This window comes from Alexandromys fortis, unplaced genomic scaffold, assembly GCF_014885135.2.
Source record: "Alexandromys fortis isolate MF-2015 unplaced genomic scaffold, M_Fortis_MF-2015_v1.1 scaffold_62, whole genome shotgun sequence".
NCBI classification, from domain to species: domain Eukaryota; kingdom Metazoa; phylum Chordata; class Mammalia; order Rodentia; family Cricetidae; genus Alexandromys; species Alexandromys fortis.
The window spans coordinates 6,794,110-6,910,254 of NW_026067942.1; the positions used below are offsets into that span (position 1 = coordinate 6,794,110).

General features: G+C 44.5%; 3 protein-coding genes across 4 annotated transcripts; 1 reads left to right on the top strand and 2 right to left on the bottom strand.

Moving 5' to 3' along the window:
- Nucleotides 1-44,422: 44,422 nt before the first annotated feature.
- On the bottom strand, nt 44,423-46,203 carry LOC126505332 (translation initiation factor IF-2-like). Its single transcript, XM_050148179.1, has 3 exons — nt 46,141-46,203; nt 45,654-45,816; nt 44,423-45,018 (listed from the first exon to the last, which is right to left on the bottom strand). The coding sequence occupies exons 1-3, from the start codon at nt 46,201-46,203 to the stop codon at nt 44,423-44,425; spliced, it is 822 nt and encodes a 273-aa protein (XP_050004136.1).
- Nucleotides 44,808-100,518, top strand: Lpgat1 (lysophosphatidylglycerol acyltransferase 1). 2 transcript variants are annotated; one of them, XM_050148234.1, is made up of 9 exons: nt 44,808-44,947; nt 45,184-45,347; nt 46,103-46,367; nt 73,614-73,732; nt 77,552-77,647; nt 80,638-80,911; nt 84,267-84,393; nt 92,855-92,961; nt 94,920-100,518. In XM_050148234.1, the coding sequence occupies exons 2-9, from the start codon at nt 45,255-45,257 to the stop codon at nt 95,069-95,071; spliced, it is 1,233 nt and encodes a 410-aa protein (XP_050004191.1). In that variant the 5' UTR covers nt 44,808-44,947; nt 45,184-45,254; the 3' UTR covers nt 95,072-100,518. The 2 variants fall into 2 exon arrangements, with proteins under 2 accessions (XP_050004191.1, XP_050004192.1); XM_050148235.1 differs by lacking the exon at nt 44,808-44,947 and having other exon boundaries at nt 45,208-45,347; nt 46,107-46,367.
- LOC126505380 (60S ribosomal protein L21-like) lies at nt 84,413-92,844 on the bottom strand. The gene has a single exon (XM_050148236.1). The coding sequence runs from the start codon at nt 86,543-86,545 to the stop codon at nt 86,063-86,065; it is 483 nt and encodes a 160-aa protein (XP_050004193.1). The 5' UTR covers nt 86,546-92,844; the 3' UTR covers nt 84,413-86,062.
- Nucleotides 100,519-116,145: the final 15,627 nt, after the last annotated feature.

A 116,145-nucleotide genomic window follows, 5' to 3' on the forward strand; every position in this document is an offset into this window, starting at 1 on the left:
CACTGCTGACTTTCTCTTGCTCAGGTCTGACCATCTCCCTTTACCATGGAGTATTATGGCTTCCATTGCAGGCATCTATTCCAGGGCAGTACCTGCTGCACACTGAGGAGGGTACAGAGGAGCCTGCTCCACTACAAACCCCACCCCAGAAGACTTTCTCTGTGTCACCAGCTCACAGAAAACCTGTCCCGAGCAGATCCTTGTCTTGAAGCCTGCTAGGCCTTCAGCTTGGCGCTAGCTGCACCTAGGATAAATTATTCTGCCCTTGCTCCAACCTCCCTCTGGACGCCAGCCTCCAGGGGTGGAACATCTGGCCTGAGAAGGAATGCTGCCTGCAGAGACTGGTTACTGTGAAAACAGAAGAGAATGTGCAGGTGGTTGGGGGAGAGAGTGGGAGGAAAGGTCTCTCCTTTCTTGTGTGGGATTCCTCTGGATGTCTAGTAATTCTGATGGCTGGGGAAGCTTCAGCACTAGCAGAGAAGGCCTTAGAATGGCTTCTCCTTTTCCTTTCTCTTCTACAGTACCTTTTTGACTTCCCTGTAAGTCTCCTATCAGAACGGAAACCATGCCCTCTCCTTTCTCTAAGGGAGTCACCAGGTGGGGTCCTTTCAGTCCCTTGGGCTGGAGTTTCCCAGCAGTCTCAGCCGTGACTGTGGGTGAGTCTGGGACACAGACACTAGAGGGAGGAGGTCAAAGGCTCTGAGAACAGTGGGACTGAAGGCTGTCAAAAGAAGGGAGGAAAGGTGACCCAGTTTGCTGTTGACTTAGGTTCCAAGCATCTAGCCTTGTTCCCGACATCCCAAGAGCTGAAAAGGCAGTCGTGTTTCACGTGCCCAAACTTTCCTTCACTCTCAGATACCTACTTTGTGAGAGCATTTACATACTCTTCCCTTTGGGGAATTACCTAAATGACCCCATGGCAACAGCCAAATCTGTGGGGGGCATGCAACCCAGAACTGGCCAATCAGATCCTTTCCTTGGCCTTGTAGATGCAGATACCAGAAAAGAGAAGCCTTCTTTTCCTCCAGGTTGCTAAACAGAAGTTAAACTGTTTGCAACAATTACCACCCCATGTATAGAGGTTACTCATTTGCTGTAAGAGACAAGTGTGTGTTTGTGTGTGTGTGTGTGTGTGTGTGTGTGTCTGTCTGTCTGTCTGTCTGTCTGTCTGGACCTGGTACCTTTATTGATCTTCTGAATTGTCATAATGTTGACACATAATTAGAAATACTTCTGTGAATCAGTTTGTGTGTGGAAAGCTTACTTAAGTTGAGTTCTCGATGCTTAGAGTCCTTCTGTCCGCCTGACCATCCTCTGGGGCGGCTGAGGCACAGACGGACACAGGCAGCTAGAGGAGCAAGGGTTCACAGCAGACCCCTCTGATCCTCAAGTTCTGCAGCAAGTCCCTCCTCCAAACTGCCTCTCAATGACAGGTAGCCCAGGTCCTACCCCAGAGAAGCACAGCTTGCGAGGAAATCTAGAGCTTTGTGGTGTGAAGGCAGCATAATGTTGTCACAGATACAAGGAGAGTTCAGCAGGCTCACTGGGGAGAATTAGTTTATACCAAATTGTACCTTATTCACCCCAGCCCAATTTGGAGGATTCCTGTTTCCTTGAATTCCCAGTCTTCCAAAGGCACTTCGGGCTGTCAGGGACACTGGCGGTTGTATAACAAGCTTTCACAACCTCAGCAGAAGCTGCATCCTCTAGCTTCCTCCTGCAGAGCCCAGATTCGCAGTTGCCCTGAAACCTTTGCTCCCAAGAGCAACTGCCTCACCCTGTCCATTCCCAGTCACTGCTGTGCTTGTTCACTGAATCCGTTGACTCCTGCTACGGCTATAGTGAGCCCGCAGCTGAGTGGAAAAAAGTAAATACGTATTTTTATTACCCAAACATCTGCTGAGAGAAATTTATTTGTACAAGTCCCTTGCAAACCATTGTAAAGGTGTGCAACACACTCTGTTGTTGAATCTTGGTTTTGTTTTTCTTTTTCTTACTCTTAGATGGCTTTCAAGTTGGGCAAAATAACCAAGTAGGCCTACCTGTTGAAGGAGGCTGCTTGTTTGTTTCCTGGCTGCCCAGAAACTGAAATAATCACACAGAAACTGTACTAATTAAATAACTGCTTGGCCTATTAGCTCTAGCTTCTTATTGGCTAACTCTTACACATTAATTTAACCCATCTCTAGTAATCTGTGTATCGCCACACGGCTGTGGCTTACCAGCTAAAGTTCTGTCTGGCTCCAGCAGGGCTACATGGCTTCTGACTCTGACTTCTTCTTCCCAGCATTCAATTTAGTTCACCATGCCTAGCTCTGTTCCCCTATAGCTCTGTTACAGGCCCAAAGCAGTTCCTTAATTCACAGCATACAGAGGGGAATCCCATATCACTTACCCCTCTCTTCTAATGAACAAGTGACAAATTGAGAAAATTCCTATCAAGGGACCAATAAAGTATATTTGGAAAGATCAGGTGTGCATGTGCCTTAGCCACCAGGCATACATGACTATGATCCCACGGCAATGCATAATTGTCTATAGGTACCAAGAAACAGTTAAACACACACCATTAGTCACAGATCTCAATGACCTTGCTACAATGGAGCTAAATTAGTGATGAATCATAACTGAGAGCAAGAATGGCAGCAATTGGAGACCTTGACCCCCTCCTGACACGCTGATGAGGAAGCATCCACCCTGATAATGCAGAGACTAGCTGGGCTGCTGGGTGGTGTATGTCAGACTTCCTGGTAGAATGCAAAACCAGAATCCTCAAAATTTGGTCCACCTTAATTTTGACTTATGAATTTCACTTATTAAGTGGCCATTAATAGGTCTTAGAGGTATATAAAAGTGAAAATGTTAGTCTGGATTCAGACTGACTTCCAAAGACTCATATGTTCGAAGTTTGCTCCCCAGTGAAGCAATGTTCAGTGCTGAGGTTTGGGGAAAGTGAATGTTTCTTGGGAACTCTGACCTCATTCATGGAATAATCTACTGATGGGTTCATAGTGTGGTGGGCTCTTAGGAGGTGGGACCTAGTTTAAGGAAGTCAGGTTTTGGGGGTCCTATCCTGTCCTTACACTTAGCACAGGTCCAGAACCAATGGGGCTACACAACCATGGGCTGTAACTTGAGGAAGTGTGAGCCAGAATGAAACTTCCCTCAGCTAAGCTGGTTTGCTCTTACGTCTTGTCACAGTGTGGAGAAGCTGGCAATTACAATAAAGTCACCCCACACTAGGTCAGAATGGAGTAAAATAAAGGTCTCTTTATTTAGGGGTAGACTCACAGATCAGCAGTCCTCTGCAGGAGCAGGAAAAAGGAACTGAATCCAGCAGCCAAGGGGCTTGCCCACACCCCTACCCCTGCATATATAGTATCCAAGACCACACCCTAAGTGGGCCAGCATCTCAAAGGCCATTGGCTGAAGGAGTTCCCACAGCACTTCCCCCTCTTGTCTAAATAAGAGAATTCCAAACCCAATACAAAACTATATACAGTAAGAACAGATGTCAAGCATAAAGTTAGGATTACAAGGAGCAATAAATGTCAGGGACAATGGACGACTTTGCAGATAGTTTAGCTCAAAAGAATACAGGGGACATTTGCTTTTTCTGAGTCAGTTTCTAGGTCACATGGACCCGAGGTAGAAGGTGTAGGAACACAGCTAAATCATTCTCAGGAAATTTAGACAAGACACAAGACCTGAGAACCAGAGATGTTCATCACTTGTTTTCCACTCTAAGAGTTACTCCAGGACCTCAGGCACTAAGTATTCCAGCCAGATGGGTTATTGCATAGGTTAGCGAGTCTTCGAAGGTTCTCATACTTGCTAATTACAAACAAAAACAACAAGTGTCTCAGAGTAACGAACATTGAGAATGACAACTCACCAAAGACTTGAAATACTTTAGTTGTGTCTTAAAAATTAACTGAAAAAAAGATTAGGGAGCAGTTGGCAGAAAGCCTACGACACTGGCCTCCAAAGGGCATTGTACCTGGGCTTTTCTAACTCAGAAAGCAACACTTCCCCAGCATATAACACTTTAGCTCACACGCTTGCATGTGTTACCGAGTCTCCAAGAGCAGGTGCAATTTCTGAGGTGACCCGAGGCAATTTGTATCTCTCTGACCCCATTTTCTTCCTTCTTTTAACTCTCCTCTGTCTCCTTGGGTCTACATTCTTCCTAATGTCTGCTCTCTCTTGTTCATTTTTCTGTTCCTTGGTTTCTGCTTTAACAGCTTTCTTAGCTTTTGCTCAGCTTCAGATGTCTCTTCAGGGTTAACCAGAATCCAAGACATGGCAGATTCTGTTCTAATCCAATATAGACGTGTGGAATCTGTTCTGAAATATCAAAATATTTATCTTTCCAAATGAGTTAGGCAGACCTTCCTTGGTCTGTGTTTCTAGACAGATTCTCAAACAGTGAATAGGTACGTGGGGTAGGTTATCTACTGTCTAGCCTGGGTGACTCAGCCAGCACAAGTTGTGAAATCTAAAGCTCAAGGCAACTGGAGGTTTCTTAGGGCTTCATTGTGCCCCACCTCCCCAGGTTCACCCTGGAAATCATGATTACCTCAGAATAGGACCTCATTTGGAGACATGGCCTTCGATGAGGCAAACAAATTACATAACATTAAAATGAACTTGAAAATGAAGACGTACAAGTGAGTCCTAATCTAAATGACGGGTATCTTTCTATAGAGGGGACGTTAAGGACAACCACATACAGAGGAAAGGTCAACCAGGTGAAGTTACAGGGAAGGAAGGGGGCCTGGAGCAGATCTTTACTTCACAGTCCTCAATAGGATTCTATCTACATTCTAAACTCTGATTCCTGGCCTCCAACCCTGTAGAAAATGAAATTCTGTTGTTATGTGATATAGCTTATAGTATAGCATGACAGCCCTAGAAAGCTAGGAAAGGGGGCAGCTCAATTTCCCACCTTATCACAGGCTTGTTAAGAATGAAATGGTCTAAGAGAATACCAGACTTCAGAAATGAAGCAGTAATGAAGATGATAACGATTGGTACTAGTTTTGGGAAAAGTGTATAGGAGCCACCTGAAAGGGAGGATTGCAAGACTCTGAAGAAAGGCAGATGAGCCCAAGGCTGCACAGAATCCATGAAGCAGAGACTGCTGGAGGGAAAGTGTATCTTGAGCAGCATCAAAACAGCAGGGGTTCCCACCCCTCAAAGAAGGAAGAGGGGATTTACACACTAAGCTGGATAAAGCTGGACTGTGACCAACTGGAATGTGCCCCGGCTTTTCTGGGTCAGTATGTAACATGAGATACTTGGCTGTAAATCCAGAGACCTTGCTAGGAAACAGGACTGAGACCTGAGTGTAAAGTGGCTAGACCTGGGGCACAGGTATCAGACTTTCCTGGGAATAGGCTGAAGGCAGAAGAAAGGCCCCCTGGGTAATGGAAGCACTGTGAGGCAGGTAATATAAACATGGGGTCCACAGACAATAGACTGGCTCAGCCTGAGCCTGTCTCTGCCCTTGGAAGCATGCAGGTGTTTACAAGTACAGGAGAGACGAAGCTGTGATTGTCTCTCATCTGAGGGAAGTCAGACTCTAGTTGATGCTTCTTATGTGGAAAGAATGAGGACAGGCTCTGCTTGCTGGCCAGAGCAGCAAGCCTGTGGTTTCATAATCCTGGGGCGGGCGAGGGGCAACAGATGTCATCCTGCCTCTTCATTCGCTCATTCGCTGAGACATTTGTGAGTCGAACACCAGATCTTGAGGATGCAAAAGTAAACATCCACAGCCAATCCAACTAAAAACCGTAACATCCTGGATCTGTGTAATCCTAATGCAGTTGGAACAAATATTCTCTGGCAGCCTCCCTGAGCGGGAAGTGGTTAGGGAAGACACTGCACACAGCCATGGCAAAGCCGACCAAGCTGAACTGAAGACTGGGAAGAGGGTAAAACTCCAGCCCACTGGGACAGGCTGGAAGTGCAGTAGCACAGGTTCTTGCTGGGAATGTTGACAGAGACGATTAGAACAGAAAAAATAGCCTCAATTAGGCTACAGACACAGCCGTAGCAACCACTTAGCTGAAGCTGTCATTGAGCTAAACAAGGGAAGACTTCATTAGACAAACCTTCTGAGATGCCTGTAGAGGCACGAGAAATTGTTGCCTGGGTGCATTGGACCACATCTCTCCAGACAATGGATCACTGCCCTCCAGAAGCAGAAAGATGAGTCCAACCTGAGCCACACAACCTGGTTTTAAAAATACAAAGCTGTAGACAGAGATGGCTCCTTCATTTCCCAGCTTCTCAGACCCGAATAATCACAAAGAAACTATATTAATTACAACAGTGCTTGGCCTATTAGCTCAACCTTCTTATTAACTAATAATTCTTACATCTTAAATTAACCCATTTCTATTAATCTGTGTATCACCACAAGGCTGTGGCTTACTGGTAAGGGTCCAGCATCTGTCTCCTTCAGCAGCTATATGGCATCTACCTGACTCCACCTTCTCTCTCTCTCTCTCTCTCCCTTCAAGCCTGGCTATAGGCCAAAGCAGTTTTATTCATTAACCAATAAAAACAATACATAAGAACATTCCACATCCCAAAGTATATCACCCAGGCATGTTGGTATGTGCCTTTAATCCCAGGACTTGGGAGGCAGAGGCAGGCAGATCTCTGTGAGTTTAAGGCCAGACTGGTCTACAGAGTGAGTTCAGAAACCCTGTCTCCGATGAACAAACAAACAAACAAAAGTGTGTCTCTCCAAGAAACAGTGTGAAAGGTAACTCCCTAGACTGTATGCATTTAGTATTCTTTGTGTATCTTGTGGGTCTTTTGGGTAATAGAGACGAGACAATGTTTCACGTCTATAGTGGATGTAAAAGGAAGCACATCCTTGGAAGAGAAATTGTGACATGTTTGTATCTTTCTATTATTTATCAGAATAATTAAAAAAAAACACTTCTGTTGGTCTCATTGGCTGCAATCTACCAAGTGATAGCTAGCCTTTGGCAAATACAGGTTCTTTTATTTCATTTTTAATTACTAACTCTCAGAGTACACCTTATACACCATGTTATGCCCAAGTTATTAATCCCCAAATGAATTCACAGAGCTTGTTTCCTATGCAAATTACATGAGGGTCTTTATTTTACAAACCCAAGTTTGGACCACCCCTTTCTAGTACCCTAGCATGGTGAACTTTTAAAGAGAAAATGCCATAATCAGAGGAGTTCATGTCCTGTTGTCTTGGGATTGGGTAAGGAGGGCATAGGGTAAGGTAGCTTCTGAAACCATTGGTCAGTTTTTGAGCGTGAAACACTAAGCAAAGAGCCATTAATAACTGACAAAGTATCTTCAAGGACAGACTGCCTCCTTCAAGGACATCTGGACCTCGTTCAATTTTATGGCCCTGCTCCCTAGTTCTTTAATTGGCTATTTTCAGGGTATCCATTCAAATTCTGCTATGGCAGCACATTTCTGGAGCTGAGATCAGGTCCCTGATCATTATATGGCTTAAGATGAAGCCCCTTCTTTAAAATTGAGTTTGCAAAGTAAGGTCCTCACAGCCACAATTCTATCTCTCTGTATGTTTATCTGCAGGCTGGAGAGTGGCCACGAAAGGCTTAAAGAAGCTACAGTAGAGTTCAAATTCAAGAAGGCCTTCCTGGCAGAGCAGAGCAGAAAGCTGATACAGAGGCTGAATTACTGCAGTGTTGAGGAAAGAGATTAAAAAGCCAGCTGCTATAGGGTCTCAAAGCCGAGTTGTGATGTGGGATTCCCCTCTGTGTGCTGTGAATACCATCGGTTAATAAAGGACTGCTTTGCACTTATAGCAGGGCAGAACAGAGCCAGGTGGGGAAAGCTAAACTGAATGCTGGGAGAAAGGAGGTGGAATGAGAGAGAAACCATGTAGCCATGCTGGAGACAGGTGGCGGACATGCACTTTACATTGGCATAAATAGTATAAGAGGCCATGCCCAAGTGGGTGGGTAACTTAAAAGCTAGTGGTGGTAGGAATTCCTACAGCACCTCCCCCTTTTGTTTAAATAAAATGGTTCTAAGCCTAATACAAAGTTATATACAATCAGAACAAATACCAGGTATAAAAATTAGAATTACAACCAGCATGAACAATATCAAGCAAGAAACATGTGATGATTCAATAATTATCCTATCGTAATGAGTTTAAGTATTGTATATAAATAACTTGGCCAAGTCATGAGAGGAAAATAACTACAACTATCTAGTCGTCAACCCCATCAAAGACCTGAGAAGGGAAATAATATTACTTGAGTAAGCAGGAAGTACATTACAGAAACTTCCAAAAATGTGCAACAAATGACAGAGACAACTGGCTATCTGGGCAGTCACCCAAAGTCTCATTTGCAACACTGGAGCAACCAATATTGGCTAAGGCCTAGAGTAACTGACAGACCATTTTCAGAGGCAGGAAAATTTTCAAAACCATCTTAAACTGTCTTGGCAAGATTTGACAGTCTTTTTTCTTGCATCCTGCTTGTCCTGTCCAGACAACATGCATTTTGTCAGTGGTCAAAACATGGACAGTTCCTTGCTCAAAGGCCAGTTTTGCCAAGAAGAAAACAAACTCAAAGTAGAATGTCTTTGGTGCTCAACATTCTCTTGGGAATAGATCGGTGCTGCCAGGAGCAATCGTGTCTCACTTCAACAGAACCCTAAGTTATGTAAATGCCATATTCTACAGCTCTTTGAAGTGGTTGAAGATTACCTACCTATGAAGAATACCATCTCTATGTAGCTAAAGAACCTGATTAGTCTAACTATAAGTATGATAAACATAGATGATTATTGGCCTATGAATCTTAATACCTATATAACTTAAAGACTAAGACTTTATATTAGAATATTAAACAATATTTAAACAACTTGCAACAAATGAGAACAATGATCTCAAAATATAAATAATGTATAAGTATCTTGATCAGAGGTAGAAATGTATATTGCAATATGATAAATATATCCTAAAATTGTATCGATATACAAAATGATTTAAGCAGAGGTAGAAGCATGCATGCATACAATATGACAAAATAGCTTTGTCTAAATATACAAATATTATAGATGAAAATAGGAACATATTCAATATAATTTAAGTTTGTATCAATATACAAGAATCTATACTAATGTAAATTGCCTATAAATAATAGCTCACAAGTATTCACTGCATTACTCATTATTATTATTTGTGTGAGTAAGCTCGCACTAATCTATTATCCCATCCAATTGAGCTGCAAAGGCTCAATGTAGTGGCAAGGTACAGGACCAGGTCTAGACAAATAGACGGTAATTTGAATGGGCTCTATCAAGCAATGGGGACTAAGCTGACTTGAAGCCTAGGGGACAATCAGGAATTCTCTGTTCATTCCTTCATACACACACACACACACACACACACACACACACACACACACCCCAGGTGGTCAGATGACAGTTCAGTAGAACTACCATAGCATTAGGTGTCTCCCTTCTCATGGAGCTCAGAGGAAGGTACTGTACCCTCGAGTACTCTGGTGTGATTGATAGGAGGGTACTGTACCATCCAGGGCTCTGGTCTGATGGATAGGAAGGTAGTGTACCCTCCAGGGCTCTGGTGTGATGGATAGGAGGGTACTGTACCCTCCAGTGCTCTGGTCTGATGGATAGGAGGGTACTGGTACCCTCCAGTGCTCTGGTCTGATGGATAGGAAGGTAGTGTACCCTCCAGTGCTCTGGTGTGATTGGTAAGTTCTTGGGCCTGTATTCTCATCTGGTTTAATATGCCCACGTGTTCGTGTGTTAAGTCTATTTTGATAAATTTATAGTTGGCTCTGTTTTACTTTTATGCATCAGCTATTTATTAGTCTGTGCTCATGAGTGGCACAGGACAGACAGGTGGTGGTGTCTCCATGCACATAAGATGTAGAATCCCCCTGCCTCCACATCTTCATACAAAATGGAATCAAATGCTGCTCACAAAACGGAGTCTGCCAGGACAAAGCACAGCCCCAAAGCATTGTTTTGCCAATAGGAAATAACCCAGAGTAAGAAACGGGCTGATCTGTACAGCTGCCCAGATTTGTCCAAGTCATCATCTGTTTTCCACTAATTAGAAGTTTGTCATGGGTCCCTCTCTCCAGCACCGTGAGACAAGTCATTCTCTGTCGTACCAACCAGCTCCCAAATCATGACACTATTAATCAGGAAAGCTCTACCCTAGCTTAGACTTGTTTCTGACTAGCTCTTATAACTTAAATTAACCCATTTTTATTAATGTACTTTTTGCCTCATGGCTTTATTACCTCATCTCCATAGTGCCCATCCTGCTTGCTTGTTATCTCTTGGCCTCGCTTCCCTTCTTCTTCCCAGCATCCTCTGTGCCTGGAGATTCTGCCCACCTATTGGCCGTTCCATTTATTAAACCAATCAGAGTGATACATCTTTACAATGTACAAAAAAATTATTCCACAAACGCAACATTGTGTGTTCAGGAGTGATGGAGAAAGCAAAGGCAGGTGGCAGAGAAGGCTACAGCCGGCCCTGTCTAGGCTCTCCATCTGGTAGGAGTGTTGGAGATTAGGGTCCTTGATCTGAGAAGATGGGTGGGAAGGAAGTTTTTTTCTCAAGAGTATTCTTAAGATCAATACCTGCATGGGACTGAGGGAAGATGCGCTAGTCAGAGGGGGAGGTTGAACTATGACGCTTGGTGTCCCCAGCAGTGCCTATGGGCCACTGTGAAGCTGAGATGGCCCGAGCAATACCTTTTTGTACTCGTCACCTTTTAAGATAATGGTTTTATTTTTTCTTTGAGAATTTCTTACATAGATACAGTATATTTTATCTTATCTCCCCATCCCTTCCATTTCGTTTCTTCAATTCCCTCTGAACAAGCCCCCATACATCCCCCCTTTCAACTTCATATCCTTTCAAATTTACTTAGATTTTTCTACACCTCACTGAGCCCAGTTAGCACTTTTCATGTATCCATGGATGTGGAACCATCCACCTGAGCACGGGCAAGCTTCCAGTGGCCATACCCACAGAGAAAAATGATTCTCCCTACCCCAGTAAATGCTCAAAGCCTCCACCAGGGGTAAGACCACATGAACCCCTCAGCCGCCTATGGTAGACTATTCACTGTCTGGATCCTGTGCTTGTCTTGTACCAGAAGCCAAGTGCTGTGAGTTCATGAGGGCAAGACCACACCATGTCCAGAAGACAGCGCTGAGACATTTCTCCCCTCCTCCTGATCTCACATTTGGGGGATGGGAGCTGATATATAGATATTCCATCTATGGTTGATCCCTCAACAGACACGTATTCTCAGAACTTGTTTATTAACTGCAAGAAAGAGCTTCTCTGACAAGAATGAAAGCAGCATGGGTCTATAATGCACACACGTCATAAGGCAATATGATAACATGACTGTTTAGTAGAATGATAACAGTGGGCTCCGGGCTAGGGCCCATGACCTTCACATCCATGGACACGACTTCTCTCCCTGATGATAAGAGATTAAACCTCAGAAACTATAGCAAGCCACAGCTAAATACTTTTTTTTATAAGAGTTTCTATGATTATGGTGTCTCTTCACAGCAACAGAACAGTTACTAAGACACCTACCCTTTACACCCTTGCTCCATCCATCCTGTACCCCTCCCTGCTAAACCTTCCCACCCCCAGTATTCTCCCTCTCTGCTTTTGTTAAACCTATGTTCTACTGTCTCCCTCCCTTTACTCCCTCAATGTATCCTTTCTAGTTCCCTGGCTTTCACAGTTGCTCCAAGTTAAAAGCACAAAACAAAGGATTTGAAGCTAGTGCCCACATTTGTGAGAGAGCAAACAGTATTTGTCTTTCTGAGCCTGGGTTACCCCACTCACTGTAATTTGTTTTTCTAGTTTCATCTACTTTCCTACAAATCTGCTTTCATTTTTCTTTACAGATAAATAAAATTACATTGTGTATAGGTGTCGTGTTTTCCTTACCCATCCCTCAGTTGATGGGCACGTCAAGGTTGATTCCTACCTGTTGTAAATAAAGCAGCAGTGAACATGGGTGCGCCAGAGTCTGTAGAAGGATGTAAAGACCCCAGGAACGTGGAAGACGGATCACACGCTAGTTCCCCTTCTAGGTTTTTGAGGATTCTACAGACGGATTTCCAAGTGGTTACGCAGATACCCACAATAGCATTTGCTGGCATTTGTGTCTTGGTGAGTACCCTGAGAGAGGTGAGAAGGGCTCTCAATGTAGTTTTAATCTGTATTTATCTGGTAGCTCAGGATGTTAAATACTTTTTATTAAAAAGGTTTACTAGCCATTTGTATTTCTTCCTTTGAGAAATTTCTCTTCAGCTCCATTACCTATTTTATTATTTATTTATTTATTACTGAGTTTTTGTTTTTTGAGATAGGGTCTATTTAGCTTTGGCTGTTCTAGAACTCACTGTGTGCACCAGGGTGGTCTTGAACTCACTGAGATTCCCTTGCTTTGAGCTCAATTTTAAATTGAGTGGATTGTTTTCTTAATGTTTAAGTCTTTTGAGCCCTTTATTATATTCTAGACACTAATCCTCTGTTGGATGTTGTGTTAGGGTTTCTGTTGCTGTAAAGAGACACCATGAACTGAGGAAATCTTATAAAGGAGAACATTTAATTGGACAGCTTATAGTTTCAGAGGTTTAGTCCATTATCATCACGGTTGAACATGGCGGCATGCAAGCAGACATGGTGCTGGAACTAGAGCTGAGAGTTCTACATCTTGATCCCTAGGCAACAGGAAGTGAACTGTATCACTGGGTATCGCTTGAGCATAGGAGACCTCAAAGCCCACCCCAGCAGTGGCACACTTCCTCCATACCATACCCACTCCAACAAAGTCACTCCTCCTAATAGTGCCACTCCTATGGGGCCAATTACATTCAAACCACCAGAGGTGTATAGCTGGTAAAGATTGTCTCCTATTCTGTAGGCTGCCTCTTTACTTGATTAACAGCATGAGACCCCATCTGTCAATTGTTTGTCTTATTTCCTGTGCACTGGAGTCCTTTAGAAAACCTGCCTGTACCTGAAGTTGAGGCACATACCTTACCTTTTCCTCTAGCAGTTTCAGGGTATCAGGTCTTAGGTTGAGGTCTCTGATCCATTTGGACTTGAGTTTTGTGCAGGGTGAGAAATAAAGATTTAGTCTCATTTTTCTGCATGTTAAAATTCTGGTTTCCCAGCAACATTTGTTGAAAATGTCTTTTCTTCAATGTGTATTTTGGTGTCTTTGTCTAAAAAAAATTAGTTAACTGTAGTTTCATGGACTTATATCTGTTTTTTGTTCCATTCATCCATGTATTTTTATTACTAGTGCCATGCTGTTTTTATTACTGTGGCTCTGTAATATAGTCTGGAACCTGGTTAGGTGAGGTGGTATCTCCCACAGTACTCTTCCTCTTCAGGATTGCTTGGACTTTGTCTTTCTATATTTATTTTTATATTATTATTTCTTTTTGCAGCATCTTAATGTTTTCATTGTAGTGGTCTTTAGATTTATATCCATGCAGTGTGTGTGTGTGTGTGTGTGTGTGTGTGTGTGTGTGTGTGTATGCAGTGAACTGAATTGTTTCCCTGATTTCTTTTCCAGTCTGTCTGTCATGGGTATATAAGAAGATTACTAATGTTTGTGTTTTAATTTTATATCCTGCCACTTTGCTGAAATGTGTATCAGCTCTAACAGGTTTTTGCTGGAGTCCTTAGAGTCTCATAGCATAGAACCACGTCATCTGCAAATAGGTGTGCTTTGACTTCTTTTTGTATTTATCCCTTGTCTCCTTTGGTTGTCTCTAGCTATGATTTCAAGCAACACAGAAGAGAAGTGGAGAGTGAACACCTTCATCTTGTTCCTACTTGGTGTAGATGCTTTAAGTGTTTCTACATTCCGCATGATGTTGGCTATGGGTTTGGTGTATATCATGTTGAGGTTCCCTCTATCCCAACCTTCCCATGACCTTTGTCATTAAAAGCATCTGGATTTTGTTCAAGGGCCTTTTCTGAATCTATTGAGATGATCGCGTTATTTCTATCTCTGAGTTCATTCACGTGTTCAACTACATTTATTGTGTATATATATATATCATGTATATATATATCAAAATATATATATCATGTATCTCTAGAATGAAGTCAATTGGTCACAATAGGTGATCTTTTCATGTGATTTTGAATTAGCTTTGCAAGCGTTTTGCTGAGACATTTTGTATCTGTGCTCACTAGGGAAATCGGTCTGCATTTTCCTTTCTGTTGTATCTTTTCCTGGTTTTGATGTCACAGTAATATTGGAGTCACAAAAAAGGATTTGGAGGCCTCCCCCTTTTCTATTTTATGGGATAATTTAAAGAGTATTGGTGTTAGTTGTTCTTTGAAGTTCTAGTAGAATTCTGCTGTCAATCATTCTAATCCTGGACTTTTTTTTTTTAAATTGGGAGACTTTTTATTATTGCTTCAATCTCATTGTTGGTTATAGATGTTTAATTATTTATTTCTCTGGTTTAATTTGTATACCCTTTATTATCTGTTCAGGGTTAGGCTCACAAGGCTCCATCATTGATCTAGACTCAGCTTCTTAGCTGTGTTCCCACCTCTCGCCATCATTCCATCCCAGTCCTATGTCACACACCTTGCTAGCTTCTCTGTCCCCACAGAGATGGTCAGACACACTGAGGCTCTAACCCAGCACAAGAAACCAGAGCTTCATTACAGAGCACTGCCTCTGTTGGTCAAAGTGGCAAATATTCTCTTAGAGAAAGAATGGATTTAGAGAGAAGCTCCTGGAGGACAATGTGATAGCTGCCCAATGCACTCAAGACATAATGCCTCTCCTGTCCTGTCCTAGGAGCCTGGCCTGCTACAAAGGATCAAGAATAAATGCCCAAGAGGTAGCGGTCCAGCTCAGCAGTAAAGGGCTTGCTCAGCATGCACAACGCCCTAGGTTCAATCCCACATACACACACAATGAATAGTAGTTCAACATGTTGTACTTTCCCAGGGAACCACACTCCTATTTCCTTGTGATGATGGCAACAGCTGATTCCAGAAAATCCCATTCCGTCCATTCCTGCTCCCATCCTACATTGGGACCACAGATCCAGGCAAGATACTTCCTCGTTTGCTAAGTTAACACTGTTCCCTCAGGAGAGGGGACATCTACTCATCTACTCCACTGAACCAGCTCTCATCCCAGAGTGCACAGAAGGTCCAGTTTTCCCAGCACCCAGAGTCTCCTCGGATATTTGTGCCCCCACTACTTAGATCTCTTTAGCTGATGTCCTCCCAAAGGTGTTGGGATTTGAGCACAAACTGGCCAGAGTCAGACTTGTCGGCTTTGATGTCCACGAGTGTCCATTCTCCACTGCCCATTCTTGCAGAAGGCAAAAAAGATGCTAATGATGATTGCTTTCGAGGGAATTCAATATTAGCTTTCTCTATCTCTGAATGTGATTCTCCATCAACATGCTGTTAATAATTAATACAGCAATATCTATCCCATAAATATCCACAATTTCTAGGTTGCAGTAAGGTCTAAAGACAATGTGTATCAAGTCCCCGACACACCAGTGATGTCTATGAAATGGTGGTTATTACTGATGCTGTGAATTTGCTCCAGCTCTGGAGTCAGACAGCCCAGAGGTGAAGCTGTAGCCCTGGATGTTTGAGGCTGAGTAACCCAGGTGAATTCCAAGCCCTCAGTGACCTCATCTACAAATGGGAGGGGCCAGTTCCAACCTCACATGGCGGTGAGATCTAATGCTGAGAGTTACTGCCTAGCGTCGTGCTCATCACGGTGCATGGGCTTTGGTATCACAGTAACTATTACTCTGGGGCCCTCACCATTATGCTGGTCCTGGATGTCACACGATATCATCTTGCTAATGTTCTCCATTTTGGGAAATATGCACTTTTGAAATTAAGAAATCTATTTGGAAGAATTCCACTGGACTCTTTCCCTCTGATCTTCGGCATGTCTATTTTGATTGCTCTCTGGGTCATGGTCTTTGGCATTACTCTAGTTCAGGCATTCTTGCCGCAAGCCTATTACAAAGATCAGCACATTCAGTGACTTGGAAGCTCTGTTCAATAACAGCCATGCCCTTGATGTACGGTCATGACGTTTGATTCACATCTGCGGCTGTTTTTCCCCAAGAGTCCATCGTGCTCTTGAGCCACCGGCAGTGTCAGTGGCGGCCCCACCTCCTTTCTCTCAACAGCACCTTTCAGGGCATGTGGTCTCTGCTCACCCGCAACAGCTCTCATCTCATCTGTTGCCCAGGGGCTCTTTCTTCTGCTTCTGTTCCTTCCGTTTCTCTGTAGTTCCCCCTTAGTTTTGAGGCTGTAATAACATGATTTAAATTTTGTACTATTTCTCACACTCCAGTTCCTAAAATAAGACTATACTAGCTAGCAGAAATATCTAAGTATATTATTTATATCCAAATATGCAATGATCATGTTTTTATAGCCCAGAGTTTGATCCCCACCCCCACCCCATTTTGCTTTGTTTTTGTTCTTGCTTTACAGACAGGAACTCAATTTTTAGGTAAGGCTGACCTTGAATTTGTAGTCCCTCTGCCTCAGCCTCCTGAGTACTGGGATTATAAGTATGCACAATTATGCCCAGTTTAGTTAAGTTTTCAGAAGTTATATTTTGCTTCAAATATGCTAGGAGAGAAAACTGCTTCGCATAGTGAATCCCTTTGAAAAGAATACCTGGTCCTAGTTTGTGCCAACGCAGTGAAGCGTGAGAACGTTGATGGACATGATTTACAGCCAGGAAGAGTTTATGAGGATCAGAACTACAGACTCAAAAGTAGAGAGAAATGAAAGAGCTTCCAGATTTCAGGTCTGCTGGTCGTAGCTTTCAAGATGGTTCTGGGCAGAGAGTAAGTAGAAGAGTGCTTGCCTATGTGTGAAGTCCTAGGTTTGAGCTCAGGCACCATACACCACATCACACACTGTAAAATGCAGAGGGAAAAATATAGGTGACCTTGGCTTCGGTAAAGAAGTGTTAGGCACAATGTCAAAGCCATAATTTAGGAAATAAATGATTGACAAGATGAGCTTTACTAAAATTAAAAATGTCTGCTTTCATATAGACGTTATAAAATGAGAAGACATTTGCAGAAAATATCTGAAAATATCTGTAAAATGACTAATGTGTTCTCTAGATAGCTGTTCAAAGCATAGAAGACTCTTCCAATAGGAAAGTAACAGCCTGGGGAGCAACAGGGCAGAAGACGTCTGTGAATGTGAAGGGCGCAGTCCCTACTGGCAAGGAGAGCTAGGACAGTCAGCCCTGCTGCAGGCACTCCACGGCCATGGTGGGAAGCACCACACCCAAGCACAAGCACTCTGGATTTACTGGGCATCACAACGATGTAACACTTACCTTTAGTGGGTGACAGTTAACGCCTCTCTCCAAGTTTTCTTTGAAGCTATTGATAGTAAGTACAAAAGATCATACCTTAATTTGGTTAGTTATTTATACACAGTATCATCTTATAAAAAAGGTTATTAAATAGTAATTATCAAATAAATAAGTAATAAAGAGAAAAAAGAGCAGGAGACCTGGTGCCAACCTGATCTGACAGGGCGGACATACAGAAAGTATGCATACACAATTTTATTAGATAGCCAGAAACTCACACTCTGTCACTCTAGTTTCAGAACAGCCATCAACCCAAACACTGAAAACACCAAATGCATGGGGATGGGGAATTACAAGAACTTCTCAGTGGAGGGAGTGCAAAGAAATACCCCTATCAGAATATAGCGTGGCCATTTCTTTCTTTTTTCTTTTTATTATTGATTTTTATTGAGCTCTACATTTTTTCTGCTCCCCTCCCTGCCTCTCCCCTCCCCACTTCAACCCTCTCCCAAGGTCCCCATGCTTCCAATTTACGAAGGAGGTCATGACTTTTTCTACTTCCCATGTAGATTAGATCTATGTAAGTCTCTCTTAGTGTCCTCATTATTGTCTAACTTCTCTAGGATTGTGGTTTGTAGGCTGATTTTCTTTGCTTTATGTTTAAAAACTACCTATGAGTGAGTTCATGTGATAATTGTCTTTCTGTGTCTGGGTTACCTCACTCAAAATAATGTTTTCTAGCTCCATCCATTTTCCTGCAAAATTCAAGCTGTTGTTATTTTTTTCTGCTGTGTAGTACTCCATTGTGTAAATGTACCACATTTTCCTTATCCATTCTTCAGTCGAGGGGCATTTAGATTGTTTCCAGGTTCTGGCTATGACAAACAATGCTGCTATGAACATAGTTGAGCACATGTCCTTGTGGCACAATTGAGCATCCTTTGGATATAGACCCAAAACTGGTATTACTGGGTCTTGAGCAAGGTTGTTTCCTAATTTTATGAGAAATCACCACACTGACATCAAAAGGTGTTGTACCAGCTTGCATTCCCAACAGCAATGTAGGAGTGTTCCCTTTTCTGCACATCCTCTCCAGCATAAGTGTTTTTGATCTTGGCCATTCTTACAGGTATAAGATGGAATCTCAGAGTTGTTTTGATTTGCATTTCTCTGATGACTAAGGATGTTGAACATTTCCTTAAGCGTCTTTCAGCCATTTTAGCTTCCTCTGTTGAGAGTTCTTTGTTTAGGTCTGTACTCCATATTTTTTAAATTGAATTATGTGTTCTTTTGGTGACCAATTTTTTGAGTTCTTTGTATATTTTGGAGATCAAACATCTGTCTGATGTGGGGTTAGTGAAGATCTTTTCCCATTCTGTAGGCTGTTATTTTGTCTTGATGGTGTCTTTTGCTTTACAGAAGCTTTACAGTTTCAGGAGGTTCCATTTATTAATTGTTTCAGTGTCTGTGCTGCTGGGGTTATATTTAGGAAGTGTTCTCCTGTGCCAATGTGTTCAAGTGTATTTCCCACTTTCTCTTCTATAAGGTTCAGTGTGGCTGGCTTTATGTTGAGGTTTTTTATTCATGTGGACTTGAGTTTTATGCATGATGATAGATATGGGTCTATGTTCATTCTTCTACATGTTGATATCCAGTTATGCCATCACCACTTGTTAAATATGCCTTCTTTTTTCCATTTGATTTTTTTTTTGCTTCTTTGTCAAAAATTAGGTGTCTGAAGATATGTAGATTGATATCCAGGTCTTCTATTCGGTTCCATTGGTCCTTCTGTCTGTTCTTATGAGCATGGCCATTTCTTATGAAACAAAACATAACCTTACCATAAAATCCAGAAAATAAGCTCCTTGGTATTAACTAAAGTAATTCAAAGTTGATGCCTCCACAAGAAACTTCCCCGTAGATATTAATAGCAGTCTTATTCATAATTGCCAAAACTTGAAATCAAGCAAGGTGTTCTTCAATGGGTGAATAAATAAATTGTGGTATATTTAGACAAGGAAATATCATTCATCACTGAAAAGAAGTGTGCTATTGTAGAGAGGGAGTAGAATTTTAAGGTATATCACTATGTTTTAGAAAGAAAATACGTACAGGTTACACACTTTGTGGGTCTTTCTGCAACATTTTGGAAAAGGCAAAACTATAAAGACAGAAAATAAGTCTGTAGACTCCAGGACTGGATGGGAAGGAAGCATGGCTAGGGACAGTGCAGAGAGATTGTAGTAAAGCTACTGAATGACACTATCAAGAGGCCACATGCCATCACACATGAGTCTAATGTCAGCTAAGGATTTGGGTGATAATGATGTGCAGGTGTAGGATCACCATGGTAACAAACGTGCCACTCAGCGTGAGACGTGCACACTGGGAGAGTCTATTATTTCTAGGCGCAGGGAGCCTCTACTTCACCCCTTTTGCTGGGACCTTACAATGCTCGTGAAGAACTAGAGAGGTGGTGCAGTGGCTAAGAGCGCTTTCTGTTCTTGTGAAGTCACGGAACCCATGTTTTAATAGTAATTAGCTTTAGGAATTGGAATGGGGGCTGTGGTGGTTCAAATGAGACTGGCCCCCATAGGTTTGTATATTTACATACTTAGTCCCCAGTTCCCCAGTTGAAGAGCTGTCAGGGGAGGATTAGGAGGTGTGGCCTTGCTGGAAGAAAAGTTTCAAGTCTATACCAGGCCCAGTGTCTGTTTCTCTGTCTCTCCCCCACCCCACCCCACACATATATAGTGGGTCAGGATGGAAAGCTCTCAGCTTCCGCCCCGGCACCATGTCTTCCTGCTGCTGCCATGCTCTCTCCATGATGATGATGGACTGATCCTTTGAAACTGTAAGCGAGTCCCCAAATAAATGTTTCCTTTATAAGAGCTGTCTTGATCATGGTGTCTCTTCAGAACAATAGAACACTGACAAAGATAATGGCGTGATGTGGGATTCCCTGAATAAAGGTGTGGGAGCCAGCCATGATAAGCTGAGTATGGGCAGGTCACCCAAAGGAAGTTCATTACTTCCAACCATTATCACCTGCCAGAGTAGAACTCAGCCATCAATAAATTTAATAAAAGGTCTGAGTCTCCATAGTTTACCCTGAAGCAATGCCTGGCGGCAGGAAGAACCACAAGCTGAGATGACCCAACCACCATCCAAGAACAGACCATTCAAAGGAAATTCCTAACATTCCAACCACTGTAGGTAGGATCACCTGCTAACACACACTCACCAGGACACCCTAGACAAATGTCAGCCAATCAGGGGTCCTAAACCTCAAAAAAAAAAAAAAACTCTCACCCATACCTTTACTACTATAAAAACCCAATTCTAACTGAGCTCAGAGTTCTGTTAATTCCAATACGTTGGACACGCGGAGAGACCAAGTTTGCAAACTTGCTTAAAATAAAGGCTCTTTGTTTTTACATATGGGACTCGGTCTCCTCATTAGCTTTTGCAGGGACTTTGTGGATTTAGGCATAACAGAGGAAGGCAGGAAAAACTAAACTGAATGCTAGGAGAGAGAAGGCAGAGTCAAGTGAGACGTCATATAGCCACTGCCTGGAACAGACGTGTCAGAACCTTGCCAGTAAGCCACAGCCATGTGGAGATACACAAATTAATAGAAATGGGTTAAATTACGATGTAAGAGTTAGCCAGTAAGAAGCTAGAGCTAATGGGCCAAGCCGTGATTTATTTAATACATTACATGTGTGGTTACTTCAGGGCTGAGCAGCTGGGAACAAACAAGTGGTCTCACAACAACAATGGCATATGCCTTTAAGGCCTGAACTTGGGAGGCAGAGGCAGGAGACTAGTCTAAGCTACAAAGTGAATTCCTGGTCAGCCTAGGCTACACAGTAAGTCTGTCAAAAAACAACTGAAACCCCCAAACCAGTAGTAAAACTTTTAAGTTTAGGACTGGAAATGTAGTTGAAAGGTAGAACATTTGCCTAGCATGAGTGAGTCTCCAAGTTCAATCCATAGCATCACGAAAGCAAACCAAAGAAAGAATATAAGTTTAATTAAGTAACGATAATGTATATTATGAGTATATATATAAATCTATATAAACTAGGTTTAAATATACCACCTGCTTTGAAATAGTAATAATCTCTCTTTCCTACCATACAGTTGTTAAAAGTTTAAAATGTTTAAAAAGCAATAGGGTCTAACTTCAGACCCATTTTGAGATTCTGAGGATCAAGTCAAAGGGTCTAAGTGCAAACTCCAGGCCCCTTGATATGTTTGGTTTGAGTGAGTTTTTTCTCAACGCCTATCTCAAAAGTTGGAAGTGTCTTCCATCCAATCCTACTTTTCCTAAGAACACATCATAAACCCACATGGTTTCATTCAGGAAGCACATAGTAGAAATTTATACCACCTAATCCATTACTATGTATGAAATAGTATATGGCTACCATATGCTATTTGTCATGATAAATATTCATGAAAAAGATGAATTTAGAGATGTGTTTGGACATTCTACATTAGACCAAAGCTTCTTAACCATATAATGGGATCACGTAACTATAATGGGGACCACACAAAATACTGCAACAGTGAAAGGCTCTTGACTCTGCAATGCTCCAAATGACTTCAGAATGAAACCCATGACGAATGTGAGGCCCTTGGCTCCGTGGCACTGTGGGGCTTTATGGCAGCCTTCATTTTGAATGCAGCGTGCACTGTGCACTGTGCACACCATCGGCCACTTAACACCGTGGCTCCTGAATGACCTAACAGTAGTAGAGAGATTGTTCTGATTCTTAGGAAACACTGAAGGGTTTAAGGCATAGAATATGATGTACAATATATTCTCAAAAGATCTCTATATTCTATTATATAGAAAAAATACTTTAAGAGAGAAAAAGAGACTGATAAAGTAATGATTAATAGCCCTAATTTGTACTCCTTTTGCAATTTTTATCAAAACGTGAAATTATATAGAAAAACCTGAAAGCACTCACTGTTGAATAAGAAATTCTCTGGGAAGAACCTGGGGCAGGTAATTCAGTGGTGGAGTGCCTGTCTAGCATGCACAAGGCCCTGGGTTCAATATCCAGCACAGCAAAGTCCTGGAAAAAAGTCTGAGAACTTTCATTAAAAATATATCCTTGGGCTGGTGGCACATGCCATTAATCCCAGGAGGCAGAGGCAGGCAGATCTCTGTGAGTTCGAGGCCAGAGTTACAGGACAGCCAGGGCTACACAGAGAGTCACTGTCTCTAAAAACAAAAACAAATAAACAACAACACACACACACGCACGCACACACACACTACATACATACACACATGCACACAGTGGAATGGACTTCAAACTACACTTCCATTTCATTTTAGTGGCTCATATGTTTTCTTAATCAAATGTCTGCTTTGAAAGTCTACCATGACTAATTAAAATGTATCTTGTAGTCAATGACATTATTTATTCAATTTTCACAGTAATTTATAAAATTACATACTCCGTACAGATGAGGAGAAATGGGGACAGAAAGACTTATAAAACAGTCAGTGTAGTGGCGCACGCCTTTAATCCCAGCACTTGGGAGGCAGAGGCAGGAGGATCTCTGTGAGTTCGAGGCCAGCCTGGTCTACAAAGGGAGTTCCAGGACAGGCTCCAAAGCTACAGAGAAACCCTGTCTCGAAAAACCAAAACAAAAAAAAAAAAAAAAAAAAAAAAAAACCAGTCAGTGTATAAGGAACAGAGTGAGGATAGGAATTCAATGGCAGTGTGACTCTAGGGCCACGCTCTGGGCATGACAGCACTGAGCCTCTCTAGGAAACTGTATGCTGATATGACTGGCTGTGGTTATCATAAACTGCCATGCTGCTTAGCTCATAAACTCCATCTTGAGCTACAATGTTAAGGAAGGGGGTAGTGGGGCAGCTGGTCCAATGTACATGTGATAAAGGGGTAGAGTCCCCTGCCAGGCCTCATCCTGGTGACAAAGCCCTGGCTCTGGGATGAAGATAAGGCCACTATCTTTCCCTCCTGAGCTCTACTGTGATTTTGTCTGTTTTTACATTTATTTTCATTTTATGTGTATGAGTGTTTATCTTGCATGTATGTCTATGTGCCATGTACATACCTGGTGCCTGTAGAAGCCAGAACAGGGTAATGGATCCCTGGCACTGGGGTTATAGATGGCTGTGAGCCTCCATGTGGATGTTGGATAGAGCCCTGGATCCTCTGCAAGAGCAACCAGTGGCCCCAGCTGCAGAGCTATCTCTCCAGCCCCTCAACTATGATTTTCCCCATCACAGACCCCTTGAGCCTCTTCAGCCTGCAGGACCAAGCTGGGTGACGTCTCACCCAAGACAGTCCTACCCTGGGCACCAGAAGGTCACTTCTCAGAAGTGGACTGCCAAAGTGTTAAATGAGGAAAAGAACCGTCCCTGATAAAAACAAGGAGATTACTCAACTGCAGTTAGGGCATCGCCCTGAGGTACAGCTCAGCCAGTCCTGCTGGAAAGCTGCTCTTCTGAAGCTTCTGCAGAGACAGCCAGGCCAGGCAGGCAGCCTGCAGCAGCAGCTCTGGAGTGAGATTGTATTTTAATAAATAAAGCTTGTCTGAAGATCAGAGGGAGCTAAGCCACTAGAGGCCAGAGAGTGGTGGCATACACCTTTAATCCCAGGACTCAGGAGACAGAGGCAAAGGGATCTCTGTTAGTTCAGAGTCAACTTGGACTACACAAGATTGAATCTGTCTAAAAGAGAAAAAGAGCTCACACAAAGGGGATCCCAGCACTAGGGGGTGGAGACAGGAGTGATATGATTGGGCACAGGTTTGATCCCCGGCAAAACAGAAAGCACAGGCAGGTGGTTTCCTTTCAAGGAAAATCATTGCTAATTTTTTATATTACCTCTCAACCAGATACCAATGAAAAACTATTTTTACTTTTGACTTCAAGTTTGCACTCAGCCATCGGTGTAGACGCAGATTACGATTCTAACAGTCGGTATTGGTGCGCTTCAGTCAGGAGGCAGCCAAATATATTGACCTTGGAAACTGGAAGAAATCAGCCCAGCTCTGACCCAGCTCCCAACCTTCTATCAGGCCAGTTGCAGGGATGCCTCTTTTAGTTTTTGCAGGCACCAGGCATGTACACGGTGTACAGACATACGTGCAAGACAAACGCTCATGCACATAAAAATAAATGTCAACATGGGTGGGTTATACAGAAAGAGAAGCTGGGGAAAGGGGGTGAAGCTCAGGGGCTGGAGAAGTTTGGAGTGGGACAGTGCACAGAGAAGAGCCAGGCTCTCTAGCAGGTGCGACAACACCCAGTGTCACGCTGATATGGTCACAGGCACCTCAGCTAGCATTTGTCATGAGTTCCTTTGGGACCAAACAACAAATTGTTGCTTTTTTTTTTTTTTAGAGGAGTGGGCTTTCTTCTCTCTTTCTTCTTTCTCTCTCTCTCCTTCCTTCCTTCCTTTCTTTTTTTATTCTGAGACAGGGTTTCTCTTTGAAGCTTTGGAGTCTATCCTGGAACTTACTCGGTAAGCCAAGCTGGCCTTGAACTCACAGAGATCCGCCTGCCTCTACCTCCCAAGTGCTGGGATTAAAGGCATGCGCCACCACCACCATGCTCTAGAGTAGGCTGTCTTAGATGTAGAAACAAAAGCATAAGTAACAACAGAAAAATAAATAGATAAGTTGGATATAAAAATAGTTTTGTGGTCTACTAACAAAAAATGAAAAATGGGAAACTATTTATAATATGTGGGTGATAAAGGGGTTGCAGTTCGATTATATAAAATATTATAATTCAAACATGAAAAGAACCTAAAGTCTAAAGACAGAAAAAATTCTGAATGGACATTTCTCCAAAGAAAGTATGAAAAATGTTAATGGGTGCATGAAAAGATACTGACCCTTAACTGTGAGAGGAATACAAATCACAACAGGGCTCTAAGATCTCACACCCATGAGGAAGATGTGCGTCACCTTTGCATCACTGTGACAAAAGCTAACAGAAAGCTTCAAAGGAGCAAGACTTGCCTTCTGTCTATGGAGCAAGACTTGCCTTCTGTTTATGGCGTCAGAGCTGCCATCCATCAAGGCAGGGAGGCACAGTGGAACACCTTACACCTCAGTGAACAGAAAGGGTGATGAAAGAAGGGTCCCTGGGAAGATAAAGTCCAAGGACACTTCCCTAAGTGATCTACTTCCTGCAACTTAGCCCCGCCTCCTACTGTAACCACCTCCCTGAAATGCCAATCTATTCTGAAATTCTCCATGGGTTAACTCATTGGTTGGTTTAGTGCCCTTGTGATATAACTGTCTTCGGAAATGCCTACCTGATGAGGTGGGCTGCACTAGTCCCTTAGGCTTGTCTTAATCCAACCAAGTTGACAATAAAAAGTCACCACCCCAGACGCCTTGGACAAGAGAAAGGACGTAAAAGTGGAGAATCCAAGTCCCCACCCTTTGCTGGGGGTGAAGGAGTCTAGCATGCCATCTGAAAAATGCTGTCCATAGGTTAAACACAGAGTTACCATGTGACCCACAGCTTCACACCTAGGTACACATTTAAAAGTACTGAAGACATGGCCCACAACAAACAGGTTCACTGATGTCCAGGGGAATGTTTTCCTAACAGCTGCAAGGTAGAGATAGTTCAAACACACAGCAGTTGACGAACTGACTGGCGCATAGCAGACAATGCACTGTTTAATAAACCAAAGTGAAAGAAGCCGCACACAAAAGGCTGTAAGCTCCAGGGTTCGATTTATTTGACACGTCTAGAATAGATCACTCTTTAGAGACAAAAAATAGCAACTTTCCTACAGCCAGGGAATTCAAAGAAAGATAGTAAGTGTTTACTAATGGACTTAGGTCTTGTTGGGTTGATAAAAATACTTTTAAAACTGATTGTGGTGATATTTGCATAACTCTCTGAATGTACTAAGAAAAGCATGTTTTATATACTTTAAATGAGGGAGTCATGTGCTATGTGAATCACATCTCAATAATCCTGAAATATATGTTGTATACACTTCTATGTATATTTGGTTTTATATAATATACTTAATTATATCACAATATATATTTACTGGTAGAGCTGTATGATGACATATATATATTTCTCTCAGCTGATCAATAGCTATTCTTTACTACTTAGAAATTTGATAGTGTATCTATTTTTTTTCTCTCCACTCCTCCTTCTTTTTCTTCGAGACAGTGTCTTGCTTGTATTATTTGCAAGACTGGAATTCACTATGTAGCCCAAGCTAACCTTCACCTTTGCGTAAGTCTCCTGTCTCACCCCACCATCAGAGTGCTAGAATTAGACTCATGTGCTACCATACCCAGATATCGAATGGGTTTTATATAGAAACAAAAATTTTATCTTGAGAAACATGAACTATAACCTCTCTGGTTGATGAGAAGCTTATAAAGATGGATGCAAAGAGAGTCTACTTGGAATGAGGAAGACTGGGTTTAAAGAACAGACGCTGATCAAGCCATACATTGAAACTATCATCTGAGTAAAAATACACAAATTACACTTTGCCTGTAGAACATTGCTGTTTCAGCGATATAATAATCTGTGGTTGGCCAGGGGTGCACTGACTGCCCAGCATCGAGAGCATCACACTGCGTTTCACTAACCTAGGGAGAACCGGACTCAGAACTGGAAGCAGTTTCCATCTACCACACACCCTCTGCCGCGGATAGGAAGTTGCTTTTCTCAGCCTTCCAGTGAAGCATTCCCGAGGTAATGGTTTTGTGCTCCAGACAGAATTCACACCTGGACACAAGCAGAGTGAGCAAGTAGTGAAGAAGCATTCCAAGTGGTCATGTCAGCCGAAGCTAAGTCATCCACCAGGGAAGAGGGCAGGTCAAGTCAGCCAATGGCTTGGTCTGCCTCTAGCATCCACCTTACACGGCTGGCTCTACCATGTCTCTTCCTGCTGTCTACCTTCAGGCAGTCTATGGTGGTCTCCTTCCTGGAGCAGGCACAGACTTTCTTAGAAAATATCCTTACACACAATTCAGCCTGTGACAATTAGCTGCATTAGATGCGATGTATAAATGTGTAATTGCCCATACAGTTGAGAAGTTTACTAGGGGAAAGGTCAACCAAACCTTGCAGGTGCTCTTTGAGAGAAGAGGGGGTCATGGCAGTTGTCCTGAGCCTACCCAACCTGGTTTGTTATTTCTCCAAGAGTCTTGTCCCTCCTCTTAACTAATTATCATGGCTATATCTTCATACCCGGCCACAACCCTTTTTATTTATCTTCTTCAGCATTCCTGCCATTTTAATCCTAATATTTATTTTAGCCATAGGAACTTCTGCAACACTGTAAAATGTCTAAGCGAAATCCTCCTAAGTTGGGGATGTCAAGAAGACATTAAATTTGACAGAGATGCATGGAACACAAAGCTGGACAGAACTAGGACCGGATTCCCAAGTGAGTCAGAGAGCCAGCTGAGCATGGCGGCCATGTGTATTGTGTAATACCTCTCGGTCACATTGTGAGACTTCCTCAGGGTGACCCGAGCTTCCTGTTGACTGATAATTCTGCTGTTGCGATACAATGTAAGAAGCAAGAAGAGGGCACTAGTGGCAGGAGGGGTGAGAGCAGCCCAGGGGAAATGAAGGGTAGAAGGAAAGGAAGCAAGGGTTCAAAGCAGCAGATGCGAGGGAGTGAGGTGGGAGAGAAGGAGGCTGTGGTCAGAGGCTGGTAATACTACACACCCTAAATCTGCTTCCTTGGAGCTTCTAGACATTGATGTAGTTTTTAGGGCGTTTTGTTGTTTGTTTTTTTTATCATGTCCTACCCAATTCCACCTCCTAAATTTCTATCAAGTCCATCTCAGCTCCACTGTCCCCATCCCAGCACAAGTTACTGTGTTCTCTGATCCTCATGACTGGATGCTCCTAGAAAACCTCAACAGTCTATGAGTCTTATGTCTTTTTTGGGGGGGGGGGGTTCGAGACAGGCTTTCTCTGTGTGATGTGGGAGTGTCATATACCAATCTGTTGATTTCATTGGTTAAGCAATAAAGAAACTCCTTGGCCCTGATAGGTTAAAACATAGGTGGGAAGAGTAAACAGAATAGGATGCTGGGAGGAAGAGGAAGTGAGTTCACACCCGACAGTTCTGCTCTCTGGAGCAGAGACGCCATGCTCAGCTCTCCCAGGCACACGCGATGAAACTCCAACCCAGGATGGACGTAGGCTAGAATCTTCCTGGTAAGCGCACCTTGGGGTGCTTACACACATGATTAGAAATGGGCTAGTCCAAGTGCGAGAATTAGCCTAGAAGAGGCTAGATAGAAATGGGCCAAGCAGTCTTTAAATGAATACAGTTTGTGTGTTGTTATTTAGGGCATAAGCTAGCAGGCGGCCGGGGTGCTGGGGACGCAGCCCCGCCGCTCCTATTTCAACATCTGTGTAATAGTCCTAGCTATTCTGGAACTTGCTCTTGTAGATCAGGCTGGCCTCGAACTCACAGAGATCCTCCTACCTCTGCCTCCTGAGTGCTGGGAGTAAAGGCGTGCGCCACCACGGCCCAGCAAGACAGCTTAACCTAATGTCTCATTAATTGCACTGCTGTCTTCATACTATTTGTTTCCAACACAATTGTGGGGGAGGGGATAATAGGAACAGAGAGAAGGACATCAGAGTAAGGGACAGACCTGCAGATGCGGCAACAGATGCAGTGGGAATCTCCTCGCTCTGAAGGTTGAACCCACAGGGTCCTTTGCTTGAGGCTAGCACTGGTTCCACAGCAGTGTGCTGACTACCCGAGGATGTGCTCAAAGCCTGCCTGAAGTTCCCTATTATGCTTCAAATACAGCCTCCTACTGATAGCTTGGCCTTTGGGGCGGGTCTCTTGTGTACCCCTCCAGGCTGTTCTTGTTCTCACAACTCTGGTTCATCCTAGCGGAAGAAATGTACATTCTGTCTCTTTCCCTAACTTAACTCAGCTTCATCCTCTGTGAGCTGGCTTCCTTCCACCCCAGTATGTTAGATCCCTGACAGAGCTTCTCAGAACGCACTGCCCTTTCTCTTAAGGGCGTTTCCTCAATTTGCCATTACATAATTACTCATCAATAGTTTAGCATCTAAGCCAAGTGTCTTGGTTAGGATTTCTATGGCTGTGATACAATGCCATGGCCATAAGCAGCTTGGGGAGGAAAGGGTTTATTTCATCTAGCGGATAGTCCATTATCCAGGGAGGTCAGGGCAGGAACTCAAGGCAGGAACCTGGAGTGATGGGTGCTGCTCACCCACTTGCTCAGCCTGCTTCCTCACAGCATTCAGGACTAACAGTCCAGGGTGACGCTGTCCAAAGTCACCTGGGCCTCCTACAACTATCACCAATCAAGGAGATGTACCGCGGGCCAATATGGTGCAGATATTTTCTGAGGTTTCCTCTTCTCCAAAGCTCTAACTTGTGGCACCACAGGCCACGAACTCCACAGGACTTCTTTGTGTGACAGCACTTGGCAACCCCTCCACCTCCTGCCTATTCAGTGTAAGAACCACGCATGCTCTTGTTTGTCACTGTGGACTTAAGTCCTAATGTGCCCGGAGTACAAGGGCTAAATAAGCGTTTACACTGGCTGTCCTTCAGATGAAGATTTCCTTGCTTCTGGTCTATTCCCCTTCCAAACCATAACAGTTACTTCTGCCATGCCAGTCTCTCAGATCTGAACTCTCCCTGGACACAGCTGGCACCGTGTTCTTGGTTGGTCTTCTGATTTGCCCCTTTGCACCATGAAGGCAGATTGCTGAGCTCGTACTGTACCCAGCTCTGTGTGGACACGGCATCTAAACAATAGTGCTCACTCCCCCTTGTTCCGTGAGTGGACACAAGGTTTGGTGAGATTAAAAGTGCACTTGGACTGTAGGGCTTGTAGGAGACAGACCCAAGTGCTGGTTAGCTTTTGATACTGAGCCCAGGCAAATCAGCGTACAGAGAGAAGTCGGTTGTGTTTTGTAGTTCTGAAGATTTCGACCCACAGTTTTGCTACTGTGGTGAAATCCTGACGGAAGCTGAAGGTGGGAAAAGCTGCGAGTTGTCTGAGCAGGACAGGACACTCTCAGGATACGAAAAGGAAAGAGCACAGCCCTGGGATTCAAGGAGCTCCTAGCAGGCCGCATCACTTCCCCCATAAAGGGGCTTTTGGGGAACATGTACTATAAACTACAGCAATATCTATACATGTTTTATTAGTTTGAACTATATTTGCCTATGCATGGCACAAAAGCCCAAAACACAGCAATAATGGCTTAAGTAAATTATATATCCTTCGTGGTCTCCCTCGCTTTAAGACCAGAAAACAGGGCCTGGAGTTAGGTACCTGGTCATTAGGGACAAGACATGTATAATTTCCTTCCTTAGTTGTGACTTCCACCTTGAGGTCCTCACCCTGTCAACCATGGCCATGCCATCTTGTAAAGCTCCCCTGTGCCCTGTGTTGGTTAAACAATGACAATTCCTGACACTGAAGCAGCTTGGCTCCCAGAACTTTCCCTCCCTGCCCTAGTGACCCTTGCAACAGCCGGCCACCAGAGACGTGTATCAGTTACCCGGCATTCTCCCCTATCATTAACCTATCTACCTAACTACACTTAGCAATGACCAAGCACAGCCCCCAAATGAAAATTACAGTAGCTTTCTCACATCCCCTTTCTTTATTATAATGACACCAAACCATAGGTGGATCCAGGACAGTCTGCTAAGCCTGTGAGGTACAAACAGCTTATCTTTTGTCTTGCCTTCTCGTTGGCCTCACAGTTCCTGCTTCATTAACAGGAAGGAGAGGTGCAGGGTAAGCATGTCTCCAGGCTGTAAAGCCACTTTAGAGAAGCCGCAGCTGGTCTGCTTAGTGCTCACTAGCAGGAACCCTGTCACATGATCTCACCTCCCTTCCACAGAGCCTGGGAAATGTAGTCTGAGTATTGTTTTAAATTTTTGTTGACGATTCCTTTTTATTTCTGATGGGCATTGGTATTTTCCTTGCAAATATGTCTGTGTGAAGATATTGGATCCCTGGAACTGGAGTTACAGACAGTTCTGAGCTGCTGTGGGTGCTGGGAATTGAGCCTGAATCCCCCAGAAGAGTAGCCAGTACTCTTAACCTGAGTCCTCTCCAGCCTGAAGGCTGTGTTTCTGACAGCTATGAGCACAAGGGGTATTTGTATTGATTGTTTATTTATTTTTGAGACAGGATTTAATAGACCAAGGTTTTTGTTTTGTTTTCCTCTTACAAGAAAAAGAAGAATGGATGTTTTGTGAAAATAATCAGCATTTGCTAGTCCCTTATCAAGCCTCTATCACTGTACATTGGACTTTTCTGCCACGTGCAGAAACCTGACTTTCAAAACCATCTACAGCTCAGCCACATCCTACATAATTGTTCAGCCCTGGCCACATTAAACCTTTGTCACACTGGAACCTTTGCACGCTGTCTCTCAGACAAATCAAGATCACCTCTTCTCCTCCATAAAGGTTCCTTTGACTGTGGCAGTTGGCTTCTTCCTTGAAATCCAGCTGCAGGCCAGAGCTGGTGGAACACACCTTTAATCCAGCTGCAAACGCTGGATAGGCATTTCATTAGCCCTCTGTGTTGGTGTTCTTTCCCCATTGAGTGGGAGAGTGAATGGAGACACATAGCAAACACCTACTGAGCACGGACTAGTTAATGTGTAAAGAGACCTCCTCTTCCAGCACTTGTCGGTTTGTGTCCAGGAGATCCTCAACACAATCTGTCCACACTGTGGGACCTCTACACTCCCTCTCCTATGGAAACACACTCATCTAACAATATTTATCGAGTGCTTGTTACACGCTCCATGAAAGAGGCTTCCTCTAGGTTAGTCATACGCCTCTCACTTGGTTCATTCCACCTTGTGAACTGCCAGCCTTATCCACACTGGGATCACTTAGGATTATTACAGTGCAGTCCTGGCCCAAGAGATCTGCAATGCGGCCAGGAGTTCTACATGGACAAGCTCCCCAGGTGACTCCACGAGGGAAGACAAAAATAGCAATGCCACATCACCCACCTCTGATCACAGGAAACACTTCTAAAAACCGAAGCTCCCCAGCCTGTCCTAGGCCCTCAGAATCAGAACCTCTGGAATGGGGTTGCAGAATCAGGGCTTAAAAGGTATTCCCAGATACCCACATAAACACAAAGTCTGAGTTTTAAAAGAACCACAGGTGATTCTAATGGTACACATGCCATTTGGTTCTCAGCAAACACAATAGGTAACTCACAACCACGTGTAATTCCAGCTTCGGGGAATCTTCTGGCCTCTGAGGGTACATGCACATGAAACACACACACACACACACACACACACACACAACTTAGAAAATAAGTGCCTGGTGTGGTGGTGTATTCTAGCATCCGGGAAACAGAGGCAAATGAATCTCTATGAGTTTGAGGCCAGCCTGGTCTACATAATGAGGTATTTTTCAACAAACAAACAAACAAATACATAATTTAAAAAAAACATAATTGAACTCCATACTTTTAACATCTCTTGTTAACCCTGAGTTTTAATTCTTAGCACTTAAAGTAGGAGCTAACCCAGGCCCCCAGTTCCAACTAGTGGCTTCTCAAGGTTGTTGGGCTGCCAGCAACTGATTTAAATAATTTAGATCTCTACTTTAGTTGATGCTTTGAAGAGAAGGTTTAAGAAAAATAAAGAACTTGAAAGTATGTTTCCTAAACTATTTCCAAAAGACATGTCAAGAGCAGATCACTTATAAAGTGTTCTCTCTCCTTACCTTTCTTCTTCTCACCAGTACACACTGGCCGATCTGGGGAGGTGCTTTTAGTGTCCAACAAAATCACATGTGTGCAAATGAGATTTGCTGTCTGCAAAGCTCTGGAGAAATTCAACATGACCTGATATTTATGATGACAGCATCTCAGCAGGCTCAGTCCCTAACAAGATAAAATCACCTTAAGCAGAGTTCGGGCAGAACCAGAAGAAGGAGTTCTGCCCGCTGAGACCTCAGAAGAAGTCACATTGCACTACAGAAGGCTTGGCGAGGAGAGAAATGTAACCCAGATAGAGACAAGTAATGTCTCCAGAGGAGAGGGGAGGAGTAGAGAGGCTGGATATCTGTAACCCGGCTAAGGTACTGCACAAACACCCCAGGAATCAAGTGGCCATGTGCTGGATAGTTATGTCAACTTGACACGAGCTGGGGTCATCTGAGAGGAGGGAAGCTAAACTAAGAAAAGGCCTCTATAAGATCCTACTGTAAGGCATTTTCTTAATTAGCAGTTGATGGGAGAGGGCCCGGGAGGGCCCAGCCCATCATGGATTGTGCCTGCCTGGGCTGGTTGTCCTGGGTTCTACAAGAAAGCAGGCTGTCAGATGGGTCAAGACCACCACAAGAAAACCCACAGAATCAAGTAACCTGTGATGTGGGAGAATGGTCTGTATACTGTCAATTATATTTCAAATAAACACTGATGGGTCAGTAGCCAGGCAAGAAGTATAGATGGGACAACCAGACAGGAAATAGAGGTGGGTCAATGAGAACAAGGAGAATTCTTGGAAGGAGGAATCCCATTCCTCTACAGTTTTGACCTCACCACAGAAGAAGCAAGATGTGACTGCCTCACTGAATAAGGTACTCAGCCACATGGCTAACACAGATAAGAATAATGGGCTAATAATGGGCTATATAAGTTATAAGAGTTAATAAGAAGCCTAAGCTAATGGGCCAATCAGTTTATAATTGATGTAGACCTCTGTGTGATTTCTTTGGGACTTAATGACTACGGGAACTGGACAGGACAGAAATCTCAGTCAACAAACCTGGGCTCATAGGGGCTCACAGAGACTGAATTGACAGCCAGGGAGCCTGCACGGTACTGAGCGAGGCACTCTGTATATATGTGACAGATGTGACAGTTGTAGCTTGGTCCTCGTGTGGGACTCCCAACAGTGGGAGAAAGGGCTATCTCTGACTCTTGTACTGGTTTTGGGGATCCTACTACTCAGACTGGGTCACCTTGCCCGGCCTTAATACATGGGAAGGTGCTGAGTCTTACTGTAACTTAATATACCATGTTTTGTTGACACCCATGGGAGACCTGTTCTTTCCTGAACAGAAACAGAGAAGGAGAAGGAGGGGGAGGGGGACGACAGTGTGGTGATTGGGGGGAATGGACTAGGAGAGGAGGAAGGGAAAACTGTGGCTCAGATATAAATTTAAAAACAAACAAACAAAAAGAAAGTCAAGAAAGAAAACAGGCTGAGCAAGCCATGATGGACAAGCCAATAAGCAGCCGCCCTGCCCCCCACTCCCACCACCAGGACCTCTGCATCAGTTTCTGCCTCAGGGTTCCTCTCCTGAATGAATTCCTACCTCACTGCTTTTGATAATGAACTTTGAGCTTTTGATATGGAACTGTGAGCAAAATAAATTCTTTGCTCCCCCAGTTGCTTTTAGTAACGGTGCTTCATCACCACAATAGTAACCCTGATCAAGACAGGTTACCATTTCCTGAACCTGAAGCTCTCAATGCTAACACTGTAAAGGACAGAGTACAGTAGGATGTGCTGGCACTGTAAGACCATACAGCCCGATTTTGAGACATTCTGTGATGATCTAGTCCCTAACTTCTTCACATCTGATTTCCCCGTTCATAAATGGAACTATATAAACCAGGTATAATAACAGAGACTTGTCATCTTAGTAGTAGAGAGACTGAGAAAGAAGGATCAAGAGACCAGCTGGGCATGGTCGCAAAAACCTTTAATGCACTCAGGGGCAGAGGTAGGTGGAACTCTATGAGTTTAAGGCCAGCCTGGTCTCAAAAAAAAAAAAAAAAAAACCAAACCCAAAAACAACAACAACAACAAAAAAGAGTTCCAGGTAAGCCTGGGTCATGTAGGAAGGCCCTGTACTCCCACTAAATTGAAACTACCCTGTGTGTTTCTTTTAGAATTCATTTCTAGAAACCCTGTCTCAAAAAAAAAAAAAAAGAAAAAGAGAGAATTCATTTCTATCATTAAATATCACCAAATCTTGACACTTAGAATAAAAGTGATCCAGGATATTTATTTATTTCTGTGATAAACTTGGAGACACAGGATACTTGCAAACAAAGGGTTTATCTAGGCTAGGACTTTCTGCACCCAGAGGAGACCTGAGTGTGACGTTCTCAGGTCTTGTGGGGGAGGCCGATGTAAGGAGGCATAAATTAGTTCAAATCCAGTCAAGGGACTATTTATAGAAAGAAGTCTGCTTTGGGAACGTCTGTGGCCAGAGTTCAGGGACACTGCCAAGTTGGAATTTAGGTGACTCTGAGCAAACTCAAGAGGGCCCAGGAATTTGACAAAAGCCAGCTTTCCCAGGGACTAGAAAGAGCAGGGCAAGATCTAGCTGTACGCTGGAGGATGGAGTAACGGACAGAAGAGCGGCAGATAGAGAGACAGGAGAAAGAGAGGGCAAAATAATGTGACCACGAGCCAAGACAGAAGACCATATGGAGGGGGACGCACACCAGGAGAGTGAGCTAGGGTCAAAGGAGAGAGGGAGAACCGAGGCAGGTGCACACCAGAAAAGAAGTAGAACGGCACATATGTTTTAAAATACTTTAATAAAACCCAGCATTTTGTATACTGACTCAAAGTTTTTAATTAAAAAATAAATTTTCTGGCAAGACCCAAAGAGGGCAAGGGTGCTTGCCAACAAGTATAATGATGGAGCTCCATCCTCAGACCCGTGTGGAGGAGGGGAACTGACTTCTCTAGGTGTCCTCTGACCTACACATAAACATGTACATACAGATAAATACATACATAATAAATGGAAAGCATTTTAAAAAGTGAATTACCTGGAGAGACTGGGATTGAGGGAGATGAGCCCGATGTGGTGGAGCATACTTGTAATCCCCAGTACTGGGGAAGCAGAGCCAGAAAGACTGAAGCACATTAGAGGCAGCCTGGGCAACAGTGAGTTCTAAGTACTTACGTAGCTGGGGAAACTGGAATCTGTGTGCAGTCTGAGTGGAGAGCCGTGAAGCTGTGTCCTGGCGGACTTTTTGTCAACTGGAATAAGCTTGAGTTATCTGGGAAGAGGATCCCCCATTGAGAAATGCCTCCATCCAGATGATAGGCAAGTCTGTGGGGGCATTTCCTGATTAATGACTCATGGAGGGCAGCCTCTTGTGTGTGGGGCCACCCCTAGGCATGAGGTCCTGGGTGCTGTAACAGCAGGCTGAGACACCAGTAGGAGTCATTCCTCCATGGTCTCTCTTTCAGTTACTGCATCTAGGTTTCTGCCTTGGGTTCCTGCACTGAAACCCCTTTCTTCCCCAAGCTGTTTTTGGCCACTGTCTTAGGGTGCCTATTGCTATGAAAAGAAACCAGGACCACGGCAACTATCATAAAAGAAAATATTTAATTGTGACTGGCTTACAGTTTCAGAGGTTTGGTCTATTATCATAATAGCAAGAAGCATGATGGCATGCAGGCAGATGTAGTGCTGGGGAAGGAGCTGCGAGTCTGTATCTTGATCTGCAGGCAACCCTAGGCCTGGCTTGAGCATGAGAGACCGGGAATCCTGCCTCCACAGTGATACACTTCCTCCAAGGCCACACCTCCTAAGAGGGCCATTCCTTATGAGCCAAGAGTCAAACACATGCATCTATGGGGGCCAGTCCTACTCAAATCACTACAGCCAAGATGTTTATCACAGCAAGACACGCTAACACAGACATTGTACACTTGGAATGTCTCAAGTATGTGTTCTACTTGACAGTTCTAGGTGACAGGCTTGTCGTAGCCGTAAGCTACAAGAAACATGTAGAAGATACATGTGAAGAAGCAAAGAAAAAAAGGAAAAAATTCAAACCACTTTGAATGCAGTGGTTAATCAGGGGAAGGACCTGGGTCCTGACAAGGAGGTGGGCTTTCTCTGGTCTTTAAAGTCCAGTCAGGAAGAAAGAGGATGGCTTTCCAAAGGCAGCTTTTAAAGCAGAGCTTCAGGAATGTACCCATGGACAAAGGGGGCAGCTGTGGAGTAAGGAGAGCTGACCTGACACTGGCAGTGTTCTCCAACCTCCAGATGTTATGGTGCTCACTGGGAATGGGAATAGCAGATTTGCAGGGACTGAAATAAACTTTCAAAGATGTGTGAGTATCATGACTGTTCCTGGTCACAGACTGAATACCCAACTGCTAATGTTAGAAGGTGAAAGAAAAAAAAAAGCCAGGTGGTTGTGGCGGCACACGCCTTTAATCCCAGTACTTGGGAGGCAGAGACAGGTGAATCTCTGTGAGTTCAAGGCCAGCCTGGTCTATAAGAGCTAGTTGTAGGACATCTAGGACTGTTATACAGAGAAGCCCTGTCTCAAGAAAGAAAAAAAAAGTGAAAAAATAGTTCAAATAAATTAAATAAACACTGAACTTTTTTAAAAATCTAATTCTTATTCCCTTACAACAGTAGTTCTCAACCTTCCTAACGCTGCTACCTTTTAATACGGTTTCTCATGTTGTGATGACCCCCCAACCACAAAATTATTTTCATTGCTACTTCATAACTGTGATTCTGCTACTGATGAAGGAAGGACATTGGTTAATTATAATAAAGAAACTGCCTTGGCCCATTTTATTGGTTAGAACATAAGTGGGTGGAGTAAACAGAAAAGAATGCTGGGAGAAAGAAGCTTAGTTGAGGAGTCGCCATGATTCTCCCACTAAAGACAGACGCAGGTTAAGATCCTCCCTGGTAAGCCACCTCGTGGGCTACACAGAATAATAGAAATGGGTTAGAACAATATGTAAGAGCTAGCCAATAAGAGGCTGGAACTAGCCAGGCCAGGCAGTGTTTAAAAGAATACAGTTTCCATGTAATTATTTCGGGCATAAGCTAGCCATGTGGGCAGCCAGGTGCCGGGGACGCAACCCCGCAGCTCCTATCTCAACATGCTACTGTTAATAACTGTAATGTAAATATCTGCTATGGGCCCCCTGTGGTGGAGAACCAGGCAGAGAAACACCACCATAGAAAGTACCTAAGTAACTGGAAAACAACAGCAAAAGAACGCAATGAAAAAGGCAGCTCTATGGGACCCTCACGGAGAAGCTGACTTGTAAAGTACCCAGGCTTTTCCAAATGTAGTCAGCAGAGTGACCGAGGCCTAGACCCACGGGAAGGGGCAATGAACTCGAGTGATGCTGGGCCTTCTTGGCTGGACCACGAGGGGTTCATTGGCCCCACAGGTTGAGGAAGGGGACTGTGAGCTTATTCCCCTCCCTCATCTTCCACTGTGGCTAGTAGCACGAGGGTGAGCGCCAGAGGCCAGCAGGAGAAAGGAACAAAAGAGACAAGTCTGGGGTTGGAGAGGTGGCATGAGGTAAAGCGTGTGCTGTGCAAGAGTAAGCACCCACATAAACAGCCGAGTGTGGGGACACATTTGTAACCCCCAGTTAGAGTGGAGACAGGTGTATCCCAGTGCTCACTGGCCAGCCAGTCTAGTCAAAAAGATCAACTCCAGGCTCAGTGACAGACCTGTGACAAAAAATGAGATGGAAAGTGATGAAGATAGACACCTGGCTGTCACCCTCTGCCCCTCACCCACACACGTGAAGGGTGGGGGGAGTTCATGCCAGTAGTTCTCAGAGAAGCACTGCAGCCCAGGAACTGAAAACTCAGTTAAGACTTCTTCACTTGCTAAGTGACTAAGGCAAATTCTTTAACCTACCCTTTTGTGACCGTGGGTAGCAATACACCTCACAGAGCTGTTGTGAGGGCTGGAGGAATGGATGCAGGTGTGCTGACATACACCTGTAATCCCGAGCGTACTCCAGAGGTCTGAAGACTGGGGATTCCAGGCCAGGCCGGGCTACGCAGTGAGAAGTTACCCCAACAACAATAAGCCAAGGAAATCCATACTGGAAGGATGAGGGCCAGTGAAAGGGGTCAGCGCATAAAGATGCTCACTGGGTCAGCCTGAGTTTAATCTCTGGAGCCTCTCCAGGTGGAAGGAAAGAACCAGTTCCACAAAGCTGTCCTCTGACCTCCACAGGTGCACTATGACCTTCAGGCCCCACCCTCATCGTGTGCATGATATCAAACTAAATGTATTGAAAGGAAAAATGCACACACAGCACTGAGAACGTGACCAGGGACGTCTGCTGAGTGTGCTCAGTCACACATTGTTCTTATGTGTCTTACCTCAGGAAAACACAGTTTTAAATCTGCATTTGTCTTATCCACAGGTATATTATGTGATTTTTGTAGGTTCTGGAGGAGAAAGGGCTTGCTGAATTTTTTTCTAGAGTATCTTACCTACTGGAGCCCCTAGGAAGCCACCAGGAGAAACGGGCTGTGGCTTTGGGATGGCGGGAGGGCCTTTAGGAAATGTTGATGCTGTAGGAATGAATAAGGAACACTTTCCAGCAGAAGCTGTGTATTGATTTACCTCAGCAGGCAGGACACAGAGGGTGTGGCTGGGGCAGTGCTACACTGGGCAGAAGATCCCAGTTCAGGATGCTGTCCTGGTGGAACCATTGCCTTTCCCGGCGTCTCTAGGACCCTAGACATAGTTTAGGCCTGAGAAGAAAAGGGAAACCAGACGGACAGGAAAGGAGCCCAGAGAAGACAGCCTTGTTTATGTCATAATATTGTTTAGGAACAACTCTGTTAAGATTGGGTGCTGAAATTCTGCAGTCAAGGCTTGACGGTCTGACCTCCTTGTCTAGAGGTTTTATGGAAAGCGACTAGGGACATCTTTCCGTCCAGTCAGAGGATGACGATGACAGCGTTTGGAATGCCAGATTCTCTGGGGCGGCCGACTTCTAGGTTGCCGCCGTCTCCTAGCAATCCAGGGCTTGTGCCAAGGCCCTGCACAGACACAAAACTGCTGGTGAGCTTTCCCCTAGAGAGGAAATAGCTCACTGGAGCCTCACTGTAGAAACCAGCACAGGTAGGTAAAATGTTTTTATAATTGCCACCAGGAAAAAGAGAGGGCCCAGGGGGAGTCTTCTGCCCAAGGGGCCCCCTCTCTAGTTATAACCTAATTTGTTGTGCGTATGTGTATTACGTGGGTGGAATTTAGCCTCCTGAGGTATTAGGTTAGATTGTTTTCAAATGTGTGGAGACTCCCAGAAATGAAGTTACTGCGTTTTCCCACAATGCTCTGTGGTTAATGTGAGGTTTTGAGATGAGATTGACACCTGTCGCCATAAGGCCAGGTTTGTTTCCTCTTTTCCTTATTGGGGTTGCACAGGAAGGCTCTGCAGTTCTGGAATTGAGGTTTGTGTTTTGATAAAGACAGTTCTAAGGTAGAAGACCAGGGAACTGGAAGCTAGTTGTCAAGGAAGAAGCTTCTACAGCCAGTCCCGCCTTCCTGCTGGGATCATTCTAGGGATTTACATTCATTTGCATGTGGCAGACAGTGTAAATAAACCAAAGGATAACCTCAGTGAGCTACCCAGAGTGTAAAAAGGTGGCCATGCAAGAGCTTTCTGGCAAGAAGAAGGTATTATATGCAAGATGAAAAATGAATCCAACATGTAGAGCTAAAATGAACTCTGAAACACAAGAAGTAGGTATAAACGCCATTTGAAAGGGTTTCCTGAAGGAGTCAGGCCAAACACTGTTTTTCATGCTTTATAGGGTTTAACTGTCTTGACTGAATGTGACTCATGGTTAGAAGGCTAAATATGTCCCTTCCACGCATCCTTAGTATGTTTGTACCTGCAGCACGGTCTGCTGCATGGTTTGCCGAATTTCAAGAAAAGTTTAAGGACAGGCTGAGGGTATAGCTAGACCTGCAAAGTGCCTGCTAAGCAGGCTTGAGGTCCTGGGTTCAAACCCAGCAACTTCATATCATCCTGGGCTTGAAGCTAATTAGCAGAAATGTCTCAGATGAGCAAGAAGATCGGGACTTCTGGGGCCTTTGCATGAGGAGCTCGTAAAACGGCTCAACAGTACCCCCCAAAAATGTGTACATTGAAACTCAACTCCTGCTTCCTCAGAATGCAAATTGACCTAGGGCCTTTAAAGAGTCAGCTGTTTTGAAATGCAGCCATTAGAGTGGGCCCCAATCCAAACAGACTGGTTATCTTACAAGAAGTTTGGCTGGGTGTGGTGGTGCATGCCTAGAATCTCAGCAGGAAGATACCTGGGTAGGTATAGTCTGGGCCAAATGATGATCTGGAGCCTGGCCTGCTGGTTACCTAAGGAGACCCTGCCCAACAGGAACAGGAGACATCTGGACAGAGAGCTAAAGAGAGGAAGCAGATGCACGTCCAGAGAGATGTCCCTGAGCACTGGGTAAGAGGCAGGGCGGAGACACCACAGCTTTCCACACCGTGATCTTGGGCTTTAGCCTCCAAAAGTTGGAAACTAGCCCCTGTTACTTAGGCAGCAGTCTGGCATTTTGGGCGGCCGTCGTTATGGAGTAACACAGACAGAACCGATGTGATCCAATAATGACCTGAAATTTAATTTCTAGACCTGCAGGGTCTAGAAAAGGTTGTGAGCATCTCAGGCTACTCCTAAGATTCAGGTTTCTTAAAGTCTACAAACCATCAAGAAAAGTTTCAAGAAAACTATCAACCTCAGAATCTCCTGTCATAGTTTTTTGTTTGTGTTTGGTTTTTGAGGCAGGATCTCTCTCTCTCTCTGTCTATAGCCTTGGCTGTCTGGGACTCACGAAATAGTCCAGGCTGGCCTCTAACTCAGAGTTCCACCAGCCTCTGCCTCTGAGTACTAGGATTAAAGCCGTCTTCCATCATGCCCAACATTCCTACAATACTTTGAAAAATGCAAGCCCCAGGACCCATCTATGTATCTGGGCTCTTACTGTGGTGAAAAGTCCCAAGGGATGCTTTGTAAAAGCAAAGCCCAAGTCCCACTGCTTGGCGAGCGAGTGTTAGTTCATTATCTCAAGGGCTGGTGTATCCCGTGTTCAGGCAGCTGTCAGCGGGTACCACAGCACACGGGAAGGCTGAGATGGGGTGAGCACATGGGATCCTCTGGAAATACGTTCCTCACCAGTCTTCCCTAAGAATATAATGTCACAATTGAACAGTCATCTTCAGTACACGCTGCTACACTTCTCTGCTTAGGTTTATATTTAAAGGTCCAGTATCTTGGTGCCTAAATTGACAAAGGGAGAACAGGAATTGAATGAGCATATCTAACTTTTCTACTGCGAGTCAGTTCTTTATTGTTGTGCTTCTTCATCTTCTTCTTCCTCCTTTTTTGATACAGGCTTTCTGTTTGACATTCCTGGCCATCCTGGAACTCATTCGGTAGACCAGGCTGGCCTTGAACTCACAGAGCTCCACCTGCCTTTGCCTCCCCCCCCCCACCCAGTGCTGGAATTAAAGGCATGAGCCACCACCACCTGGCTAACTTGCTAGTCTTATAAGTTATTTTAGATTGAATGGCCATGCTGTTGGATAAACTATTACCTCTTCTAATGTAGAGGTCTTTCCTGCGGGCGGTGGTGGCATACGCCTTTAATCCCAGCACTTGGGAGGCAGAGGCAGGTGGATCTCTGTGAGTTCTAGACCAGCCTGGTCTACAGAGCTAGTTCCAGGACAGGCTCCAAAACCACAGAGAAACCCTGTCTCGAAAAACAAAAACAAACAAACAAAAAAAAANCCCCCCCCCCCCCCCCAAGTGCTGGGATTAAGGTGTGCAGCAGCAACACCACCACCGCCTGGCTGTTGTGCTGTAATCATACCCTGGGCCTTGAAAATGCAAGTGAGCTACATCCCTACCACGCCCTGGACTGTAAAATATATTTGGGAAGTAGGTAAGTGATAATAATAGCTACGAATGCTAAACACACATGGAAAGGATAAATATTCCACACAGGCCCTGTACTGAACGGGAATAAAAATATTTCCTTTCGGCATAAGGCAACTTTTCTTACTTTCATTTCTGGGATCAAAGAGGGAGAAGAGAAGGGGCTGATGAAGCATGAACTTTTTGTTTTTTGTTTGTTTGTTTTTTAGGACAAGGTTAATTTTTTAGGACTATGTAGCCCTGGCTAGCCCAGGACTCCTGGTTCTCCTGCTGTATAGCCTCTCTAGAGCTGGGATTACAGATACATTTTCAAAGCAGACAAAATAAGCGATACTCCTTTAAGTATGGCAGTTCCTTAGAGACGTGAAAACTGCCATCCTAGCTGGGCACTGTAGTTCAAACCTATAATCCCAACACTGGGGAGACCGAGGCAGGCAGATTGCTTTGTGCTGTAGGCCCGCCTGAGCTATGTTATGAGTTCCAGATCAGCCCGGACACAGAAAGAAGGCCTGGTTTTAAGAAACAAACTGCTGCCCTACTCACAAGGCTTTATTGATTTCTAAACAGGGCCTCACTCTGTAACCTAGAGTGTCCCGGAACTTGTATAGAAACTCATTCTGTAACCCAGGCTGGGCTCCAGCTCCTGGCAAACCTCCTGCCTCAGCCCCTCAAGGGCTGAGATTACAGACATGAGCTACCACACCCAAGAAGAGACGCCAGGTCCGTAAGGACTCTTGGTTTTGGTGGTTTGTTTTGTTTGAAAACAGAACTTTGGGCATGTTATCTGTTTTTCTGATGGTGTTCAGCCTTTGAACCCAACTCAGCTGAACTCCGAGTACTGACCAGGCCTGGTTAGGAGCTCCTTTGGCCATGGGATTCAGTATCAGGCCCATGGCTAATTATTTTTTCTTCCTATATTAACCCAGTTCAGTTTCTGTGTGCGGACAACTCAGTTCTCATAGGGTCCTGCCCCCATTCTGTGTGTGTGTGTGTGTGTGTGTGTGTGTGTGTGTGTGTGTGTGTGTATGGCTGGACTGAAAATCTTGTCATTCAGGTTTTAGGTTCTCACTGGGTCCTGTCCCCACTGTGTGTGTGTCTGTGTCTGTGTAGCGGAACTGAAAATCCTGTCATTCAGGTTCTAGGTGCTTTCCAGAAACAAGAATTCTGGCACTTAAAAGAATTGATTTAAAACGCTAGACCGTAATACCTTGGGGAGGGAGGTTCAGACGAAAAGCCCTGAGCACAAGCGGGTTTCTTGAGGAATGAAAAGGAGAGCGCGTGCCAGCCCGGGCAGCGAAGGAGACTCAACAATGCAGCACGGCCCTTTGGGCTGAAAGGGGGGGTCCAGAGGGGCCGGTGCGCTGCTCGGCGGGAGGGCCGGCCCTTCCCTGACCTTCCGTGCGGGCGGCGTTCTGTCCGACTCCGGGGCTCGGCGAGCTCCGGGCCTAGGCCAGGCGGCCCGGGGAGCCCCGCAAGGCGGACTAGGGGGTCGGTGGAGCGAGCGAGCGGGCCGGCGGGCGGCGCCTTCGTTAGAGGGCGCTCGGGGGCGCCGCCGCTTCCTCCTCCCGCCACCCCGCCCCGCCAGCCCGGGCGCACACAGCCGCCGGGCCCTGGGGACCGAGTCTCCACGCCGCCCGCCCGGGCCCGGAGCGGGGAGGCCGCGCCGCCTGGGCCGCCGCCGTCTCCTTCCGCCGGCCATGCATTCTTCCGGCTCCCGCAGCCCGGGCCGGGCCCCGGTCTGCCCGAGGTAACGTGGGGCGCGGCGGGCCGGGCCCTGGCGGCTGGGGGGGCGGGGAACGGTGCCGCTGGTCGCGTGGCCTGCGAAGGAGGAGGAGGAGGAGGAGGCGGCGGCGTCCCGAGGGCCGAGGGCGCGGTAGGCCCCGGGGAGGAGGCGGGGGCGCGCGCGGGGCATCGCCCGCCTCCCCGGGACCCGCCCCGGTGACAGGTCCGGCCTCTGAGTCCCCACCGCGCCTCTGTCCGCAGGCAGCCGCGAGGGGACTAGGGCGCCCGCGCGCCCGCTCGCGCCTCGGGCCGCCTGGGCCGCCGCCGCGTCCATGACCGCGACCCCCGGGCCGGGGACTCCTGCCGCCGCCGCCGCTGCCGCCGGCCCTCAACCCTGTCGCCGCTCGCCGCCTGCGCCCGTTGAGGTGAGCTCGCTGGGAGAGACTGGGCTGAGGGGAGCCGATGAGGGGAGCCCGCCGGGGAGAGCGGCTGGGAGACCCGGCTGAGGGGAGTCCCCTGGAAGGGAGCCCGTTGAAGGGAGCCGGCGGAGCAGACGCGGCTGAGGGGACCGGACCGAGGAGAGGCCGCCCCCTTCCTCACCTGGGCAGACCGCTGCCCGAGCCTCACCTCCGCCGGGTGAGCGGGCGGCGGGCGGGCTCGGCATCCCTCGCCCCTCGGCGGCTTCACCGCCTGGGTCCCGCTCCCCTCCCCCTCCCGCCGCTGTCTCTCACCTCCATCCTCCTTCCTGGGCCCCTCTCCTTTCCTTCCCCCTGAGAGACGAGGAAAAAGCGAACGGCCCGCCGCTGCGGCGGGCGAGCCCTGGGGAAGCCCCGGTCCAGGCACGGCCGGCGGTGGCGGGACCGTGAGCGGCGTCCGGCAGGTCCGGGTTACCGGCTAGCGGGACGGCTTCAGCGCTGTCTAAATATAATATACTCCGCCGCGGCCCGTGCCCCGCGGAACCGCTCTTGACCTTGTGCGGCTCCTCCCTCCTCCCCTCTGTCCCCCTCTCCCTGTCCCCCCTCTGGAATTTGACCTCGAGATTGACGCGCCGCCGCCAAGTGCTGCACCGGGAGAGCTCAGACCCTCGCGGTTTCTCCTGAGGAGATTTCTGTGCTGCTGGCCGCTTTAGAGGTGTTGCATCCATTTTCCTTTCGAAATGATTTTTTCCTTCCATCCCCAGAAAGACGGGAGCGACGCCAATGTGAGCATGGCTGTGACCGTGGAAGAAGCTCCGTGGATGGGCTGGGTCGTCGCGAAAGCCCTGATGAGATTTGCCTTCATGGTCGCCAACAACCTGGTTGCTATTCCATCCTACATCTGCTATGTAATCATACTGCAGCCCCTCCGGGTGCTGGACAGTAAGCGCTTCTGGTATATCGAGGGACTCATGTACAAATGGCTTTTAGGAATGGTGGCATCCTGGGGATGGTACGCTGGATACACAGGTAAGGGCGAGAGCACGCTACAGCATATGAGCCAATTTGCAATGTTACGCTTAAGTCAGGAGCCATGATTGAGTGTCTATTATGCTTTGGGTTGAGAATGCTTTGGCTGTGGGGGAAAGAAAGCCTTGCTGCATTTCTCATCAGAACCGCAGCCTAATGCTTTCAGAAGTACAATTTTATAATTAAATATTGTCGATAGATTCCTTAAATAGTGTATTTCTGGTGTGATTGACATTGACTTATTAAAAAAAGGTCTGCAGAAGCTATCGTAGAGGAACAGAAATGCATGGTGGAGGACTTTGGGGGCTCGCAAAGTGAGCACATGAGAGACTTGGTCCATACGCATTGACATCTAGAAAATCCATAGGAGTCGGACTTCTGCTCAGACAGTTCCCATGCATTGTGATCCTGCACTGTGTTAATGTTTTAAACTCAGCCCCCCATTTCTCTTAAGTATGTTTCTTTTGTTTTCTAGAATTTATCTATTTATTTATTTTATCTCATAAATCTGATATTATTAAAAATTTTAAAATTGTTATGAGACTTAATTTGCCCAGAGTGTCTTTAAATGGATTTGTTTTTGCTTTGACACTGCATTTTGGAGCAAAGGAGTGTTAACCACAGTGCTGAACAGGGCCTTCCGAGCACTGGGTGAGAAGTGGTGTTTACCTGTAAACTTCACATATTTTCAGAGCTTCCATTTCTGTCCAAATGCCATATCCTCCCCCCCTTGATTGTTTCTTTCATTGATTATTTCTTCCTTAAGATTGGAATAATGCGTGGAGAGGTAAGGTGTCTAGTGCCTGTGACCTGCGGAAGCTTGGCCAGGCTCCTCAGCACTCTGCTGCGGATCCCGCTGACAAGAGTGGAAGGGTCAGGAAGCAAAACAGTTCTCCATTTTCAATCCTCTCTCCCTCTTGACGACACAGCCTGCACCTGCAGATTTTATCCATACCAACAGCGCTCTGGTCTGGCCGACTCCTGCTGTGTGAGGAAATGCTCTCTGTTGCCCCTGAAGGCTCTCCCCTTCCCTCCTTGGTAACTGTTTTCCCGGGAGCCCCTGGGATAGTATACGTGTTGCTTCTCTGAAGAGCTGGTGAGACCCCACTGCTTTCTGGGTACGGGGATGAGCCCCTCCTTTCCAGAGCCCGGTGGCAGCAGTGGTAGAGAGACTCATGGAGCGCCTGCCTGCAAAGCAGAATGCCGTCTTAGCTGCACTGCCGCCTTAAGAGTGGCTTTGCTCAGTGTAGTGGGCTTTCCCAGGTATGCTCTGTAATAGCTGGTGGATTTATTCTTTGCACAGTAGATTGAGGTTTGCTTGTTTGAAATGAGATTATAGGCTTTCAGAAACAGCTTCTATTTTTCTACTTAAAAGCAATGAAATAATTGAAATATTTGTAGTTGTATGTAATACATATTTATGTGTGTCAGCCTGATGAAAGAAATCAGTCACTGACCTTGAGATTATGAGAAGCACAGGGCTGCTGCCTGGAGTTAGTCACCTGTGTCACTCCCGTAAGTCAGATCAGATCTCCTGCCTCAGCTTCCCGAGTGCTGGATTTCTGTGCCTGCCTCCCGTGTGTTTTAAACAGAGTTTCTTGGGGTGTCGTCTTTACTGAGTGCAGATTTCTAAGTTTTTGGTTTTTTTTAATCTCCATCGTAATGGTTATGGTGTGATCCCTGTATCTTAGTCTCTTTGAAACATTTGCTCCTCTTCAGGCTATCAAGTGTTCGCAGTTTGATCATTTTCATCAGGTTTTAGTTTGCGTATTTACATTGAGTTTTTTCATGAGCAGAATACACGGTTATGGAGTCTGGCCACAGTCTGATGATAACAGCGGTTAGGAAGTCAGACAAAGTAGGAATGATTTTGTTGAGGTTTAATGAGGCTAGCCTACATAGGTGTTAATGAACTCGTTTCTTTGCATTTTGTAGCTTGTTTCTTACCTTTCAACCAAGAGGGCAGTAGGGATTTTGCTTTCCTTTCTCACCGTTGGAAAATTGAACAATGTCAAAGGGACTCCCAGATCTGCTCAGTGACTTGGTGTTGGAATATTTGCCTGACGTGCACAAATTTCTGGTACCTCCAACAAGCAAATAAGGTTCCTTGTTTGTGTAAAGGAAAATTTATTGAGATCCATGAAGAGGCAAATGTCATAAAAAATGAATCCTTCAAACAATGCCCCATAAGCCCATGAACCTTTCTTTGTTTTTTTTGTGGCGATCCTGCTCATCGCCTTCCATGCTGGTTAGCGTCTTTGCGCCAGACTCCGTGTCATGGACGTTGTCCTGCGCATTTCACGCCACCACATTTCCTACACTGACTGTCCTGTTAGGATCAGGCTTATGTTTCAGGATTAAAATTGCCAAAATCTTGTTGAAAATCCACTTAGAAGGCAGTTTTAATGCCAGTTAGGGAAGTCAGCACTGGTTTAGAATGACAGAGTTTCCAGTTGTGGCCTTTGGTGTCAGGGAAGGCGGCTGCTCAGCTGAGGCCTGTGGTGATGATGTAACTACCCTGCCCGAGATGGTAGCAGCTAGCTGTATGTGCATGAATTAACACAACATAGAGTTGAAGTCCAGTTTGGTTACAGCTACATTCCCGCTGTGTTGGTGGCTCGGGGCCGCTGAACTGACAAGAACGGATACAGCACACTCTGTCACAGAGAATCCACTGGACAGTGCCAGCAGATTGTCCTTGTGGTTTTTTTCCTTTTCCTAGGAGAATTGCATTTTATTTTTTATCAGGAGAACATCTTTTTCTTGATCTAACGAATTTCTGGGCCGGGGCTATAGCTCAGTGGAAGAATACTTGTGTATATGTAAATAAGCGGTTCCTTTGGGATACACTGGAAGGTGTGCGACAGCTCTGTGTAGAGGGAACCAAATGAGTCCAGCAGACACTCCCAGGGCTCTTGTACCGGAGTATGACAGGGTCTCATGCTGATATGTGACCCTGGAACTCACTAGAGGTAGTCCAGGCTGGCCTTGAACTCATGGTGATCCTCCAGCTTCAACTCTCACTGCAAGCTTTTTAGAAGTGTGAGCCACCATGCCTGTCTTCCCAGAATTGTGTATTTTGTTTGTCTTCTCAGAGATGAAGAACTACCTATAGACAGAAAGATAGGAAGGGGTTTTCTGGTCTGACTACCTGTTTCTGACTTTGTCTTGTCAGATGAACACATTCCTTGAAGGCTCACTTGGTATTTGGGAGTGGTGAAAATTGCTGCCACTAGCTCTTCAGTGGCAAATGATGTGTAGACATTGCTTACTGGGACCAGCATTATACTGGTTTCCCTTGATACTTGGAAGGCCGTCTGGAAACGATACTGTCTTAACCGGTGGTCTACTTTGTGTAATGCATTACTTGGACTTGGAAGTCAGCCCATCTTCTCTCTTCCAATATAAGTGAAAACTGGCAAATTTCAGAGACAGCATATATATACAACAAAATAGGCTCTTTTAAAGTAGTTTTTTGTCTTTTACTCACTTATTTGGTAAAGTCATCGTCATCCAAACACATTTAACTAAAATCTCAGGACATCAACAGTTTAAAGACATTAAGGATAAAGTGGAAGCTGCAGAATTTCTACAAAGGACTGAGAATCTTTGGGCCAGAGTCTGACTGGCAGGAGCGTGGGGGCTCGCTGGGAACTGGCTCTGCTTAGCAAAGGCTGTTTTACTTAGTTGGGTAATTACCTGTGTTGGCTTCAGGGAGTGCTGGTGCAGTTCAGGCTGATGCTCCTGAGCCCAGGCTTTGCTGGCTCTGTGTGCTCACCTTTGTGGGTCATTTGACTATTTGGTAGTGTATGTGTGCTGAGCTGTGCCGAAGAATGTGTGGATATTTTGTTGTTAATTTAATTTTTTTACTCTGAGTGCAGGTAGCATCTGAAAAGCATTATTCTGATGGGAATGCAGCTTAGAACTCTTGAGTCAGTAGTAATGTTCCATCTTACCTCACCAGTGGGTATGTTTGCCTGTGTCCTACCCACAGGGCCTTCTCTAGAATCCTAGATCCTGACTCATTGCCTGATGTTTGTAGGGTGCTTGGTCAGTGTGTTTGCATGTATATCTGAGATAGGGCCTCCTATTCCAGCCCAGCCTAATTCTGGGTTGGTGAGGCTGGTCATAAACTTCTGATAGTACTATCTCTACTTCCCAATTGCCGGGATTATAGGTTTATGCCACTCCATGGGGCTGGATTTTGTTTTTTTTTTTTTTTTTTTTTTTTTTTTTTTTTGTGGGNTTTTTTTCAGGAGATGGAAGCTAGGGCCACATACATGGGGTTTGAAGCCCTCCACTCTAGAGTTACACCCCCAGTCCAGCTTTCTCTTTCTTGAGTAATCTCTTTCCTTTTTTGTTTTTTTTTAAATTTCTTCATTGATTGCCTTTCTCATATTAAGGTGACAATAATATGAAATATAAACCCCAAACCATGTCATATGGAGTTATTATTTTTCATTTAATATGTTTGTTAACAGTGCCTTGCTGTATAGTTTTGTCTGGCCTGGAACTCACCTTGTAGATCGGCCTGCCTCTGCTTCCCAAGTGTTTGGGATTAAAGGTGTGCACCATCATGCTCAGCCCTCATTTAGTGTTTTTATTGAGCTCGTGCCTGTGTGTAGAAACAGGTGCCCTGGAAGTGTTTAGATGCGTAAGGTGTGGTTGGTGTCTTTAAGGGACTCTGAGCAGCGCTAGTAGGGAGGTATGGACCAGAGAGGACAGAGACAGAAGGAAGCTCTCTAGTGGAGATGCTCTCTGCCTGCCAAAGGGCAGAGTAGCAGGCTGTGAGGAGTGCTTACAGTCCTTAGGGAAGGAGATGAGGGTTCAGTTTCCTGGTGTGGGGACTTGCCCTGTAGGGGTTTTCCTCTAATTCTGTCATCAGCACTTACAATACATTTAAGATATTTGAATAATTTGTCAGTTTGAAGTTGTTATTTTTGTGGCAGTGATAGTAGTCAACACTCATTGAAACATAGGCCGAGTAGTTCTTCACACTTCCGCTTAATGTGCTTGTCGTTGGTTTCATCACTTCCCTGTTTAGTCATCTCATGCTCACAGCAGTTGTATTTGTTCGGTGCTATTATTATCCCCCCTTTGTTATTGATGTTGAAGTAGAAATAAAGATTTTACAGTTACTTCCCTTAAGCATTAATTGAATTGATGTTTGCCACAGTTTATTTTTGTATTCAAAGAGCCAATATTGATCTTTAGATCATGTTCCTAGAGTGTTTCTGAGTTTGCTATCCTCTGTGCCCTTGGTTTCAGAGGTGTGAGCTCTGAAATGAGTCTGACATCTGAGAGCAAAGTCACAACTGGGTTTCTGTGAAAAGCCAAAATATTGCTACTTTACAATGTAAGGAAATTTATAAAATCCCTCTTCCTCTATGTTTTATGTTTTCATATGTATGTAACATAGGATGTATGTATGTAATGTAGGATGTATGTAACGTAGGATGTATGTAATGTAGGTCTTTAACCTCATTGCCTGTTTTTAGATTTTTGTTGTTGTTCAGATATTTAAGAAGCTTTGTATTTTTTTCTTATTTCTTTATATCATATTCTTAGTTCTCTTTTAATAACCCTAATGAAGAAAGGTAAAATTCTTTTTAATCCTCCTTTCTTCCCCTTGCCTGTCTCCAGCCCTCATTTTTAGCCATTTTTATGCACGATAGTATACACATTTGTGCTCTTATGTGTGCTTGTATTTACCACTTTGATTCGTGAGCATTAAGCCTGTCCACTGGTTCTCTGCTGTTACATTCGGGTAACCCAGTTTATTACTGGCTGTTTTTTTTTGCTTTTTTTTTTTTTTTTTTTTTTTTTTTAGAGACAGAGTTTCTCTGTAGCTTTTGGAGCCTGTCCTGGAACTAGCTCTTGTAGACCAGGTTGACCTCCAACTCAGAGATCTGCCTGCCTCTGCCTCCCGAATGCTGGGATTAAAAGCGTGCACCATCACTGCCCACCTCCGTTGTTGGCTTTTATATAGTGTTACAGCCTGTAGTTTGTTGTTTATCAGTCTTATCTTCGTCTGATTTTGCCTTTTTAAAATATTTATTAAAATAAATTTTAAAATTTATTTTATTATGTATACAGTGTTCTGCCTGCAAATGCCTACACCAGATCTCATTATAGATGGTTGTGAGCCACCACGTGGTTGCTAGGAATTAAACTCAGGACATCTGGAAGAGCAACCTGTTCTTAACCTCCGAGCCCTCTCTCCAGCCCCTCTGTTTTTGTCTTAACTTTCTGCTTATTTTATGTAATGATCATCCAGATATTTGGGGTTTTTCCCCCTCATCCTCTAGTACAAATTGAGCTTTCCAAACCTAGAAATCCAAAATATGAAACGTTCCAAGATCCAAAACTTTACACATGCCATAGAGAAACGTTTCTTACCTGGTCTCATATGGCCAGGCTTATACAAAAAGTTTGGCTACTAAAAACTGCTTTCTTCCCGGACTGTGGTGGTGCATACCTTTAATCCCAGCACTCGGAGGCAGAGGCAGGTGGATCTCTGTGAGTTCGAGGTCAGCCTGATCCAGTGAGTTCCAGGACAACCAGGCTACAGACAGAGAAACCCTGTCTACACAAAACAAAACAAAACAAAAACCACACTACCTTTTTATCTTCAGGCTATGTGTATAAGAAATATATGCAAAATGAATGACTTTCCTGTCTAGATGTAGGCCCCTTTCCTCTTAAATCTCATTGTATACATGTAAATATTAAAACAAACAAACAAACAAAAGCCAGTAAACTACGTCTGGCTCCAGGCATTTCCAGTAGGTTATGGCCAACCTGTTGTTTCTCAGTGAGGGATCATGAGAACAAGATAAAGATATTTTCTTACATTTCAGGACTTCCTTTATGTTGCTTTACCCTTAGTGGACAGCTTTGGCCAGGCTATAAAACCCCTGGCTTAGTCTTCAGTGTGGGACCTTGTACAAACATTGTATCTTCTGCCACTAAATGGCACCGCAGAGATGTTGAACCCTAACTTGATTTTTCTCTCATTATTAGTGATTTTTTTTCTTTTTGTTTTACATGCCCAATAGATTCTCCATTTATCTCTGTTGGAGTAACTTTACTAGCATATGTAGCTATGGTTTGAACTCTGTTTTTCCTGATACGTGTGTGATTATAGATTTTTTTCCCCACTGAGATAGGGTCTCACTATGTAGCTATGGCTGGCTTCAAACTACTGTGTAGACCAGGCAGGATTCAAGCTCACAGAGATCCACCTGCTTCTGCCTCCCAAGTTCTTGGATTAGAGGCATGTGCCACTATGCACAGCTGATGGAGGAAGGCCATTGGTTAAAAAATAAAGAAACTGCTTGGCCTTCATAGCTTAGAACATAGGTGGGTGGAGTAAACAGAACAAAATGCTGGGAGCAAGAGGAAGTGAGGTAAGACTCCTCAGACAGACACCATGCTCCCCTCTCCCGGGCAGAGATCAGACATGCTGAATCTTTCCCTGTAAGACTGGTGCTACACAGATTATTAGAGATGGGTTGATCAGGATATGAGAATTAGCCAGTAAGAGGCTAGAGCTAATGGGCCAAGCAGTGTTTAAAAGAATACAGTTTGTGTGTTGTTATTTCGGGGCATAAGCTAGCCAGGTGGCTGGGAGCTGGGTGGCAGGAATGTAACCTGCAGCTCCTTCAACACACAGCTAGATTCAAATATTTTATTTCAAATTTATATCTTTAAATGTTTATTGCATTTTATAGTTTTGGTTTTCTGCAAGCTCTCTTTGTATGCCTTTTATTAATCATTTTCTACTTAATTATCTTTAATATTTTTACTATATTTGTGTGTGCATATGCGTGTATACCATAGTGTACGTGTGCAGGTCAGGAAACAGTTTGAAGGGCTAGGTTCTTTTACTGCATGGGTCCTGGGGATCAAACTAAGACGGTCTATGTTGGTAGTTAGTGCCTCATTGTGCCATCTCCCAAGTCCTTTTCCTCTAATTCATTCTTGCTATTATCTGAGACAGAATCTCGGGTAGCCCAGGCTGGCCTTGGACTCTGTGGATCGGAGAGTGGCACTGAGCTCCACACGGAGATACAGATGTGCCCCCACATCATCATCGGCGTCCCCTTTGATTCTGACACTTCTTCATTTGTTTATTTCTGTCTCTACAGTGTGTTTTCTGCAAACTCTTCTCTTTGTTCTCCTTTATATTTCTTCTTCATTTCTGTGATTTAAAATGTTTCCCATGTCTTCATCTTCACTGAATTCTGCCAGCCGTGTTCCCTTCTTCCTGTAACCTGGACGCTCTCCCTCGAGTTCTTGTTTGCTGCTGTTGTCATCTTATTTATAGTTGTAGTTTCTTTCACAGATTCTTGAAATTTATGTAAGAATATTTAGTTACAAGTTTTACTTTCTCCATTATAATTATCCTAATGAATATTCTTTGATAGTTCTATTTTGTTGCGTATTTCTATAGTATATCTCAGTTAGTGCTTTGATGGGTACTTTTTTATTCCATATAACATAATTGCTTAGATTTTCTGGAACTGCTATTGTAGAAGGTTTGGATGAGGCCAGAGGCGAGTATAGCACTTGGATGAGCTTGTCTGTACTGCCGTAAGGCTTATTTCTTTCTAAGTCAATTGAGTCTGGGAAGCCTTATATGGCCAGTTCTGGACTTTACACTCAGTCCCTTGCAGCTGCCGCTGGATTGACGTAACCTTCACAACAGAGGCAGCCCCCTTTCTCAGGAAGTGCATTGCCTCTGTCGATTTCTTTCTTTCATATATATGTATATGAAATATATATATATATATTTACTTTGTATTCATTGGTGTTTTGTCTGTGAGGATGTCAGAAGCCCTGAACTGGAATTATAGATAGGTGTGAGCTGTCATGTGGGTGCTGGGAATTGAACCCAGGTCCTCTGAAGAGGAGCCAGTTTCCTTAACCGCTGAACCTCCAGCTTGCTGCTGTAGCAGGAGTTGTGATCAGTTTTTCAAGCCAGGTGTTGTATCACCAGTCTGTTGACTCTGTCCTGCTATTTGTGCATTCGTTAGTATAACATATTACTTCTTTTTCCTTTTCTTTTGTATGCATTCATGCCTGCATGTGTGTGTGTCAGATTCCCAGAAACTGGGGTTATAGATGGTTGTGAGCCATCATTTGGGTACTGTGAATCGGATCTGGGTGGTCTAGAGCAGGTGCCAGTGCTCCTAAGTACTGAGCTGTCCTGAGCCATCCCTCCATGCCCTTATTTCTTTTATAAGTCGAGCTGACTGACATCCAGAGCATTAAAACTTAGTGCTTTCTCATAGGACACGGTGGATCACACCTTTGATCCCAGCACTCAGGAGGCAGAGGCAGGGAGATGTCTGTAAGTTTGGAGCAGCCTGATCTACAGTGTGAGTTCCAGGACAACCAGGGCTGTTAAATAAAGAAACCTTGTCTCCAAAACCCCAAAACTAACTAGCAAGCAAACAACAACAACAAAAAAATTCTTGACAGTTTTTATTTTAATTTTAAATAAATAATTTATTCTTTGTTCAACTTAAAGCATATATAATGTATTTTAATCCCATCAAGTGACTTACTTGTGTTAATGAGGGTTGTTTGCCTGGCAGCTTACCTGTGGCTATTCCATTGAAGTCATTAGCTGTCAGCCTAATGAAGCCTAAGAGTAGGGCTTCAGAACCGCTCTGCTACACAGCTCCGAATGCTGACAGGCTTAAGTTCCTGAGTGCAGCGGCCATACCTCACACGGAGCAGCATCCACGGCACATAGGGCGGAGCACTCTGGTGAATTCTGAGTCTGACCAAGGTCAGAGCAGCATGGACCCGTGTGTATAAATGTAACTATTTAGGAGACAGTTTGGCAACTTTTAGCAAAATCATAATAATTTCTTCTCTAAGGCTTATGGTCTCCCATGCCATTGGATTTGATCAGGTTTACAATATCAGGCCTGACTTTTCCTCTGGAACAGGCCTCAAATCTAAGCCGACAGTGGTTGTTGATCATCCTGACAGTCTCGTCACTGTCACATCTGTGTGCACAACAGGCCCCAGCCGTGGGTAAGACTGCTCATGCTGCTGTGTTCGTGCCCCCCCCCCCATAGCCTGTGTAGGACTTGCTGATACGAAAACTCGGCATCAGGAAAGTTCAGTTTAGTACAATTTGATTTTTCTGTTGAACAGTGTGATCTTACCATTTCTAGTTATGGTGGACACCCAAAAAGCCATAGCAACAGCCTGTATTCTTTGGGGGAACCTCTGGAGCCTCTCTGACATACTGGGAGGTGTGTCATAGAGCAGTATGGTTTACTGGTTCTGGGATTTTTGTTTAATATAATGAGTGGTTTCTAGAAGCAGCATTATCTACCCATGCAGAACACCTCCAAACTCCTTTTTAAAAAATTCTATTTTTAAAATTAGTTTCTAAAGTAGTGGCTTTCCATAGAGCTTTTAAAATTACATTGTTAGTGTTTTGGGTTATTTTTTTTTCACTTTCTTTCTCTCTTTCTGTTTGTTCTTTTTGTTCTGTTGTAGTTTTTTGTTTTGTTTTGGTTTGGTTTGGTTTTGGTTTTTGAAGTAGGGTCTACTATATCTTTGGGTAGCCTGGAACTTGCTCTTTAGACCAGCCTCACCTCAAACTCAAGAGACCCTCCTACCTTTGTCTCCCAATTTAAGTTCAAGATTCAAGGTGTGTGCCATCATGATGGGCCTCCTTCGGGGTTTTTGTTTAGTTTTGTTTTTGAGGTAGAGTCTTGCTTTATATATCCTTTGTTTGGCTTGTTACTTGCTGTGTAGCACAGATGGCCTCAAACCTGAACCCTCAGAAACTGTGAGCAAGCCCCCAATTAAATGCTTTGTTTTGTAAGTTGCTCTGGTCATGGTGTCTCTCCACAGCAATAGAACAGTGATGGAGGCATCAGTGTGATGGCATGGTTCCTTATTGGTAACACTGTCTAAACCAAACATTTCACCACTCACACAGAGAAACTCCAAGCCATCAGCTCTCACTGATCTACGCTGTATCTCTATGGGCTTTTCTGTATGGAACACTTCATAATGGAATCGGTGATATGTGATCTTCGTCATCAGCTTCTTATACATAACACAGTGTTCCCGTTCCCACCTGTATCATGTGTCAGTCCTCATGTGTTTGTACAGCTGAGGACTGTTTCATTATACAGGGCCACTTGCATTTTATGTATTTATCAGGTGGTAAATGTGTGACTTGCTTCCGTGGTTTGGTTACTCCAAATAATGCGCCGGTGAACATTCATGTGCAGGTTTTGTATTGACATATGATTTCAATTCTCCTGGACCTAGGAGTCAAATTTCTGGATCATTTGATGATTCTGTGTTTAACTTTTAAGGGACTGACAGACTGTTTTTCATTAGCTCCACTGTTGTGTATTTTCATCAGCAATGCAGAGAATAAATTTCTTTTCTCCTTGGTTATACTTATTTTCTGGAGTTTTGTTGTTTGTTTTGGTTTTAATTCTCACACTTCAGGTGGATATGAAGTGGAGTCTCCCTGTGGTTTAGAGTTGCATTTCTTACTGGCTAAAGATATTTCCATGCACTGGTGGCCACTGTGTCTCTTCTCTGGAGAAATCTCCCTTCCTATCTCCTGTCCATTTTTTAAATTAGATTGCCTATCTTTTGAAGGTAAAGTCATGTGATAATGAGGGTTTTGCTGAGGTGGTGTGGTGCAGAGTGGGAGCCAGGGGCCCCGTGGGTAAGTCTGGGCACACCCTGGGAAGAAGTTGATATTTATTCTGAGACTGACCATTCTCTTGAAAGGATTAATTTGATACCTAAGGCTGGATCCACCCAGTGTCTCTCACACATTCCTGTGTGCTGAGGTGAGCATTGTTGCAGTTTGCCCAGAGGCTGCACAGGAAGGGTGGAGAGGAGGCCTGCACAGTGCCCTTTGGATCTCCAGCCTCCAAAATGTTGAACATTTTCTTTATAAAGTTAGCCTGCATCTGGCATTTTGTTATATTAATGGAAAACTGACTAATACAAGTTATAAGAATTCTTGAGCCAGGTGTTGTGACCACATGCCTTTAATCCTAGCACGTGGGTGGCAGAAACAGACAGATCTGTGAGCCAGCCCGATCTACATAGCAAGTTCCAGGCCAGAGCTACACAATGAGATCCTGTCTCAATAATAATAATAATTTGGATACTTTATTTTTTACATTGCTTTATTGTGTTTTTAGTATTGTGACCCAGTCCAGGGCCATGAAAACTTATACTATTTCTTTTGTGTGTAAAGAATTTAGCTTTTATATTTAGTTTTGTGATCCATTTTGAGTTAATTTTTCTTATATTTTTGGTTGTGAGCCTAGCCTTTAATGGCTGAGCCATCTCTCCTCCCCAACACATACACACACACACACACACATATAAACATATATTTTGAATATTTTTACTTACGGAACCTATTCGATTTTCTTGCTGATCTTTATTGGGTAGTAATTTTTTTCCATCTGTCAGTATTCAAACATCCAGAGTCTCTGGAATTTTTTGGAGATGAGTGTTTTCCTGTGGAGATAAGAACAGAACCCTGCCCCCATCCTATATGTTTTTCTTACCACCTGTATGATTATCATCATTGTGGATGAGCTGTCATTTCTCCTTTCCAAGAGGTTTCTCCTCTTCAAACCGAACCTTTATTAATTTTGATGGTATCCACAATTTTCTTCTCCTGTGGAAACAAGAGCAAAACCTCTTCCCCAATGCAGCACATCTTCTGGCTTCCATTGTGAGGTCAGCACATCCTTGAAATAAACTGGTTGATTTAATTCAGCAGACTTTTCCATTATTCAATGTCTTTCTGCTGCTGTTGTCCCTTTCTCATTAGCATTAAGAAAATTCAGGGTTAATAAAGCATTATGTAATCTATTTCTGGGGGCATTTCCACCCCTTTCTGTTTGTTTAACATATCCTTTATAGTTCGATTTGATCTTTCTATAACTGCTTGACCTGTAGGATTGTGTGGTATATCTATAATATGCTTAATATTATAATAAGCAAAGACGTTTCATTTTTCTAGAGACATAAGCTGGACCATTATCTTGTCTTTATTTGTGCAGGTATACCCATGATGGCCATAACTTCTAATAAATGTGTGATTACTGAATCAGCTTTTTCTGAGCTTAAAGCAGTTGCCACTGAAAGCCTGAATAAATGTCAATGGTGTGATGTACATATTTTAATTTTCAAAATTCTGCAAAGTGGAACATATCCATCTGCCAGATTTCATACCTTTGAGTACCCTTTGGGTTAGTCCCTGCAGGTAGCGGTGTTTGGTTATAGAAAGAACAATAGGAGATCTCTTTATAATCTCCTTAGCTTGATATGTAATAGAAAACTCTTTCTTTAACCCTTTGCTATTGACGTGATGTTTTTTTATGAAATTCTGAGGCCTGCAACACACTTCCAATCAATAATTTATCAATTTCTGCATTACTTTGTGCTAGAGGACCAGGCAAACCCGTATGGGATCGGATGTGTGTTATGTACATAGGACAACCTGATTATGTCTTTTACCTGGATAAACAGTGAAGTCAATTCTATACCATCTGGTATAAATTCAGCAGTTTCAATATGCAAGATAACTCTTTCTGCATATTGTGAATCAGTAACTACATTAAGAGGTTCTTTAAAATCCCTTAGCACCATAAGAATGGCATATAATTCTGCCTTCTGAACAGAATTATAAGGGCTTGTTCCACCGTACTCAATTCGTCTAATTTGTAACCTGCCTTCCCTGATTTATTTGCATCAGTATAGAACGTACAGGATCCAGTTATTGGAGCATCACATACAATTCAAGGAAGAATCCAAGAAGTTCTCTTTATAAGGTTAAATCTGTCACTTTTGGGATAGTTGCTATTAATTTCTCCCAGAAAAAATTAGCACAAGACCATGGTTCATTGTCTTCCCATAACTTTTTTATTTCATCAGCAGTGAAAGGCACTATAATTTCTGCTGGGTCTATACCTGTTAGTTGATGGAGTCTCAGTTTACCTTTATAATTAATTCAGGGACTTTTTCCACATAAGTTTTTAATTTTTACTTGGTTTATGTGGTAAAAAGATCCATTCCAAAATAATATCTTCCCTATGCATTTAAATTCTTATAGGAGAAATTCTGGAAGGCAGTATGACTTGAATACAGCTAAGATTTGAATTCACCCTCTCCACTGTACCTTGAGTTTACTCACACATTAGTGTGGGAGCTATCACAGCTGAAATAACTAGTTAGTCACAGCTGTGAAAAGTGCTCTAAAGAAAAGTAGAGGATCTGCGAGTGTCCCGTAGAGTGCGGATCTGCGAGTGTCCCGTAGAGTGCAGAATCTGAGACTTCGTGGTGTCAAAAGGAATGACTTCCTTGAGGCAGTGACATTGAGACTCTTGGCTGGACTATTGTCACAGACTATATTGGTGAGATAGAATGTAGTGATATTTTGTTTGTGTTTTAACAAACAAAGATTGAAAATCAGAGTGCAGAGCTAAGCCATTAGAAGCCAGGCAGCGGTGGCACACACCTTTAATCCCAGGACTAGGGAGACAGAGGCAGAAGGATCCCTGTTAGTTCAAGGTCACTGGGCTATACAGATTAGAAACAGCTCACACACAAGGGTTTCCAACACACTTGGGATCCCACACCTTTAATCCTAGCACTAGGGAGGTGGAGACAGGAGGTATATGATTGGACAGAGAGGAATAAAATGCGGAGGAGACAGAAGCTCAGCACAGTCTGAGGACAGGATTGCCCCTCCGGTCTGAGCATAGCTAGAAGTAAAAGGTGTCTCTAGCGGCTGGCCCGCTTCTCTGATCCTTCAGGTTTTATCTATTAAGACCAATTAGAATTTATGCTACAATAGAATTTGTGTGGAATAGGAAAGAGTAAGTAGATGCTGGCCCATGGCAGCCAGGAGGAAGGGTGTGCACAGGTGGAAAGGTTTGTGTTGGCCTTCAAGGGAGGCCAGACTGGCTGCTCTGTGGAGGAGCCATACGTGAGGGCAGCAGAGGGAAGCTGAGGAAGTTTGGAGATTTTCAGGGAGTGGTGAATTCCCTTGTGACACTGTACTCTGCTCTGTGAGGATTGGAGAAACGAGAGCAGTGGAGAATGCAGTAGATCCTTGCTGCATCCAGAAGACAGTGGTAGCTGATGGAGGTGGAGACTAGTGAACTAACTGGGGTGTTTTCTAGGAAGGGAGTTGTCGGCACACAAGGGTTTGGACATGCAGGATGAGGGGGAGCGATGGGTAGCAGGGATGCCTGTGAGGTTTCTAGTGGGAGCAGCTGTGTGGATGGGAAGCCCAGAGAAGGAGAAGTTGGGAGGAAGATGTTTTAAAAACCTTGGTCAGAGCTCAGATGTGGGAGTGCACTTGGAGCTCCAGAGGAGATGGGGACTTGTCAAAGGAGCTGGGTCAGAGCATCTAGGTCAGTGGTTCTCAACCCTCCTAATGCTGTGACACTTAGCACAGGTCCTCATGTTATGGTGACCCCCAGTCTTAAACTTCCTTTCCTAGCTACTTCGTAACTGTAATTTTGCTACTGTTATGTATGGTAATGTAAATATTTGATAAGCAGGATATCGGATATGTGACCCTGTAAAAGGGGTTGTGACCCCCACAGGTTGAGAACCACTGACCTAGGGAGATTTAAGCACTAAGGGAAGACCATGTCTCAGGGTGTGCGCGCCTAGAGCAGCAGTAGAAGGAATGAGAGTGCAGGGCCGCAGTCAGCAGTGTCTGTGAGATGAGCAGTTTCATTGAGGTGGTAGAACTGGAACGTGGATGGGAGAATATTGAAGATGAGCGAGGAGCGGGAAGGGATGGAGTGGCTGTGAAGGAAGAGGTGGGGTTTGAATCATACCTGATAGAACAAGGGTCATTTACTTATACTAGGACACTGTCCTTGAAGAAGGAAGGCTCACTGAGATAGTACCTGTCAGTGCTCCGTGCATGGAGAGCAGGGAAGTGTTGGGCGTTGGTGGTGGAGACAGAGCTGTCTGGAGCTTTGTCATGTCCTGCTCCAAACTGCAAGGTGATAAAGTTCCTCTCCTAGCACCCTCCCCTCCTCAGACCCCACTACCTAATGTGTTCTGTTTCTTTGAAAGTCTCTGACCACACCTCACTCTGTCCCCTTTCCAGTCCCCACCATCCACATGGCAATTCATAACTGTAACTCAGTCCTAGGAATCTAACCTCTTCCTCTAGGGTCTCAGACACACATCTGGTACATAGACATACAGTGGAAACACCCACACACATAAAGAAATAAAAATTTAAATTTTTTTCTTTTTCTCTTCCTGTTGATGGAGCTGCGGGCCTCTTTCCTGCCGCCTGGCGGCTCCTGGCCATCTGGCTAGTTTATGCCCCGAAATAACAACACACAAATTATATTCATTTAAACACTGACTGGCCCATTATATCTAGCCCCTTCTTGACTAACTCTCATACCTTGCTGAACTCATTTCTAATAATCTATGTAGCACCACGAGGTGGTATCTTACCGGGAAGATTCTAGCCTATGTCCATCTTGGGTCGGAGCTTCATTTCGTCTGTCTCAGAGAGGAGAGGCATGGTGTCTGGCTCACTTCCCTTCTTCCCAGCATTCTGTTCTGTCTACTCCACCCACCTATGTTCCAACCTATCAGGCCAAGCAGTTTCTTTATTAATTAACCAATGAAATCAACAGATTGATATATGACACTCCCATATCATTTTCCTTTTTTGGTTTTTCAAGACAGGGTTTCTTTGTGTGGTCCTCACTGTTCTCAAACTCACTCTGTAGACCAGGCTGTCCTTGAACTCATCATCCACCTGTGTGTGCCTCCTAAGTGCTGTGCAGATTTAAAGGCACGCAACACCACCACCTGGCTTAAAAGATTGTTTAAAAGCATTCTAGACTGAAGCTGGAGTATGTGTATGTGTGTGTCTATGTTTCTTTTCTGCACTGGGAATCTAACCCAGGGCATTCAGGGTACCACTCTCCCACCAAGCTGTGTCCCTAGCCCTTGTTATGTGTATTTTCATTTAGTGAGAGAAGAACAACTATATACAGGTGTGTGTGTGTGTGTGTGTGTGTGTGTGTGCGTGTGCATTTTTGTGCATGTGGCCATATGTTTTCATATGTGTGCAGGTATAAGTGTGTGAATATGGAGACCAGAGGCCAGTACTGGGTATTTTCCTTGATTCCTCTTCACCTTATTTTTGACACAGGGTCTCCTACTGAATTTGGAGTTTATCAGTTCAGCTAGACTGTCGAGCCAGTGAGCCCACAGATGTGCCTGCCTCTGCTCCCCTAAAACAGAAGATTATATATATACACACACACATATATATATGTATGTGTGTATGTATATATATAGGCTTTGTTTTTAATGGGTGCTAGGAATCTATCTCAGGTCCTAATGCTTCTGTGGGAAGGTGTTTACCAACTGCCATCTCACCAGACCTACATTATTTTTGGCATTAGAAAGAATGTTCATGCTTGTTAAGGGTGGGAGTAACTCCTCTGTACTATCTCTGTGCTCTGACTTACTGCTCACCTGCCACTGATGGTGTTCCTGTCTCTTTAAAACTTGTCAGTTGTGGGGGCTGGAGAAATTGGCTCAGTGGTTAAGAGCATTGCCTGCTCTTCCAAAGGTCCTGAGTTCAATTCCCAGCAACCACATCTGGTGGCTTACAAACATCTGTAATGACGTCTGGTGCCCTCTTCTGGCCTGCAGACATACAGACAGAATATTATATACATAATAAATAAATAAACAAACAAATAAATAAATATTAAAAAAACTTGTCAGTTGTTTCAGGGCAGAGATCTGTGGTTCTTTCTTCTACCAGAGAGCCAAGGTTGGAAGACTCTGGCCCTCGCTCTAAATTCAGTTCACTGTTTTGTAAGTCCCCTCTGGCAAAGAAATATTACAGCTGAACATCTGTAATCAATCTAATAATTGAAAAACACTTTAAAGTATAATTAATTAAATACGGTGTCCTTGCCCAAGAAGGAATTGCATTCTTCTCATTAGTGGAAGTAAATTACAGAGTCTGGTTGGGTCTAGTTATGTTTATATTTTGAGTTTCGGCAGAAATATTTGAGGTAAGTACCTGTGCAGTGTCCTCAGGCTTCCAGCTCGGCTTTGTTAGTCTTAGTTCCTCTTTAACTGCTGTGACCAAGGCACTGTAAGAGAGAAATCAGCTATAGGTTGTGGTTCAGAGGGTCAGAGTTCATGATGCAGAGGAAAGGCATGGCAGCAGAACAGCTCATGCCTTGTTCCACTGACCTGTCAGCTTCCTGAGACTGCTCTGATACATTGCAGCAGAATCGTGAAACAGCAGACGTTTATCTCTCATTGTTGTGGAGACCAGAAGTTCAGATAAAGGTTCAGCAAGGCCAAACACTGCAGATGCTCCTCCCCTGCTGCCCCAGATCTTGTCTCTTTCAGCTTCCAGCTGCATTCCTGAGCTCTAGCTCTGTGCCCACACTCTTCCTCTTACCTTGTATTTCTTTCTTTTTTTTTTAAAAATGCATATGTGTGTAAGTTCCATGTGTTGTGGGACATGTGTGTGTTGATGTGTGTGGTTCCTTAGACACTGGTCCCCACCCTGCTTCAGGGTTTTTTATTGGCCAAGAACTCATCATTTAGGATAGACAGGCTGGCCAGCAAGCTTTTTCCCACCTCCCCAGCATGGGGTTTACAGGCATGCATCAGACTACCTGGTATTTTTGTGTGGCTTTCAGGGATCAAATTCAGGTTCATGCCCATGAGACAAGCACTTTGTTTACTAAGGCCCTTCCTCCTCGCCTACCTACTTTCTTTCTTTCCTTCCTCCTCTCCTTCCTTCCTTCCTTCCTTCCTTCCTTCCTTCCTTCCTTCCTTCCTTCCTTCCTTCCTTCCTTTTTCCTTTTTTAAAGGATTTTTGTTTTGTTTTTTTGAGGCAGAGTCTCTACATAGACCTGGCTGGCCTGGAACTCATTAGAGATCTACCTGCCTCTGGCTTCCAAGTGCAGGGATTTAAAGGTGTGTGCCACCACACCCTGCTTCCTTATTTTTTAAAAGAACAAGTGTAACTGGATTTAAGGTCTACCTGGATAATCAGGATAAACCTTTTTTTTTAATTAATTAACATTTTAAAATTTAGTTTACATATTGACCACAGTTTCCCCTCCCTCCTCTTCTCTTCCTCTCCCCTCCCCATCCACGCCTTCTCTGTCTCCATTCAGAAAGGGGCCGGCCTCCCATGGGCTTGAGCTGAGCACATCAAGTTGAGGTAGTACAGAACTCCTCTCCCTGCAGAAAGCCTGGGCAGAGTAATCCAGCATGGTCAACAGGTTCCCAAAAGCTAGCTAAGCACCAGGGTCAGGTCCCGATCGCCCTGCTAGGAGCCTCACAGACCAAACTACACACAACTGTCACACACATGCAGAGGGCCTAGATCAGTCCCAGGCATGCTCCCTAACTGTTGGTCCAGAGTCCATGTGCTCCCATGAGCTCAGGCCTGCTGTCTCTGTGGGTTCCTCAATCATAACCTTGACACCCCCACCCCCATATAATTCCTCCTCTCTTCAGGACTCCTGGAGCTTGGCCCAGTGCTTGACTGAATTTCTGTATCTTCTTCCTAGATAAAAAGCTCTCTGATGACAATTATGGCAGTCACCAACCTGATTACCGTAGAAGGCCAGTTCAGGCACCCTCTCTACTACGACTAGGAGTCTCAGCTGGGGTCGTTCTTACAGATTCCTGGGAGTTTCCCTGGCACAGGGCTTCTCCCTAACCCCAAAATGACTCTTTTTTTGAGTCTGTTTTGTTAACTCTCACTCTCTGTCCCGCCCCCAATCCGCCTCCCACACCTAACCTGCTCAACCCACTCCCTCAAGTTCCTATCCCCCAACTTTCCCACCCTCAGTTTACCTAGAAGATCTCTTCTATTTCCCCTTCTCAGGGAAATCTGTGCGTTCCTCTTTGGGGCTGTGCACTGTGGGCTGGTTCAGGATAAACCCGTCTCTAAGACCCTTGACTTAGTCACATGTTAAGGCATAGAAGGTAGCATCCACAGACTCCAGGGATTAACCTAGAGAGGAGCAAGAAGGGTAACTTCCTGCAGAACCTGTTCATATACTCTGGATTTGTTCAGTGGTGTGCCTGTGGTGTGCTAGAGTTACGTGACCTCCTCATCCTCACTCGGCTCTGTCATGCACATACATTCTTCACCCTCTTAGAATTAGTCTTGAAAGGACATATTTTTTTCTTGACCATGGAGTCTTCAGTTCATAGTTTGTTCTTTGCATTGGTTTCTCTGGCACTGTTAGGAACTGTTAGTCTGCACTAAGACATTTCTTTCATCATTCAGTTAGGTGGGTAACTTAAGGGCAAATGACTGGTTCCAGCGAGAGAAGAAACTCACTGTGATGAGTGCTTAGTGTGCCCAGCCATTAGCAAGTGTTTACCCTGGCTTCTCACTCACTGTTGAGAACAGAGCTGAGAACAGGCCGCATCAACTCGGTTCTATACTGAGCAGTGGGGAAGTGAAATGAATACTCAGGGGTGGTCGAGTTCAAAGGGTTGGAGCTGGTCTTTGGATGAAGCCATTATCCCATAAGTGCACAGCACACTTCAGCTTTAGTAAAACGCTAGTAGTCTAATTACACGAGCAATCTTTGCCTTGGTTTGAGGGGGTCAATAGATCTGAGTTTTGGTCAAATTTGTGATGCTTATTTATGCTATTAACTGTAGGAGGATTTTTTCTGACCCTTAGGTGTAAATAAGATTAACATGTGACTTGAATGTCTTTTCGGACTGTTTTAGACATTGAGAGACTATGGATGGAAAACTTTGCTGATATGTATTAGAACACAGTTTTCCATGTAGTCCTGGCCTGGAGCTTGATGAGCCGCTTAGGGTGGTCTTGAATTCACGGAGCTCTGTCTCCTCAGCCCCCCCCCCCCCCCCGTGCTGGGTTTAAAGGCCTGCACCACACTTTGCCCTATATTTGGTCATGTTCTTACTATGTTCCTTTCCTTTCCTATATTTCAAATTTTAGGAATGTGGCCAAAGCCTCAAACCAGAAACTGCATTAACCCCAGCTCTGAATCTTATTTCTTAGGCTCTCTTGGGGGTGACTGCTCACACTTGCTCTAACTTGTCTGATTCAGACATCCCTTCTCCCTTATCCCACCACCTTCATCTCTTCTCCCCTAGTGTGTCTTCTCGCTGTTGGCTTACACTGAGAATGTTCACGCCTGCTCCTAAGCCCTCTCCTTGGGTAGCTTTGCTCTTCTTCCCTTGTGCTGCTATAGGGCAGAACATCTCTACCGTCAGAGCCAGTTCCTGTGTCCTTCCTGTCTGCTCAGGAGCCTTCCTTTGTCATTAATCTCTTTTCTTTAATTTTTATAAAAAGACTTACATTTCTAATGATAAGTATGGGTCGCTTATTGATGGAAAAGTTTTTTGAGATTCTTAAAAATTATTTGACATTCATGTGTTATTTATTGAGCTTTAAAAATATTTTTATGTGCTTTGATATTTTGCCTGTGTGTAAGGGTGTTGAATCCCCAGGAACTGTAGTTAGAGACAGCTGTGAGCTGCCATATGTGTGCTGGGAATTGATCCCCAGTCCTCTGAAAGAGCAGTCAGTGTTCTTAACTGCTGAGTCATGTCTCCAGCCCTTGAGTTTGTTTTTTTTTTTTTTTTTTTTTTTGTGGTAGTTTTGTCCTATGTACAGAGAGTATACTCACTCACGCCTGTGTCACCTAAGCCAGTGGTTCTCAACCTTCCTAATGCTACGGCACTTTAAAGCAGTTCCTCCTTGCTGTGGTGACCCCCAACCATAAAATTATTTTTGTTGCTACTTCATAAATGTAATTTTGCTACTGCCGTGAGTCGTAATGTAAATATTTTTGGAGACAGAAGTTGCCCAAAGTGGTTGCAACCCACAGGTTGAGAACCACTGACCTAAGCTATCTACAGCTTCTGTCATATATATGACACATGATTGACTGAAACCTGATCCTACAGAACAAAACAGAACTGTACTCTTTTAAAGCTTTGTGCATGTTCATGCTTGCTTACCTGGATATGCACACGCATATACAAGTGCCTGTGGAAGCCAGAAGAGGATTCCAGATCCCCGAAACTGGAGACACAGATGGCTGTGACTCCCTGGCATGGGACCTGGGAATTAGACTTAGGTCCTCTGCAAGAGCCTGCTCCCTAGCCCCATCATAGAGTACATCTCTAGAGTACTCGGAAAGAATTGGAGGCAGAGCCCCTGCCCTGCACTACAGTCGAGATAGCACGCGGGCATTTCCAGTCCTGTGCCCTTGTGGACATCACTGGGAACTAGAAAAATACTTAAAATGGAGCCATACCCAGACCTCAAAACTAGAAAAGTCCTGGCTGCCAGAGTCGACCTGAAGGAGGATCTAGTTGAGAGCCCTTGTGACCACTGCTGCAGGCACAAATCTGGCTGTCTGGACTCAACCCCCATCCCTCTCCCAGCAGTGAGCATGCTCGCTGATTCTGCCACCCAGTCGGTTCTCCCACAGTGCCACTTGAGCCTCTCGTCCCCTTGCCTTCCCCCGATTCAACACCAAGGCATTAGATAGAAAGGACATGGCTGAGAGTTTCAGAGGCTAGCCTGGGACTCTATAAACCCCACAGGGTCACACCCCGCGGGGCCCAACTCGCTGATTTCTGCCTCTTGTCTAAGCAGATCCTTCTGTCAAATGGAGATAGGAATTATAATTCTTGAGAGGTTACCTGTACCCCAGGCTACCCACTTACTCAGTTTGTAGCAGAGGATGATCCCGATCCTCCTGAGCAGTAGTTCAGTGACAGCGATGGGACTTGTGCGGTACACTTGGTGTCTGCTTGTCTGCGTCCCTCAATTAGCTCCTCATTGCGGTGCTGTACACGTACGGATGCACTTTGGAGGATCGTGAGCAGGGGGTGGTGTGGATTTGTTAGTTACCGTCTATGGGGTTTTCTCTGCAGCTGTTTGATCAGGCAAGGAAAAGCAGAGTTTTATGTTTTGTGTTTGGCTGAAATTTCCTGTAAAGTGAGGGATTTTATTCTTGGTTTTTATTTTACTCTTTGACTCTTTCGGAGGCCCACCACTTAACTCCCCAATAAATACATGGAGTCTCATTCTTTCCTATGAATGTCCGTTTAGCTTGGCTTAGTTCTAGCCATCTTAAATTATCTTTTTCCTCCTTCTCTATTCTATATACCTTTCTTTCCTTTTTACCCTGTGGCTTGCTGTGTAGCTCGGTGGCTGCCCCTGATGTCCTCTCCCTTGCTTTTTTTGGCTCCTATTGGCCGTTCAGCTCTTTTTAGACCAGTGAGGTGTTTTAGGTAGGCAAAGTAACACAGCTTCACAGAGTTAAACAAATGCAACATAAAAGAATGCAACACATCTTTGTACCATTAAACAAATATTGCATAGCATAAAAGAATGTAACATATCTTTAATACTCCACAACAGGGTTTGGATGCAAATGTTTGTAATTTTTTTTTCTAGCTTTAAGGTTTTTTTTTTTTTTTTTTTTGAGGTCAGAGCCTCAGTGCATATCATCATCTGGAGACAAAGCAGAGGAATACTACATGGTGTACCTATTTTATGGCAATTGGATACAGTAATTACCATTCAGGAAGCCTAGGCTCAGTAAACACTGTATATATATGTGTGGCACATGCTTGTAATCCTAGCACTGGAGAGGTGGGAGTAGGAGGATAAAAATCTCAAGGTCATCTTTGAGCACACAGAAAATGAAAGGCAAACCCGGGGTATGGGGTAGATGTTTACTTGGGGAGGTTATGGGGCTGGTCTTTGTCCCAGTGTAGTTACAGAAGGCTATAGGATGTACACTAGTGAGAATTCGTTTCTTGTTACAAGTGGCACTGTGTTAAACTGACTAAAACACGGATAGGAAAACCTACAAGACAAAATTTAAAAAAAAAAAGAAACTATTTTTGGTCCAGTTGAAAGGTTTTAGATGTAAATAAATTAGAGATGAATCTTGAGTGGTGATAACTCCAGCAGTTCTTTTGTGACTGAGGATTATTCTGTCCATCCTGGGTCTTTTGTTTCCAGATGACTAAAAGCAACCCGGGGAGGAGTTTATTTCAGTTTACAGTTGTAGTCTATCATGAAGGGAAGTCAGGACAGGATTAAGATTTATTTTAATTTTAATTATGTGTCTGTGTGTCTGTGCAGGCACCTGTGGCAGACGGAGATATTAAATCCCACTGAAGTTAGAATTACAGGTTTTTGTGACTTGTCCCCTCCCTCCACCCCAAACATGGACTTGGGGAACCAAACTTGGGTCCTCTACAAGAGCAGCAAGCATTTGTAACCATCTCTCCAACCCCTTAAATCATCCTCCAAAGGGGTTGCAGCCCACAGGTTGAGAACCACTGCCTTAAATGCTGTTTTGAAAGTAGATTTTCTACTTTGTATTTTAATTTCATTGAAATTGTAGTGATATTTTGTTTGTAATCTAACACATAAAGAGTGCCAGGAGATCAGAGTGCAGAGCTAAGCCACGAGTTAGCCATAGAAGCCAGGCAGTAGTAGCACACACCTTTAATTCTAGCTCTCAGCTGATAGGGGCAGACGGATCTCTGTGAGTTTGACTACCCGAGATTGAATCTGTCTAAAAGAGAAAATGAGCTCAAACAAAGGTAATTTCCAACACTTGGGTTCACACGTCTTTAATTCCCAGAACTAGGGAGGTAGAGAGAGGAGTGATGTGGCTGGGTGAAGAGAGGAATCCATGTAAAAAGCCAGACAGATGTGATTGCTACCTGTAATCCCAGAACTCAGCAAGCAAAGAAAGAGTCCGTGGAACAAGATAGCTTCTTAGACTAGCTGGAATTCAAGAGCTCCAGATTCAGGAGAGACCCTACCTCAATAATTAAAGTAGGAAATGATGAAGGAAGACACTCAATAAATGTGAATGTGCACATAAGTGTACATATCCACGCAAATAACATGTACCCACGCCTGTTTTCCCCCAGCAGTGTATCGGCGATTGAATATGTATCAGTAAAACGAGCATGTCACCTGAGCCGAGCTGGGGACTATTGCTACTGCAGTTTGCAAGAGGCTGGACTCTGGGGTTCCGCCTCTACTAAGGAACAATGGCATCATCTAATGGAGCGTCTGTAGTGCATTAATTAGAAAATTTTAAAGAAAAACATTTAATCATAGACACTAAGCTGTTTTTTTTTCTATGTGTGATAGCATCTGGTGGAATAACTGTAACGTCTTAATTCAGTGAGTGCTGTAATTTGGTGTATTTTTACCCTGTTGGAAATCTCTTCAGTGTGGATTTAAGATTTGAGATTGCTAATATAAAAGGAAAGATGCCTTGCTCGACTGGTTTCAATAGGAGGAAAAACTCAGTAGCACCCTTTCTCAAGTGAGCTCATGTGAAATCCTCTGCGTAAGAAACTCTATAGAGTGCTGGGTAACAGTGAGAAAAAGGGAGGGAATGCCTCAGGCCTCCTCATCCTTGTGCCCAGAGACTGCCCCACTGTAGGGCTGAGGTCCTGAGCCAGTGGTGAGGAGCCAAGACACTTCTGTACAGTCCTGATGCTTGAAAACTGGCGCTCAGCTGCCTTTCTTCTGTGACCTACTCTCCTGAGAATGTACAAGGAGTTTTTGATGCAGTGCCTTTCCACCCAGATATTTTAAACTAATTTGTTTTCTTCCTTAAAAAATGAAAATTGCAGTTTTTGAAATATTGAGACAGTTTTTGGTACAATCTAGGAGTCATGTAATGATAACTGGTATTACTAAGTCTGGAATTCAGTGTGATACGTAACACGCAGTTGTATTTCTCAAGGAGCTGGGGATGTAACTCGGTGATAATGCCTCCCTAACATACAGAAAGCCTGGGGCCATTTCCAGAGCTGTAAAAGCATCTCTGGCTTTATTTTCCCTACTGCATCCTTTTTAACATTAATCACTTTTAATGCCTGATGGGTGGGATTTTTCCTTTGATACTCTAAGCAAGAAAGCAGTTCTGCATTGGAAGCCAGCTGGTAGTCCCCTAATTCAAGTTCTACTGCTCTTTCTTTACTTGGAGATAGAATCAGATCAGTTAATCCCCAAGATAGCCTGTCCCCACAGGTCCCAGTCACAGTTGTTTGTAGCCTGTGTTTCTGACTGGTTGCTCTAAATCGGGGACCCACAACTGTCTTCTCGGGGTCAGTTAATTTGCTTACGTGGCTCACAGAACTCAGGAAAACACATTTACTGGTTTATTATAGAGGGTATTACAAAGGATACAGATGAAAAGATTCGCAGGGCAAGGTCTGGAGGAAAGAGCATAAAGCGCTCCCAGAACTTCCCATGCCCAGCTCTCAACGCTGAGCCCTTTTGCATCTCTAAAGGGACTTCCTTGCCTACCAGATGTTAACAAGATGGGTAGTAAAACCTAGAGAGGTTTGTCTGTGCACATTCCTTCTCTAGATGTGTGCCAAAACTTCTGAAGTGCCTTATTGTCTACCAGACAAGGAAGGCCAGAGAAAGATGGGGAAGATTAGTGTTTCCGTGACCAGCCACAAGAATGGCATGTTTTAGTTTCTGTCACCTGCCCTAGAGAGGCAGGTTCTGAGTGAGAGACCTTACAAAATAGCTAAAATGGATACAGCGTATCATTTTAGTAACATCACAGTGATGATGTAGTTTGGGGGGTGGGGGTTGTAAGTAGAAATACTCTGAATTTCTTTCATGAATATTTATCTTACGATAATTTTCTTTTTTCTATTTCCTTTCTTTTCTTTTTCTTCTTTTCTTTTTTTCCCCCTTTCTGGTTTTTTGAGATAGGATTTCTCTGTGAAGCTTTGGCTGTTCTGGATGGAAGCAGGGTGGTCTCAAACTCACAGAGATCTTCCTGTCTCTGCCTCTCAAGTGCTGGGATTAAAGATGTGTGCCACCAGCGTGGGATTATCATCACCTCTTGTCTGTTTTCCTGAATTGTTATAAACACCTTTTATACCTATAATTTTAGCTATTTGGATAATGTAGGATAAATAAAAAATACTACCACTTTATATTTTAATGGGACTCATATTTTGGGACTCTAAATGTTGTCAACATCGTGACTGTCATAGAAAATAAGCCTAGTTCCAAACTTAAAAGACGTCATTACTGGGTACCATTGTTTAAATGAAAGGTCTCTGGTAACATGGCAATCTTTAAATGACAGTTTGAAATGTTTATTCTTACAGTGATGGAATGGGGGGAAGATATTAAAGCAATTTCTAATGATGAGGCGGTGATGTTGGTGAACCACCAGGCAACTGGAGATGTGTGTACATTGATGATGTGCCTACAAGACAAAGGACCGGTAAGCAGTTTTGGTGCCTCAGGCAGATAGCCTTCAGGGATGGACTTAGAAACATTGATTCAAGTATCTCGTTGTTTAAAACATAGATGTAGATTTAATATGAAAAATATAGTTTTCAGTCACTCCAGGAAGGGAATGTAAAGACTTTAAAAGATAAATAATTAGGATAGTGTCTAGTGTTGATTGATAAACCAGTGTTTGAACTGTTGATTTCACATTACTTATATTGATGATTAAAAATAATCAACAAATTGAGTACATTTAAAATATGGTTGGCCTTTGTCATTCAAAGAATTATTACCTGAGAAGTTAAAGAAATTATGTTTCTAGAAAACCATATATATATATACATATATAATATATATAAAATATATAGACTATAGGTGTTCATATTTGACCCTAAACTAAGTAAACCAAATAATAGATGTCCACTGCTTGCTTAATGGTCCTGATGAATGACTGTAAGAAGTAAATGCTCATTGACAATGGTGGCCACGCCTTTAGTTCAGCTCTCGAGGCAAAGGCAGGTGGATCTCTGTGAGTTTGAGGCCAGATTGGTCTATGGAGCGAATTCCAGGGCAGCCAGGTCTGTGTAGACAGACCCTGTCTCAAAAACAAACAAGAAGTAAAGACTCAATCTTCTTTCCAGGAGCCAGCAACCCATTACCAGGTGGGAGATGAGGTTATAACAGTAACTGCAATTGGATAGCTTGTGTTTGAGAGTGAGCTCGCCATGTACCTGGAGATCACAGGCCACTCTGCAAAGGAGTGAGCACAAACTCTTGGCTTTCAGCGTTAGGTAGAATTTAGTTAGGCCGCCTCTAGTGAAATGGTTTTGGCAATGCCTGAGGTAAGGTAAGAATCAGCATAAGGTTTAAAGAGTTTTGAATCACCAGATAAAGTCAGAAAATGAGATGAAATAAATGAAAATATATTTAGTTATTGCATAATCTTTTTTTCTTATCTGAAAAGCAGGGGTGTAATCTTGCTGGAATGTGAAATAAATTTAATCCTTATAATCAAGAGTCTCAGATTGTTAAAGAGAACCTGCTGCTGTGTGGATGCATTTGTTCTTACAATAAATACATTGTTTGTTTTTTAAATTAATAACATAAAACTGTGTGTTTGGGGTGGTGGAAAGGCAAATATCCAATTAGCCAACATTTTTTAGTCTCGCTGATAATGGTAATTACATATAACAGTTATTTTGAAAGCATGCAATGTGCATAAGTGGCCTTAATTCTCAAAGAATGACTCAAATGATCAGTATAAAATGTGCCCATGTTCCAGTTTTTATTAGTTGAGGACGATAACTGAATATTAACTTAATGTTAGGTAGTCATGTGAACCAAAGGAAGCTTGTTTTGTTTGCTTTTGTAAGATTTGAATTAATTTAAGTTTAATTGCCTGTCCAGAGTAACTTTTTACATTTATTTTATTTGTACATTTATGTGTTTGTGTGGATGTATGTCACATGTGTGTGGGTGCTGGTGGATACCAGAAAAGGGTTTCTGATCCCCGGAAGCTAGTTCCCGAAGAGGGCACTGAGAATCCAAGAGGGTCCCCTGCCAGACAGCAGTACTGCTAACCACTGAGCCATCTCTCCAGCCTCCCCTAGCAATTTTATAATTCTCTGATATTGTCAGATAACTTGAAATCTAGACACATTTTAAAACTAGTTTCATGGGAGATCATTTTCAACTCTTACAGTTTTTAATTTATTTCCTCTTGCTTTATAAGCATGAGTCAATATTAGTTTATATTGACAAGTAGAAATATTTGAGGGCTGGAGAGATGGCTCAGAGGTTAAGAGAAATATTTATTTCATTGATTACTTATCCCATAGTCTCTCAAAGATAGAATTGTAGATCAGTTTAAAAATACCTCTTTGGGGCCGATGAGATAGTTCAGTGGATAAAGACATTTGCTGCCAAACCTGGTGCTTTTGTCAGGATTTCTGTTGCTGTGAAAAGACGCCATGACCACGACAACTCTTATAAAGGAAGACATTAACTGGGCCTCGCTTACAGTTCAGTAAGGTTCATCCATTATTGTCATGGCAGAGGCAAGGCAGCATGCAGGCAAACATGGTGCTGGAGAAGGAGCTGAGAGTAGGAAGTGGTCTCACACTGGGTGTGACTTGAGGATATAAGAGACCTCAAAGCCCACCTCCAATAGTGACACGTCCTCCAACAGGGCCACACCCACTCCAACAAAGCCACACCTCCTAGTAGTGCCACTCCCTACAGGGGCCATTTTCTTTCAAACCACCATAGGTGATAACCTGAGCCCTATCCCCAGGACCCACATGATAAAGGAAAGAACTGACACCTAAAAATTGTCCTCTGACCTCCACACATGTGTGCTTACGTGCGTGTGCACACACAGAGAGAGATAGAGAAGAGGTTGAAGTGAACTGTCTTCTTCACTTACCTCCACTTTACTCTTTGAGACAGGGTCTCTCACTGACCAGCCCCTTCGACCTTATCTGCCCTTCCCCAGCACTGGGGTCATGAGTGCTCTCCACACGTGGCTTTGATGTGAGTGCTGAGACCCTATTCTCTTACACATGTGGGGCTTCTGATGTTTGTGAGCTGTCCAGTCTAGGAAAGGTGGTGGTCGTCTCACTGAAAATTAAGGCAGCACCTGTTGAAATAAGAAGCGGCGGCGGGGCTGCGTCCCCAACACCCTGGCCACTTGGCTAGCTCATGCCCGAAATAACAACACACAAACTGTATTCATTTAAAGACTGCTTGGCCCATGAACTCTAGCCCTTACAGGCTAATTCTCGCACCTGGACTAGCCCATTTCTAATAACGTGTGTAAGCATCCCAAGGTGCGCTTACCGGGAAGAGTCTAGCTTCCGTCCATCCTGGTGTCTCTGCTCCAGAGAGCAGAGCTGATGGTCTCTCTGGGAGCAGAGCAGAGTCTGACCTCACTTCCTCTTCCGCCCAGAATTCTATTCTGTTTATTCCTCCCACCAATGCTTTAACCTATGAGGCCAAGCAGTGTGTTTATTACTTAACCAATGAAATCAACAGATTGATATATGGCACTCCCACATCAAGCACCTATGGACCTTTGTATTGCCTTGACAGGGTTTCTCTGTGTAGCCCTTACTGTCCTGGAACTCACTTTGTAGATGGGCTGACCTCAAATTCACAGAGATCTGCCTCCCTCTGCCTCTCGAGTGCTGGGATTAAAGGTGTGCATCACCACCAGGCCAGTTTTAGTTTGATTTATTTTTAAAGATTTATTTATTTATTATGTATACAGTGTTCTGTCTGTATGTGCTATAGGCCAGATGAGGGCACCAGATCTCATTATAGATGGTTGCGAGCCACCATGTGGGTGCTGGGAACTGAACTCAGGACCTCTGGAAGAGCAGTCAGTGCTCTAAGCCTCTGAGCCATCTCTCAAGCCCTAGTTTGATTTTTTTTTTTATGTGTGCTTATGACTTAGTGTTCTAACACTAGGAATCAGGACCTGTAATTTTTCATATAAACTCTGTTAGTACCTACTGAGTTTGTAGAAATAGCATTAAATTTAAAATATTTCCAACACTAAATGGACTCAGCAGGCTGTGAATATATGTAATAGTAATAATAAAAGAAGAGCTCATGAACTTGAGAGGGAGTAGGGAGGAGTTTGAGGAGTAGAAGTTACATAAATGCATAAGAAATTATCAAAAGAATAAAAAATATTTAGTTACTAATTAAAGTGGATGATTATATTGAAAATATGGAGACTTGGCTACATAGTAGCAAGTTTCTCATTTCCAACACTGAATTAACCATGTCTTGTATTTCAATATTTCAGGTTGTCGCCCAGATGATGTGGCTGATGGATCATATTTTCAAGTACACAAACTTTGGAGTTGTTTCTCTGATTCATGGGGACTTCTTTATAAGGCAGGTGGGTGGCGCACATTGCTCTCTGTGTTGAGACGGTGGACCTGAGTGTCAGCTGTGAAAGAAGACCTCCCTTTGGATGTGTATGATCAGCACCTGCCGCATCCCTGCTTCTCACATGGAAACAAGGACAGTCTCCCTCAGCAGCTGTGGGATGAAGTGAAGTTAACCATGTGCAGCATCCAGAGCAGTGCCTGCTGCTACCCTCATGATCATCTTATCATGAATGCACTGACATTATCTAACTTCTACTATTACCGTTGTTTGCAACGGTACCTGTTGTGTGGTACCAGAGGTAACTCAGTTATCAGGGGAGATTTTGTTTTTTCTTTTTTGGCTTTTTAAGACAAAGAGTTTCTCTGTGTATCCCTGACTGTCCTGGAACTCACTCTGTAGACCAGGCTGGCCTGGAACTCAGTTATCCACGTGCTGCCTCCTGAGTGCTGGCATTAAAGGCGTGGGCCACCACCACCTGACTGGAGATTTTTAATCAGTAAATAAATATAATAATAATAATATGAAATGTTGAAGGAATTCATAGTAAGACAAGTGAGTGCATCAGATTTTTGTAAATTCAGAAACTGTTTGGAGGAGAACATAATTTTTGGCATATGTGTCAGATGAATGGCGGTGGCGTGGGAAGGGGTGTGTAAGCTCCAGGAATGGTCATGCAGGGCGACAGTGACAGTCACAGCCTCTTCCCCGGGCAGCAGTCTTCTCGTCCACGCTAGCATCACACAAATTCCTTCCAAAGCAGGGAAGCATCATGTAAACACGTCTGTGGATAGCAAGGCCGTGGTTCCTCCGTGTTCCTGTACTTAACTCTACTCTGTTATATGATCCTGTGCACATGGTACTTAATACCATGAGTAAAATAAATCCTGTCCTGAGGAACCACAAATTCAGACATAAGCCAGAAGTAAAGTAGAAAGCACAGAAGCAAGCAGCAGAAATCTCAGCAGCCTGTGGAGGGTCCAGAGTCCAGCCAGCTAGTCCCTTCCCGGGGACGTCTAGAAATGACGCGGGTAGAGCAGTGGAGCCCTGGTGTCAGTGGCGAGCCTCAAGCACCAAGTCTAGTTCCCAGTTTGCCCTGGGGAGTAAAAATGAACAGTGTGTCCTCCAAAATCTTTTCCACTTAATGGCGGTCAAAGTTTTGAATCCATAAGGTCTATTTCAGAGTAACTGAAAATTAATTTCTAAAAAAGCAACGTTTTCCCCTCAGAGATTAGCAGTAAAATTCTGTAACATGGGAATGAGTGGTAGAAAATGGTGTTAGTTTAGTGAAATGTGTTGTGCCCGCCTGTAATCCCTGCACTTAGATGGGGGGGGGGGGACACTTCAAGGTCATTCTACCTAGCAGTGGCACCCTCCTCAAAAGAAAGAAAAAAAGTTAATTTTTTTCTTAAATTCTGCTTGGGACTTTGCTACTAGGCTACTTTTAACAAAATCTTCTAAGAATAGTAAAAGTATATATCTATATATGTGTGTGTGTGTGTATGTGCATATATATGTATTATATCTATATAAGTTTTTATATTCATATACAGTACTAGAAAATTTAAAAGCTATCTTAGTCATAATCTTAATTCAATAAGCTAGTTTTAAGAATCTTTGTTTTTTAATTTTTGATATATTTAATCTGAAGGCAGAAAGCTCATTCATTATTGTAGGAACTTTGTAACTATGCCGACTGAACCACACCAAGAGGGAAGAGACTTATGATACTGATTGGAAGTTGGGACCTTCCAGTAGATTTGTTTGGCTGTCCATTTTGAGCCTCCAGGCCATCCTATCTCTTCTCTCAACAACTAAGATCCAGTTCATCTTATCGTCCTGCTGTCTGCTTCCAGGGATTTCCCGCTTCTATATTTTTTTTTTCAAGAATACACTCTATCTAGCCTAACGTGGTCAGCTCCCTAGCTCACCTCCAATGGCCTTTCTTTTATCACAAAGCCAGCAGAACTTGACTGCTGCAGAGTTGGGCTCACCTGTAACATAAGAAAGACAGTGCATCCCTTCCTCAGACTCTCCAGCGATTCTGCATTTAAAGCAGGCTTATTGCTGTGGTGGCTGGAAAGGAAGCTGAGCAGGTAGGAGACCTCATTGCTCTTGCAGAGGACCAGGATCCATCCCAGAACTCATGTCAGACTGCTCACAACCACCTATGACTCCAGTTGCTGGAGATCCAACACTCTCTGGCCTCCCTGAGCATTTGTAGACAAATGGTGTACATAAGCTTGCTCTCTGTCTCTGTCTCTGTCTCTGTCTCTGTCTCTCTCTCTCTCTCTCTCTCTCTCACACACACACACACACACACACACACACACACACACACTCATAAAACAAATCAAAAAGCAGTAAAACCTACCCCTATGCCTGAGGCCCTTTCTTTCTGGTCTTACTACACAGTCTGGTCTGAGACTCATTAGGTAGACTAGGATAGTCTTGATCTCACAAGGAGCCACCTGTCTGCCTACCGATGCGGGGATTAAAGATGTGTGCCCAACACCAGGCCCCAGCATATCAAGCATGTTCCCACCTTGGACCTGTATCTTTTTTGGCTCTTGTCACTTGGAGCATCCTGCCTTCCTTCTTTGTGTGGCTCATTCCCTCATGTTATTTGTTAGTTATTTGCTTACATCAGCTCGCCTCACTCCTCCTGATCTCCTTCTTTCCTTCCTAAAACATATTCCCAGTGGGGTTTGTACTCCACACTTAGCACTTTCCCAAGTGTCTCCTGTGTACTCCCATTTCTGGTGTTGGGACTGTACTTGGCAAATAGTAGACACTTACTGTGTGGCCACCCACCTGCTGAACTGCTCTTTCTCCAGGAAGAAGTTCCTTTGTGTAAGTCCGAGTAGTCAAAAAGAGAAATAATTGGGGGAAACCACTGTTCTGTCCTGTGGTTGAATTTCAGTTTTGAAGCAATTGTTCCTTCTTAATCTCCGTATTTTAACTGCAGCTGTGCCTGTCCTTACTGTGTGTGTCTTCTAGGGAAGATCCTATCGTGACCAACAGCTGCTGGTTCTCAAGAAGCACCTAGAACATAATTACAGGAGCAGGGATCGAAAATGGATTGTTTTGTTTCCTGAAGGGGGCTTCCTCCGGAAGAGGAGAGAAACAAGCCAGGCATTTGCTAAGAAGAATAACTTGCCATTTCTTACACATGTCACTTTGCCAAGGTTTGGGGCAACAAGCATTATCCTGAATGCACTTGTAGCGCAGCAGGAAAATGGAAGTCCAGCGGGAGGAGATGCTAAAGGCCTAGGTAGGAGCCTTAAAATATCTTGTCTTGTTTTAGTGAAGTGCTTTCTAGAGTTCCAATGTTTTTAGTTTTTTGTCTTAGGTTTTTGTTTGCTTGTTTGGGTTGGGGATTTTGAGACAGGGCTTCTTTATGTAGTCTTGAGCTGTCCTGAAACTATGTAGTACACTAGGCTGGTCTCAAATACAGAGATCCACCTGTCTGTCTCTACCTTTTGAGTGCTAGGATTAAAGCCCTGCGCCACTACACCTGACCCAATTCTTAGTTTAAATAACTTTTGACAATTAGAATTAAGTCGGGAGAGGATGAGGTTATTATCTCTTTATTTGTCTCTTTAGTTGGTGTTCACAATAATGCATTAAAATAACTACAACTGCATAGTCAGAGATGTCTGCCTGTGCTGTTACTCAGGGTGACACCGCATAGTCAGAGATGTCTGCCTGTGCTGTTACTACTCAGGGTGACACCGCATAGTCAGAAATGTCTGCCTGTGCTGTTACTCAGGGTGACACCACATAGTCAGAGATGTCTGCCTGTGCTGTTACTCAGGGAGACTTCTACCCCTAATGATGCAAGTTACTTTTTACTTACTAAATCTAGAAGGTTTTGTTTGCTTTAATAGGCAACAAAGTTAGTGTAACTTGTCAGTATTTGAGACCTTTAGGGTATTAATAAACAACTCAGTCACCCTACTACGTAATGATCAAAAGGAAACAACCTAAGTCAGTAACTCCAGCACTCACTGGTGAATCTGAGGAGGAGGATTGCGTTGAGTTCAAGGACAACCTAGGCTACAGTAAATTCTAGGTCAGCCTAGGCTACAAAATGAGGCTTTGTGTCAAAAAGCAATAATCATAATCCAAATATAAGTAATGCAAATTTGTCACAGGCTTATATATAATAAACCAGCCAGAGGGAGAATGGGTAAGCAAATTCCCACATGTCTGTGTAACACAGCCAAGCAGCTGCTGCATATGGAGAGTTTGGGTGCCTGGCAAAGTACTTATGCTGTACAGGGTGTGTATGTGGGAGGGATGCATACAAGTCTTGTGAAAATAATGTGAGCATCAGACAGCAGGAAATGAGGGACAGGAAAGACACCAGAGATTGTCCCATGAGCTGTACAGTGTGGCTCGTTTTCCATACTGTTTTGATAGCCAAGAAAGAGTAAGCAACGCTCAGTGATGTAGCTCCCTGGGCCCGCAAGCTCTGAAGTCTCACGGAGCTGTGCTTGCAATAGCAAGAGCATCTTCTTCAAAAGTGTTTGATAAGCAGCTCAGAGAGACCCACAAGGCCAGTTTCTTCAATAGCATTTTTAAAGTCTTTTGGTATTATTTAAACAAATGTTGAAATGAGTGGCTCTCAGAAATGTCTCAGATTCTGTACAGAGCAGATGTAGAAATAATGCCCAGGACATTGCACTGCATTTTCCCTTTCGTTGGCTTTTTCCAAGCAGCTGCTTGGCAGTCAGCTTTCTTAATCTTTCATCATCTATTAAAAAGGCAAATTGAAAGAGTCTCTTACTAGAAAGGAACGTTCAGAGTAGCTTCCCTGCCGGAGAGACATTGTGGCAGTGTCTTGCAGGCCAGAGCTGGAAGCAAAGGTCTTCCCAACATAATTAGTCCCATTAAAGACTGGTGTTTGCACCGTCCACCCAGGCAGTGCCCAGGGTGGTTCAGCCTCAAAGAAAGGACAATGTGCTGACAGTTGCCTAGGCATGAGAAAAGAGACTTTTCTTTCAGATAGCCTCGATTTCTATTTATAAGAGTTTATTATTTATCCATAGTTAATATATTTAAATTTTAAGTCATCAGAATACCTGAAAAGTATTTTACTGTTTTTTTTTTTTTTTTTTTTTTTTGATATTTGACATTTTCCACTGTTTTCTGTGGTGGTCACATTCATTAGTATTTTATCCTTTGTGAACGTAAACCCTACCTTTGTGTTTAGTGTGTGCACCAGGTACATGTCAGAATTCTTTTCTGCCTGATGGCCTTTAAAAGTATCAGGAAAGGCCGGGGCGGTGGTGGCACACGCCTTTAATCCCAGCACTCGGGAGGCAGAGGCAGGAGGATCTCAGTGAGTTCGAGACCAGCCTGGTCTACAAGAGCTAGTTCCAGGACAGGCTCCAAAACCACAGAGAAACCCTGTCTCGAAAAACCAAAAAGATAAAAAATAAAAAAATAAAAGTATCAGGATCATCTGCTTGTTTATTGATGAGTTGTATGATAACTCACCCTGAGCTGAACTGTCCTGGGCTGTTTATACTTCCTTTCATCATGAAAATTCCTAAACATAAAGTTCAGAGAATCTGTAATGACTGGATGAGCTGCCAACTGTGCTCTGTTTCACCATGTTTGCCGTCTGTCCCCTCTGCCCTTCTCTTTGCCCATTCGTTCATTTGTTTTGATTATTTTATGCTTTGGATTGGTTTGATTTGGTTTGATTTTCGAGGCAAAGTTATGTAACCCCAGCTGACCTTGGAGCTGTCCTGCTGCAATCTCCCGAGTGCTGGGGTGCTGGGATTATTTACAGACGTGTGTCACCATGCTCAGAGAAAAATTGTTCCTCCTTACAAATGATGCCCATTCAGAATGTTGCTCTAAAATCTTTTAAGGTATTTAAAGCTGGTCTTAATTCCTAAGAAGGAAAATTAATATATTATTGACTCCTGATACAATTTAGATTTAGGCCGGAAGGTGGTCTAGAGCCTTCACCTATAGAACAGATAACTATACTTTAAAACACTGAAAGCCAGGGTTCCCTGGGGGGAGTCCTGTTGTCGCTCACTCTTCTATCCATGGATGAGGACTGGTCTAAACAGCACTTTCCCGTCTCCTCCCCAACTGTGGCCACTCATCGTTCCTGCTGAAGTGCTAAAACAAGAACAGTAGCCAATAACAATGTGTGTAGAAACACGTTTAGTTCTATTTCCATTTCCTGTATTTGTTAATGTCCCCTAAGTATTACCGTTATAAATCATGACTTTTGTATACATTTATTGATTTGGCTTTGAAGTTTGCTTTTCATTTTTATGATGTATGTTTTACCTTCTGACCTTCCGTGGGCTGATTTGTGTAGGAGTGATAATATATAATGAAACCTGGCCAGTGCATAATTTACCTAAGATTTGAATGAGGCATGTTTAATAAATAATAGTGCTCTATTATTTGTTTTGAAGTAATCTGCTTTATAGTAAGAGTGCCTTAATTGTATGCTAGGTGCACTGTGAAACAGCAGGAGCAAAGTCCGCCTCTTATCTCAAACCACGTGCATCAGGAAGCTCCAGCTGCTCAGTGAATTCTGTTCTGCAGAGACAGGAAAGCTTGCCCAACTCAAGTCACTTTTTCTTTATCTTCAGAGTGCAAATCAAGAGGCCTCCAGTGGATAATAGATGCAACCATAGCTTATCCCAATGCTGAGCCAATAGACATTCAGACCTGGATCCTTGGATACAGGAAGCCGACAGTCACTCATGTCCATTACAGGTCAGTGCTGTGACTCAGGGTCTACAGAGCTACCCAGGGCACTTGGGTGTTGTATATTAGCCAGATAGTGGAAATATATTTATATAAAAATTATAAGAAATTAAAAATCTTGTGTCGAATCTTAAAATTCATTTAAAGTAGTTATTTTCACTGATGATAAATATTTGTAAAACCCGTGTCCCATGACACTGTGTTTATTGAGTTGCCTGACACTTTTGAGTGACAGTACTGTAAAGAGTTAGCATCAAGGATAAATGGACTCATGGGGCTAAATAGACATATATTAATAGAAATGAAATTTTTCCAAAATCACTAATCTTCACTGTATTCCTGAATGTTCTTGATAACTCAGGTATATTGCATCTATAAATTTTTTAAATTTGTGTGTGTGTGTGCGTGCGTGTGTGTGTGTGTGTGTGTGTGTGTGTGTGTGTGTGCACGCACATGAGTACAGGTGCTGCAAAAGGTCAGAGGTGTATCTGTCAGAAGTTGACTGAGACGGTGGGTGGTATCCTGAGCATAGGAAGCCTCACAGCCCACCCCCAGTGACACACTCCAGCAAAGCCACACCTCCTAATGCTGCCACTCCCTCTGAGTTTATAGGAGCCAAACACATCAGGTATTTTCCATATGGGGGAGGGTTGAGAGTCTCACGGTGTGGCCCTGACTGGACTGGAACTTGCTTTGTAGAGCTGGCTGGCCATAACCTCAGATAACCAACTATCTCTGCCCCTTGAATGCTGGGATTAAAGGCATGCACCACCATGCCAGGCGGTTCCACTTTTAAATCTCTCTAAAGTCTAACAAATAAGAAAGTGTTATTGCTACTCAGTTTTTTTCTTTGTTCTTTGAAGCAGGGTCCCTGGCTAGACTAGAACTCGCTTGGTCGACCAGGCTAGCTTCTAACTCACAGAGACCCACCTGCCTTTGGCTCCTTAGTCCCAAAATTAAATTAAAGGTGTGCATCAGCATACCTGGCAGTATTCAGTATTTTTGTTGTTAGCACATATTAACTATGTATACTAATGGGTTTCATTGTGACATTTGCATGCACATGTATATCTTTTTGTCATATCCCCTTCTGATACCCTCTCTTGTTCTCTCACTTTCCAACTTTTGCCTCTTCTGCTTTCATGTCTCTTTCTATTTCGTTCTTTGTGTGTTTGAACACCTAATGAGTTAGAGGACATAGGGTAAAGGTTCACTTGTAGGAGCAGGGCCACCTTACCAGTTGCTACAGTCCTGAGGAGAATGTCTCTGCCTCCCGTTGATGGTTCCCGGCTGCTCAGCCCCGAAATAATCACACAGAAACTGTTATTTAAATCACTGCTTGATGGGGGCTGGAGAGATGGCTCAGTGGTTAAGAGCATTGCCTGCTCTTCCAAAGGTCCTGAGTTCAATTCCCAGCAACCACATGGTGGCTCACAACCATCAGTAAAGAGGTCTGTCGCCCTCTTCTGGCCTTCAGGCATTCAGACAGAATATTGTATACATAATTAATAAATAAATAAATATTTAAAAAAAATAAATCACTGCTTGGCCCATTAGCCTCAGCCTCAGCCTCCGCCTCCGCTGCCGCCACAGCCGCCGCCGCCTCCTCCTCCTCCTCCTCCTCCTCTTCTTCTTCTTCTTCTTTTTACAGTCCAGGTCTTTTATTTCTTTTTGTACATCAGGCCATGAGTTCATAGGGAATGGGCTCCAGCAGTTCAGGCTCCTTCCTGTTAGTCCTCACGAAGTGTGGTTCTCTGGGTGGAGCAGGCTGGCGCTTCTGTTGAACCCAGGTGCCCTTCTCTTTGGCTTCCCTTTTCTTCTGGTCGTTCTCCTTCACCGGCTTCAGGAAGATGTCTCTGCTCTTCGAGTGCTTGATGTGTTCAATCCACACATTAATTCTCTTGGCAAGAATCTTGCCCTTAACTTGCTTGTTTACAATGATGCCCACCACATGCTGGGTGACATTGTAGACTCTTCCGGTTTTCCCATGGTAACATTTATGGGGCATTCCTTTTTGAACAGTGCCCATTCCCTTGATGTCTACAATATTGCCCTTCTTGTAGATTAGCATGTACGTGGCCAAAGGAACAACTCCATGTTTCCTAAAGGGCCTAGAAAACATATAGAGAGTGCCCCTCCTCTTTCCCTTTGTGTTTGTCATTTTGGCGAGTTACTGAAAGATGGCTACCGCGGCCGAAAGGTAGCTCTAGCTTCTTATTGGCTAACTCTTACATTTTAATTTAACCCATCTCCATTAATCTGTGCATCACCACGAGGTCATGACCTACCAGCTAAAGTTCCGGCATCTGTCTCTGTTGGGGCTACATGGCTTCTCTCTCTCTCCTCTCTTCTTTCTCCCAGCATTCAGTTTAGTTTTACCCACCTGACTAAGTTCTGCCCTGCTATAGGTCCAAAGCAGTTTCTTTATTCATTAATGGTAATCACAGCATACAGAGGGGACTCCCACATCAGCCTCCCTTTCAACCCTTGACTGTGTATAAATCTTCAAGGAGAGGAGGACCTTATGAGCTTAATTTAGTATTATTGAAGAGATCATGCCTGAAATATAAAAAGCCTTAAGGCATATATTTAGTTGATTATTGGTTGAGCATAGCTCTCATTGAAGATTATTGTTTAATCTGAGCCAGCATGAACACAGGGCCTATAATTTCAGCACTTGGGAGATAGAGGCAGAAGGACCAGGAATTCAAGACTAGTCTGCGCTACATAGTCAGTTCTAGGCCAGCCTGTGCTAATGAGTGAGAACTTCTCTATAAAAAACAAGCAAACAACAGTTATGAGATACTGTCTTCAAAACATGAAGATGTGTTTTATGCATCTAAGTGTTTTGACTGCATGTATGTGTACCATGTGTGTGCCTGGAGCGTATGGAAGTCAGAAGAGGGTGGTGCTCTAGAGCTGGAGTTATGGATGATTGTGAGCCACCATGTGCTACCCAGGACTTTGGTCTAAATTTTTATTTTAACTTACCCTCAGCAATTGAGGAAAAACTAAACTGTAATATCAGAAAAGATAGCTGTCTATATATAGCACTCATCAAGTTTTTCACTGACATATTATTGTCAGTTCAACTTAGCACTGCACACTGTACTCTATGTTACAACACAGTTGGAGGAAGACACACACAATAGATAGACTGCACACTGTATTCTATGTTACAACGCAGTTGGAGAAAGACACACACAATAGATAGACTGTAAACCAGTAAGCGTGCTCATAGACGGTATAGAGGAGAAGAGGAACGGGAATTAGATGGCCAGGTCCTTATCCTCAAGGGAAGCAGAGTCATCTGGAAATGACAGTTTTCACAGACTTATAAATAATATCCAAGTGACTGTGAAAGAAACGGTTGGATAGATTATATCCGAAAGCAAGGGTCTGGGGAGGGAAGGGATGGGAATTTGTTGTTGTTGTCTGCCTGAATAATTGCTTTAACTTTTGAAAACTAAGCTTATGTTACTTAGGCAAAACATTTCTTTTTTCGAGAAAAGGTTTCTCTGTGTAACAGCCCTGGCTGTCCTGGAACTCGCTCTGTAGACCAGGCTGGCCTCAAACTCAAAGAGGTCCACCTGCCTCTGCCTCCTAAGTGCTGGGATTAAAGGTGTGCAGCACCACCGCTGACAAAACATTTTTTAAAGTTCTGAATCTTATTCTTGTAGACAGTACTCAGGCTGTAGCCTTTCCATGTCCTTTTCCATGAGCAAATGCCAATTCCCTCATACAAACTCAGCCACCGCTCTTCAAAGTGAAATGCTTGTTCATTTGGCTGGCTTGTTTTCCTCATCCCTCTGCTAAATAATTAGCTTCATAAAGTGAGGAGGGGCTGTTTATCTCCAGACCTCTCTCCAAGGTTAGTTTCTTCCATGTATTTTACATAACTGAACAAGGAGCAAATTGTATGATTTGTTGGCTCATGTTTTACAGTCTTCGTGGCTTAAAAATTCTTATGTACTAACTCGGATGTAGAGTGCCATCTGCTAAGCCAAGCATTGTGTTTTTAAAGTATAATTTCTAAGTACTCTAAGAGAGGATTTCATGGGTTAGGGGGAAATACATTTTACTTAGAAATATTCTAGGTTACTGATAATAAGAATTTTTATTGCTTTAAAATGAGGCTCTTGTTTCCCATTTGGGTCGCTATTGGAGCTTATATCCCATAGGTCTGAGAGCTCCCAAGCACTGTTTGTCTCGGGAGAACTGGGACTCAGTGCATTTGATCCCTTGCCGTATTAGAGGATTACTCATTTTAATATTTTAATCCCATGGTAACCTAACAACCACAGTAAAGAAGTAGACTGCTCTTGAGAGTGGGTATTTGGTCTGCCTTCTGGCTGTGGCTGTATTGGAGTCAAGAGAATGTCCAGGCAGCTCTGGGCAGATGGTGGGATAAAGTCTCAGACCTACACTGCCTCCATGCTGCTCCCCATTTAAAGTGACAGAAAACCCAAGAGACACACTACTCTCTCAAGAATTTATTTGTTAAACCCAAATCTTGCTGTTTAATCCAGTCTTATATTTAATGTTTGCTTTCTTCACATACAGATATAAAACCACTTAAGATCTTCTTTGACCTTATGGCTCCTGCTAAATCATCCTTAAGTTAATTAGACCTGGTTTAAATTAACAAAAATTAAGTTGATCTTATATAGTACATACCGCAGTGTTAGCTGGTGTGAGTCAACAGTTTTTTTAATCTCTTTTCCAAGGAATACTTATTTTGTGATAATCACTGGACGTGTGGCCATCTTAGAACAGAAGACACTTCGTAATTAATTTGTCTGGATCTTAAGGACAGTGGGTAGTTTAGATAGGGAGAGATGGAAGAGTGGGAGTGGGCATGCTGAGTAATAGTGACTGAAATAGAGCACACAGAGCCCACATTAAATAACCCTTAACAGAACTCGAAGGGAAGTTGTAGGAAATGGAATTGGAAAGTTGAAATAAGATATTGGTGTACCCAGAGCTGCCTGGATATTCTCATGGCTAGAACACAGCAGGAGGGCAGACCAGATGCCAGCTCTCAAGAACAGTCTGCTTCTTTACTCTGGTTGTTAGTTTTCATGATATTAAAATTACTAATTTCCCTTCTGTTGCTGTGATAAAGCATTTGAAGAGGTCATATTCCATTCTTGAGGGAAGTCAGGGCAGGACCCATGGCAGGAACCTCTCCCATGCAGCATTGCCTCCAACCAAGGGATAAACTCTTAGCCCAGGCAGCTGACTTTCTTAGACATTCCAGGTCTCACTGCCTGAGGGATGCTGCTGCCCACCATGTGTATCCTTCTCCCCACAGTATCCATCATCAATTGAGACAATCCTTCACAGTCATGCCTACAGGCTAGGCTGATCTAGGTAGTTCCTCAGTTGAGGCTCCCTCTTCCCAGGTGACTATGTTGTGTCAGGTCGACAATGAATATTAATAACACCTGTACCTAAAAATCAGGCCAAATGTATCTCTTAAGTAAAGCCAGGTTCAAACAGAATTATCTTCAAATAATGGTAGAGTTGGCTCACAAAACTCTCATCCAAATAGAGCAATTTTGCAATGTGGTTGACCACACAGCTCAGGTTTCCTGCATCAGTGCTGCTCTTATTCACATATTGGTCTCATCCTTACCAGCTGGCCCAGAAATCCAAGCTCTTGTACTTCTGTGAAAGATAAGTGACAGAGCAGGAAGACGCTCTTTGGCCATACGATGACTTTGATTTGTAGGCAGAGGCTGTGTTTCATTTCCTGGCCACTGACCCAAATAATCACACAAACTATATTAATTACAACACTGTCTGGCCTATCAGCTCAGGCTTCTTATTAACTAACTCTTACAGCTTAAATGAACAGATTTCTTTTTTTTTTTTTTTTTTATTTATACCAGATCTCATTATGGGCGGTTGTGAGCCACCATGTGGTTGCTGGGAATTGAACTCAGGACCTCTGGAAGAGCAGTCAATGCTCTTAACCACTGAGCCATCTCTCCAGCCCAAATTAACAGATTTCTATTATTCTGTGTATCAGCATGAGGCTGTGGCTTACTGGTGAGGGTCCAGCATCTGTCTCCTTCAGCAACTACATGGCATCTCTTTGACTCCACCTACTCTCTCTATATATATATTTCTATTTAGATTCCCCACTTGGCTTTATTCTGCCCTGCCATAGGCCCTAGCAACTTCTTTATTAACCAATAAAAGCAACACATATACAGAAGGACACCCCACATCATCTCCCCTTTTCTAAGTAAAAAAGATGATTTTAACTTTAACATAGTAAAATTACATATAACAAAACATATCAAGCGAGAATTACATTTACACTATTTAGTCTATTTGTATTCGGAAAGTTTTATATCTAATTTATCCTTTATCATAACTAAGGAAAACTATAACTATCTGTCTTTAACCCTTTAGAGATTCCAGAAGGATATAACATTACCTAAGTAAACAGGAAGTTCATTGTAAGCAACTTTTAAAATTCTAGAATTGGCAGAGACATCTTGCTGCCTGGACAGTCATTCGAAGTTTTTTTGTAACACTGGGGCATCCATCTTCAGCCTACAGACTCATAGTATCTGGAAGACTTTTCCATGAAGCAAGGAATGTGAAGATTTTTTGCTTTATAATGGCAAAGTTCATCAGTTGCTTTCTTTTGTGTCCTGCAAAATGTCTGGCAGGTTTGTTTTTGTCTTTTGTGACGCATGAACCCTAAAGGATTGTCACACCTTCTTTAGGCAAGTCTGTGGGTCCTGCATGTCCAGTTTATACAGCATACCATCAAGCAGTCCAGGCAAGAGCAGTTTTTTTGCTCAAATGGCTAACAAAGTCCATAAGGAGCCTCTTCGATGCCTATCATCATCTTGAAGTAGATTGGTGCTGCCAGGAGATATGTCTTATTGTCATGAAATGTCTGAGTTTTTAAAAAATTTTAAAGGTCTTTGAAGTGTTGAAGATTATCTATCTAGGGGAAATATATTTCTTTATCTCTAGAATCCTTAACTAACATGACTACAAGTTTGACTATAATAGGTAACTTATCTCAATCTTTAATTTTTAACTTTACATTTTAAAATGAACTATATGAACATAATACCTTAAACAAGAGGAGAAATACATATCCACAGTTTAACAAATCGGACTTAAATTTGTATCACTAGACCAAGGTCCCCCATCACCCCATACCATGCCTGAAGGAACAGCGTGAAGGCAGGCATCAGCTGACTACATTTGTTCAGAACTGACCTCTGTGAATCACTCTGCCATTATAAAAAGGGAAGCTCACAGCTAAATCTTGGACTTTAAGTATACTTTTATGTGACATATGCTCTGTTCTCCTGACTTCTACTTTTGCAGTAGTAAAATGGTATCGCATTGATTGTAATGTGGACACCAGAATTATATATTACTCAGTTATGATTGTCATTATTCCGAATATTTTTGTTAAGATAAATGCTAAAATGAAAGCACAAGATTGTAAATACTAAGAGGACTCATGGATGGATCCCAAGAGCTAATGTGGCTAGTTGGGAAGCACTGCTGACCATGTCCATGCTAAGTGGTAGGCTGCTGGTTATGGTTATAAAGAGTTTTACCCTGCACTGTTCTGTTGTCTTACCTAGGCTGCCTCAGTTTCTGGAGTGCTGGGATTATAGGCAAGAGCCTCCCTGCTTAGATAACTAAGAGTCTTCTGGGCTGCTGTTTTCTTATTTAAAAATCTCTTTGGTCAGTCAGTCAGGCTTTTAATTCCAGCACTCGGGAGGCAGAGGCAGGTGGATCTCTGTGAGTTCAAGGCCAGCCTGGTCTACAAAACTAGTTCTGGAACAGCCAGGGCTACACAGAGAAACCCTATCTCTAAAGTCTGAACAAGCATACAAAGAAACAAAAATCCCTTTGTTCAGGGCTGAGGATATGGCGGAGCAGTAGAGCATATTCAAGGCCTTGGGTCTGATCCTCAGTATTAAAAACTGAGGAGGCTGGAGAGTTGTTCATCAGTTAAGAACACTTGTTCTTACAGAGGACCCAGGTTTGATACCCAGCACTCACATGGTACTTACACCTGTCATAATTCCAGTTCCAGGGGACCCAGTGCCCTCTTTTGACCTCTCTAGGCACTAGGCACTCACATGGTACACAGACCTGTGAACACTCATACACATAAAGCAAGCAAACAAACAAACAAATAAATAAATTTAAAAAAAATTTCCCTGTTCAGAAAGCCAGTATTCTGATATGCTTAGTGAAAATCAATCAATTTGGGCAGATTTTTTTCTGGTTCTCACTTTCTTATAAAGCAGCATTGCTAAGGTACTTTCTTTGGTTAGTGTTTAAATCTTTGTGTGTGCGTGAGTGCATTCGTGCCTGTGTGTCTTTGTGATTCATTAATAAAGGTAAGTTTAGGGTTCTTGAGTAGTTTTCAGTTCTGAATTAAAGTAGTTCTTTTTATTTTTCTAAATCTTAATAGGATTTTTCCAATTAAAGATGTGCCCTTGGAGACGGATGATCTCGCCAGGTGGCTGTATCAGCGGTTTATTGAGAAGGAGGACCTCTTGTCCCATTTCTACAGAACAGGTGCGTTTTTCTGCTAGACATGTGCTTTAGAGGAGATAAGCATTTCCCAGCTATTATTCTAACTATGTGTAGGTGTGTGTGTGTGTGTGTGTGTGTGTGTGTGCGCACATAAGGTCAGGTGCCAGAGGAGGCCAGAGGCTTCAGAACCTCTGGAGCTAGAGCTAGAGCTACAGATAGGTGAGCCACGTGATGTGGGTGCTGGGAACAGAACTTAGGTCCTCTGAGGAGCAACAGATGCTCTTTTCCTCTGAGCTGTCTCTCCAGCCCCCTTTCAGTTGTTTAGATTAGACAGAATATGGTATACATAATAAATAAATATTTTTTTAAAAAAAGATTAGACATAAAAGTCATTCCGTATGTAAGAATTTCAGCTTAGAATCAATAGAAAGAAAGCTTTGTGTTGATGTATGTAGTTTCTTCCTACATCGGCCCGTGTACAGAGTGATGAGTGTGCCACACAGCCATGTGACTCCAACACTGAGGAGCACAGACAGCTGCAGGACATGCGCTGACCTTGTACTTGAGGTCACTGGAATCTGTTTTTGCATGCTTTTCCTTCCCTTTGAAGGAGACTTTTATTTTATGTGTGGTTTTAGTTCACAGTCAGTCAGAGCAGAAAGTGGCTCAGCAGATGGTCCTTCTCTCACAGGAAGCAGAAGCGTTAGGGCTACAGCTTTTCTTACAAGAAAGGGTGTAGTTTATTGTTTTCAAGGGCACAAAGTCAGTTATTTGCCCTTGGGAGGGAAAAGAATCTATTCTTATCTCTTCTATATTCTCAATACTCTATAGATTCTATAAGAACTACAGTGAATTTGGTTCTGGTAGCACAGGCCTGGGAGATTGAGGCAGGAGTATCCTGAGTTCAAAGCCTTCTTTGGTAACTTCCTGAGACCCTGTCTCTGAATAACAACTAAAACTCGGACTGGAAGTGTGACTCAGTGATAGGGTACTTGCCCGGTATGTGTGTGGCTCTAGATTGAGTCCCCAGCACCAAACACACAACAAAAAGTATAAGGAAAAGACAGGAAAGAAGGAAGAAGGAAGGAAGTTGGAAAGAAGAAAATTAGTGTTGGTTAGCAGAGCAGCCAACGTGCTTTCACAAGCTGCTGTGTTCCCAAAAACAAGAGATGGGGTACAGTGCAGGGCAGGGTTAATTCAAGGCTGAGCAGGCAATTCAGGTGACCAGCGAAGAGGCCTTACCTTCCCACCCTAAGTCTCTTGCCTCCTGATATTGCCTAAGTTGTAGGAACAATGGTGAGCCTCTTTTAAAAAGCCACTTGCATCCCAGCCCTTGAGACTGGAAAATGCCTTTGTGAATTGCTTGTGAGCAGCAAATCCCTTTATGAGCTGGCTTACCCTGAGGATTAGCAGCAAGGACGAAGACTGGGGAGCAAGAGTGGCAGAGGATCTCGGTGACTGTACCAAAGCCATCCAGCTTTCCTTTCCAGAAAAAAACAAATTACATATGTTTTCTTTGTATTTTCTTTCTAATATTATTACAAAGACATATTTTTAAGCATTACTGTATTTTGAGAATATAAGTGTTATATAACCACTTTTGTGGCAAAAAAAAGAGTGCTGTTTCAGAAATTATTAGATATCAATTTTATAGATCCTGTGTCTGACCACTGAGGAAATGTAGCTATTCAGTAAGGAGCAGGGCAAGCTGAGTGCCAGTTCTCACAGACCGGACTCCAGGGGAGGTGGACAGTAGGCAAGCCTACAGAAGGAAAGCAGACAGACACTGGAGAGTGGACGGCAGGGAGCCAAGGCCGGAGGATGCTGCTGACTGCGTCATCCACCCAGTGGGTGGAAGAGTGCTGGGCGAAGCCTAGGTTGTTAAAACTGTGTCTCAGAGGATACTCTGCAAAGTGAGCCTAAGTGTGGGTGAATGCTCAGCTTTCATTCAGGAGATCTGTACTGCCGGGAATCACGTGACCTTCTGTCTTGTCTTCCAGGAGCCTTTCCTCCTCCCCAGGGCCAGAAGGAAGCTGTTTCCAGGGAGATGACCCTCAGCAACACGTGGATATTCCTCATTCAGTGCTTTGCATTTTTGTCAGGCTATCTGTGGTACCACGTCATTCAGTATTTTTACCATTGCCTATTTTAGGAAATGATTTGGACTTGCCACGTAGGAGGAGTTCAGACTTCATACATGTGCTTTATTTTACATGTGCAAATCTAAATATACAAATCAAAATATATAAAAAGCAAAGGAAATTCAAATGGATGGATTAATGTTTATCCCCCTTTGGGATATTTTAAAACTCTACTACAATGAGGAGCAGTAATACAATGAGTGCTAATGTATTTAAGAACTTTTCATGTTTTAAGGAGATACACTCTGCCATATGTTTATGCAAGCATCACACTGGGAGAAGAGGAAATCATAAAATCGTCCTAGAAGACTTGGAAAGAAACTGTTGCCACCAGATGCCCTTGGTCATGCCCCTGTTCAGAAGCTGGGCTCCTCTCTCTTAGGGCGGAGCTTCACAGTGTTAATGTGTCCACCCGTCATGCTGAGGACTAGTCGCCTTCTCTAACAAGCTGCAGTCCTCAATCCTGGCTGAGGAGCAGTGTCCACTGTTCACGGAACCACTGTATCCTGGGAAGGCTAGCTCATCCAGCACCATGCTAACATGTGCTGATGTTCTCCCCTGTCAGGGAAGGGGAGCACCACTTTCTCTTCGGTATAGAAGGCACGTCATCGAGTGATAATTGTAGTTTACAAAATGCACTTTTATCAGATGCAAATATAACAAAGGGTAGTAACATAGCCGGAAACAAAAGGAAGCCTCGTCGTGAGCAGGCTCTCAGGAGACTGTCCTGTCTACGTGCTTGCCCATGATGCACCTCCCCGACCCCACTCCCCTCCCCCAACTTTAACATAGTAGCACCAAATGTATTTGAGGGCAGTTAAAGCAAATTAATGCAAACATTTAAATGACCAGTTTAAGGGAAGTAGACTAGCCTATTAGGAAATAAAACAGAAGCAGACATTGGCTTGCAGTATTGACAGGGCCTCCAGGTGCCCCAGAATCTGTGCAGACATCAGTGTGTTCTGTCATTATGTCAAGCGGCTGCTCTTCTCAGGGTAGCAGGACCAGGAGACAGCAGCTCAGGACACCTCCCAGTCTCTTGCAGTTGTTTTTGAAGAGGGCAGAGTCAGGCAAGTTTCTGTCATTGTGTTCTTGTGATTTACCTCACAGGAGAACCAGGCTTTGCAAAAAGTACAGACACTGCCTCGGTATTGAGGCAGAGGGTTTGGTTTAGGATAATAAAATGTTTAAACCGGAATAAGGCAGCTGGAGTGGCATGAACACTGTAGATTCCCCTATTGGCTAACAGCACAAATAACAATTCTGAGAAATAGGCTGTAAAACAAAAGTAAAGACTAATGTTTTCTGTTTTTCAAATAAACCAAAAAAAAAAAAAATAAAAAGAGGAAAATGTGCAAATTTCCCCACTTTTACGGGAAAGGCTGAACAACAGCAGATAAAAGCCCATAGCACCTCATCTTCAGCAGACCCAGAGCACATGTGGGAGGGAATGACGTGTTAGCTGGTGTACCTCACCCCACCAGACCACACCACTGCTGTGCGGGAGCAGCTGTTCTCAGACAGAGCTGTTTGCTCTGTCTACAGTGACAGTGAGTAGGTGGAGAAAGCTGCTTCACCTGGAAATGATGGGCAGCCAGAGAGAGGCTGCTCAGTGCTTCTATCTGAGGCCCAGGAAAGGCTGGGTGAATCGAATGGAGGCATCAGCCGGCCATCTGGGGGGAAGTTGTTCACTAGCTAGCAGCCTATTTCCTCAGTGCAAAGTAAGCCGCAGACTGCAGTGGGCAGCTCCTAGATGAGTCTGTATATCCATCCATATGTGCAGACAGAATTGTGGCTCTGGCCCCCTGCTACCACTGCTGTGCTCCAGAGGACATGATCTTTGATCATACTGTACATGGGGAACCCGCTCCCTAAGCGGCATCACTTTCAGATGCAGTTTGATTTTCACAGTCTCTAGAGTGACAAATGATAGATTTGTGTAACTTTTGATAATATACCTGAGCTACAAATAGATATGCATTTGATCTGTCCTACACATCTTCAGTTCATTCAGCGTGTCTTCTGTGTGCAAAGAGTATTTCTTCTGTGTTTGAGAGTAATGATAGTAGTTCCTTACCAGGAACTGGAGTCCACCTGCATGAGCAAATTAGGAAATGTGAAGAACAGGTATTCTTCCTAACAGTCGGGGAAACTGCAGTATGCCACTGTAGAGAACAGAATAAATTTCCCATTTGTACTGTGTGTGAAGAAAGGAAGTTAATGTCTCAAGATAGGGGGAAAAGTGAGTAAAGCCACACCAGTTTTCACAGGCACCCTTTAGGGCTGCGGCTCTTTGCCTCCAGCTGGACTGCCTGCAGACGGGCTGGGCAACTCGCTGCTAGAGTCCTTGGACCACAGACAAGACCGAGCAACAGCTCACCTCGCCCAGTTTCAGAAATACATGTGTGACTGAGCAGCCCATAAGCAGTGGAAGCAAAGAAAAGCCAGAATGGGATGAAGCTTGAATAGATGAACTAGTTAGATGAGAATTTAGTAAAGTGTAAAGTGATAGCTGTGGATTCAGATCTGTCATGTATTAGTGTTTGGTATTACAGCTCTTAAATTCCTATAGCAGAGAACTTGGGATTGCTGAATAAGTAGTCAATTACAGGGTAGTTAATTCAGTATTAAGTCATAGGAAGCCAAAAAATAATTTTTTTAGGAATTTCAGACAACCAGCAGGAAGAGAAAGCACCAAAGCCAGCATATATGACCCGTGGGCTGGACAGGCATCTCTGAACAAGACAGAGTTGGTGCAGCTGAAATTGTCCCACCCATGGCGGCCTCTGATGTGGTTGTCTGGATCAGTGTTGGAAATGCCACCTCATTCATGGCCATGTGTGTGGCTCCCTTCTTATTAATTTGTCTTAGTGATGTGTTTTGGCAATCGGTGAACACTGAAGACTCTTATCAACTTGGTCCCGGTTGTAGTCACAGAAAGTAGTCTTTGACCACAGGAGTCTTCTGTGTCCCATTCATGTTTGTTTGCATTACTGAACAGGAGGAGTTAACTAATGTTTTGTGGTTTTTCATCCTTTGCTTTGAAGTCACTGCACAACAGTGAACAGAGAATTTTGCTCCAGAGTTACCATTACAGAAAGTGTATTCAGCTCTGTCCCACACAGGGTGGAAGATAATGGTGTCTTCTATGGGATTTTTGCCCTACGAGTGCTGTGAGCCTTCCAGCTGCAGGCAGGAGAGTCAGAGGAGCTCTGAGTTACAGGTGTGCTAGTTCATGTCGTGATGGGACCAAAACCACCTAAGTTGGAAATTTCTGAAGCAGTCAGTGGTTGGTGCTGTGTGGCAGTCATTTTGTACCAGCCCCCAGTAGTTACCCAGTGGGCTCTGAGAAGAAGCTGCAGGTTCCCAACTGTTGGGGAGGAATGGCATAGTCACATAAGGTGCAGTCTTGGGCTATCTGCAGAAATGCCATCTGAGGAATTTTTACATTTAATATTTTTTTAAAACAGTCTAAAGAGCAAAAAAAAAAAGTATGTATATTATAGTTGCAAAGTATGCAGATGCTTTGAATGACTTTATTTTTATTGTGTAAAACTGTTGAACACGACTGTGGTGCACAAATTCTTTACATGTAAGGAGTCTATGCATTTTACAGTAACATCTTTTGATTGGGTAATGAGACAGTTATACATTCAACTGCCATTGTTTTTATTAAGTGCTTTCACTTCCTTTGCAATTATTACAAAGTTGTATTTATTTTCTACAGACGCATTTTTGTTTTCATAATGCTGTAATGTTTACTTCAGCTTGTTGAACTTCCTTTGTGATCCGCATGTCACAGTGTGTTTTAAGAATGTAAAGGCTGTGGCAACTGCAATTTACTTCTGTAAAGGGCTGGTCACATGTGGATCTGGTTTCTGAATGCATTAGGGATGATTTTACCAGATTACCTTTTCAGAAACTTAGATATTGTGAATACCAAAAGAAGCATTTTCTCAGCAAAAATTAATAGCTGGTTCTATTTTTTTTAATGTAGAGAAAATAAAGTTGATTCTTTTTTTTCCAAAACAATGCTTTTAATTCTTAATAGTGGGGATGGGTATCTGTGCTGTCCCGGAGCTTCACAGTGTGAACCGCTGGCGCTCATGCCTGGAGCTCAGCATTCAGTGGCTGGTGAGAAAACTATCTGCTTCCTTCCAGGACTTAAAAGATTTGCCCTTCCTCAAGTCTTCTCATTTGTTGCGTGATGGTAAATGTTTAGCAGTCCTCTCTCTTGGAGAAAATTATGTATGTAAGTGCACATACATATGTAATAAATTTTGCTTATAACATTTAATGCAATTAGCAAATAATAAAATATAATTGGTTTTTACATTATAATTGTCATTGCTGAACCCTCAGAGCCAACCTGTGACTGAGTATCAACCATGATTTGATTGATAGCGTTATGTCCTGATATCCTAACCATCTCCACATAGACTGTTAATCAATCTAGTGTTTGACTTATTACTAGACTCTTACCCTTGTACAGAGCCTCCTTTTAGCTTCAACATTAATTAGTTTAGATAATTCATTTTTAATTATATTAAAACCCTAAAATTAAATGATAAGAAGCCAGGCGATGGTGCACACCTTTAATGCCGGCACTCAGAAAGCAGAGCAGGCAGATCTCTGAGTTTGAGGCCAGCCTGGTCTACAGCATGAGTTAGTTCCAGGACAGCCAGGGCTACACAGAGAAACCTTGTCTCAAAAAACCAAAACCAGTAAACAATTGATCACCTCTTGGAGGCAAGTCAGAAAGTCAGAGCTACCTTCACCACAATACTGTCGTCTTTCTGTGTTTTGATTTGACTCATTATTAGCATTGGATACAATTCTCAGAATTGATTTACTCATTGCTCCTTGCAGGTTGTGAAGTGTGGGAAAAGCACGGATATGGCCATGGGGAGGCTGACGGCAGGTAGCCTTTCAGGGCGCACTGTGGCCAGCACATGGCCAGCACGCTTCGCCGCTCAGAGCTGAGTAAATGCAGGACAAAACATTGATGGTTTAATTACTTGTTTGTAAAATATGTTTGACCCCGTTGAGAACTTTTAATGTATTAAAATATCTCACACAATCCTACCAAATAAGTTAAGTAGTTAGTATTCAGTCTACCTCTTCTTTTCCTGGCTGGATTTAGGCTGCTGGTAGGGGGAGGCTGCGATTTTATTTCCCCTATGAAGTACTTTATGTGGAGAACAGCAGATTCGGGGCTCTCTGAGATCTGTTGCTGACCAGCCCTACACCCCACAAGGTGGGGGAAAGCCATTGTTTTTAATTCCCACTTAATATGAAAATGTTTGTTTTAGAAAAATGTTTCTTGCTGGTGAAAAATGTATTTTTAAAAGGAAAAACCAAATCCTCTTTTGGTCCGAGGAGTCAGCTGTATGAGCAGGTGTGACCGTGTCATAACATGCTGATGTCATAGAAATCAATAAATTTTTACCTCTCAGGAGTCGGTGACCTTGTTCTTAACTCCTAAAGGCTGGAGAAATAGACTGGAGAGGCCCACAGTTCAGGATGCACAGAAACAGAGATGCGGGGGCGGGGGAGGGGGGCTGGCTGACCACCAGAGAAAGTGGGCCTCTTTCACAGTCAGGAAAACACTGCAGTGGGTATGAAAACCTGCGCACAAGGGAGAAAACGAAGCACTTCTTTTCTGTTGGTAACCAAGGAGCACCATGGTGTCCACACCCTGGAGACACTCTGGGGATGGAGACAGGCGCTTGTTTGGCTGAAGCAGGAAAATTAACTGCATGTGTGACTGTGTGCCGTCTTCACGCTTGGTGGCCCCTGAGGCCACAGGAGGCATCTGGTCCCCTGGGACTGGAGTTACAGACAATTGTAAGTTGTTCTCTGGAAGAGAAGCAAGAACTCTTAACCACTGAGCCATCTTTCCAGCCCCGCTTGGGCTTGGTGTTAGTGAGAAAATGTGGAGCTGAGTAAGAGGCCCTAAAGATCCCAGTTACGGTTTGTGTTCCTCTATTTCACTTTGGGTCCCAAAACGACCAAGTCTAACCTGCAGTTTTCTGTCAGTTGATACTGTATTGGGACCAGCTGGTGGCCAGTTGAGGGTGAAGGAAATAGGTACCCAAAAGTGGAATGATCAGAACTGGAGTGCTGAGAAGAGGAACCCAAAATATTGAGTGATAAAGGGCAGGTCGGATGCTGCTGTCCACAGCAGGTGTGCATACTCCAGATAACAGACTCTGCCAGGAAGGTTCCGTATCTCCTGTCCTAAAGACTGCCTGTCATTCATGTATACCTCTCATTCAGGTGACTGTCCCCTGAACAGGAGAAAGACATACCTAAGTCATTAGGAATCTCCATCAGGGGGCCCAACTAAGGGACACTTGGCAATGCTGATGACTCAAGCCCTTCGTTTAACCGCGGCCCCTAAATCCACAGTAAAGCCTTTTGTTTACCCTGGTGTGTGTATGTTCCAGTAGGGACGAAGGATGGCACCAGTATTTGGGCTGGTCTTGGATACCTTGACTTCTGATGTGGGACAATGGGCAGTGGCAACTCAGGGCTTCCAAAAGCACAAGTAGAAGCCAACAAGACCTTGTAGAATACAACCCAAGAACAGCGTCACTTTCTTAATATTTATTTACCTTTTAATTCATTTTACATTCCAACCAAGGTTCTCCCTCCCACCTGCCCTCGCCTCCCCAACCCAGCCCCCCCCCAATCCACTCCTCCCAACAGGTCAGGGCTCCCATGGGGAATCGACACAGCTTGGCACACTAATTTGGGGCAGGACCAAGCCCCTCCCTTTTGCATTAAGTCTTAGCATGCCACCCCCTCAGAGGGAATGTGTTCTAACAAGCCAGCTCCTGTACCAGGGTAGATCCTGGTCCTACTGCCAGGGGCCCCTCAGATAGCCCAAGCTTCACAACTAACTCCCACATACAGAGGGGCCTAGTTCAGATGCCTGGGGCTCTCAGCTGTCTGTCCAGAGATTGTGAGTTTTCATGAGGTTGGTTCAACTGTCTCTGTAGAATTCTCCATCATGATCTTCATCTCCCCTGCCCACACATTCCCTCCCCCTCTCTCTCTGACTAGACTGGTGCTTAGTTGTGGATCTTTACATCTGATTCCCTCAGTTACTGGAGCTGTGGATTGTAGTCTGGTTTTCCTTTGCTTTGTTCTATATCTTCTATCCACTTATGAGTAATCCTAGCTACTCAGAGTGACTGAAGCTAGGTGGAAGGTTCAAGGCTGGACTGGGTGTGTGCGGACTTGGAGACCAATGTAGGCTAACGTGAGTCTCTAAAGAGATTTTGTTGGCGAGCTGTCTGAATGGTTTGTGGAACTGATGTGCACACAGGTCATTGACCTTTGAGGTTTTAGAGTGAGTGGGAACTGGCATTTCCTTCTTTGGGGACAGTGGGTTTCCTTGTGTAATTCAACCCGTTGCCAGTGGAGTCGGGCAGCCGCTTAGAGAACTGAGGGCCTAATAATCTCTCAGTCTCCAAATCAGAAGATGGCTTCGTGGGTGTCTAAAAAATGTCATAACTGGAGAGGGGCTCAGTAGGTAAGAAAGAGGACCCGAGCCGGGCGATGGTGGCGCACGCCTTTAATCCCAGCACTCGGGAGGCAGAGGCAGGCGGATCTCTGTGAGTTCGAGACCAGCCTGGTCTACAGAGCTAGTTCCAGGACAGTCTCCAAAGCCACAGAGAAACCCTGTCTCGAAAAAAAAAAAAAAAAAAAGAAGACCCGAGTTCAATTCCCAGCACCTGCGTTGGGCAGCTCACGACTGCTTGTATCTCAGGACAGGGGTTTACTCTTCTGAACCCAGCAGCACACACATGCCAACATGATTTTAAATAGTCTCTTTTATACAGAATGCTGAGGATTAAGTATCCGTGTTGAAAGGATTTCAAAGCTCTACAGTTTCAGTTCCTCAGGCTGAAGTAAACATGATAGCCCCGAGCTATCAATCCTTCAGACTGATCTCTTAGAATGTCCCCTGAGGTTTGGCAGAGACCATTAACCAGTAAAAAAAAAGTTGGAAGTCTGTGGCTTTATCTTTGTCCAGGTGGAGGTGACGTGTTTTGCTCTGTTTGGTGGGAAAGGGAGAGAATGCCTTCATTTCAAGCTGAAGGGAAGAGACTCCAATCCCATAATACTTCTGTCGTGAATTCTAGGTCTGAAACCTGAAGAGAGCAGCTAGCAGCACCTGGTGTCATGTGTTCATCCATCACAGTCAGGGCCCACAGAGAGAGAGGACCAGGATCTGAGGCCCTACCCTGGAGTTGAACCCCAACTCTGGCCATTGACAAATATTTTTTGTAGTAAGGAGGGGGCCGCTTGTTGGTTCCCGGCTGCTTAGCCCCGAAATAACCACACAGAAACTATATTAATTAAATCACGGCTTGGCCCATTAGTTCTAGCTTCTTATTGGCTAACCCTTACATATTAATTTAACCCATTTCTAGTGGTTTACCAGCTAAAGTTCCCAGCGGCTATCTCCTATGTATCCGTGGGTTCTCTCTGACTCTGCCCTTTTTCCTCCCAGCATTCAGCTTAGTTTTCCCTGCCTACCTAACTTCTGCCCTGCTATAGGTGGACCACNTTTTGGAGCCTGTCCTGGGACTAGCTCTTGTAGACCTGGCTGGTCTCGAACTCACAGAGATCCGCCTGCCTCTGCCTCCCGAGTGCTGGGATTAAAGGCGTGCGCCACCACCTCCCGGCCTAGCAGTTTCTTTATCTGTTAATGGTAATCATAGCATACAGAGGTAAATCCCACATCATCTTTTTTTTGAACTTCACTCCTTGTGTGTCAAATAGGAAACTCAAGGAACGATTTTCACATATTAAATGAGACATTGTACATACAGCACAGAAAATGGGTGTGCTTTGTACTGAAGGAGTGCTCGGCCCCAGTTAGGCCCAGCAGAGGATGTGAAGACTTTCTGGCCTAGCTCTACCTTCACTCCAGATGTCCCATCTTGTTGACAAAGGCTAACAGTTATGGATGCCCACCAGCATAGACAGACTTAATGAACATAGCCATACAGCTGGCCCCACATAGACTATCCAGTGCCTCAGACAGCAGCATGAAAGAGCTTTGAGGTTGGAGAAGCAATTAGGAAGGGCGGGGAGACTGGGGCTTAAGGAGGAAACCAGATCTGCCAGACAGAAGACATTACACACTCTTCATAGAGACCTATTTCTGCTTCTGAGACATGATGTCACCTGTGATGTGGACCTTGAACTAATCAGAAGGGAGAGAGATATAATTTCTGGTATTTGAAAGTTGTCCTCTGGCTCTTAGGATAGCAAGCACGGCATCAAAGGCCCCTGAAGCTTCAGGTAGGAAAGCACAGTCCTGCCCTAATCTGTCCAGTTCCACCAGTCCCTGAGCTTGCCTTGAAATCTGACACTTTGCACTACTAAGTGCTGTTCTGGGTGCTCAATTCTGAAGAACCGGTTACCACAGTAGGCAGAAGTTTCTGTGTTTGTTTCCTTGGGCAATTGTGGAGGGAACCTCTGGGACCCTGCTTGGCTCTTCCATCTTTAAACAATGTCACACACATGTGAAGAACCCATTTTGGCTCCTACCATCTTAGGACATCTGAGGAAAAGGCACTCCACTACCCACAGCTTGGGGAGTGGGGGACAGCTGAGCACCAGGAAGCAGAACTGGCTTCTCTTGTGCCCAGCGAAGGTTTCTAGATGAGGTGAGAACCCAGGGTGGCTACGGAGAGAAGGCTGCTCCGGCAGGTTCACTGGTTCTCTTTGAGAATGCCCACCACACTGCAGAGAGGAGGGGACACAGGACCAGCATTCGAGTGGAGTCGTGGGAACAGGCACTCCCTTGTCACTGGATGATGTCACACAGAGGCGGGCACTTTGGTGCCAGGGTGAGCATGGGTGGGAAACTCCAGCTGGGGAGGGTGGGCAGAACTGGTCCTATTCCCTGTCCCTCCCCTCCCCCTCCCCCGAGTGCCCTTGTCACAGGGAGCCAGATCAAAGCCTCCACTGTGAGGGCTTTTCTGTTGTTCTCAGGGGAGCGAGGAGCAGTGAGCTCAGCGAGTCCTTGCTCTCCAGCTTTCCCCACCAGGAGCAGCCGTCATTGGTGTGACCCAGCGACGTAAAATTGCTGAGGTCCTGATTCAAAGCATTAAGAATTATGACAATGTTCAGAACACCAAAGCAAAGGGAGGTCACACTCTCAAAATGTCAGCCCTTGGAGTACCAGCACCCAGGGTCCCACCCCTAACCCAGAAGCAATTTGCAACTGATATCTTCTAGCAAAGGGAAAATCAGCTTTCTCCAATGGAGTGTCGGAGTATTGCAACCACACTCCAGGGCAGACCCCATGCTCCCAAGCAGCTGGCCAACACAAAACAGTGAGAACATGAAGTCAGGTAGTAGGGGTAGGGGGATGGAGAGGATCTGCGGAGAGTTGGGAGAGAAGAAAACATAATTGAAATATATTGTATAAAAATTTAATTAAAATAATACAAATATATAGATCTAAGTCCTGCCATAAGGACCACCAAGGAGGAAATCTGGTCCCTGAGTGAGAAGTCAGACCTCTGAAATAGGGAGCCCAGCCTCCAAGGAGGCAAGAGGAGGGCATGGTGATCACTTGAGGAGACCTCAATGTTTGCTCTCTGACACTCCTCCCCTGCAATGAATAAGTAGAGGCAAGAAAAAAAAATGCTCAACTCTAAAGGCTTCTGAATGGAGCCCCCATGACACAAGGCACCCAGCAGCTTCTATCTGTCCCCCAAGTGGGTTCCCCTGGCATGGCAGAAGCTTCAAGGATCAAAGCACATATGTCTGAGGTGGGAAGCCGTCCAAAGTGGGTCCCTTGGGACTTCACCTGTTGTCAAAGTGGAGTGCTAAGGGAATATGGCAGAGCTAAGAGGAATAGTATATATACTTCTTATATAAACTATATATATAGTGTGTATATATATGGCATAGCCAAGGTCTCTGGGTATCCTGGGTATAGCCTCCCAACAGAATGTGGGCAGAGGTCACAAGATCTATGGTTCCTCTCTCGACCCCTGTGTTACAAGGACCAACACAGAAGCTGAAGAGTTGAGCAGTGGGGTGGGACGAGTAGGCTGTTGTCTCACTAGTATGTTTACTGAAAAGAGACAGAAAACACACAGGCTGTGTCACCATTACAGCTGCTGAGGACAGAATAGATAGCATTGTTACAGGGTTTTGGTAGGGTTCATTTTCTTTGTCAATTAAAGAATTAAAAGGCAGGGAAAACCTCATACATAGCAGGTAATGAGTAACAAACTGTCGCAGGTGAAGAAGCTTGCTTGTGCACACACAGCAAAGCAATGCACACACACAGAGTGCAAAGTGTACAGAAACACTCCCCAAAGCCGAAGGGATGAGGTCTATTTCCCCTGAAAGGCTGGGGTGTTTGGGGTGGCTTGGATCGTCCCCTAATTTTGGCCAGTCAACTTAAACAAAGGAAGAGAAGCTGACGTGTCCACAGCTCCTTGTGAAGCTGTTTAGGACTAGCCCTGAACATACTGACCAGCCTAGATCAGTCAGTTGGAATGGGGGGGGGGGCTGCTGGTGAGAGAGAAAGCCGGCCAGGCATTTGTCTTGGGCCAGGAAGAAGAGGAAGCCAGAAATATGACATCTTTTCTGCCTGTTTTGTTTTTCAAAATAGATAGGGTTTCTCTGTGTAGCCCTGGCTGTCCTGAAACTCACTCTGTATTCCAGGCTGTCCTCAAAATCAGAGATCCCCTTGCCTCTTCCACCCAAGTGCTGGAATTAAAGCCACACACCATCATAGCCCAGAACCATCATTTTTATCTATCGTCTGTCTGCCTGTCAGGAATTTGTCTAGGTCCTAATTGAGTCCTCACTGAGATGAAGGACTGAGGGAGGGGTCACCCTCAGAGGCTTCCCAAAGAGTGGAATGAGCTTTGGGTTGGCAGAAGATCAACTCTTGTAACCCATTCTTCCCCTCCAGCTGCTCGTGGTGCCTGGCTTGCTCTCAGCAGCCTGCTTACAAGCCTGCCAAGCTCTTTCCCGCCTCAAGGCTCTCTCCTTTGGCCACATTTCTTAGAAAACACTTCCTACACTCTGGATGCTTCTGACACTGTTCTGAGGAACTGGTTGGCAGGTTGCCTGGCCCAGAGCAGAGGAGCAAGCCTGCGAGCATCATTATCTGTGAGGAAAGAGCCAGGCTAAGCAAACCAGCACTCTAGGGTACGCCGAGACAGCCAGCTTCCCATCTGCAGGTTCACCTCATGGCAAGCCTGTGAGAGGAGCAGCCACAACTAAATGATCCCCACTTCTCTGCCTTCGCTGCATCCCCAGGCTCTCCTCCTGGCATACCCACACTTTGTTTCTTGGAGCTTGTTAGATCGACAAACTGTCCGGAATCTGAACTGCCGGAAGAGGCTGATTGTGCGTGGTGGGGATAACTTGATCCCCAGTCACAGCCAGGTTCACATTGTTGGAGCTCCAAGTCCTAGGGAAGATGCTTGGATTTTTCTGAACTTATGACTTCTCTGGAAGACGAGGTTATTATGCCTGCTGTCTGCCTGTTGGGTTCTCAGAGGATCATCCAGGTGGGAATGTGTCAACACAAGGGTGAGTCCAGTGGTCACCAGGAACATGAGCTACCCATTAGAAAAATAAGCTTTCGCCAGGATTTGGCACCATCTATCCATCCACCAGGCCTAGTATTGGCTTGGACCTGAGATGAGATCCTGAGATGTTTTCTAGGGTAGATGAGACAGGGTAGGGAAGTCTCCCCATCCCCTGAGTCTGCACATTGGAAAATCCATCCGGATTGATAATGTGGAGAGGGGGGCCTGCGAAGGGGTCAGGAGGGCGCTGCCCTTGAATGGGGTTGATGCTGGTCACAGGGCTTAGTCACTGTGGGAGTGGGCTGGAGGTTCCTGAAATAGTTGAGCCCCTTTCCTCTTGCTCTTGTGTATGTTTGCTACAACAGTGCCTTGCTGTAGCAGAGGCTAGCCTAGAATTCCCTATGGAGCCTAGGCTGGCCTTGAGCTGTGGAGAACCCTTCACCCCCAGCCCTGTTCTCAGAATCTGATGGGAATCCAGCTTCTCCTGGGTAGTCTGCTTCTTCCAAGACAGGACTTGACATTAATCACCCAAGCTCTGTGCTGCCTGCTTCGTGTTCCATCTCTAATATAAGATTTTTGCTACCAAGGATGTACATCTAGTGAAAGAGACCAAAGCCATGGCTGGTCCAAGGACCTGGACTAGAGATGGTGGGATTTCAGAGCCTGTCGCGATCCTTAGACAGGACCACAGGCAGTTGGGTGGCATCCCATGGCGCTGGCAGTAGCCATGCCCAGGAAGTCAGGACAGGGTGGTTAGTACAAGGACTGTGACCACTTGGTTTTTGACTCAAGCTAAGCCATGAACTCACCACTGTGCCCGCTACAAATGTGTCGAAGAGGAGCTGGCACACAGAACACTCCCGGCATGCTTAGAACAATGGCCAGCCTGGAGGCACGTGCCAGATACACAGTAGCTAAGCAGGTACGGAGTTCTCGCTAACGTCCAGCATTTGTTCACTGAGGACGTCGGCTGATGTGGGAGTGATTTCTTACTAATAAAGAAACTGCCTAGGCCCATTTGATAGATCAACCTTTAGGTAGGCAGAGAAAACAGAACAGGATGCTGGGAGAAAGAATCTGAGTCAGGGAGTCGCCATGATTCTCCCACTCCAGACAGACACAGGTTAAGATCTTCCCTGGTAAGCCAGCTCGTGGGCTACACAGATTATTAGAAATGGGTTAGATTAATATGTAAGAGCTAGCCAATAAGAGGCTACAGATAACGGGCCAGGCAGTGTTTAAAAGAATTATCGTGTAATTATTTCAGGCATAAGCTAGCCATGCAGGTGGCCGGGTGCCGGGGACACAGCCTCGCTGCTCCTAACACTACAGTTGGCGCTTCTGGGCACTCGTGCACAGAGCGGGTGGTTGCTGGTTGGACGCTCACACTGCGATTTTGCTGTGTAAAATGCCTCCCCAGTGATCCCCCGTGGAGGGCGCAGCCTAACATCCCTAGGTTCCAGAACGGGATGGATAGATGCTGGCACAGGCTAGTTCCATGTAGCTGCCGTGCTGCTTATAATGACACCCATGACTCTGGGCATTTTTTAGTCTCATCTTACCTAATATATTCATCTCCTGGGGCTGCCATAATCAATTGATCCAAACAGGGCTGCTTCAAACAACAGAAATGTGTTAACAGAAATTTGGATGCTAGACGTCCTACATCATGGTGTTAATGAGGCTGCTGCTCTCCCCTTGCTTCCGGGAACTCACCGAGGTCATGATGTTTTACCTTCAGTCACCTTTCTTCCCAAGTCTGTCTGAACCCTCTTCTCAGGACACTAGTCACTGGATTAAGAGTCCCGAGCACAGGATGGCTTCGTCTGAAGATCCCGGGAGAGCTTTGTCTTCTGAGGGAACAAACCAACCACGGTGGCACAAGCCTGCAAGCCCAGCCCTTGGGAGGTGGAGGCGGGAGGACCAGGTCATGGTTATCTTCAGCTACATAATGAGTTCAAGGCCAGCCTTGGCTATATTGAGGAATTGTCTCAAAAAAAAAAAAAAAAAATACTCTTTCCTGGTTAGTTAGCCTTAGCCTTCAACTTGACAAAACCTAGAATTACCTGAAAAGAGAACTTCAGTCAAGGAATTCCCTCTCAGAATGTGTGCGTGTCTGAGGGCAGGGACTGTTCTGATTGTCAGCTGAGGTAGATGGGCCCAGCCTGCTGTGGGTGGCACATTCCCCAGGCAGGTGACCTAAACTGTCTGGGAAAGGCAGCTGAGCATACACCTGACTGCCAGCCAGCAGCTCCTCCATGGCTCCTCTTGTCTCTTCGTCTGCAAAGGGAGTTTCATTGGTGAGAGGCAATGGCTGTGTGGAACAGCAAGTGGGTCCTTCTCTATGTTCCTTACTGAACGCCCTCCATGAGGGAGGTAACTGGATGTGTAACCCAGATAACCCTCTCCTTCCCAAAGTTGCTCGGTCGGGATGCTTTGCCAGAGGGGCAGAAAAGGCACTAGAGGAGAGGGGTCCCATTACCCCAACCCCCAGCTGCTGTTTCCTCCTCCCACATACCCTCTAAGCCCAGCTCCAGTCCACTGCCTCCAGAAAACCTTCCCTCTCCAGCCCTTCCTCCTTCCCCAGTTGATGTTTTCCTTGGTTCCCCACGAACCTGGACACATCTCTGTTGTGCCAGAAACTATGGGTCTGTGTCCCTTATGATCCAGAGGGGAGCTCCTGTTCCCTTCTTCCCCTCGCTGAACTATGGCACTCTTGGCTGAGGGAAGGTGAGGGGCCCTCAGTTTGCCTTTCATGGGGTGTTTTGGGTCTGCATATCACCAGTCGAGGCCGCAGAGACTGGGAGATGAGGAAGCAAGCCGTGCACCTGGTCCTCTCCAGGGCATCTCCCAAGAAGGAAGGACAGAGGTATAGTAGTGACTGGGGTGGGGTGGCGGGGAGACTTACCTTAAGAATTTAAAGCTTGAGTATGTTTTGAGAAAAAAGAGAAGGGGTGAAAAGGCAAGAGAACCCAGATTGTGGAGCAGGGCAGCAGGAGCCCATAGAAGAAAAGGCAACAGGAATTGCCAAAAATGGCCCCTGTGTAGACAGGACCAGAGACACAGGGGAAGGGGCACCCAAGTTTCACTCATTCAGCGTCCCCCGAGCTAGTGGGTGGGCTACACAGGCCACTGTATCCACAGCTCTCAGGCCTCTGGTTTCTTTTGCTTGTTTATCCTCCACCTCTCCCCAGTGGAACCCATCACTAGCTTATTTCTGGCCTTCCAGGTCACTGGCCTTCAGCTAGGTCGGCTCTCCCAGGGTGCTGGCCAGAGTCCAAGGTAACCTTGAGATCATTTTGAGTGTTTCTGGTAAATGACCCGGGAGATAGGGTTACCTAGGGATAATGTTCACTCCTATTGTTCACCGCCATGTGAGCTGCAGAAGGAGGGGAATGGTATGAATTATTGAGGAAATCTCAGGTTGTCACCAGTTCCCTAGTGATTCTGATACTCCCCGAAACCCGAGAGGACTTGACCCTTGGTGCTACAGCTGAGATTGAGCAGGACTCAGAGTTTGCCACAGATTGAGACCCAGAGTCTAGAAGGTTCATCGCAGCCCAATGTGGAAAGCCCTGTTTAGGAGAGGAATGACCCCTGGATAGAGAGCCAGCTGAGAAATCACTCGCTCTATCTCTAGAAAGATATCCAATCTGCGGTGAGAGACCTGATCCTGCCCTCAGGGAACTCCTGGCCAGACGGAACACACACACACACACACACACACACACACACACACACACACACACACACGGGGGGGGGGGCATCCACACACGGTGGTCCCAGCACTGTAATTGATAATGATGATAACAAGGTACAAGCAAGCCAGTGAGCAGGAGGCTGCTGTAGAGACCTCGCCCAAGGCTAGTACCTAGGTTGCCTCATGCCCCTGAGGCCTCCCTAGTCTCCAGTGCGGAGCTTTGCATTCTAAGAATTGACTTAATGCCTGCTAGGTGTCCTCACCACACCCTGGGGTTGCTGTGAGAGGCAGTGGCTGCAGGGTCTTGCTTGCTGTCCCCTTAAGTCCTGGGGTTGGGGGGCGGAGGAGAGATGAGTGGCAGCTCAGGGTCAGAGTCCCTGGTTCCTTCGACTTTGCTTCTCTGAGGCAGCTCACAGGTTTGTTCAGGCTTCCAGCCACTGCCCTTTGACTCACAGTATTACAGACAGCTGTGTTGCAAAAGTGTGTGTATGTGTGTGGTGTGTGTGTGCGTGTGTATCTTTTCAGGTATGCCTACCAGGTCTGAGGTGCAGCTGTACAAGCCTGGTGCTTGCACATTTGTACATCTGCAGGGGTTGTGGCCACCTGTGATAACTCCTGTCTGTGCCCAGGTGGTCCCTGCACATATGACTTGGTGTTGTGTTCATGCTCTGGACTCCAGCAAACACGTTGGAAGTTTGCTCTCCAGGTTTAAAGTTCAGAGCTCATAGCTGCTCACTGGACAGAGTGTAACTGCCTCCCCGGCTTTGTCCAGAGCTGATGTATGCACCTTCTGTCCAAATTCCCCTTTCCTTATTAGTAGGCCACATATTACTGAAAAATTGTGTGTGTGTGTGTGTGTGTGTGTGAGAGAGAGAGAGAGAGAGAGAGAGAGAGAGAGAGAGAGAGAGAGAGAGAGAAAGAAAGAGAGAGAGAGAGAGAGAAATCCTTCACATGTAGGAGTACATGTCCATATATGTAGAGGTCAGGGGCCAGCCAAGAAATAGTATCTACCTTTTGTTGCTGTTAAGATACCGTCTCTCATTGGCCTGGAGTTTGTCATATAGGTTAGGCTGGCTGGCCAGAGAGCTGCAGGGAGCCACTGTCTCCACCTCCCCCACGCTGGAGTTAAATAAGTGTGTGCCACACCTCACTCGCCCCCTTGCAGCTTTCAGTGACACGCCAGGTCTTTCCAGCAGGACTGACGGTGCCTTCCCCTCCTTCCCCTCTGCGCGCTTATTTATCCTCAGGCTGGTCATATGACTGACTTCAAGCCACGCCGGGTTGAGAAGCAGACGAGTAAGACACGGTTCTGTCTTCATGAAACGCACACCTGTCATGGAGCAAGGCCACGGTAGGCTCTGCTCAGCTGCTCAAAGGCGGACTCTGATAGGCGCCCATAGGGGCGCCGTGAAAGAAGGCGGCATTCCTGCCAGGAACGGGCAGCCTTCACACTTCCGGCTCTGAACGCGGGCAGCCTTCACACTTCCGGCAGGGAAAGGAGGCCCGTTTCTTAGGCCACCAACCTTGTGGAAATCTGTCACCGTGGTGACCGAGATGAATGTGACAAGGTACAACCCAGTGTTCACAAAGGTTCAAGTACAAGTCAGCACAGAAGACTACGGACAGAGAGCGGCAGTGGACACACAGGCAGATAAACACACGCTCTTCCACAGCATCTGACGGAAACAAAACAAACTCAAGATGGGCCAGAACCTAAACATAACAGGAGACATGGCACAGCCCTGGAACCCTGACAACTCGGGAGTCAGAAACTGGAGAATCATAAATTCAAGGTCAACTGTGGGCTACACAGTTAGCCCCTGTCTCACACAAATAAACTAACACCCAAAAACAAAACAAGGGGAAGACAGTGAATGCAAAGCCAAAGTTGGGGCTGGGCCTGGGGGTGCACACCGGTAACTAGGCGCAAGGAGGTTAAGGCAGGATTTCAGAGAGTTCAAGGCCAGCATGGGCTACGAAGTGAATACCATGTCAGTCATGGTGCAAACAAACATGAAAAAAGCAAAACAAAATATTAAAGATGAAAACAAAACCATGAGCTGGGCAGTGGTGGTGCACACCTTTAATCCCAAAACTCAGGAGGCAGAGGCAGGCAGATCTCTGTGAGTTTGAGGCCAGCCTGGTCTACCAAGTGAGTTCCAGGCCAGCCGAGGCTACACAGAAAAACCGGGTCTTGATGGTGGCGCACGCCTTTAATCCCAGCACTCGGGAGGCAGAGGCAGGCTGATCTCTGTGAGTTCAAGACCAGCCTGGTCTACATAGCTAGTTCAGGACAGGCTCCAAAGCCACAGAGAAACCCTGTCTCGAAAAACAAAACAAAACAACAACAAAAGCCTTAAAATAACCTTCCAGAACTGCTGGTGGCCATGTCAGAGAAGCAGCAGGTGGCAACTGTCTTCAGGGGATGGGCCCCACAGCAGCAGCAGCAAGGGTGAATCTCAGACAGGCAAGGCTCTGAGCGTCCGCCCCAGAATTGTCTCTGGCTACTGCTGTGTCTTTACATGGCCTCTGACACAGAAAACCTGGCTTCCTCCTGTTGAGTCAGGATTTCTTAGTTCTGATGCCAAAGCATGAGCCATGCAATTTAAAACCTTAATAACCCGACTTCTTAAAATAAGAAGTCCCTGTTTGGGGGGAGAAAGGATTGCAGGAGCCAGAGGGGTCAAGGACACCACAAGAAAACTCACTGAATCAACTAAGCAGGGTTTGTAGGCGCTCACTGAGACTGAACCAACAACCAGAGAAATCGCATGGGACTGACCCAGGCTCTCTACATGTGTGTGACAGCTGTGTCTACATGTGTGTGACAATTGTGTAGCTAGGTCTACATGCAGAACTCCTAACCATGGGAGCAGGGCTGTCTGTCTCTGACTCGTTTACTGGTTTTTGGGAATCTACTCCTCATACTGGGTCACCTTGCCCAGTCTTAATACGTGGGGAGGTGCTTAGTCTACTGCAATTTGATATGCCATGCTTTGTTGAAACCCATGGGAGACCTGCCCTTTTCTAACAGAAGCCGAGGGGGAGTGGATGGGGGATGGTAGGCAGTGGAAAGGTGTGTGGGGGCGGTAACGAGAGGAGGGAGGAGAAACTACAGTTAGGATGGAAAACAAATACATTTAATAATTTTTTTAAAAAGTCTCTTTTTTTTTCTGAGTCACTGCTAAGAGACTCATTAACAGATGAAGAGGAGGAATGAAAAGTTATATTCTGATTATATTAAAAAACTTTCCAGTGAAATAATAATTAAAATTAATAATAAGTAATTAAAATCCCTTTAAAATCAGCAAAAATATTTTAGTTTATTTTTAAATTTGGCTATTATTTATGAATTTATTTACTTGAGACAGGGGCTCACTGTGTAGCCATAGCTGAGATCTCAAGCTCACAGAGATCTCCTGTCTCCGCCTCCCAAGTGATGAGATTACAGGTGGGTACCACCTTGTCTAGTTTTTTTTTTAATAACATATTAAAACATATAACATTATGTGTATGGCTGTGAGTGCACACATGAGTATGGCATCCAAGGAGACCAGAAAAAGGTGTCAGGTCCCCGAGGGCTGGAGTTAACGGGATTGTGAGCTGCTAGATACGGGTGCTGAGGACCAAGCTTGGGTCCTTTGCAAGAGACACAAGAGCTTTTAACAGCTGAGTCACCACTTTAGCCCCAGGCAAAGAGATTTTAGTAACCTCTTCACTAAATAAGACAAGCCACAAAAATCAGAAGCTCAAGTTGTCAGGGAAATGCAAATCAAAACCACAGGGCACTAACACAGGCTGATTAGAGCACCCACATCTAAGCCAGTGAGGCTGAGGCTGGCAAGGGCACAGAGCACCCAGTCACTCCTGACCTCATTTCCCACCCCTCTCTCCCATCCCACCCATGAAAGCAATTTTTCACACACAGCATATGGGACAAGCAACTCCACCTCAAGAAAACTTCCTCTTAGGCATGGGAAAGTTGCCTAAGAGACGTTTAAACAGAGGAAATTTTAGACCTTCAGTCAGTGGCCCTGTGGGTTCCGCAGCCCAATACACTCGTGGGTGACATCACTGGGCAATGTCAGGAGGAACAAGACAAAGGAGGAAGCAGTGCCAAGGCCTATGAGGGCAGAAAAACTTCAAGGAAGATCCTAGTGAAGCCAGTCTGCTGCAGCCGTCTCGGGCCTCCCTGTGGCTCATCTGGCTTGTCAGGTAGTTTGATTTATGTCTGGAGTCAACTAACTCCAAGCTGCTGGGCACGCCTGTGAGGGACTGTCTCAATTAGATTATTTGAAACAGGAAGACCCACACCTTCTGGCACAGCCCAGATAAAAAGACATGGAAGGAGGCTTTGCTGGGTGCCTGCTTGCCTTCTCTCTCACTGGCAGGGTCAACTATCCTGGGCTGTGGCCAGTGATATAAACCCAATTTCTTCAGGATTCCAGTGCAAACCAGTAGCTCTTCAGGAATCTTTGAGGGCTCCAGCATAAGACATGCAGCCTTTCTGTCATGCCACAACCATTGTTGGGCTATCCCATATATACATATAAAATCTGTGTGTGCTCTCCGAGCTAATAATCCCAACCCTAAGAAGGGAAGGAAGGGCTACATCTTCCTTGAGGCAGACAGGGACAAGGGTAGAAAGTTCGGCTGGACTGTCTTCAATATTTAGGGACCAAAACAATCACACCCACCGGACAGCCCAGCTCTTGCACACCGAGGGGTTTATCCCAGAGAAGTGAGCCCATGGCCATTCAAAGACTCGGACACAAACACTCAGAGAGACTTTATCCAG

Coding starts and splice junctions, on each gene's coding strand:
- Lpgat1 (XM_050148234.1), top strand. CDS start 45,255: ATGACCGCGACCCCCGGGCCGGGGACTCCTGCCGCCGCCGCCGCTGCC. Junction 45,348..46,102: donor CGCCGCCTGCGCCCGTTGAG/GTGAGCTCGCTG, acceptor TTCCATCCCCAG/AAAGACGGGAGCGACGCCAA. Junction 46,368..73,613: donor ATGGTACGCTGGATACACAG/GTAAGGGCGAGA, acceptor TTATTCTTACAG/TGATGGAATGGGGGGAAGAT.
- LOC126505332 (XM_050148179.1), bottom strand. CDS start 46,203: ATGAAGGCAAATCTCATCAGGGCTTTCGCGACGACCCAGCCCATCCAC. Junction 45,817..46,140: donor TCCACGGAGCTTCTTCCACG/GTCACAGCCATG, acceptor CCGTCCCGCTAG/CCGGTAACCCGGACCTGCCG. Junction 45,019..45,653: donor GCCCAGGAAGGAGGATGGAG/GTGAGAGACAGC, acceptor CCTCCTTCGCAG/GCCACGCGACCAGCGGCACC.
- LOC126505380 (XM_050148236.1), bottom strand. CDS start 86,545: ATGACAAACACAAAGGGAAAGAGGAGGGGCACTCTCTATATGTTTTCT.